The 134,820-nt window shown below is 37.0% G+C and overlaps 2 protein-coding genes across 4 annotated transcripts; one reads left to right on the top strand and one right to left on the bottom strand.

Annotated features, from left to right (window-relative positions):
* The first annotated feature begins 14,866 nt into the window (after positions 1 to 14,866).
* Positions 14,867 to 32,732, top strand: trmt112 (tRNA methyltransferase activator subunit 11-2). The gene is made up of 5 exons (XM_051930620.1): positions 14,867 to 15,006; positions 15,097 to 15,178; positions 25,253 to 25,354; positions 31,235 to 31,327; positions 32,125 to 32,732. The coding sequence occupies exons 1-5, from the start codon at positions 14,903 to 14,905 to the stop codon at positions 32,224 to 32,226; spliced, it is 483 nt and encodes a 160-aa protein (XP_051786580.1). The 5' UTR covers positions 14,867 to 14,902; the 3' UTR covers positions 32,227 to 32,732.
* A 12,551-nt stretch (positions 32,733 to 45,283) lies between these two features.
* esrra (estrogen-related receptor alpha) lies at positions 45,284 to 125,496 on the bottom strand. Of its 3 annotated transcripts, none has more exons than XM_051930551.1 (7): positions 125,161 to 125,496; positions 83,513 to 83,876; positions 77,231 to 77,347; positions 65,238 to 65,360; positions 64,888 to 65,055; positions 57,846 to 58,115; positions 45,284 to 50,378 (listed from the first exon to the last, which is right to left on the bottom strand). In XM_051930551.1, the coding sequence occupies exons 2-7, from the start codon at positions 83,850 to 83,852 to the stop codon at positions 50,125 to 50,127; spliced, it is 1,272 nt and encodes a 423-aa protein (XP_051786511.1). In that variant the 5' UTR covers positions 83,853 to 83,876; positions 125,161 to 125,496; the 3' UTR covers positions 45,284 to 50,124. The 3 variants fall into 3 exon arrangements, with proteins under 3 accessions (XP_051786511.1, XP_028660296.1, XP_028660297.1); XM_028804463.2 differs by lacking the exon at positions 125,161 to 125,496 and adding an exon at positions 117,324 to 117,791; XM_028804464.2 differs by lacking the exon at positions 125,161 to 125,496 and adding an exon at positions 102,512 to 102,670.
* Positions 125,497 to 134,820: the final 9,324 nt, after the last annotated feature.

Genomic DNA, 134,820 nt, shown 5'->3' with positions numbered 1-134,820 from the left:
ATACAATATTTTCATACAGAAACATAATTACACAAAACTGAAATATTACAAACGTAAAATAAATATTATAAAAATATAAAGAGCACTTTAAATTAAACAGAAAATACATGAAAAAGAAGCATAAACAAAAAATAGAGAACAAAAACTGGTAGACACATAAGAAACTGGAAGTCAGTGTCAGTTGATAGACCAAAACAGCTGTGTCGACAATGGCTCCTCTTTTTTGAGTCACTTTATTTGTCTTCTTTTGACTGACAACCTGACAGCCATCTTTTTCCCACCTATAACCACAACACTTCATATAACTATTTGTTGTTACTCCTTTGCACAGGGAGTCCTGAATCTCAACTAAAGCTTAATCAATGAATGAGATGAAGTGACATTTCCACTTAGATAACTGCAGTAAGGTCTGTAATAGAGCATAGTGGTGGCAACTGGGTGAGGGGTCAACAATTTCAACAGGTGTATAATACTCATCAGACACTGCAAAGGTGTCCCTTGTCTTTAACAGCATTCAGAGGGTATAATATATACTATTATAGCAGATATATTAAAGCAGAATCACCTTCTGTTTATTAAATGGTGCTGATAATAATGAAATAATGACACTATGTTCTATGGAAAGACCACTTCCTCATTTTCCCAGAGGTCCCGAGATTGACTCTTAATATGGTATCTTCAATTAGCCACTGAATTCCTGTCAAAAAGTGAGTTGTACCACCATAGGAATGGAGCCTTGTGGCATGCTGTACCTGTAAGTAATTCCAAAATGAGATCAGATGCCTATGAAAAACTATAGTGGGAGGAATGTGTATTTGCTTTTACATATCTGGTGTCCTGTAAAAGGTTGTCTCCTACCTTGTACTGTACTTGATTATTCCAGGATAGTCTGCAGTCCCCCACAACCCTAAAATTGGATCCAGTAGACAAGTGGATGAGTGGATGTTTTATTAGTAATATTCTGTACCTGTTATGCCAGTTTGAACCCTTTGTCTTATGTAAAGAATAAGTGGATTCCATAGTCAAGGACCATGGACTGATGGTTAGATTTAGATTCATACTACTTACTCACAACCGCAGTGTTTCTGTCACTTTCTAAATGTCACATCATCGCTAACTCTAGTTTACTACAAAATTCTTTCTCCTGCAACAGATTTCAACAGACTAAAACAGGCTGAAAACACAGCTACCAGAACCTAGCCTAAAAACAATAGTTACATAAATCCCAAAGTGATTCACTTACACAATCTTCATGACCAGTACACAATTACTAATCAGTAAAACTTACCATTTTTTAAAACGGTTGAATCTGACTCCATGGAGTACCTGTTGCTACTGTTCATCCTGTGAGGTATATGAGATCAAGTAAATCCCGAAGAATTCTTTCAGCTTAAGGTTGGATCATGTACTCAAGGACACCCATGGAAATTAAAGGGAAATGCATTTAGGACTGAAACTAGGAAGCACTTCTTCATGCAGAGAGTTGTGGGAATCTGGAATCAAATGTAGTTGAAGCAGAAACCTTAACAACCTTTAAGAAGAATCTTGATGTGATATTGGGACAACATAGCTATTAGCTAAACAAACAAGCTTGATGGATTGATTGGTTGTAGCTCTCTAGCATTCTGTTTGTGGAACTGTGGCCCATACGGCTATGTGGTCTATAAATTCTTAATATGAGACTGCTCCCATATACTTTCAGTTCGTTACATTTTTCAATGTGACTTGATGCTAGCATATTATTATGTACTTGGTCTGTGGTAATAATTTCCTGTTGTTGACTTTGTATTTGGATTATCTTATATTTACTACAATTCATTATCTGCTTTTCATTTTCCTGATTATCTTGTGTTCTTTTAAAAGTGCCATCTCATCTTGTTTTCAATACAACTTTGTCCTGCTGAGTGGTAGCTGGGAGTATAACGTAGTGGGTATGGACCTTTTATTGGTTAACTAAAAGATTACAATATGCAAGTTTTCGAGGCAACTAAGGCCCCTTCTTCATGCAAGATGTAATCATTACATCTAGCCTGAAGAAGGGGCCTGAGTTTCCTCGAAACCTTGCATATTGTAATCTTTTTAGTTAGCCAATAAAAAGTGTCATTTTGCTTGACTTTTCACTACATTCACAATGGCTAACACGGTACAATATCCTAGTACTATGGGTATGGACCTCAAAGAACAAGACTGCCATTTCAATCTTGTTCCACTGTGCGACCATAGACAAATCACTTAAACTGCCTTTACGTATATATTTTTTGTACATTTGTAATAAACCATTAATTCACATATCTGTACTTGAAATGGTATTCATTAGATAAATGTATTGTATGACTAACTGGCTAATGAACTGGATATAAAACCACAAGTTTTTGAGGTCAGTTCTCACGACCAACATATTTTGTGGATGTGACAAAGAGTCACTTAAATTGCAGATGGAAAACAGTTTCAGTTATTTCAGTATATAACATTTTCTTATGGAGATTTAGATGTAAATTACACTCGCTTATTTCTTGAATCCTGGATGGTGGCACCAACTGAGAGAACCATGAATTTGGCAAAGGAAAACAGTTTGGAGAGAGATATTGTTACTGCGGTGGGTTGGCACCCTGCCCGGGATTGGTTCCTGCCTTGTGCCCTGTGTTGGCTGGGATTGGCTCCAGCAGACCCCTGTGACCCTGTGTTAGGATATAGGGGTTTGGATAATGGATGGATGGATGGAGAGATATTGTTATTTTTGGACTTGCCAGTGAAATTAAACATACTGAGTGAAGTGATAGATCAGATATATTGATGTGAGGTATTTGATTTATCTACAAGGGGCATACACTTCCAGTCTTTAATTAAGACAGATTATTGTTACTTCTATAACTGTTTCAGATATACAGGGGTTTTCAGCTGTGCAGAAACGTTGGTAATACCATCATACAACTAGCACCTACAGCTTCACAAACTAGGAAGGAATAAAAGAAAATAAAGATATTATAATTCAAGAAGGCATTAAAATTTGAAAGGTAGAAAACAGTACTACCCAGCCTAACAAAATAGGTACAGACCTGTCCATAACATTAAATCTAAAAACTGTTAGTTTATATAATCAAATCCCCACAATTGCCTATTGCAAACCAACATTTAAAAAAAGTTATAACTTTGTATATGTATATATTAATTTTTCATTATATAAAAACTTTATATAAAATATTTTTTTCTAAATATGAGTATACAATCTGCTCATCTTATCTTTGTAAAAGTGCATCTGTAAAGCACAGTTTCCGTTTGTTTATGCACAGTTTTCAGGCCACAGAGTTGAAATGTTGCACACGGGAACTTCTCACAGTCGGTTAGATTTTTAACATGTATATTAAATTCAGAAAGTTTTTCATATTTTGTTATGCTGCAGCCTTATGCTAAAGTCATTTCAATTTATTTTCCCCCTCATCAAACAAATACTCAATACCCCAGAATGACAAAATGAAAACAGGATTTCAGAATATTTAGCAAATTTATTATTGATTTATTATTTATTATTCATATAATGAGGATTGCAACATGTGAACAAAGCAAATGTTTTGAGCAACATATGTTGTATGACGCAGTCATAAACCTTGGTTACAGAATAAGATGAGTAGAACCCGAAAGCAAAATGGTATCATGAGAACAAATGGCATGGAAAAGGCACAAATGAGGACACAAAAAAAATCAGTTTCTTTTTTAAAGCAAATTATCTCTGAAGAGTTCAAAAGCTTTTAAGTCACAAATAATGACTGAAGTCCAACCAATTCGCAGAACAATTAATGTGCTATTTATTATTTAAAATACAGCACGGTAACAACAACTAGGCACAAAGACAAAGCACAATTTAAACCAGAGAGCCATTTCTCATTTGAGATTATCAAACTATGGGATTCTGAAGTTGTGATTTGTGGTAAATAGTGTAATAAATAATGGCAAGAAAAGTATGGTTACTTGAAAAGAGTAATCTCTTGACATTCACAGAACATTTTGAAACACACCTTTGTAGAAATAAATATGCTGTTGCTGGATATCCTCCTCTGTAATCTTACTTTTTGGAACTAGATTTCCATTTTATTTTAATTTGATTTTGGAAGAATTTTAGATACAGAAATTTACTTTTGGGTCATTAAAAATGTTCCCCCTTTGTGTTGAAAGTCATGATATATCCCCTCTAAATGACATTATAAGCTATTGAAACCTTTTCAGTGGATTGATAGTGTCCATCTATCGATGTACTGAACTCACTGTATCAAACAGAGTTGTAAGAAGTGGAGCTCAGCCTATCACCACCAGACAAAAAACAGGAAATGCACATTTTTGCTTATAATTTTTATCTGCACATTTTTATCACCTTCAGGAAATGTCATGGTTTTGTTTGTTTTGTACATTTTGATTTGAGTGTTGTTTATTTTTGTTAATGTTAAGTGATGCCATTTTGTAGCTTCATTGCTACAAAGTAATGACCTGCTGTCAGGGGGCTAGCCCCAGAAGTTGTGCAGTATAGTGTATCTATGCAACAGTTTATAAACAGATGCTGCAAGACCTACAGAATATAAGACTGTGGATAATTTCTAAAAACATTACGCTTTTTTGCAAACTTTTCTTGGTATTGATTTAAGATTTTGGCTTTATTAGCTTTTTTTCTCTCGACTTTTGATTTCTTAGTAATGTCTGTATTTAAGTATTTTGGTAATTGATTTTTATGGCTCTGACTTTATGTGTGTTATATAGTGTAGATATAAACATAGTGAAATGGGTGTAGGGCCTCCTGAAAGATACATTAAGCTGACCAGGGCCTTCTTTGGTTTGCCTAGAAATGCCCTTACCCTAGGTAGCCAGCTTTAAATACAATAAGCAGGCAGTGACTTACACAGACAGAAAAATGGGGAGCTGGTTTTAAAAATACAAAATCCACAAAAATGCCTTATGAAAGGGGGGAACTGTAAAACCTTTGACCTGGTGACATAATATGCATAAAGAATCTTTATACAGTAAATCAATCATTTATTTAAATAAAAGTAAAAGAAGCACAAAAGTAGCCAAAGCCAAAAAGAAAATTGCTGAAAAGTGTAATCTAAGGTGTACAAATCACAATGCATAACCCAGACACCATAATCTACAAAAACAGAAGCAAAAATATCAAGAAACTATCAAAATCAAAAGAACACAATACTTACAAAAAAACTCAAAACAACACTCAATGACAACCTGAGGACAGCCTTCTCATCCATCATAATATAAACGTGGGGAGCATTCCCTCAGGCGTGACACCACTTGAGGTTCCACCCACAGGACACAATGAACACATACAAACTTGAAGACACAATACATAATAATCATCCATCCATCCATCCATTTTCCAACCCGCTGAATCCGAACACAGGGTCACGGGGGTCTGCTGGAGCCAATCCCAGCCAACACAGGGCACAAGGCAGGAAACAATCCTGGGCAGGGTGCCAACCCACCGCAGGACACGCACAAACACACCCACACACCAAGCACACACTAGGGCCAATTTAAAATCGCCAATCCACCTAACCTGCATGTCTTTGGACTGTGGGAGGAAACCGGAGCGCCCGGAGGAAACCCACGCAGACACGGGGAGAACATGCAAACTCCACGCAGGGAGGACCCGGGAATCGAACCCAGGTCCCCAGATCTCCCAACTGCGAGGCAGCAGCGCTACCCACTGCGCCACCGTGCCGCCCCATAATAATCATACATAACAGAAATTACACATGAAAAATAATAATTTAAAATTAACCAAAACAAAAATAAATGCACAATTGATAGTGAATAAACCCTAGAAGAAATATAACAGTGTGCCCCTTGGTTTACGATCCTCCTATTCAATACACATTTCTTCTTCTGACCTGCCATTCTGCCAACTCTGTGGCAGAACAAGAAGAAATCTTGGATAAATTACATTTTTTGCTCTATCATTTGAGTATGTCTAAGGCTGCTTGTCAAAAGCATTTTCCCCTGTCAGTCAAGTACTGTACAGTATATCTGAGGCTTCTTCTTCTTTTAGTTGGAATTATGTACTTGAGCACACCAATTAAAATCAAGGTGAGCTACACTCAAGATAAACTTCAGAATGCAATTCTTTACAAAGTGGCCTATGAAAATCTGGAACAAATGTCAGTTTTGTATTTTATGTTTTAAAAAGTATCTGGATGACATTTTGGGGGCAACTTCACTATTAGCTAACCAAGCAAGCTTACTTGGTCTCCTCTTTTTCATAATTTTTACTTTCCTCTCAATTTTACACTTGCTCCGACGCTTCTAAAATCAAACCTTCCATTCAGGTACTTAATAAACCAGACAGCTTTGTGCTACAGCTAAGGGGACAAGATTATGTCCAGGGCCATTGCAAAAGATCCCACAATACATTAGTGTTTTTCTTAGCCTTCACACACAGTGTCAGAAAACCCTGAGAGGTGGGACCTCTACGTAAGGTTTAATGTAAGATGTGTTAGCAACATTATGTTCAGAGTTGTTTTCATTGACTGTTTTATAATATGCACATTTTAAAGGATATTAGCAAATCCTTTAAAGGATATTAACAAATCTTAAATAATTCTGATATTTGCCCAAAGTCAATTTAGTTGTCTGTTGAAGGTCTCCCTTACTATATTAACAATCTTTGGCATTTTTGTCTTAAATATTCTGGTTGGACCATACCAACATTTTCCTGCATTTGTCCAGACCTCTCTAACATGAAGATTAACTTACATAACTAGTAATATCACTATAACTGTCACTGCCCTGCTCCACTGACAGACTGAGGAGATCGTTCCTCCCCCACACTATGCGACTGTTCAATTCCACCCGGGGGGGTAAACGTTAACATACAAAGTTATTGTCTGTCTGTTATACCTGCATTGTTATCACTCTTTAATTTAATACTGTTTTTATCAGTATGCAGCTGCTAGAGTATGTGAAATTCCCCTTGGGATTAATAAAGTATCTATCTATCTATCTATCTATCTATCTATCTATCTATCTATCTATCTATCTATCTATCTATCTATCTATCTATCTATCTATCTATCTATCTATCTATCTATCTATCTATCTATCTATCTATCTATCTATCTTTACTAATGTCTAGTGAAACATGCAAAACCCATACACACTTGACATCACAAAAAATTAATCAAACAGTGGGATGATGGTGCCTGGTCTGTCTCAATTGGAATCAGATTATTGTGATGACCATCTGACAAAATAAAGTAATATAGATTTAAAACATTAGTTAAAATGAGTGCCTTGCAGCCATCTGCTACCAGGAAAATATACTGGTTATGAACCGTCTAAATTGAAACAGCCATGGGTCTGAGATGATAAAGGACAAGCCACAATAACATTGAAAGAACACCCAGACTGCTCATACTGACTTGAACTGCACATCACACATCTGAACGCTAACCACTATGCATCCAGGTCTTTGTTGGCCAGGCTAACATGGTGAAACAATTGAAAATGCGTTTTTATATACTGTAAGGGACGGCCAGCAGTTTATCCCCTCTGGAGTTTGGCAACACAGTCCTGCTGGGTACCGTGGGGGCCACCAGGAGATGCTGCAGGGAGACTGGGGAGTTCCTACTGTTTACATAGCCTGGAAGTACTCCAAAGTCACAGGGATGGAAGCACAGAAGTACTTCCAGGGCTGAAGAAAAATACAATTCTCCATCTGACTTGGAAGTGCTGATGAGTCACATGGACGGAAGGACAGGAGCACTTCCGGGTCAAGGACTATATAAAGGACTGGTGGAGACCCACTAAGCAAGCATGGAGTTGGGTGGTAGAGGACAAAGCTTGCTGGGAGGTGTGGAGGAGAGATTTGGAGATTTAAATATTATTGTGATTATTTGTTTATTGTGGCGGAGGTGCTTTGGGCACTATTTACTTGAAGAAGAGAAATTAAACAGCTTCTTAGTGTTTTAAAAACCTGTTGTCAGTGTCTGTGTGTTGGGTTAAGCACTGGTATAGCACCATCTAGTGTTACAATACATACCAGTTCTTTCTGCACCTGAACTCAATGGTTCTTTAAAACTGGAATACCATACTGCTGCCTTCTTTCCCATATAGTGCAAGGAGCACATGTAAGACTTTCTTGGTAACTTTTTTAAGTGTAACATAACTAGACTGGCCTCCTCAGCTGTGGGTGAAGATCAACATGCCACTCAGGCCGATATTGATCATCATAGTATCTTTGTATTTGATGCATTCCTGAAATTGATCTGCTTAATTCTTTTTCAAATTACTGTGGTCAGGGCTGTCTTAACAGCATTATAGGTCCCCGGGCAAAGCAGTGCACTGGGGCCCCTATGTACACAACCACTCAGAAAGTCACAACATACATAGATTAACATGGGGTCCCTATGCTTGTGGGGCCCCCGGGCAACTGCCCAGCATTCCCAAGTGTTAAGATGGCCTTGACTGTGGCTACCTTTACAGGAAGGCACAAATGGTACTCCACTACTTGTACCTATTTGCTTATTTATACTGTAAAGGTTTGACTGGGAAACAATTGAACAAAATGTGCAAACACATGGTTTAAAAAAAATCCTAATCTTAATGCAGAAAATAATGGATATCTATACCCAAGCCCCACCGCTAAACTGGGAAGGCCTGTTGGTTAAACTGCCATGATCCAGAAACAAGCTTGTATCATTTACCACGAAGACAAATTTATATACCACAAAAAGCAACATTTTTCTAAATAAGAAATTACATTGAGCCTATGATGGAAAATTAGAAAAAATATCCCAAGAAAAGAAAGATGAGATTGGTTATTAAAATGTTTATAATATGTTAAATCACTGAGTGATTATCATTTATTTTGCAGAACATCTATTTGCGGTGTGTCCCATTGGTCCTTAATGCAGAATGCAGAAACAACACTAAGATTATCCTCTTGTCATCATTGCCTTGCTCACCAAGGATGGCGTATTTGAGTATTGGTGACTTTTAACAGCACACTTGGTATCACCAACATGTAAATCTCACTAAGCAGCAGCACTTTCACTTTGGACTTGTGATTTTCACCTTGTCATTGACTTACAGGGTGTCACTGAGCAGGTTGCATGCCTTGTCAGTCCTCCAGTCAAAAATATGTGTTCAATAACTCTCTATTTGTAAAGCACCTAGAAAGGTACTCACTGTAATTATTAAAGGCACTTTATATTTGTGATCTGTCAGCGGAAGCTACAAGCTGTATCCAGCAGACCGGGGTACTCTGTTCTGGTCCTGGTGGTCCGCAGGTTTAGGTCTAACCAGGTTTGTAATTAGAGACCAGGCCTTGATGGCTACCCTGTTGACTTTTATAAGAAAACTAGCAAAATACCCGCGCTTCGCAGCGGAGAAGTAGTGTGTTAAAGAGGTTATGTAAACATATATATACATATACATATATACATATATATACATATCTACATATACACATATCTACATATACATATATATACATATATATATATACATATACACATCCACATATATATATATACAGTATATATATATATATATATATATATATATATATATATATATATATATATATTATATATATACACACATATCAACATATATATATACACATACATATACACACATACATACACACACACATACACATATATACATATACACATACATACATAGTGCATTGTTACACGGGCTGTGATTGTTACATGGGAGGGAGACGACAAATCACAGCTTCTCGCTTTCTAATCGGGCCTGTGATTAGTGCTTTGACGGATGCCCAGATCCCACAGTATCTCCCCTTAGGAGAGGCGTTAGGCAAGTGTAACTGAATAGCGGTGCTGCAAGTTTAGCTTTACACCTATTTTTAAGGCTTATTGACTGAAAGGGGCTTTCATGAAAAAAGTTAGGGCTTTGCTACAGGATACACCCTCCACAAGTTAAGGAAGTAAAAATAAAGGTATATATTTCTGTTTTATTTAAACCTTTTAAGTTTGTATGTGGGCGGTATGGTGGTGCAGTGAAAGGTGCCAGTTAGGAGACCCGGGTTCGCTTCCCTGCGTGGAGTTTGAATGTTCTCCCCGTGTCTGTCCGGGTTTCCTCCGGGTACTCCGGTTTCCTCCCACAGTCCAAAGACATGCAGGTTAGGTGCATTGGCGATTCTAAATTGTCCGTGGTGTGTGGGTGTGTGCGCTCTGCGGTGGGCTGGCACCTTGCCCGGGGTTTGTTTCCTGCCTTGTGCCCTGTGTTGGCAGGGATTGGCTCCTGTATTTAGGATATAGTAGGTTGGATAATGGATGGATGGACATTTGTATGCATAGCCCCATTTGCCCATTTTCGTTTTTTTTCTTTCTTCAGTAATATTTCAGCAAACCCGGAGCTTGTCAGTTCAAATCCTGGTACTGACACCACTGTGTGACCCTGAGGAAGTGACTTCACCTGCCTGTGCTGCAAAAAACAAAAGTAATGTAACAAATTGTACCTCAGATGTTGCAAGTTGCTGGAATAAAGGCATAAGTCAAATAGATAAATACAGTAATCCCTCCTCCATCGCGGGGGTTGCGTTCCAGAGCCACCCGCGAAATAAGAAAATCCGCGAAGTAGAAACCATATGTTTATATGGTTATTTTTATATTGTCATGCTTGGGTCACAGATTTGCACAGAAACACAGGAGGTTGTAGAGAGACAGGAACGTTATTCAAACTCTGCAAACAAACATTTGTCTCTTTTTCAAAAGTTTAAACTGTGCTCCATGACAAGACAGAGATGACAGTTCTGTCTCACAATTAAAAGAATGCAAACATATCTTCCTCTTCAAAGGAGTAAACAAATCAATAGGGCTGTTTGCTTTTAAGTATGCGAAGCACAGCGGCACAAAGCAGTTACAATGAAGGCAGCAGCTCACACCCCCAGTTCTGTCTCATAATTAAAAGAATGCAAATATATCTTCCTCTTCAAAGGAGTGCGCATCAGGAGCAGAGACTGTCATAAAGACAGAGAATGCAAACAAATCAATAGGGCTGTTTGGCTTTTAAGTATGTGAAGCACCGCGGCACAAAGCTGTTGAAGGTGGCAGCTCACACCCCCTCCATCAGGAGCAGAGAGACAGATAAAAAAATCAATACGTGCCCTTCGTGCTTTTAAGTATGCGAAGCACCGTGCTGCATGTCGCTTCACGAAGCAGCTGCACAGAAGGTAGCCAACGTGAAGATAATCTTTCAGCATTTTTAGACGAGCGTCCGTATCGTCTAGGTGTGCGAACAGCCCCCCTGCTCAATCCCCCTACGTCAGGATCAGAAAAAGTCAGCGCAAGAGAGAGAGAGAGAGAGAGAGAGAAAAGTAAGCTGGGTAGCTTCTCAGCCATCTGCCAATAGCGTCCCTTGTATGAAATCAACTGGGCAAACCAACTGAGGAAGCATGTACCAGAAATTAAAAGACCCATTGTCCGCAGAAATCCGCGAACCAGCAAAAAATCCGCGATATATATTTAAATATGCTTACATATAAAATCCGCGATAGAGTGAAGCTGCGAAAGGCGAAGCGCGATATAGCGAGGGATCACTGTATGTATTATACACATAGGAACTATTCATTTATTTTCAGTTAAGTCATCTGCAGCAAACCTTTATAAATGAGGGTTTCTCCTTTTTAGATAGTGCAAACTGTTTCTTCTTCATTGAGGTTTTCTCTTGGAGAGCTTTTTTCATTTCATTGAAAATTAAAGCAGCAACTGCCAAAATATGTAGCTTGCTTATTAATTTTTCAACATTGTGTAAAATAACTTTATCAAGTAACATAAAAGGTTTAAATACTGGATATCCTTTTACACTAAAATATTACTAAAGAGATACAAAAAAAGTAAAATGCATATGTTGTTTTTCTTTAAGGAGATTAAATATTACTGAAGAAAGAAAAAAAAAAAACTAAAACAGCCAAATGGGGCTATGCATACGAACTTAAAAGGTTTAAATAAAACAGAAATATATACCTTTATTTTTACTTCCTTAACTTGTGGAGGGTGTATCCTGTAGCAAAGCCCTAACTTTTTTCGTGAAAGCCCGTTTCAGTCAATAAGTCTTAAAAAGAGGTGTAAAGATATTGACAATAAGCTACGCAAACCCACCAAGACATGCAATCGTTTAAATCAAGGCGCGAGTTGAAAAACACCATCCCATACTATTAGTTAACGATTAACACATTTCTATATGTATTGTAAGCATACAATACAACTGATAATATGTTGTGCTTATTTATCTGGTGTACCGACATTTTTGCGCGTTTAACGGCTGAAATCTAACGTGGTTTGTGCCCTTCAGAATGAAAACAGTTTGCATTTACCTTTTTAATAAAAGGCGAGCTTTTAATCCTGAGAAATCACCCTGTAAATGCACACGTTTAATTGCACATGTGTTAATATGTATGCTTACATAGTATTAAAAGACACTCAACAATTAACGTCATTTACCTTCGTTCCCGCGTTTGAATCGTGCTGTAAATCTCTTCCTTGTTTTCAGTTCACGTGATTACGTAGGAGGCGTGATGACGCGATACGTGACTCCGCCTCCTCCATTACAGTATATGGATAAAAAAGAGGTTCCAGTTATGACCATTACGCGTAGAATTTCCAAATGAAACCTGCCTAACTTTTGTAAGTAAGCTGTAAGGAATGAGCCTGCCAAATTTCAGCCTTCTACCTACACGGGAAGTTGGACAATTAGTGATGAGTGAGTGAGTGAGTCAGTCAGTCAGTCAGTGAGTGAGTGAGTCAGTGAGGGCTTTGCCTTTTATTAGTATAGATTTCCACTCAGCTAGATCCCCTGTTATTAGCAACATTTACAGAAGCTAGAGATAATCAAATTCTACCTCAAACTTTTCGCCAAGCATTAATCACCGTCTTTCCTAAACAAAAGAAGAACTTATTACAATGTGCATCATACAGATCAATTTCACTTCTGAATAATGATGTTAAGATACTCTCCAAAGTCCTAGCTAGAAGGATGGAGAAAGTGCTGCCTTCAGTAATATCACAAGATCAAACTGGATTTATTAAAGGCTGACACTTAGCTTCCAATCTCCGACGCCTGTTTAATGTAATATATTCACCTGCAAAGTCAAACACCCCGGAGATATTATCGTTGGATGCAGAAAAAGCCTTTGATATGATTGAATGGAACTACCTTTTCACTACATTAGAGAAATTTGGGTTTGGCCTGAATATTTGTGCATGGATCAAACTATTGTGTACCAATCCAGAAGCTTCAGTTTGTATTAACAACATTTGCTCAGACTACTTTAAACTAGAACGTGGTACCAGACAAGGATGCCCCTTGTCACCACTGCTATTTGCAATCGCCATTGAACCACTGGCAGTTCACTGTCAAAATGCTTATCAGATAAAGGGGATTATCAGAGAAGGACTGGAACAGAAAATGTCTCTATATGCAGATGATATGGTTTTGTATATATCAGACCCACAAAATACTGTGCATGCAGTCTTAACAGCACTTCCAGAATTTCAAAAGATCTCTGGTCTCAGAATTGATTTAAATAAAAGTGTGCTCTTTCCAGTGAATTCTCAAGCATACAATATTAGATTGGACACCTTCCCTTTTATTATTGTAGATCAGTTTAAATACCTAGGGGTAAACATAATGGTCTTTATCAACAAAATTTCACCATCTGTATGGAAAAAATTAAGCAAGACTTGCATAGATGGTCAACCTTCCATCTCACTCTAGCTGGAAGAATTAATGTTGTTAAGATGAATATCCTTCCTAAGCTTCTCTTTTTATTTCAAAACATTCCAATATTCATCAATAAATCATTCTTTAAGCAATTAGAGTCAACCATAACCTAATTTATTTGGAACCTAAAACATCCACGTACAGTGCATCCAGAACGATTCACTGCGCATCACTTTTTCCACATTTTGTTATGTTACAGCCTTATTCCAAAATGGATTAAATTCATTTTTTTCTTCAGAATTCTACACACAACACCCCCTAATGACAATGTGAACGTGTAAGTCTATTGGAGATCAGCGAGGTTGTGGGGAGCTTTAAATGTTAAGAGCAGTATTATGTATTGTATTCTGTAGTTAACAGGGAGCCAGTGAAGTTGAGAGAGAATAGGTGTAATATGTTCAGTGGATTTAAAACAGCAGGTTATTATCCTGGCAGCAGAATCTTGAAGAAGTTGTAAGCGATTGAAAAGTTTTTGTGGAATGCCAGATAGAATAGCCTTACAGTAATAGATAGGTACGTGAGGTGACTAGGGCATTAACCAATACTTAAGTATTGTGTTGCGTAAGAACAGGACGTCTAGAAATATTTTGGAGATGGAAGAAGGCAGTCCGAGAAATGTTACTTATATGGGAGGAATTATTTAATAATATTATTATTATTATTTAATAATTGCCATTATTAGTGTATAAATGGATATAAATAATTGTATGTAAACGATTCGCCAAAATCTGTTGTATGTAAACGATACTGTTTTAAACGTTATTGTTTTTTCATCAGAAAACCCGGTTTCCACGTCTACCTGTATTGGTTTAAATGGCACTTATGCCACTCGCAATAGGGCGAACGCGCTGACGTATCGTGTCGACTGGGCAACACAGTGAATGCGGCGTCTATCTATATATATATATGTCAATGGTTCAGAAGGGTATTGCGGCGGACCGGAGACATTTATGGGTAGATCTAGCATTTTGTTAATAAACGTTTATACGTCGTCACAAATCAAATTGATTAACACGCTGACCACATGAAACCCTAATCACACTAACCCCTACCATACTAACCCCTAACCAAAACTTCCGTCCTATAACTACTGGTCTAGAATTGCCGGCATAGACCTGCGGTGACGTATGCAGCTCTACCTCTGCAGTTGGATATGTCATTTTTTCTCCGGAACTGTGTCGTCTCGAGTGCGGGGATTCATTTCACCGTTGCACTTAACTCCGCATGGCACCTCCTTCCCATGCTGCTGTTGTCATAGTAAGCCTGTCGTGTTTCATTTTTCATGAGCTTATTTTTCTGAAGTCTCGTGAAACCAGCTTTCTCCTTTTTCTTTTTATTTACCTGTAGTCTGAGAATGAAGCTCTTGACTCACAATATGCTTACCTCTCACGTTAAGGGAGTCACAAAAGGTTACCCGCTGTTAATTAAGGTAAGCTGATGAGTGGTTTGAGAATCAGATACAGTACCTTTATTCATCTAAGTTAAAATTGAAAACTTCTTATGCTGATGCTTTTTTTCTGTTTATTCATAGTAAAGTTTCAGTACAGCAATGACTTGTTTAAATCGAAGTCAGCGGGGTAAACGTCAGAGATAACCATATAGTTACCTACCGTAGAGGCAGTAGCGACATGTGTGAAGTTATCGGTTGATAACAAACACCCGCAGGTACAGGGGCTTGGTATATATAGAGTGTATGTATGTACAGTATGTATGAATGAGTGTATGTATGTTAAACCACCCCGTTTTTAATATTGCCCGGATTTCAAAATAGTGCGGATCAACTTCAAAATCTTGGACACCTGTGGCAGATGAGTTTTATTCGGCTACGTAATCGAACTGATTAGCTTCACATTTGACTAGAGGTGGTTTATACGCTCTCTTAGTGTTTGTATGTTTTTTTTCTTTTTGTCCTTTGATTATTGTGATTGCAGTTTCTATTTCCCATCCAAAAGATTAAGGTGTTCGGTTATAACTGACAAGTTTATATTGGCGTGGAATGAGCATGTCTCTGCTTTGCCATTGCCAAGTACCCCATCCAGTGCTGGTTCTTGCCTTGTGCTCACTGCTGCCATGAGAGGCTCCTATTTATGTGTCTGTGAGCTGGATAAGATGGTAAGAAAATGATCAAGAGGGTTTAGAACAATTTTTTTTTAAATCTTTTTATAAAATAGTATGTCACATTGGGAATTATGTTAACTGTTTTTTGGATGGCAGTCTTCACTGAGTAAATACAACAACAAGCACATTTATTTATATAGCACATTTTCATACAAATGATGTAGCTCAAAGTGCTCTTTAGAAGACAAGGAAAGAAAAGTTTACAAAAAAATAGAACTGTAAAAATAAGATTAGGTAATACTAAATAACAAAGAATAAAGTAAGGTCTGATGGCCGGAAAGACAGAAAAAACAAAACAACAAAAAAAAACTCATTACCTGTAAGCCATAATCAACAAAATAAAAAGAAATAAATGCTTGAAAAATATCACACTGTGTGTAATTTAATGTATGTGTTTCACTTTTTGAATTGAATTGCTGAAATAGATTAACATTTTGGTGATATTCTAATTTATGGAGATGCACCTCTATGTTCTTACATTCCCACCTTACTATTTAAATAGTACAGCTTGTACGTAACTTATTCGTGATTCCACCAAAGTTGAATTTCTTTCCTTACTCTAGTCGTCTAAGAGCCCATCTAGTTTCAGTTTTGGGTACTTGTGTACTAAATTGATGGACACATTCATAACATATTTATTGGGATAAAAAAAAATATAGAAATTGACAGAAATTGGAATATTATAGAAATACATATGTACAATTGTTTTGACGAATTCATAACATATTTATTGGGATAAAAATATATATAAAGAAATTTAAGGTTTTCTCCCTGCCCATTCTAGTGTTGGGCACCGTGGGGGAGGTTTCACTGTCATCTGTTTAGTACAGAAGTACACAGTTTTGTTTTTGAGTTAGTTTTTCAGGTTTATGAGGAAAGGCTTGATCTATATTTTCTGAAGACCTACAATGAAAGAGTGCATGATCTCAAATATGATTTACTTAATTCAAGGCCTTTTTTAATAGGCCAGTGTTTCTTAAGAAGTCAAAAGTGTAAACTGAAGAAAAAAACTAAAACTCTTTTGATTTTTACCATCAATTCTATTTTGTTTTCGTTTCTTTGGCCTTATTGTCTTTATTAATTTTTACCTGTAATTTTTCTTTCAATTAAAATTATATTTTCACTGCTAGTTCTGGGCCTGGTCATAGTTTTCATGAACCCTAATAACCCTGTAGCATTCACTGATCACTAACTGCTATTCAACAGCATTGTAAGGAACTGTCAGATAAGCAATGATATCTCAACAGCGACTCAAAATCCAAAGACCAGATTTTCTGGAGATGTTCATGACATTAGTTTAAAAAAAAAAAAAAAAAAAAACTGACCAATTTTAAAAATTTTCACTATTCAATTTTTAATATTATGACTGCTTGTAACATGGTAATTTTTCATTTTGGGGTTATCATAGTATTTACAGAAAATACAGAACTGCAAAAGAGCTTTAAAACAAAATGTGCAAGTTATATTTAGGGAGACATAGCCAGTCAAAGTCATAATGCATCCCCCCCCCCCCCCCAATAATTAGTTCAAACTTTGTTAGCTTCAATCTGTCTTGATATTGGTCCAAGACGCATACAATGAGTTAAGTCATATGACCAAATCAGCACACCAAGTTTTGTTAAAATCCATGATGACGAGGTCCAAAAGTGTGATGATTTCACATGGAATTACCCAAATTCAGTTAGAATTTTGGAAAACTCGGCCAGTTGGGCACTCACCTCCTCATGAGCATTCTACTTTATTATAGTTTGTGCTGGGCAGTTCTATAATGTAATATAATCTTGACATTCTTCTATTTTATGGCTTCTAGTACTCCTTCTGTATTTCCTACCGTGGTGTCACTCTGCTGGAAGTAGAGCAGTGGCACCACCAAGTGCCAGAGCAGGGTTTTGATTTGATATACTTTGTTAATCCCTGAGCGGACAAAAAGAGAAACAAAATAGAGGAGGATTAGTAACAAGTCTCATTGTGATTTTTTTTGGTGTGTATAAAAGACAAACAGATACAATATACATATGCATCTCTATTCAGGATATGTTAGACTAAAGTAGCGAATCTTTAGCTTGGATTTAAATGTTGAGACAGAATGGACATCTCTTAAGCAGGCAGTTCATTCCACAGCCCTGAGGCCTGTAGCTACGCATAAAAGCTTGATTTTGCCGCCATTGTAAAATACTTGAATTCTTCAGCAGTCTGGTATCTTAATGTGCACTCTGGTTTGTATGTAGTCGTGAGTTTAAATAAGTAAGCACTGCTTTGGTAATTAAAAGTTTTAAATATATGAATGATTTTGAAATCTGCTTAAGTTAACCGGAGGCCAATGTAAAGCCTTACGCACAGGAGTTATGTGGTCATACTGTTTAGTCCTTTAATGTTTCTTGCAGCAGCAGCATTTTTAAGTAATTGAAAGCTGCATAAAGACATTTTAACACCTAGTGAATAACACATTGTACTAGTCAATTCTGCTGCGAAGAGTTTCATAATTTTTTTTAAAGATATACTGGTGTCAACGATAATGCCTAACTTGCATGATGATTCAGTATGACCAATGTTTAAGCCTTCTGAGTTAAAAAGTATCGGGATATTCCCCACAATAAATAACACTTCTGTTTTCATAGACAAATAGTGATCATCCCTACACTTTTAATTCACTGACTCCATTAATTAAGAACACCATTCGAGAAAAATAATTTGATCTGAAAAAATAGGTATAGCTAGTAAAAACTAATTTTGTTTTCTACTCATAGTTCCCAGTGGAAGAATGAAAAGTGAAAACAGTAAAGTCTGAGTACTGAGCAGGACACCATATTTAACTCCTGAATATAGTGACTAAGTATTGTCATCACATTTATGGCATATTGAAATCAATTTGAAAAATATGAACTAAACCACCAAGAATGGTGCCTGAGAGACTTTGGTAATTACAAAGTAATTTTTATGGCTGTGTAACACAATAATAGAATGATGAATGGTGTCAAGGGATGCTCTTATCTAACAACATAATTGATGTAGCATTTTCTTGATCAGAAGATATTCAAATATTGCCATTTCTGTAATGTGACCAGTTGTGAAAGCCAACCTGGAATTTCTCAAACATTGTGATTTTTAAAGTGAGAGTAAAGCTGCATGGAGAATGCTTTTCAAGTACTTTAGGGGAAAAAAAAAGACAATCCAATTTTTAGTTGTGAGGGGCCATTGAAATCTGGGATCTTATATTGTCAATTTTATTGTTACTGAAGTTCATAAAGTCTGTACTGCTAATGTCTGTAGGTCATTTGTTCTGAAGAGTCCATGAGGATTATATATGTGTTGTCTATTTGTCTTAAATAGTAGTCAAGGCAGGCAATAAAGAGAGCTTTTTCTATACCTTTTAGCTCTGTTTTCTATGCAGTTTGGAATACTTGCATCATTGTTACTATCTACCTACACTCAAGTTTGTTGGCATTCTAATTAAAGAACACGTGTATTCTCATTAAACTAGGTTTTCTACCATTTTATCTAGGAAATGACAAGTCCATCATTGCATTTGTTGCTGTTTTGTGTAAAAGTAAAGACCATCATTGCTCTTGATGCTGATTTGTGTAAACATGGGTCAAGCACTTATTGCAGTTTTGAATTGCTTAGTCACTTCAGTTCATAACAAAATAGTGTTCAGGTCAGTTTTACGTAAGCTAAAATCAATGGGTGTTTTGCACAAAGAAAAAAATAAAAAGTAAAAATAATTCGAAACAGTAATTAGTAATGCAATAGTCTGTATCAGTGTGCCAATGTCCTCTTCATAAGTCTGACTTCAGTTTACAAATAATACTGCCTTTAGAGTCTTTTCTTGGTATAGGAAAATATCTGCAAAAAAGAGTGCTGCTGAATTCTTGTGTCAGTGGAAAGCCAGCCACACACATTGATATGTCTCCTAAAGCCATGCAAGTAATGTAAGTAGCTTTTTTGGTTTATTTTAGGTCATATTTTATAATCTTAGTATAGGACAGAGAACAGAGATAAAATCAACCTACTGGTTGATAAGAACAACGATCCATTTTGTCTCCCTTCTAATGAAACAGAGTTATATTTGCAAGATTCTCATTCTTATTTACTTCACATTCTGATGGAACATGTTTACTGATGGTTAATAAGTAGTGTCTTCCATTTGTTTCAGCACTACCAAACATATGTGCCTCTAAAGTAATATACATTTCTTTGAACACCTACCTAAAGACTTTTGATATAAGTAATAATCTCCTTTTAAAAACATAGTAACTTTTAAATAATTGAGTCAGTTTATAACTGAGGTTGTAACTCTGTTTATACATTTTTGTGTTGAAATTCCTCACACCATTGTGCATTTTTTGCAAAATGTCACATTTCCTCAATTAGTAAATCGAGGAGTGTGACGATTTATGCCTTGAAGATTTTTAAATTATTCTTTCATTGTGATAGTATACTTCATAGGTCAGTAACACCAACTCGCCTTCATTCTTAACAGTTTTGAATTTTATATAGACTTTGCATAACAAATATATTTAATATTTAGTCCTGTGTAATAAATCGAATAAAACTACCTTAAGTTGATTTGGTGAAGTGGGTTTCCCCTTCCTCAACATTACTTCTAAGCCACTGGTTCTGATGGATAGCTGCCGGTGGATCTTGCCTTTTATCATGTCCAGTTTCCACTTTAGTGCAGTGGTTATCGGACTCATACCTGAGTAAATGGGATTGCTGGGGGTTTCATTTTCAACCATTTTCATTCTCGCTTTTAATTGCTGTTCTAATTAGCTGTTTATTTTTCCTGCTGTCATTCTGTAGTCCGTATGTTTTATTTTCATCAAACATTATTATTTGCTATCTCTTCTAACACCCAATAGTGTATTTTTTTCTTTTAGTTCATTTTATTTTGTAAAAGGTAATTCCTATTCATACCTGAATAACAAAAACTGGGCATATATTTGTGAAACTGATGAAAGATGAGCAACTACTTTGGTGTGTTTGTTGTTAGCAAGTAGCATATTAAGAAGAATGTTTAAAATAATTTTCGGCAAAGTCTTGAGCACAACCAAGATCAGTAAACTCATCTTTTTGTGTTAAAATTCAAATACTTTCTTAATTCTGATTTAAAAAACGTTAGTCCATGTTCTGTATCATTCAATCAAATTAGGACCCCAGATACAGAAATAAATTGATTGGAATGAAAACCTGTTGCCAAAGAGACTCCATGGAGGACCCCATTTGAATGCAGCTAATAAAAGATTGCTTTTATCTCCACTTTCCAGATTCAGTTTACTGTCAATACAATGACGAGTAATCATAAAGATGATGCATACGATACAACAGAAACAAATTTCTGAATGATACAGTAGCAGTAACAATACAATGAATTGTTCTTGTGATTGGTGTTTGTACTACAGTGTAATGGAAAGGGAGTATGTTGAAACAGAACACTGTAGACCAGGTCCACAACAGGGTTGTGAGTGTGAGGACCTGTATTCATGTGTTAACAATTAAAAAAAAAATTATTCTAATAAAAGCAACATTATCAAGTGACCCAATAGTTCTTTAAGCCCACTACAGTATGTACTGTATATTTAGAACCCCCTGGTTCCAGTACAGTATTCCACTGGCCAAAGCCTGTTTTTTTTCTTAATCATTGGTGGGTAATCAAGGTGCACCTTCTCAAAGCCTGTACTCAAGCTAACAAACAAGTCTTCGGGATGCAGGAAGAAACTGGAAAATTAAGTCCTTGGAGATTTATATTGTGATGTTTTGCAGTCAGACATGTGGTAATTCTGCTACTCGTATACCCCCATATTTTCATTTATAGCTTGTATTTAGGTTGTTAATTTTATAACATTATTGAAGCCGAATACTTTAAATAAGAGTGTTGTCAGTTCTCGTTCAAAACATTTGACTCTTACAGACCACTAGGTGGCAGGTTGTGCTCTGGCCTAGATATTGTAGACCATTCCAGGCATTGCAATGAGGAGTAATGTGTCAGCAGTCACCTTCATGAAATATTAAGCTAAGGGAATTGAAGCTGAGATGCCAGAATAAAATAGCACTTCCACTGTGTGCTTTGTTATGTTAGTTTTATGTAATTGGTCTGGTCAAGAAGCTTAAAGTGCTACAGTTTATATTTAATATTATTTCAGAAAATCTGCTACATGTAGTTAGAAAAGGATAATGATATGATTATGCAAGGTCATTCATAAAGGTTATATCGCAATTTATAAGCATCGTTCAACCCCTCTATTTACTGGGGGTGTTAGAGGATATCATGATAGTATGGAGGATAATAACGAAACCATCCCTAGAATTGGCTGCCAGGCCATTGTAATATAAATTTGAGGTGAAACTTTTCAACATTACCGCAGTTCAGATTAGTCTTTCCTTTTTGAATACATACATCACACAAGACCTCTTTAGAGTCAACAGAGTTACATGACTTTGGGGATATGAGTGGAAAATTCATGGTGACACTAACTGGGCATGGGAGTTTGAACCCAGGGTACTGAGCCTGTGAGGCAGCAGTGACACCATGATACCCCTGTATAAGGGAAATACTAAATGAGTGTGCAGCATTATATGGGGGGAAAATGTGTTCTAAAATAGCATATAAGAAGTGACCAAAATGGTCAAAATACTTGGTAAGTGGGGATTCAGCCAGTTGAGGTAGTTTATACATGTAGTTTGAATATCCTACTGGAGATCTCGGGAAGTGGACATGGGCACAGTACTGTGAGAGACCTAGTAAGTTTATCTCTCGACTGGCCTGTGTCTGGTTCTCTGAGGAAAATTGTGGATATGGTTGCTTGTCCACCCCAGCTTGTTGACGCTGTGACCCTCGTTAAGAAAAGCAGAGTGAAAATCAAAGTGATGCTTCCCAGAATGTATCCTTACCAAGGTAATAAAGCAATAACAGTTCCCTTGCCCATGGTCTTCTACACAGTATTTGAGAGGCCTTGTTGGTAGCAGTTATGGCAGTTCTTTAATTTTTATTTATTTATTTATTTATTTTTAAAACAACTCTCTCCACTAAGTATGAGGCCATAGTGGTTGCACACATTTACAGTTATAATACAACAGTAAAATAAAAAAACCTTACAACATTTACATATGTAGACATACGTTTCAAGTTGAACACTAAAACAGAAGTCAATGTCAAAGGTCAAATATGGGCAAAGTCAAGCTAGTGTAATTTCCTCTTAACGTAAGAATTTAGATGTGAGCAGCTGACAGTGGTAAAGAGGAAAACAAATACACCACTTAATATTCCTCGGGAACCATTGTTCTTTTTAACAGGAAAAAGTCTCAGGTTTGCTGATTGAGGCTAACTAGGAGTCCACCCTCTCCTTTTCCTTTTATGTTATTTCAAAATTCTATATGCTAAAGGAAAATAGTGTGGTCAGGTTATGTGACATAACCTTTGAAATCTAAGGAGCAGCATCACGACAAAGTAGCAGCGTCACCAAGTGCAGTAGTAGTGCAAGTGTGGGTTATATCACCAATGTAATTCTGCCTGTCTTCAGTCTTTACTTTTCATGATGCAGAGATCGTACTTCATGCTTTATTAACTCTCATCTGGATTAATTATATGCGGATCTCTATGTCAAGTTTCTTGGTAAAAACTGCAATAAATGTAAAACAGCAGGCATCTCCCCTACACCAGGAAATCTACACATGTCGATTATATTCTTTTTACACTGGCTTCCTGTGCTCCCTTATGTTGAATAAAAATCTCCAACATTTAAAAGGACTCGGTGTCATTGCCCCTTGCTCTTCTTCAGCCTTATTCACTAGCTCGTTCTGTTTTTGGTCTAACACTGTATTTATGTTCCTGTTATAGGATTTCATGCAGCACACTCTTTTTTGCTTGACTGTGTGACTGAGTCCTACAAAGGATCTGCATATCTGTTCTTGTGCTGCTTACCTTAGACTGAGTGCAGATGAGATGATAATAAGATGTACATCAACATAAAGTTAGGGATTTCTGAAATACTTAGATTATTTCAACCAGGAGAAGAAATAATGTGATTGCCTGAGCATTTGTCTCAGGAAATTTATCATGTGGATCCCACCATCTTCTACCTGTTCCTGCTAAAAGCATGTGCAAAACTAACACACATGCAGGCTGACAGGGAGCAACAGACATGCACAGATTACAGTCTCCTTAACTGTAACCTTGTTAAGGGTTTATATAGCATTTTAGAATCCCGGTTTCTGTGAATAACCAGGTTATTAAAGTGCATTTAAATGCACAAGCCTTACCTCTTTAAAGTCCACTCCTAAAATATGTATCTGTTCACACAATATTTACCATTCTTTTATTAAGTCTTCACAGTTGATTGTGCCTGTAAATTTCTGATGAGATTTTTAAGTTATTAATACTCTGTTTATAGTGTGTCACCTAAAATATTTTGACTGTGTTTCAATTTGTTGATTTGTTTTTGTATAATCTTGGATTTGAGACAAAAAGTTATGGTCCTGGAGAAAGCTGGAACAAGAGTGGTTTGTTTCATTGCAGGACTACGTGAAATGAGCTGTGTGGAGAGATTTGTATGCTGAACTGAGCCCTCTCTTTTAAACAGGTTTTTGAGGGGACATGGTGTAGCATTTACTTTAGAAATGGGACTAGAATAAGCAAGATGTAAGTCCGCTTCATCAAGGGCATATGAACACATATATTGGTAAACTTCATTGAAACTATTGTCAAAGAAAACTGTTTTAAACATTTGTATATTTCTAAAAATTGTTGCCATCTACATTTTAATCCACACAGGTGCTGCGATAGGGTCACTGCATATATGGTTTGAGAACTTTTGTCACTTCTTGCTTTTTAGTTCAGTTTTTCTTTCCTCCGTCCTTTGTTCCACTTGTCCATCATTTATTCCATTTATTGGATTGCTCAGTCAGACATCTCTCAGTCCAGCAGACCATTTGCCTTAGGGACAGTTGTAGGAAAGACAGCACCTGCCTCTGTGGAAGTGTCAGGGAATATATATTGCTTCACAGATGTCTGCTGATTTCCCCCACCCAACTTTCTCTCCCATCTTGAACTTTCTGTGGTCAGGATCATTTCAGAGCTGAGCACCTGCTAAGCACCTGAGGAGCTCCGGCTGGACCTTCTTTTTCTAAATACCCAGCATTATAGGAATTACACAGGAGTAGTGTGGATGAGACTTGCTATGCTAAAATTTTTCTCCATTCTGTTACTGTTTCTATTTGTTCCTTTTATGGATAATTTCAATAAAAGATGTGAACATAAAAAACAGAGCATCTCAAGTTTTTACAGTCTCAACACAAATGCCTTTTTTTCTACACTGATATAATAAAAATTAAGCTTTTACTGTATTCTGTTTCATTTACATCTTTTCTTTGTGTCTTTTTCTCCCTTTAGGCAACAGAGGTAAAGGTTACTGATGTCGATTTCAACTCAGAGTTTGTCTCACGCATGATTCCCAAAATTGAGTGGAGTGTTCTTGTTGAGGCAGCAGACACTGTAAGTACTAATTATTAATTTCATGTATATTAATAACTATTCATTGTATAAGATCTCAATTGCACAGTAAGTTGTTCAGTTTTTCTCTAGTTCAGAAGCCATTATAAAGCCAATGGTTATTTTAAAAATTGATTGGTAGAATTGATTAAATCGAAATGAGTAAGATTGTGATGAATTATACAGTATATGACATGCAGTTTTTAAGGATTATTTTTATTGTTTTATAAAATGTGCCGTTTCGATTGTTTTGAACAACAATATCAATCAATGTAATGGTCTACTAGTGGGAAAAATAAATACACCCCTGGATTCAGAAGTTGATTTTTCCCTATTTAGCAAGAATGACATCTTGTAGGAATTTTGCATAACCTTCCACCAGTATCTGACACTAACTCAGTGATTTTTGATTCATTCCTCCATGCAGAATTCCTTCAGCTGTGAAGATGATTGTCGGTTTTGTTGCATGTCCTGCTCATTTCATAACTCTTTACAGCATATCAATGGTATTCAAATTAGGGCTTTAACTAGGCCTGACCTTAATCCTCCATTTCTTCTCTTTGAGCCATTCTTTGGTGGGTTTGCTAGTGTACTTTTGATTATAATTATGTTAAAAGGTTAATTTATGGTACATCTTCAACATTCGGGTAAATGGCCTCACGTTCTTCTCAAGCTGATTTTGCTATGATGCAGAAGTCATAGTTGACACAGTGATTGCAAGCAGCTGCATTAAACCCCAAACCATAACATTTCCACCACCATGATTCACAGTTGGTGTGAGGTTCTTCTGAAATGCTTTCTTGTGCTTGAGGCAAACCAATCTGCTATCTTCTTTGACCAAACTACTACTATCTTTAATTCATCTATCTAGAGCACATTGTTTCAGAAGACCTGGCATTTGCCTTCTTGTTTAATCTCAAACTATTGTCTTGCTCTAATGTTCTTTTATAACAACAGAGGATTTTTCCTGGCATGGCTTACATACGGGTCAGATTTGTGTAATATTGTTCGGATTGTAAATGTATACACTTGGACTGCAACTTTCGCAAACGTTATCTGCAGATCCCACAAGGAAGTTTTGGGGTTCTTGGAAACTACATTTTAGTATCAAACCAGCAAGCCCGCGATTCTCGAAAGAATCGCAAATCCAAGAATCGCAATCACTTTCTGTTCCCTCCGATACTTGGAGGGATGAAATATCTTGGAGGGTGGGTGCGTCCTGGGAAAGTTCATTTAATTAAATAAACATATTTGTGCTAAAGCGGTTTCTTTTTGGAGCTGTGACTCATCTGGTTCTGGTGTTTCAGAAGTGTGTTGTAGGAGCCTTCGTTTATTGTTTTTATCCATGCAGTCTCTTTTTTGTTTTTCTATGGCTGTATCGTCAGCGTGAAGTTGTTTGCTGACGGCGGCGGATTCGAGTGCTGAAGTGACCATGGCAGCATATCCGGGCATGGAGGGCTACATTACTAAACGAACATAGTATATGTGGTGGTGTGGGCGGTCGCGTTCGGGCGGCTGTACAACCTGGCGTGCACGCTTTACCTCAGGTTTAGTTTACAGGTCGTAGCCATGGTAAAGTTTTCATTTAATTAAATAAACATATTTGTACTAAAGTGGTTTCTTTTTGTGGACGCCTTTGTTCATTGTTTTTATCCATACAGGCTCGTTTACAGGTCGTAGCCATACGGGCTCGTGTTTGTATTACTAATCGTTGAGCTCCTTCCTTTTGGAGCTGTGACTCCTTTGCCTCTGCTGTGTCATAAGCGTGTTGTGGGCACGTTCATTCATTGTGTTTATCCATACGGGCTCGTTTTGTATTTCCGTTAGTTGAGCTCTTTCATTGTGGAGCCGTGACGTCTTTGCTTCTGGTGTGTCTGAAGCACGTCGTAGGAGCCTCCGTGTATTGTTTTTATCCATGCGGTCTCGTCTTTGTTGTTCTGTGGCTGTGTCGTTAGGTAGAAGTCGTTTACTGTTAGGAAGCATACTCCAACTTACACACACTGACTGCTGGCACAGTGGATTAGAGCAGGTGTAGTTTACAGGTTGTGGTGTTTGGGCGCCACGCACTGACTCTGGGAACTGCGGGTTCGGTTTTGTATTACAAATCGTTGAGCTCTTTCCGTTATGTGATTCAAATATGCCACACAGACCGCTGGCACAGTGGATTAGAGCAGGTTTAGTTCACAGGTTTTGTTGTTTGGGCGCCATCTACTGACTCTGGGAAGCCACTGGGTTTGACTCTGAGGTGCATGCGGTGTGTCTGCCGTCCGTGCATAGGTTTTGTGTTACAAATCGTTGAGCTCTTTCCGTTATGTGCTTCAAATATGCCACACAGACCGCTGGCACAGTGGATTAGAGCAGGTTTAGTTCACAGGTTGTGTTGTTTGGGCGCCACCTACTGACTTTGGGAAGCCACTGGGTTTGACTCTGAGGTGCAGTGCGCATGCGGTGCATCCGCCGTCTGTGCATAGGTTTTGTATTACAAATCGTTGAGCTCTTTCCGTTATGTGATTCAAATATGCCACACAGACCGCTGGCACAGTGGATTAGAGCAGGTTTAGTTCACAGGTTGTGTTGTTTGTGCGCCACCTACTGATTCTGGGAAGCCACTGGGTTTGACTCTGAGGCGCAGTGCGCATGCGGTGCGTCCGCAGTCCGTGCATAGGTTTTGTATTACAAATCGTTGAGCTCTTTCCGTTATGTGATTCAAATATGCCACACAGACCGCTGGCACAGTGGATTAGAGCAGGTTTAGTTCACAGGTTGTGTTGTTTGGGCGCCACCTACTGACTCTGGGAAGCCGCTGGGTTTGACTCTGAGGCGCAGTGCGCATGCGGTGCATCCGCCATCCGTGCATAAATTAAACTGTGGTTTAGTAATATTGATTGTCAGCTCATAGACTAAATTTTCTGGGCTGGCCAGGAGTCACTTATGTCAACACATGCAGACTTTCTGGTGAGAAAGACATGGTAGCACCTTTGTCATCTCAGACTGCTGAAGAAATTCAGTGTCAAAAAGAGTCCTGAAATCCTTCCACCACATGGCTGTTGAAAGCATATTGTCAGGATGCATCACTACCTGGTATGGAAGTGGCTCAAAAAAGGGCCACACAGCACTGCAGAGAATTGTGCACTTGGCTGAACACATCAAGGGGATATCACTCCATCCCTACAAGACCAATATATATATAAAAAAGGTACACTACCAAAGTAGCCAGAATCATGAAGGTCTCCTCACGCTGTGTACAGCCAGTTTAAATGGTTAAGATCTGGCAGGTGTCCTGGTTGCCTCAAGTCATGAACAGAATGATTGAGAATTTGCTTTATTGCCCAGGTAATAAAAATAAGAAATGGTCATCTTGTCAGGCATCTGTCAGAAATGTAAAAAATAGTCAAATCTATTTTTTATATTTCACTGTTTTTATTATTTAGTAATTATTTAACGAGTGTTGTACCTCTAATTACTTGAGTATTTTAATCTGCACCTTTTAATGTTTAATATATTTTTAATGCATACTTTTAATTTTATTGCATGGTACATGCTTCTCACTGAGCTGCGTTTACTGTACTGTATACCCCGTGTGTGTATCTGTGACAAATAAAATCTAAATAACAAATCTCATGTTCCTGCACAAATTAGCAGTCTTTTTAAGTCTGCACCACTTGTAGATGATTTTCATTACAGTGGAATGATTGATTTCAAATAATTTGGCCATCTTTTTAAATTTGTTTCCAGAATCAAAGGCATCTACAACCTTCTTTCTGTGGACCTTAGAGAGCACTTTTGATCTTATGATGACACCACACATGTCCATAGCAAAGAGAACACCAGACCCTAGCTGTCTGCAGTTTAAAGAAGGCCTTGTTCCACCTGCATACTCCCTAAGGAGGTTCTAACCATCGCACCTAATTTGGAACACCTGATTCTAATTTTATGGATTTGAAGTGGTGATAAATATAGGGATATACAGTACTTACTTTTTCCATTTGGCAAATCTGCATTTTTGTTAGTTTAAATTATAAGAATGACAGACCATGTCAATTTTTGTTTTATTTGTTTAATTACATTACCTTTACCTGTAGGCACAGTTTGGATAAAGATCTACTGTTATCCCGTTCAAATATACTGGAAAAGTCAGCAGTTTCTATGGGGTGTTTTTACTTTTTCATATGACTGTATATTAATGCTGAACTTTACCATTTTCAGTTAAACTTGCATGCACTTTTATAGGTTCCTCTGACTTTTGCTTGCCTTCTGATTATGATGAAATCAAGGGGGACGTGCATAATGGAAACTCGGGCAACCATCCATCCATTTGCAGAACCAGCTTAAGCCAGACACCACCTCTGGGCAAAAGCAGGAATAATTCCTGGACGGGTTTGGGTTCAAGTGCATACACCTGTGCTCACTCATACTTGGGCCAGTTAGGAGCTACATGATTACCATAACACAGTGCTGGGGTTTGTGGGATTAAAACCAGAGGATCCAAAGAAAAACACAACACACACTTCAAAAAAATCCCTGTAGACAGAGATGAATTGGGCATTTAAATGTAGACTGATGATGCTGCAAGGCCATTGTGCCACACAAGCAATAAACATCCATTGTAGTTTCATGTACCCCGGCTGCCTTGTTTAGACAAGCAGAAAAACACTCCAGTTGTGAAAGCCAACTCATGATCCCATTTTCTTGAAGGGCCTAAAATAAATTAAATAAAACAAAGGTCAAAGTCTGAGTGGAATGCCAGTCTGTGAATATTAATTTACTGCATTTAACAAACTGAAACTAGACAAAGTATTTGCTAGATCTAATTTAATATCTGAGTTCTAGAGTCGTTTGTGACAAACGCCCGCACTCATGACATGGTCTGTGATGTCTTCATTATAGTTGTACCTTAAAAGGAGGAGAAGGTTGGGAGCATGCACTGTCACAGTATATTGCTGCACTTACCACATGACAAACCTGATGGAAAAGTCATTAAAGGATGACTGTGAGCTTTGCTAGACAAAGACTGGCAAAAGAAACCAGAACATGACATCATACATTTTACAAATTCAGGCTTAAATTTAAATTTGGCAATGGAATTACCTGTAAAAGAAAATTTGATTGAGTAAGATGTAAGATGGTTGGAGCATTTTATTTTCCTCTCAAAACGCCCATTTTTGTCATCCGGCATCCCTAAATAGACAACAAACAGAAAAAAATAGATCTTAAATTGTTTGCATTAAACTGTTGGTTGGTTCACTTAGTAGGAGAACAAATGTGGGAAACAACACTGCAGTAAGTGCAGCAGTTCATTCGAGCTTATCATGCATAGCTTGAAATGAGCGAAGAGGAATTTGACACGATCATAGTGAAATTACCATTAAAGAGTGAATGACCAGATCCTGTTTTTGTTATTTCTAAAACATTTTATGTTGTATGTTTAACATTTGTGTATGTATTTCCTTTGTGTTTTCATTTGAATTATCTTTGTACCCTGTTACTTACTATAGAGGAGTCACTCATGCAGATCTGCTTAAAAGTCACATTGGGTTGAATTTAAAGCATAACATTCTCAAACCTGCTTAACATAATTCAGTCTTATGGGGGCACCAGAGCCAAACCAGCAGCACTGGATGCAAAGCCAGAAACGGGCAAAAAATGGACCTCATCTGTGCACCTACATTCACAAGGATGTCAGTGTTTGGAATTGCCAGTTAACCTATCCAGCCTGTCTTTGGGGTTGTGGGTGGGAAATTCAGACAAACACGGGAGAACATACAAACTCCATAGAACATCTGAGCACGGAATACAAACTGTCAATTTGAACGGAAGCAGCTCTACTAACTGTGCTGCCATGTCAGCCTGGTCAGATTGAAAGTTTCTGAATTTTCTTCCCAGCTAGGACACTTGAATGATCTTCCCAGGGACCTTCCCCCAGACTATGAAAGCAGTGAGGACTTCCTACGTAAAGTGCATCATGTGTTACTAGAGGTTGGTTGGTCTTGGTCTTTTCTCTGTTGTTCCTAATACATTTTTGTTCAAGATTTTTATGACAGTATTGTAAATTTCAAGTTACAGTTGGGCAGGAAGAAATCAGAATAATAGTCTTTTTCTTGATCTATGAAGGTAATTCGGAGGAGTGTGCCAAAGTGATTTTGTTCAGTCTGACTTATGCTTTCAATGTGGCAGCTCTCCTTATATTTTCATTATAGACACCTCTTGAAGTGTAATCCAAAGTACCAAATCTTTTAAAAATATATGTCTTTTAGTGTATTATAGCTGTTTCAGAGGCACAAAGTGCCTTGTCCAAAAATGTGATTTGAATTAATAATTATTAATGATGTTAAAATAATAAAATCATAAAACTATACATGACTTTATAATGAAACTCCTTTTTGGTTTTATTGCTTTTATTAGAGCACTGAACTTTAAAGGGCGATCTTTAGTGCATTACACATTACCCTGCATATTTTAAAAGGGCAAGATGTGAAAAGAGTCCTATTACCGATGAGACAGTTCCCATTTCTGTTAAAATTAGTAAAAGGTGATAGAAAAGCATTTGCCACACCTTTAGTTACCATAGAGGAGTCATCTTTGCCCCATCAGCACAGTGCCAGCTTGGTCTTACCCTGCCTTTATTCACATTTCTCATCATACTGTAAATGCGTAAATGATAAATGCAGTGTAGTCATGAATGCAGTATCTGTCATTGCTTCAATCCTCTTTAAAGGTGCCTCTTTGTATTCCACATTAGTAAGCCTTTGTCTTTGCTTCATGTTTCATTACAGGTGGAAGTTCTGGAAGGAAATCTAAAGTGTCCAGAGTCGGGGCGCGAATTTCCAATTACTAAAGGTGTTCCTAACATGCTTCTCAATGAGGATGAAGTTTAAAGTAGTTCATATTCACTATATGCCCCCAGCTGACATACAGACTTTGCTGAACACTGCGGTAGTGAAATGAAAATGCCATAGAGGCGCTGCAAGGCCAGCTTCAAAATAAATCTTCAGCTGCTCCTGTTCCTTCTGTGGGTACTAAATGCACTGAATGATTATGGAATTTTAAAACCTGCCTCAGCCTGTCAGGCTTCAGACACACTTATTGATTTCCTTGTGTGTTTGTTTTGCGTCTTGATTATGTAATGGAGTTACAGAAAAGCTGTGTCAGCATGCATTTGCAAACGAGGATAGAAAATAGGTGAAAGTTAATAGCAGGATGAAAAAGGATTGGGCCATTAACTTTCACTTTTTCTCTCTCTATGTAATGTAATGATGACTTGGCATGTATTGGTTTTATAATGTTATTGTGTAGGTTTTTTATGTGCAGTTTTTTTTTTTATATAAAATGAGACTATAAACAAAGAATGGATTTAATTGCTAATAAACCAAGAATGTGAAAATTGTCTCAAAAATGTGTGTAGATTAGGGACCATTGCTAACCATGATGCTTCTTTTATAAAATTCAAATGATACTTTAAATCCACTGGCCCAGTAGATAGAAAACTTGACAGATAAGGCACTTTCCCGGCTCGGGAACATTTTTCAGGAGCAAGGGACTTTTTATGAACTCTTTGTCCCACTCCAGGATAATTAATTCATTTGTGATAACGTAGCAGAAGAGCTACTAGTACCTCATTCTCCATTGTTTTGGTGGTACTGCTGCATATTGAAATGACGTTAGCAGTATTTACTTACAACCTTTGTACATCACCTGTTTTACATAAAGGTTACTGATCCTGTAGTGTGGTGGGAATGCAACACACCAAAGTGGCCAGTGACCACAAGTGGCCCAGGGCCTACATCTTACTGGAACTCATTGGATCCTGAAAACAGGTCGTATGGTGGGAAAGTAATTATAGATAGCATTTTATGATTCATTTGAACTATATTTTAAGGCAACTTCCAATAAACCTAAATAAAATAGCAGAAAATATAGAAGGAAGTGGAAAAAGGGAAGGTGACATCTACTTGAATTCTACTCACTGAAGTTACCACTGCAGTTAATGATTCTGTGGTAGGGCTACTATATTCCCTTTTAACGGCATCAGAGATTTATTTCAGTGAATGCAGAAGCTGCAGTCGCATCTGTGGTAACATTTCAGGCCTGTCTATTTGTATTAATAGTGTATGTCATTTATGAGATATCTAAGTAGATGCAGCATTCTGCAGCAGTGGTACTTTGTGTTTTGGACTGAAGTTCACTTTATCAAAGTCAAAGATATAAAGGACCACCTATGGCCAGCAGCCATTCTTTACCATAAATTCCATGTTCCAATTAACAAATTCTTTATTTCTACATGTAAAAATACTGTAAGAACCTGGGGTGCAAATAGGAAGTGTTGGCACACAAACTCAATATTGAGTTAATAAGCCAGAATAGGACTGTTTATCGGAAAACACCTCCTCCATTTAAGCGCCTGAATTATTTCTGTACTGTCAGGATGAAAAGAATGAATATTTAGGAATCATTGGGAAATTAATCAAAGTCAAAATACTGAGAAAGTCGAGAACAAAATGGAGTGCCAAAATCAAAAACATTAAGCAAGATGATTGTCAGAAAGGGAAAAGCATGAGTTTTGAAACAAAATTAGAAGCACACAAAGAAAGGTTTAGAGTTATAGTAAAATATCACAGATAGTGACTGGAGCGTCAGCTTGTATTTAACCTGTCATGTAAATGGCATCACACGTGGTAATGAATCGAACCATGCCGCCTACAAACCAAGAGACACAACTTGTCAACAATACCCAATAGAAACCCAGCACAAGCAGAACTCCTACCCCCCTCCAGTCTGTTTCTGTGATGAATGCTAATTCTTTTTCTGCATTGGATGTTGTCATCTGCAACAAAAGTCTGGTAAAATGTTCAGTTGTCGTTGTCTTGGACCATCTCAGTTGCCCATCTCAGTACGAAAGTTTAAGGAAGATGAGTAAGCTATCCCAGGGACCATGTGGTGCATGATCATGGACCACACTGTGAGAACCACTGCTGTACGTGATCTATTGAGAACTCACCTTTAGTTTTATCAAATATTGTTTTTCAAGCTACACATTTCTTTGTCTTCTTTAATAAACAGCAACATTTGTTCAGTGGACTATTTCCTTAATATTTAAGATTTTTCAGTTTATCCCTTTCATTAAAATGATCCTGATAAAGTACATTTGGTAACTATTTAAAAGAGCTAACATTGCTGGTAAAAAAGAAGGTTCGTTCTATGATCTGCTGCTAGACAAACAGATTTAGAAAACAAATTTTTTATTTTGTTAAGAACTCTCTTTATTCTTAAGTGTCAAGTATCATCTTTATTTGGAGACTGTTTTAAGTTTTTACTCTGAAGTAAAAGACTTTGTGGGAGAGTGGCAGAAAGAAATCGTCAGGTGGCAGACTGAACCTTCCCGTGTGGCATAGTAAGGACCCTGGTTTGTACCTTGCTGTTTATTTAGGAATTGATGGACAAGATCTATCTTGAGCTTTGAAGAAGGGGGTGATGTGGGATGGATGGGTTTGTTTACTGGCATTGGGTAGAATAGCCCCTGGACATTCAAGAGTCCTTTCCTGAACCTAGAAAAAACTCGAGTTTAAAAGCAGCTTATAGAGCAAAGGCTCAACTGGTGACGGGTGAGGTGGTGGCAGCACTGGGCACATGGCAGGGAATAGCTATTAACAGGTTGCTAGTTTTATTACAGGGTACACTCACACAGGACCAGTTTAGAGCTGCCAGTTACTCAGGTACTCACATCTCTGGTATGCAGTCAGAAGGGTGACACAGACAGCAATGGTGTTTGGGATATGGGTTAGCCAGAAAAGATTGTTGGTGAGGGGTGCTGTGTTTCTGGACAGCAGTTAAGCCACCTCACTCAGCGAGTGGCGTCTAATGGGACTGCACATTGGTCTTTTGTTAATTTGTGTGGATGTACAGTATATGTAAGTGTGCCCAGTGAAGGACTGACATCCCATCCAGGGTTCGGTTGTGCCCTGAGCCCAGTAGCTGTCCTGTAGATAAACAGGCTCAGGAAAGGAACAGATGGCTCTGAGTGCTGCCTACACGTGTCACATATTGGTTTTGGGTTAATTTGTTTGATAAGTCGAATGGGGGCATGTGTAACAGCATGTGGCGGCCTGTCCAGGGCTGGCCCCTGAGCTCATGGACCTTGATTAAGCAGTAGGCAGTGACAGCGGAGAGTCTCTGCTTTGGGTGTACTCATAGGGGCCATCCCATGTAGGCACTGTGCATGAGTGCCAGGGGCACAAGATGACTCAGGCAATAATGGCACTAACAGTCCTCAGTTAGACATCCTGTTACCTGCCTACAATCCAATTTTAGAATTGTAAGCCTGGGAAAAACAAAGTCTAAAATCACAACTGCCGGCAGGCTATTGTGAGACGTCCTAGCTCTGGGTGACGATGAGTTAGCATTTTTTGAGCATTCAAAATGAAATTTGAGAAGAAATATTAACAGGCAGCAAAGGAGCTACAAAACTTATGAATGAGAGGTTTTGTAAATGACTTGAAAAATTTTAAATAATAATACAAAAAAAGGTAATCCTGTACTGGGAAAAGTGTTAGTGGGCTTGTAGATAATGCAAGCAACATCACAACAAACCTTTTTTTTTTTTGGATTTCATATTTTTAGCAGGCTTTCAGTCATGGTCCAGTTTTGACACTCACATGCCCATTGTAGGCACTTTTGGTGGGCACTCTGAGCGGTCTGTGGCTACGCAGTCACATACACAGCAGGCTCCAATCCACTGTGAGTTCTGACCTCTTTCTGTCATGGCCAGCATTAAGTTTTCTTCAGCAATTTGTACTACAGTAGCCACAGGACAGGCTAGTCTTTGCTCCTCATCCGCATTAATGAACACTGGGCACCCTGACCATGTCGCCGGCTCACTGCATACTTGGAAGACCCCCACAAGACCCTCCGCTTTGGAGATGTTCTGATCTAGTCATCCAGCCATCACAATTTGGCACTTGCCAAAGTCGCTCAGATCCTGACGCTTGCCCATTTTTCCTGCTTTCAACTCATCACCTTTCAAAACTGACTGTTAATTTTCTATCTAAGGTATCCCACCCCTTGACAGGTGCCACTGTAATGAGATAATGTTATTTACTTCACCTGTCGGTGGCTTTAATGTTATGAGTGATCAATGTATGGAATCACAATGCTGCAGACCTCCTTTGGTTGGTAGAGCAGCTTCCCACCTGATAGTGAGACCCCCCCACCTCCATCTGCATTTTGGGGAGTCCTATGCTTCACTCCACAATTGAGCATGCATGACACTATAGCACCTCTCCTTTGTTTTATGGGGTCAGGGAAAGGCGCCAGTGTCTGAGCGGGTAGCCACTATCAGCTGGCACATGTAATGACAAGATTGCTGTTCCAATGAATAGTACAGACCTTAAGAAAAATGGAGGGGTCAGCCAGTTACCTTACCATCAAGCTAGCCACCATGTATAGCACCATCACATCTGCCAAAGCTAATTTACCTCAAAACAAATTAATCACAGAGTGACCCAGGCTACTGAACAATGACATTTGTCAGTCTCACCTTAGCGTTACAGATAATTTGTACCTTAATGGAATGTAACTGATTACGGTTAACAAAAGCAGAGTCATTCTCACTAGATGCCCTTATTGAAATCTGAGTGCAGTAAATTGCTCTGATTACGTTAGGAGAACCAGACACAGCTGCAAATTGCCTTTTTATGTTGGCAAAAACATGTTTTATGTATATGCACCCAAACCATACGAAAAAGGGATGTAGTGCTTTGCCAGTCAGTTAATGGCTTCCGGCACGGTGGGCCGAGGTATTCCTGACCTGTTGGCCAGTTCCCTGAGAAGTGACAACAGGCAGTTGATATAAACTGGTGAACAACCAAAGTTCTTCAGTGCAAATATGCAGCTTTGACCCTCTTAGAAGAGAGCTAAAATACACACTGTGTATCCTAATTGCCACTTGTGAGCTTTAATGTGTTTGTCACGTCAAGACATTCTAAGAACTGCTTAGTGATATGAATTATTATAAGCGTGAGTCGTCATTGAGCAGGTTTGGTTGCATTTCCCAGCCTGAATCAGGGGTGTCATCACTTCCCGGTTTCTCTAGAATGCTGTGTACCCATGGGTCAGAGTTGCCATGAATATACACAAGTAATCCTGTTGACGCTGCTTCGCTTCAAAGTAAATGAATTGCGGGTTGTCCCAGGCCACCGAGCCACAATGTTTGTCAGTCTCATCTTGACATCACAGATGACTTGTATCTTAATGGAATGTCACAGTCCATGGTTAACAAAAGCAGAGTCATTCTCGCTAGGTGTCCTTATTAATATGTGGGATGTCAATTTGCCCCGATTACGGCTCTTCTGAACCTAAATCAGTTTATAAGTCAGTCATCATCATGAGAAGAAAAAAAATGTAAAATCCTGCTGGTCCGTTAGGTAGTAGTTTGCAAGCACAACATTAGGGTATGAATAGGCTATTAGCCGTGATGATTATAGAATCGGACCCATGTTTTTGCTGCACATTGCTTTCTAATCCTGAGAAGTAGCAACAGGTAGGCCATAAAAACTGACGGAAAGAACAAAAAAGTTCTTCACTACAAATACACAGCGTTGGCCTTCTTAAAAAGGAACTAAACTAGAGTTGATACATCCTATTCATTAGTTTTGAGCTTTGATATGTTTGTCACGTCAATACACATTCTAAGAATGGCTTGCTGATATGAATTATTATACTTGTGATTTGTCCTTTAGCTGGTTTGGCCTCATTTCTCTATTTGATCGAAGGTGTCGTCATTTCTTAGTTTCTCAGAAATGTTGCATACAGATGGGTTAGAGTTTCTGTAAATATACTCACATTTTCCTGTCAAGTTTTCTTTTCCAAATCTCGACTTTTGCCTGGAAAGTTGCGTATGGGCATTTCAGGCCTCTCTTTTTTTTGTGCCTACACAAGTTGTATAAATCTGACCCCCTGGTCAGGTCTTGAAGGTCCTGGCCTGATTTCTGGGTCATTTGGAAACCTCACACACACTTTGAGATTTTGTAACCAGTGATGAAATGCCCCCCACCCTCCTTCCTTGCACTCAAGGCTGTCAGGTTAGACCTGCAATTGCTTCAAACTTGAACTGGCCGAAGGCTAAAAAAGGACCAGGAGATCAAATGTCTAATTCAAAAACAAGTGGGTATTGAAAGGATGTAATTTTGTTACTAAAACCAAATCGCAACCCAAAACTCCAAGTCAAAAAGCAATTTAATTAAACTGAAGAGCATCCAGATGTGGCGACCCGCCAACGGGAGTGATAACAGAGGGGAAACTAAATAGCGTGTAGCTAAAAATTTGCACCAAATAGCACAAAATTAATAACAAATATTAACAACGTGCTAGAAGCAATACCGTTGTATAATAGAAATATTCTTGTAAATGGATGCCCATAATTCTACATACAATATGTTTTTGCAGAGAAAAATATATTTTACGAGAAACAAAAGCGCTTAGCTCATAACAGAAAAAGTGAGTTCTCAAAATGGATGAACAGCTTTCCTGTATTAGCGGGATCGCTGTAGGCAGCTCCCTGTTGGCCTCCTTGTTACCAGCTAAATATGAGCTCAGACACTCAACACTGAACATCTAGCCAATTGCTTATACGAGGGTTAAATCATTAAATGTCCACACTTTTTGTAATAACTCTGCTTGCATTGGCAGAACAGCTTTCTCCACGCATGTGTGGTATCCCAGCGAGTTTCTGGTCGCAGTGATGAAGTGTTGACGAGGAGCAGTCAGTTTCTCTCTTGTAGAAGTGAACATGTCTGCTCCACTCTCTTGTTTGGACCAAAGAAGAGCAGCGAGCAGTGATCTGCTTTTTGTGGGCTGAAGGCGTACCAGTGGCACAAAAGTCCTTCTACACAACATGGACACAGTGTTTCGCCATGGCGGACTGCTTGTGAAAGGATTGAGATGTCCAATAATGGTTGGACAGGTGTTAAGCAGGAAAAAGGCATGGGACCACCATCGACGATAACTTCAGGCCAGTTTGTATTGTGATTCTGATGAGGATTTAACCCCTGGTACATCTTCAGCCCATCACGGAGAGTGGCGACATGTTGCATGTTGGGCAGACACAAACAAGAATTCATCGCACTCCCACGGCAACACAACTACTAAACTACCAAAACTCAACAAGGAGACATTAAAAGAAGAAGGAATGAAGGAAGCAACAACCACTTCAGTGGAGCCACCCACTGGTGCCCATCCTGCTGACACATCACACTAACCAGGATGGGCTAAGCTTCACTGATGTGACCAGAGCTGTGTGCAGTTCTTCTGTAGAAAGAGTAAAGAGCTGAAAAAGGAATATGTCGCTTAGAATCACCAGATGGATTTTCCATGTTTTTCTGAATGCTCACTAAAAATCCTGACATATTTTTACACAGCGTAAAGATGTCATAAATAAAGCACCTGCTCTAGTTGGCCCTCAGGGGAATACAGCCAAGAGCCACTGCATTCATCTCTCTGGCACATATTAATGCCGTTTGACTTGCAGTTACAAAAATAATGTTCTTCTTTCTACTCACCTGGAGTGTGTAGCTCATAGAATGTGCTGTTTGAGATAAATTGTCCGCTTACCAGTTGGCTGCATGTTGTATCACACAAATACCTAAACATCCTTACTGGCATGTTACACTGCAGCCAAAGGAGAACTCCAGAAGGCCCTGGAATCAACGCCAATCTCAACGTTTGATCACTGCAACAAAAATGACCTCCGCTAACATGGTCACACTTACCGCTTTCAATGCGTCTCTCACATCTCTGCCATGGCTCGTCCCCTGGTTGGGGTCCAAAGTCACATTTGTTGGTTTATGTTCATTATGTGCATCATTGTCTAGTTTTTGTTTTGTGTATATAAGCTGCCTTTGTTATGTTCCACGCGTTTTGGTAGAAATACACCTGCCTAATGCCTCACTGGGACTGCCAAGTCAGATGTTTTTCTGTTTATTTGAGGAGAATTGCTGGTTTTTGTTTTATTTATTTATTTGTCAAGCTCCTGTAAAATGGTAAATTTCCCTCTTGAGAAAAATAAAGTGCTAGCTAACTACCTACACCCTTTAATTCTTAATAATCTACACATATTTATGTCTATTTGAACAAGTTTGTGTCCTTATAAATTCCCATTATGTAATCAGTACAATTTATATCTACCCATGAACCTGTCACAGCACTCTGTGAAGAACGCTGTACAAAAATGAACTGACGTTTTCATGTTACAATTAACGAGAAAAAAGCCTGGGGAGATAAATGGGCATTCGTCACTTTTCTGCTTTTCTTCTCATTCTCTATAAGCCAGAACAAAGCTTCTGCACTTTGTGCCAGACTCTTTAGAATTGCCTGCAACCTGAACAGGTTTTCTTTTTTTTTTATTTTTTTTTCGGCTCACCGTGACACAGCACTGTTTCACAAGGCAGTAATGGGAAACCGTGTCAACATTGGCAACATACAGCCATCAGCTCTGGAGTGAAATCAACTCTGATAAAAAAAAAATAAACACATTTAAGAATTATGTTCATGAGTGAAGTATCTGGTTGTCCGTTCCCGGGCTGAATCAGTACTCTGCATGCTCTTCCTACTGCTCAAGGAAAGATCCAACTGCATAACCTTTTAGTATTATTAGTGTTTCCTTGTACTTTGCCTTGTGGGGGGCCACCTCTTTAGTATTCTTGAGCTTCAGCTTCCCTCTTTGAGTTGATTTTGCTTTGTTTGCACAATGAACCATCTTGGGCTCTTCACTAATGGTTTCCAAGCTCTTTCCAATGACTATCAATGTGGGGTTCTTGTTTCTTCTTACAATTTGTGTTCTTATAACTGTGTCCATTTGATACTGAATAGTACATTTTCTTGTGATGGTATAGATTGTTAGTAACGATATAAGAAAGTAAAATAGAAAAATCTGAAATGTAGGTTGCATATTTTCCAGTGCTCCTCCATTTTTTGAGAGTTCCTTTGCAGGTTTCGTATACTTAACTGACTGTTCTGATCAAACAAAACTGAATGTGTGCTTGTTTGCCTGTTTATGCAAACTGTTGGACAAATCTGATAGCTCATTGAAAAAATTGTGTGTGCCTCTTTAAAAGTTATTAAATGAAAAGCAGTTGTCCCATGTATGCCTGCATGATATGTCAATCAGTGAAGCAAAACAAGTGTGAAAGAGTTCAAGTATCATTTATTCTACAAAGATATTCCACAATGGCCTGGACACATTTGTTGGTACCCCTAGAAAGGATCACCGTTGGATTTAAATGATGTTTCAGCTTAGCTATTTTCTTTAATTAGTATCACACACGTCTCCATTCATGCAATCAGTCAATCATTCAGCCGATTTAAATGGAGAAAAGTCATCACTTCACTGTTTTGCATCATCGTGTGTCCCACACTGAATATGGACCAGGGTAAGCAAAGGAGAGAGTTGTCCGAGAAGATCAGAAAGAAAATTCTAGACAAGCATGTTAAAAGCAAAGGCTCTATGACCATCTCCAAGCAGCTTGATGTTCTTGTGACAACAGTTGCACATATTTTAAGAGGTTTAAGGTCCACAGAACTGTAGCCAATCAGAAGAAGAAAATTAACACCAGGATGGGTAGGAGGGTAGTGGGAATAGTAGACAAAAAAGCAAAGGGCAACTTCCAAAGCTGAACTCCAAGGTCAAGGTCCAACAGTGTCTGATCGCACCATCCATCACTTTTTGAGTGACAGTGGGCTCAATGGAAGAAGACCCAGGAGGATTCCACCGTTGAAAGAAAAACTCAAAAAAGCCAGACTTGAATTTGCTGAAATGAATATTGACAAGCCACAATGCTTCTGGGAGAACATCCTTTGGACAGATGAGACCAAACTGGAGCTGTTTGGCAAGTCAAATCAGAAAGAAATGAACACCATACCTACTATGAAACATGGTGGTGACTTGGTTACGGTTTGGGGCTGCTTTGCTGTGTCTGGTATGGTGGGCCTTGAGACTGTGCGGGAAACAGTGAAATCTCAGTTTCATTCTGGAGTGAAACTTACTGCCCAGTACAGTGTCAGAAAGCTCTGTCTCAGCGGTAGGCCACAGATCCTCCAACAGGAGAATGACCCAAGATGCACAGCTAAAAGCACTCAAGAATGGCTAAGGACAAAACATTGGACTATTCTGAAGTGGCCTTCTAGGAGGCCTGATTTCAATCCTATCAAACATCTATGGAAAGAACTGAAACCTGCAGTCTAGAGAAGGCCCCCTTCAAACCTGACACAGCTCGAGCGGTTTGCTCAGGAAGAGTGGGCCAAACTACCTGTCGACAGGTGCAGAAGTCTCAATGAGACCTCCAGGAATCGCTTCTTTGCAGTGACTGCCTCTAAAGGTCTTTAAACAAAATATTAGGTCAAGGGTTCCATCATTTTGTTCAGGCCATTTTCATTTGTGTTACAATTTCAAATATTCTGTTAAATCAAAACTCCAAAGCAGAATCTGGTTTTTGTTAAATATGAAATAAACACCGATAGGGGCCAATTACTGTTTGTCAGTTTCAAATTTTTTCAGAGACAATTGTGGGTTCTTCTTTTTACGTGGAAGGGATAAATAAATGTATCCACATCTTTACAAATCCAGTTTCCGATCCATTGAACTTCTCGGACACATTCTCCAAGGATTTGTACAGAGAAACACAGTGGGCTGGTTTTTGCTTCAAATTTCTCTGCACCCCAGTTAGGAACTTTACTTCGTGACCATAGTGGCACTTTAATATGGCAGTGCCCTCAAGGAGGTATTTTTGGGACAGGAAACAGGTATGCAAAATTACTCACCACTGTAGGTTTAGTCAGTGAGATTCTGGGTCGGGCACTGCCCCTAGGAGACACTTTTGGGCCTTCTGTCAGTGACATTTTGGTCTCCGCCTGGTAATCTTTATGTGGTCACCACATCTGCACTTTAATCCACCCTGGGCAGCACCAAGTACTCCAGCTAGTAAAGACTTGTGCCATGAAAAATCTGAAATAGCCAAATACCAGAGGGCAAGAGAAGGAGCAAAACAATTCAAAATATACCCCCCCCCCCCCCAAAAAAAAGAGAAAAGAATGAAAGTGAACATTTTATTACAAAAAAGTCCTGAATTTTACAGTGATTATTCTAAATCCCAGCCATTAGAGACTCATTGACTCATTAGATTATAAGCAACAACAAATATATAACACAATCAAAATAATAATAATAATAATAAAAAATGTACAACACACTTACTACTTTACAAGCACTTAAATATCAACCGCAACTTGGGTCAACATGCATTTAACAGAAGGCTAAAACCACACACACGTACAAACAAAATAAATAATAAAAAGTAAAAGAAATAACACTATAGCTCTGCCACCATTATCTTTTCATTATTTTCTGAATAAAAATAGATTAGTTTTCTTTTTTTTAAATACATTTTAACACATTAATTATTGATTTTATTTTTCTGTATGTTTAATACACATAAATCTGTGGAAATTTGTTTTGGTTCAAGGTTTTTGCATACACAGTTATTGCTTATATACTATACAATAAAAATGAACAATGACAGGGTCCTTGTCCCTACTTTCTGCCATCTTAACCCTGACACTTTGCAGAATGCTGCCAATCTCCCTTTGTAGCTAAAACTATGAATAATATATTGAACACTATTTATGTAGGATACCCAAGAATTGTACTAAATATACATGAATCTGAAGCCATAGCAGTACAAATGAGGAAATCCGTCAAGTTCAGAGTCAGACTGGTATAATGGATACTGGGCCGTATTACAGCAGATAAAAATTCAGATTTGTTAATGCATACACATTGGTTTTGAGGATGAGGACAGAAATACACAAACACACAGAACAGGGTTGTCTAAACACAGTTCAGCACTGTATAGTCAGAATCAATGTCATTACAGTTATAAATAATTGCTGTATTTTTTCTTAACCTGCCCATGGCAGATAGGCAACATTGTGGCCACCAGATTGGATCAAGCTGCATAACAAAATGGAAAAAGAACTTATTGCTTTGATGTAAAGAAGAAAACGCTCACGCTCATTTCAACAGCACTCGTGGTGTTGCACTTCTGCTCCACAAAGCTTTCACTCTGCAGTTAAGTCCGCCATCAGTTCACTAGCAATGGTATGCCTCAGAAGTCCAGTAGCATTCTTGGCAAAAATTCCAGTTCTGCACAAAATCCCAGTCCTCGTGAATTAAGCAGTAATGGCTTCAATATGAACAGCATTTCTCAAGTGAGTGGCTCACTTAATGCTGTGCAACCAAATAGCATAGCGACATTTAGAAACACCCGTATAAACAAATCTGCTACGCACCACTGAAATGTTGTCAAAGCATCTCTGAAGCTAAACTTCTCAAGAAATGAAGAAATGTCTTGCTTTGGAAAGCTTCCACTGCATCTAACCAACCTGGTAAGATGGCATTTCTCAATGCCGATTCATGGTAAAGGGAAGTGCCTCACAATCTACTGTACACTTCAGTTTATGACCACCTCAAGAATGGAGGCTCTCCGATTTTTCTTGTCTGTTAAATCACACGCTCTGTCGTTTCTGCCTTTTTAACCCTTTAATGAAGGCTCTTCGAGATGACATCCAACTTGAACTGTCTGTATTCACACAGAAAATGTGTTCCAGACATGACTGCTCCCTTCTAAGTCTATTTAGGATCACCATTCAAGGAGCCCCCTCTCTAACCAGCATTATCTTATTTTGCTTCAGTGCTCATGTTGCACTGACAAGGCGAGACATTTATTTAGATGACAAACAGCAGCAGCAGCTCCCAATCTCAACAGCAGAACCAGAACAGACGTATCAGAATGCGAAGGGCAAAGGCGCCACAAAAAGATAATCGGCCAAGTTGCTCAATGTTTTGCATTGCTACTGCAGACTACGGAAGACTCAAGAGACAGGTGCTGCTTTTCCATTCATTTTCTTTCAACTTTTATCTTCTTTTTTTAAATATACTCTCCTCAAAAAGTAAATTTTATCATTGCTATTCTTGATTATTTCGTGAAGTAAATCTTAAGGTGGTCATTACATCCAACAAAGAGTACACTCTTTATGGCTTTCAAAAAAAAGGTCCGTCTTTGGAAGTAAAGGCCATAATCTGTGAGACAAATAATTTAATTTTAGGATATACATTACACACAAACACACACACAAATCACCATAAGTACGAAGAGACAGGCAAGTAGACAGAAACACAACTGACCAACAGAAATGTTATACTGAGAAAAATATACAAAACTCTTACAGGACTAACAAAAGACGCAACAACGCCCAATCCTGAGTTTGCTATACAATACTCTGCGCTTTACTATGTCGTTACTCATCAACTGCAAACAGAAAACACAGAAGCAGCTCAGTCGTGAGATGATCCTCACTTACCGTGGATAGTGTTAGATGAGGTGATTGTCTATTCTATGAAACAAATAATTCATTATTTTATAAACATCTGCATAAAACCAATTCTTCATCCTAATATAAAATTTTCACAATTGTTCCTAAATGGCCGGTTTAGTTTTGTAGTATTTTCTAATTTTGAGCTTGAGACATTCTGCCAGGCATGTAGTTTGCAATCCTTTTATGTGTAACATATCCTGTTTTTCTGAAATTTTTCAATCAAAGGGGTTAGGAACCATGAAGGAGATGAAGGGTCAGTAGTGCCACACTTCTTTTGTAAAGTGAGTGAGTTAATGTGTGAGCAATTGTCAACTTTTTTCAGGTTTCTTAGCTTCTTTTCAGAGATCCAAGTCTGTAAACTGCATTCTAGAAACTGCAGTGCCATCTTGGCATTTCTGATTACGCGTGGCTCTCTGTAAAGCTAAAGCACTACAGTTGTGTTGATTTTTAAGGTACACTTTGAACTGCCCAACCTAGAAAATGCAGACTTATTTACGTTTACTTACAAACACAAGTACAAATGCAGGCTACACATACATGTACCTTAAATATAAGTACACTGTCACACACTGCACCATAACTTCAAGTTATTCATGTACTCTCCACTGTGTTTTAGGTCAGAATGATTGGTGTACTGGCCTGTATGTTGTCCACAAGCTACAATAAAATCAATTGATCACCGAAGACAGCCACTACATTATTCTGTAAAAAAATATTTTGTATTAGTTTGCAGTGTTAATATTCCCTTTTGCTCCCCTTCATTCAGACGCAATTTGATGGCTGACCGACTGGATCTGCATAATTAATTAAATAAAAAAGAAAAGTCAGCCAAGAGGATTGGATATCAAAGGATGGGCATATCAAAAATAAAATTCATGTTTAGCAAATGAGGAAAGCATTAGGTTTTTCAAGTACAATGAAAATATACATTAATCAGTAAATCGGCACATCAGCACACCCCAAGTGTCTACTCTAGGAGAATAAATCTTCAGTCATTTCCTTTAGTTTTTATCCCAGAGCAGCACACAATTTACAACGACACAAACACAACCTAGAAGTACATGAGGCAAAGGTTTCATTACAATAAAATAATTAATAATAATAATTAAGGACAATGTCCTTGCACTGATTTTGAAAAAAAAAATGGTGTACAGGTCATTAAAATGCTTTTCTTGCCCTCTTGGCATTGGAAAATGTATTTATTTTGTTTTATTACTTACTACCATACAGGCTGATATGTATTGCTTTCTTGAAATATATGGCTTCTAGTTCTACAGCACATAGAATTGCTATGAATTAAAAAGATGGTTACTTCTGAATTCAGACTATTTATGGAAGAAATCCTACAGTGCATAAAATCACAGGTTTTGTTTTGTTCACTGACAATAATTTAGAAGATTACAATTCACTCTGGTATCCTCCGTTTCAGGTCAGCATCAACCCTTATTGCTCCATGCAATGGGACATCGTTGAACATTCCTCCCTGTTTCTTTCGATTTGCACCTCTACACGCGTGAATTGAAAACAGCTTACAAGGTCCATCTGTGTCGAACAGAAGCTCCAGGTTTATGTTCCCAAAAGAAAAGTTTTCTTAATTTTCTGGCTGCTGCAGTCAATACTAAAATTTGAATCTAATTTTCAAATTTACATACCCACAGCTTTAAGTTAATGCCCCCAATGTTTTTTTTTTTTTCCTTTTTTCAAATATAGTTCCAATCTGGTCAAGAAGAATGCATCCAAAGTGCAATTTAAAACACATTTCTGATTCTGGCTAGTTTGGTCTTCCACTTGCTCTTCATGTTTCAGTCAAGTAGATGTAATACTGTGTTTTAAATATGATTTAACAAGGTCATTTTCTGTTTGAATCAAGTCAGTAAATGCTATAAAGAAAAATAAAGGACATATGTATTTCCTTAATTTCAGCACCACATCCTGTTTAGTGTTAGGAAAAGCATGTTTGTTTATTTTTAAATTAAAATTGGAAGTCTAATGTCCGTTGATGTTAGCATCCCCGGCTCTGCATTGTTTTTAACGGACAGGTTTCAGTTCAAGGCCAATCACGCTGTCGACAGCAAATACTCACACCTGAAGCTCAGACTCTCTGCTAATGCAAAGCTCCTCTAAACTATAGCAATTAAAATGTCTTCTCTTTTATAACAGTTTATTTTGATATTTTTAATACATACTGTATATATTTTGATTCTTAGAAATAAAGCACCTTGATGTCTCTTCCCTACATATCATACGCAGCTTGCAACATCAGATTGTTTGCTGGGACTCTGCTTATTCAGTTATTTCTGAAATGATCGAGCTATACATTTATTTTCTTTCAGTAAAGTTATTATGCCTTTTCCCTGTTTCAAGGAGGCGCTTGCTAACCTGATCATACAAAAATCCTCCTGCTTTCCTGTCAGTAATTGTACTTATGTTTAGGATGAACAGAGACTAAAGGTCAAACTGAAACTGCATATGCATCCACATTCATAGATTTCTGCTACTTTGCACAGTTTGCTCTTTAAGAATGCACCATCTGCTCCTTTGCAAAAGCTATCTAAAGTGCTTTTGCACAGATGTTAAGGTCACCTGCACATTTATACTACAAGTCTATGTGGACAAAAAGGAATTGATGTTTTAGGAGCTTGCATCCCTTTCTGTATTCATGTGGCAATAATTCTGTTAACTATAATCTGTAAAGTTCTAAGTCTTGGTCTGCAACAGCATGTTTTTTTGTTTTTTTTACAAATACTGTATTCTATGATACCACGCCTTAATATTTAATTCTACACAAATGCTATTTGGTGTATTGTTTCTTTGTATTGTGGATGTTCACTTGCAGTATAGATTTGCCTGCTCGATGAATAACCTGCTTACAAAATTGTCTATCGGTTTAAATGCATCTATCATTTGCAACAATTTTGTTACTGAAAATATTTTTCAAAGCAACAAAACAGTTTTAGGGTGAAATAGCCTGGGTACCTCTGGAATGACCTTAGTAAACCCTTGCATGATATAGCTGCCCTAAATAAATACTAATAAAATAATATTGCAAGACTCTATAAATATACACACACATATACTGTATATACACACACAAACAGTATATAATGATTGTATTGCATACATGTATATCTTAATAGTGAAATTAACATTTATTACCCAAAACATTATGGGTATTAAAGATTGAACACCAACATAACAGAACTAAAAAAATCTGCTGTAAATAAACAGCCATTTATACGCTTGCTGTTGATCTTTTATTGCTGTCAAGTAGCATTAGCTTTCATGTAAATGGTAAACTTTACAATAACCCTTAGCAGCAAGTGTCACCTGGAATATGTGTTGTAGTCCTCACATAAAAGTACACAGTAATGTACATTCAGTGTCTAAGCAAACACTCATTTGCAGCTTACCCTTAGAGGGATAATAGCGAAGGCGTCTGGAGCTATTTGAAATAAAGTTCATGTAAAAAAATAATTTATGTGCCATCTGTGCTAAATGACCATTTCTACAGTATATTACATGCTACTATTTCACTCTTAACCTGTCATTCCTGCTACAAAATATTTCCAAGCCAGGTGTGATTCTTGGCTGTAACAGGGGAAAAAAAATCTGTACAGCGTGTGCTATGGCTTCATGATTTTGTACAATGGGAATGCAGAGAAACTACTTTATAGAACGCCATTTGGAAGAATGAAAATGGAGGGAAGACGGTTTATTCTTAAGTTAATATTGAGGCACTGATGGAAGTGGTGCTGTCATCAAACAGGAAAGACAGAAATGTCATAAATAACCTATTATAAAAAATAACAATAAATAAAAATCTAATAATATTTCAAATAGGAATTCCCTTTTTTAAAATGTATAAAAGCTTCCTTCACTAGAACTATAGTAGTCATAATCAGATTTCTTTCCTTAGATGTCATCTAATTCAAATATGTATGGCATAGTGATTCACATACAGCTTGGTCTGACATGCCCAGAGTTGATGTTTTGTTTGCCAGAAGGAAATTACTATTGGTTCATAGTTATCATGTTTCTTAGTAGTGAAGCCAGAATTGAAGAAAGCCGAAAGAAATTCCCAAATCAAGACATCAAGGTGTGTGTATTCACTTGGAGATCCTGCAAAAGCGTTTCTTTCATTAGTTCCACTTCACAATAGCACACCATTAATGGGTTCAGTCCCTCTTCTAAGGAGGATGGAAGTACTGTTTGACAATATTAAATAACTTTGTTGTCCTTGACCAGCTTTTAACATAATAGCTTTGCAGACCAATATGGCTTTAGTACAAATAAAAGCCCTTTTGTATTTTTGAGGGCCAACATTATTGTCTCTTTTTTTTCTTCTTGACCTGCTGTCAAGGAGAATCCATCATAGCCTCCAGCATCTCCAGGAACAGCTTGTGCATCGGTACCTTACCCTCCACTTTGAGGTTATAGAAGTGATGAAGGGCACGGTTGGCTGTTTGTCTCAGCAGCGGTAGAGTCATCAGCAGTTTTCCAGCTCGCCGGGGCTCATCTGAGTGTTTGGTGGATTCATACTCGAGAAGAGCTTCATGGAGAACATCTTTGAGGTGCTGAACTGCCTCTAAATCCTCTATATGAACCGAATCTAAAGTTTGCAATGAACACAAAGAAAAACAAAATTATAAATGAACAACAAAAAAGCTTAAAGCATCAAAATTTATGCCACGTTAATTTTATACATAATTTTACTAATTGCATTTACTCCTTATTCTGGAAAGCCACTACAGCTGATGTGGACGTTGAGCAATGGCACAATTTGGCCACAGCACGCCCACTTCCAAATATTTTAATTGGACACTACTGCAGATAATGACATTATTACCAGTATGGCAAAAAAAGAAATCATTTTAGATTGTGGCTGGAAAAATGTCAGGTTTAGTATTAAAATATTTTATTGTGATCCTTCTCCCCATTGCATTTGTTTCATCTTTTTCTGACATACTTGTAATTATATGACTTTTGGTACTGAAGTTATGAGGCATTAAAAATGTTAAAAAGTTGCCACTGTCTTGCTGTTCATCCTTTATGCCTTAAAACTTTAGTTTTTAACCAGTAAAAAAACAGAAAAGTCACATAAGAACTCTTATCAGTTACCCAAGTTAAGTAAGAAGCATTTAATCAACTTAATTGTAAAAGGCCTCTTCAGACTTTAAAGTATTTCATCTTGCAGAAGCTTTAAGAGATCTCCAGAGCTTTGACAACTGTTTAGGAGTTGCCACCAGACAGCTGAGACAAAACAGAGGCCTGAGTGAGGCATGTCAGACATTTGAAAATGAAAAAAATGAGAATGAGAAAACATTCAACCATTATAGAAGAAAATACACCTATTTTTAATAAAATGATCATTCTATTTGGTATAGATGTGAAAATTACACTATCAGTAGTGCAATTTGGTGCTGTGTGCCAATGTTATTGCACTTCTTCACATTCTAGATACAGGTAATTTGCAGTAATTTAGTAGAAAATGATTTAAGCTTTTTTTCCCCATTTTCAAAATGATTACTGATACTATTACGGCACTTGAGTCCATTTACTGACAGAGAAGTAACTGCATACGTTTTATTCAAATCTGAAAAATGGTCATTTTGAGATGCATGTTAGTTTGGCTTGGATTACAGAAAATTCTACATTTTATATGAATTATTAATAAATCTGTTGGCACCTGATCAAATTTAAAAAAGTTGCTTATTGAATGGAGTTCACTGCTCCAGAACATTACACAAATTATAAACAATTCTAGCCTAATGTTTCTATGTTTGTATACATTTACTTTGGGAACTCTGCTTAGGCCAACAGACAGCTCTGAAGTGTCCTGGTGAAAGTGAATGTCCTGATAAAGCAGATAAGCAAATACTGTAGAAGACTGGTTTCCTAATACTTTAAATGTTAAGTCAATTAGTGTTTGATCACTCTGATCTTACTACAAATTTACTAATCATCTGTGGTACATTACATCCAGTTGTTAAATACACAACAAAACTGACAAGTGTCATCTCTTGAAGTGTACCTTACTTTAAAGATGGGGAAAAGAAACAATGTAGGGCTTTACGACACTTCTTGTGTATTTTACTGATATCCCAGTGATACCGTTACTTCCATTAATTGCAATTTCCATCACCAGTGGTGTCATGCTGGAAGGTCTCCTATAGATCCTTTCTGCAAGACTTTTCCAAATGCTTGTTATTTAAACACATTCTTCTCTAATGTCATATGCTGCTGCTCCTCCTTCTATAATAGTTCTATAGTCTACCGGCCATTAGAATTTGCACATGCCCGCTGGTCTACAGCATTATTGACACATGGATTGAATGAGCTGGTCTGTAATATGTGAGAAAATAAATGAATATAAATAAAGCAAAATAAGTAAATGCAGGCAGCATTAAAAAAGCCAATAAAGTAAGTGAGCAAGAACACATTTAGATATAGACAATGTAAAGCACTTCACTTTTTTAAATCAGATCACAAGGAAAACTGAACTGAATCACAGCCTCTGTAACAGTGTGGTTGGGTTTTGTGAGGGCAAAGTCAATCACCTATCCATATTTTGGCAGGATGATACTCGTAAATGGCGAGACCTGGCGAACTATGCTGAACCCATGCTTTCTGCTTGCCAGCTGCTGACTACTGGTCATTCAGGCTCATCCCTTGAACTACTGTATGCTCAGCCTTCAATTGCTCCAAGCTAGCAAGACAGATATACTGCAAGGTATCCTGCAGTGAGTTTACAATAATATACACTCCCAGCGGGACAGCACAGTTGCATGTTGGCTTTACTGTGAAAAAAACTACCACATGTGCTCTTCTCCATTTTGCAGGAGAGCTGACAATTATAAAATGGTGTGAAAGAAAAGGAAAAGACATTTTAAGCTTTTCAGTCAATAGTAGTTAAAGAGCAGTTGCAGTGTACTACAAAAGCTAGCATGGCACATATTTAACTGTGCTAATGACCATAATAACTATATATGACATACTGTGCATTTTTTTATTATTTGAACAAAAGTCTTTGCATAAATACTTTTTTTGGCCAGATGACTAAAAGCTTTTGAGAAGCTTATTTAAAACTGCTTAAAATGCATCACATTTTTAAAAAGTATTTCAGTTAAAATGTATATACAGTATCTATTTAAATTCAGTATCCTGAAAGGATCTGAATCACACCAAGGTCAGACTCCTCTGCAGTGGGAAGCCCTTAATAAAATATCAACACACATATTTGTCATTAATAGGACGCGGTTTTTGTTACATACTTTTGCGTTCCTCCTGGCTAAAAGTCACTTTGAGCATTCATCTACTGCACTCCATTTTACAATTTTAAATTAAAAATTGATTTAATTCTTCCTCATGTTTAAAGAAAAATACAATAATTTTTCTAAAAGGTTCCATGCATATGAACCTACATTTACAGTAAATATTGCCTTAAGCAGATTCTGTTTCAAGGCTAAATTTACCATCCAAATGCATCAGTGATAATTTCAGGGATATGAAAATGTCTCAATGGCTGTAGTGTTATTGAAAGATGTAGTGGAACTTTTTCTATGAAAGAAAATGTCACATTGAAGTAAATAATGAGATAAACTAAAAAATGATAATGTCACAAAGACAGCAGCAGAATTTATCAGAAAGAGGCAGGCATGATAGTGTAACACTTTTGTCAAGAGAATGGGTCTAACTGTACAGCTCAGACATCAAGTCTGCAGTCAAGCACTTGCCTTTCTGTAGACAAGTTCTTTATGGAGTAATGTTTTAATTTATAGACTGAATAATTTGTTATATCAGTCAACAGAAATTTAATGTACATTTTTGCTGTGATTTCTGACTTGAATACTAAAAATAAGCGTTAAGAAAATTAATAATTGCTGGGGGAGCAAAGTAACAAGAGTGAGCTACAAAACTTTCTAGTAGTGAAAACATATGTAGGGTGTTGTCATGAATAAATTATACCATTTCTCTGAAACAATTTAAAACCTGCTGATTTTAAAATGCAAAGAATTCAACAGATGTTGTCTGTTCAACATGCTTTTAGTTTATATCGGATTTATATTTAAATTAATACAAAATCATCTAGTAACAAGCTGCACCTTGCTGTGCTGCTGCACTTGAAACATGCAATTTCATTCCATGAACAATGTGAGCTCCTCTCAGAATTGTTTACTCAATCAAATAGTGTTGTATTTACTGCACATACGGACCGAGTCAGAAACCGGTTTAGTCAGAACACTGAACAGCATTCTTTATTACATTAAATATTCATTCATTTTTCTGCTTGTCTGTCTCTTAATATGAGCTAGTTAATATATTTTTGTCGTGCATTATTTCTATGTTTTGTAAACAAATATTGAGTCTCAGAGGTGTGACCCTTAGCACCTGTCTCCAAAGGAGTTGTATATATGTATTTAGCACACTACTCGATCACAAAATCAAATCCAGAGAATGCTTCATGAGCATTAAATTTCAGGAAAGGTTTCAAGAGATAACAATGTGATCCAGATTTTTATGGACAGAGTGCTATTTCTCATTGATACTCATTTTTTCTTTTTTGATGAACATGTTACTTTTTTAATTAATTAATTTATTTTTTAAAGAAAAGCATGGACTGGCCTTCACTGCAACAAAGTGATTTATCTACTCTGGGGTAACTATCTGTATATTCTGTATGTTACACCCTGCTGAACTCCAGTCATCATCCTTTGAGGTAGCAGGTCTGCTATGGAAACGATACCTCCAGTACCAAATTTGTACTGCATCAGGCATTTGGTTAAACACATTCATAAATGAAAGTTAAATTTTGACTTTAGACTAAGAGAGCAGTAGGATAAATGTATCCATCCATTTTCCAACCCGCTGAATCCGAACACAGGGTCACGGGGGTCTGCTGGAGCCAATCCCAGCCAACACAGGGCACAAGGCAGGAAACAATCCTGGGCAGGGTGCCAACCCACCGCAGGACACACACAAACACACCCACACACCAAGCACACACTAGGGCCAATTTAGAATCGCCAATCCACCTAACCTGCATGTCTTTGGACTGTGGGAGGAAACCGGAGCGCCCGGAGGAAGCAGGATAAATGTATATAAACATAAAAAGAACTGAAACGAAAAAACAACCAAACCCATTATTTATATAAAATACTACAACAGCAGGTTTATCCAACCTGGTAACACAGTATGGTATGAAGGTACATACAGTGCATCCGGAAAGTATTCAGAGCGCATCACTTTTTCCACATTTTGTTATGTTACAGCCTTATTCCAAAATGGATTAAATTCATTTTTGTTCCTCAGAATTCTACACACAACACCCCATAATGACAACGTGAAAAATGTTTACTTGAGGTTTTTGCAAATTTATTAAAAATAAAAAAATTGAGAAAGCTCATGTACATAAGTATTCACAGCCTTTGCCATGAAGCTCAAAATTGAGCTCAGGTGCATCCTGTTTCCCCTGATCATCCTTGAGATGTTTCTGCAGCTTAATTGGAGTCCACCTGTGGTAAATTCAGTTGATTGGACATGATTTGGAAAGGCACACACCTGTCTATATAAGGTCCCACAGTTGAAAGTTCATGTCAGAGCACAAACCAAGCATGAAGTCAAAGGAATTGTCTGTAGACCTCTGAGACAGGATTGTCTCAAGGCACAAATCTGGGGAAGGTTACAGAAAAATTTCTGCTGCTTTGAAGGTCCTAATGAGCACAGTGGCCTCCATCATCCGTAAGTGGAAGAAGTTCGAAACCACCAGGACTCTTCCTAGTGCTGGCTAGCCATCTAAATTGAGTGATCGGGGAAGAAGGGCCTTAGTCAGGGAGGTGACCAAGAACCCGATGGTCACTCTGTCAGAGCTCCAGAGGTCCTCTGTGGAGAGAGGAGAACCTTCCAGAAGGACAACCATCTCTGCAGCAATCCACCAATCAGGCCTGTATGGTAGAGTGGCCAGACGGAAGCCACTCCTTAGTAAAAGGTACATGGCAACCTGCCTGGAGTTTGCCAAAAGGCACCTGAAGGACTCTCAGACCATGAGAAAGAAAATTCTCTGGTCTGATGAGACAAAGATTGAACTCTTTGGTGTGAATGCCAGGCGTCACGTTTGGAGGAAACCAGGCACCGCTCATCACCAGGCCAATACTATCCCTACAGTGAAGTATGGTGGTGGCAGCATCATGCTGTGGGGATATTTTTCAGCAGCAGGGACTGGGAGACTAGTCAGGATAAAGGGAAAGATGACTGCAGCAATGTACAGAGACATCCTGGATGAAAACCTGCTCCAGAGCGCTCTTGACCTCAGACTGGGGCAACTGTTCATCTTTCAGCAGGACAACAACCCTAAGCACACAGCCAAGATATCAAAGGAGTGGCTTCAGGACAACTCTGTGAATGTCCTTGAGTGGCCCAGCCAGAGTCCAGACTTGAATCCGATTGAACATCTCTGGAGAGATCTTAAAATGGCTGTGCACCGACGCTTCCCATCCAACCTGATGGAGCTTGAGAGGTGCTGCAAAGAGGAATGGGCGAAACTGGCCAAGGATAGGTGTGCCAAGCTTGTGGCATCATATTCAAAAAGACTTGAGGCTGTAATTGCTGCCAAAGGTGCATCGACAAAGTATTGAGCAAAGGCTGTGAATACTTATGTACATGTGATTTCTCAGTTTTTTTATTTTTAAAAAAATTTGCAAAAACCTCAAGTAAACTTTTTTCACGTTGTCATTATGGGGTGTTGTGTGTAGAATTCTGAGGGAAAAAAAATGAATTTAATCCATTTTGGAATAAGGCTGTAACATAACAAAATGTGGAAAAAGTGATGCGCTGTGAATACTTTCCGGATGCACTGCACAGCATCTATCTATCTACTGGTCAGAATGACTGAGGCTTTTAGCGTATCACTAATCATTAGTGCTATGTATTCTTGTGTGAGTTAGTTTAATTTCAGATTGCACAGTTGATTTTTATTTTTGTCTAACAGAAGAACAAGATAAAGGCTAGCACACACAGGTTCAGACAACTGCTGTAAAATGCTAGCATAACAAACCTGCATTTCAACCATCATCCATCATCCAACCTGCTATATCCTAACTACAGGGTCACGGGGGTCTGCTGGAGCCAATCCCAGCCAACACAGGGCGCAAGGCAGGAAACAAACCCCGGGCAGGGCGCGCACACACACACCAAGCACACACTAGGGACAATTTAGGATCGCCAATGCACCTAACCTGCATGTCTTTGGACTGTGGGAGGAAACTGGAGCACCCAGAGGAAACCCACGCAGACACAGGAAGAACATGCAAACTCTACACAGGGAGGACCCAGGAAGCGAACCCGGGTCTCCTAACTGCGAGACAGCAGCGCAACCAACTGCGCCACCGTGCTCCTTCCCTGAATATTCTTAAAAAAAAAAATAAAAATATCTGATGGATGTATACATTTGCCTCCTTTTGCTTAATTATAATTTTCATTTATTTACTAAAGTACTTGATCTTTTACATGCAAAAATACTCATCTGTTTTCTATTTTAACAACATTTTGAAAGTGTCTGTGTAAATTCCTACATATACTGTAATTCCACACTAATTTGATTGTGGCAAGCTAAATAAAAGCTTCTGTTCTAATTTTTTGTAAATAATAGTGAAAACAAAGTCAATTTTAAAACAGCAACAAGAGCTACAAATACTGATAATGCTTTGTGTATCCCCAAATAAAAAGAACTACTTTGAAAACAAATACATGAACAGTAATAATAGAACAACCTCTTTTTGAGTAAATCTAGAGAGACTATACACAGTATATACATACACAGTTCAATAAGCGTATACATTTTTGGGTGGATTGAACACCAACATCCACTGCAAGCTGTTTTGATCTTATTTTGATAAAGTGCATGATAATATTACATTCTATGCCTAAATGATGGCAAATATCAAGTACGGTTATGTACACTAACACAGACTTAATATCTACAGTCCTACCGACTGTCAAGCTGGAAAAATTGCCAAGAACATGCATATCTGGCTGACTAAACATTTGCTTTGCAATACATTTAAGAAAAAAATATCTGTACCAGAATTTGTGAGAGCAATAGCTTTGAGCATGACAAACTCTTCTTTATCAAGCTGCAAATTGCGGTACTTCCTTGCTAACTGATTAATAGCACCATTTAATTCAGTTAGTCCAGCCATTGTAGACATGTCTTCATCCATAATGTAGTCCTCAGCAAAAACAATCTCATCTTCATAAGGCAGGGAACGAAAAGCTACTCCCAAGATTAGAACCTCTAGCCATACACTCTGTAGAATTGACATCTGGTCAGCCAAAGATAGTGACGGAAAACCTAGAAATTACATTAAATATCATTATTAACAAATGCATTCACATACTGAAAAATAAATCTGAAAAATAAGCAGTAAGTCTGAAAAGTGATTAGCTTCATTAAAAAACTCAACTTTCATGTATTTTAATGCTGTAAACAGAGATCACTGAACTGCAAAATATTACTTTGACATTTCCTTGATTAGATTACTTAATTCTAAGTTATGCAGAAATGTTACTACTTCAGATTAAGTGAAACAAGTATAAACAAAATAATTTTTTATTATTTATCTAGGGGTGACACCACATTGGATTAAGAGGGCAAGAAAAATGAATAAATAAACAAATTAAGAGAAAAATAAACAATTGTGCAAAGCTTAAAAATGAAATCATTATGGGCTGCATAATAATTGTGTTCATATTAAAATTGCTGTGTGAACACATGAAAGTGCACAATGTGAAAGAGTGTTACCTGTGGCACAAGAAACACTTTGTGGGCAACAAATTAGTCAGGGATCAGCCTTTTTTAATATTATTTTAAGGAAATGGAAACTGAACCAACTTGGCAAAAACTAGGAAAAAAAAAACAAATTACCCAATTTTCAAGATTTATAGCCTGTAAGACAAAAATTCAAGACAATTCTTTAACCTTTAGCCAGGAAACAGCTCAACCATTAAGATGTACACTAGTTGAGTTTTGCAAGTTATTGGTTCACTGCATGGGTAGGTCACAGTAGATGGCTTTCACTAACACAAGGAACCACAACTGGATGAACAGGCTGGTTCTAAATGTTCTTCGATTTCCATTAGAAACAAGAACTCCACTTGCACATTTATTACATCAAACATATTAAAAGAAGTATTTTTTTTGCATATTTTGCCACACACTAATTATGCAGTAATTACTTGTGGCATTTTTAACTTTTTTTTCTCTGTAATCTTTTATGCTGTACAGGATGACAATTTCTTTCAACTCTGTTGTCTGTATGCAGCATTTTGTTTAGGAATGAATTTAACAAGAAAGGCAAAATGCTGTCATTATACTTTGTTATGGTCCAACATAATTGTTACTCTGTTTTGCAAAAGATGCACGGAATGAAACAAATCTAAAATATGAAAAGTGTGTTTAAAAGGTTTGCAGAAACATAAAGCTTCTTTAATTGGCTTCTCTGCACAATCCTTAAACCAATAAAAGGCTGACATGTCATCACAGCCTCACTGAGGCATTCCCAGGCTTTAAAATGCATATGTTTGAAACAAAGCAGGAGCCACAATGGTGAATGTGCCTTCCCCACCTTTCAGGATATACTTCATACTTTGCTTGCGCACCACTTTGTGGTGAAGAAAAACAAGTGTGAAAAAGGAGACCTCATTGGAGGAGAGAGACAGAGAGAGACATACACACACACACACACACACACACACACACACACACACACACACACACACACACACACACACAGAAAGAAATCAGTCATATGGCAGCTTCACCTTTAGCCTTTTATTTGTCAGAACCAGGCTCCTTTCTGCTGGGGCTGTAAACCTCATAGGTATATTCAGTATATTCCAATATTAAAGCGGCCCCAAAAATAATGACATAACAAACTCTTCAGAAAAGAAGCAACTCTTGAAAAAAGAAAAGCCCAGACAGACTCATATCATTGAACAATGTTGGACATATTTGCAGATTCTATGCCATACAAGGAAACCTCCAGGAGGCACAAGTAAATTGCCAATTCCTTCATGTTTTGGCTGCCTTTGGATATATGAAGTGGTCATCTTTATGTTTTTTTTTTTTAATATCTTGAGTTATAATGCAGTGTTTATAAATATAGTAATTAATTCAAATTTCATATTGCCACTATCTATCCATGTTTTGAACCCACTTACTGTATTCTTTTTTCCAATCCCCACCACTGCAGGTCATTGGGGTTTAGGAGGAAATTCATGTGCCAATGACTGGGCTGAGATTTGAACTCAGCTGCATAAAACTATGAAAAACCAACGCTAACCATTGCAACATTGTATCCCTTAATTACGGTGCATTTTAAGATAAAGACATATTTAGAACTCATTTCACATGCTCTTCCTGATCTTTTAAGTTTAAGTGTTTTTAATTAAATGGGAGTAGGACTCCTTGACACCTGACAGCAACCTTTTTACACAATATCCCTTGTAATTTAAATAAAAACAAAATAAATACATTGCCATTTGGGAAAATGCAAGCTGTATCAGTACATCACTTTAAAGTTGCAGCTGCTCAGGAATCGGAAATCTGGATGCTCTCACCCACACAGCTGCAAGAGGATTGTTCCTTATGGGTTTTCAAAAAAGCCTCTTTCTAATTACACAGATGTCTAAAGTTACAAACAAAAATTGTCACCTCTGTGGTGAAATTTAGAGCCAATATCCTTTTATATTAGTTAAAAAGATGAGAAATTACACAATCAAGATTAAAATAATTGGCAGAGGTACAAACACAAAACATTACAACTTGTTTTTTGTTTGCACATCTGTGTAAAAAAAAAAAAAAAAAAAAAAAAAAAAAAAAAAGAGAGAGAGAGAGAAAAAAAACTTTTTTCTAACATACATTATGCCTAGCAGCAGAGTGATACTGCCTGGGATTCCCTGCAAGCTTCACATCCAATTAAAGTACAGATCATTTTCGGTAAGCTTAACACAGAAGTAATTGAAAATTTTTCATTCTCAAAAAAAAAAAAAAAAAAAAAAAAAAAAAAATGGAAAACAAAAGACAAAAGAAAACCGGACTTTGTGAGCCTTGAATCCATTTAATCTGTGATCCTTTCCCCTACTGTGTGGAGCAGATTAACCTGATATTGCTTCCCAAGACACAGAGAGAGAGAGAAGGAGAGGGAGAGAAAGAGGAAGAACGGGAAGATGTATGCAATGGTGCCACTGCCTAAATATTTTCAATTATGCAGGTTTTCTAATATTTAAATATTAAATATGTAACATAATATTTTAGTTAGAACCCAGTTATGCACAGCTGACTTTTATTATTACTGTTTGCTGTCATTTATAAACAACAGTTTTGTCTGTTTCTATTGAACACCCCCCCCTTTTTCCTACTCCTGTCTTTAAAAGTTATCTTTGTTGCTGACCAAATGCGAAAAACCCTTAATATTATATCTGATTTATCATTTTAACCTCATGGGAAAGAGCAGACTTTTCATTTTCAAATGGAAAAAAAGCCCCAATATATCTTGGCCCCTACTGTCTTTTCAACTAGAGGAGCTGGCTAATGCGACTCTCCCTCCACAGCTTGTAGAAGCACTTAAAGTCCATTTTAATACTGTGTTCACGTAGTATTCAATTTATGGGAAATACAAATGTTTCCCAGTGAAATAAATAATGCTGATCTTACAACTCATATTCATACAAAACAAAAAAGTGACAACGTATATTTTTAATAAGTTTCCTTTTCTTTTTATTTTCCCAAAAAGACTTAAATTTTTTGAGCAAATGAAGCAGCAAATAAACAAATAGACATCTTGGTGTTGTCTTAAAATTTCAACTAGAAATGTGCAAAAACAGAAGACACCAGGAAGGCGTTGTGTTCATATAAAATACATTTTGGATTCCATGCACACACAGTGATGGAATCAAAATGAACATGGAGAAGCACATACTATGTAACTCACTGTGTACAATGGGGCTATGGGAATTTTGTGCAACAGGCATCACAGGGTAAGTTATGACTACAATAGCACAATCTGACAAAATATATGAAAAGGAAAAAAAAATATTGTGAAAAACATGTTTATGATCTCCTAGTGACCTCATGAGGCAATGTGCACACATGTTGATGACAAAACTTTAAAGCTACATTTGGAAAATATTCAAATGAAATACATACTTAAAAGAATAAGTTCAGTATTTTTCAAATCAAAGTTATTCCTTCACAAACCTGGTTATCTATGCATTTGCCACACGGAATTATGTTCTAAAGTTAAGCGTTTTCTAAAAATTTAAACCAAATATCTTACAAGCACTGTGGACGAAGATCATTATCAGGAAGCAGCAAATGAAATGATAAAGTACTTTTGACCAGCTAGTACTAGTAATAGGTTGGGATACATTTGGCACTGCTTCATTAACAATGTGTGAAACAGTCAAATTAACTGAATTCAATGGACATATTTAGGGGTTGCGTTAAAAAATGTAATCACAGAAATTTTTAACACATCAATTGCATGTGTTAACTGTGACTAATCAGCAGCTCTGCTTATTACATTTATTGTCATATTTTCGAGCCCTGTACAAAAAGCAATTAAAAACGTATACAGTATATTGTGGGGTGTTACTTGGTTTGGAAAAACAGCAGGTCCTGTTTTGTTATCCTACTGAATAGAGACAAATGAACTGGAGACTTCCTAGACAAATTAAAAAAAAGACATCAAATATTGCTGAATCAGAATCATGGTACACACTATCTATCTTTGACCACATTCCTCATCAGAATATTACTCAGAAAACACATCTAGAGAACATGGTTCAATGGTTGGAATGAGAATTACTAGTTGTAAAGATGTGAGTGATGACATAGGGTAGAAGCAGGTGTCTTGCGACATTGCAGAATGTAAGCACCACTGTATGGGCCTGTCTATACTACTATGTTTTAGTTTAAAAACACAGACATTTGTCTCCATTTTCACTTTTTAGTCAACACTACCCTGGCATTTTCAACCCAAGAAAAGGAATACTTGTGAAAATGCTCTCCAGATCCAGAACTTTTAAAATTGGCAATGCACAGTTTCAGATTGAGTGGTTGAAAACAAAAATTTCTGAAATTGCTGACTCTATCATACTTTAGTTGGCTCTTGCTTATTATTTAGTTCCTCCCTGGTTGGATCCTCCTCATTACAACATCTCATTCCATGAACCCTTCACGGAAGAATAACATTTTCCAACATAGCAGGCATAGAAGAATTGCTTTCCAAGGTGCTTTTTGTATTGCTTACCTGAATGCATCTAAATTATGCTTTGTAGTTTGAATGCTTCACACCTGAGCAAAAGTCAAATAATTTCCCAGTCACTACAGTTTTGCGATAAATCCCGTTGCCGGTGGCATTACCATTGTTGGGAAAAATTCAAAGCCCCTAGAAGTTTTCCACCAATGCACGCATGCCCAGTGTGGGTGAAGTTCTATGTGTTATGCATTTTCCAGTGTTCTAGCATGGACAAAGATACTATTGTAAACATCACGAAAACTCTGGTGTGGACAAAGAATGTTTTACTTTAAAAATGTCATTTTTAAATGAAAAAGTACTGTAGACATAGTCAGTGTGAGTAAGCAAAGGGCACTAAAGGGTAGAATGCCTTGTCACTGTAAAAGGAATACTTGAAATGAAATGTCTCAGAGCAACAGAGACATAATTTGTCTCTCTTGGAGGAAATCTGCAAGATTCCTTCAGGATGCAAAAGGGAAGCAAGTACATCCAGCATCCAAGTATTTTCCTGTAAAGATATGGTGAGCTAGTGTGGGGAGGTAATGAAAATCATCCAAGCTTTTAAGTGTCCGCAGACAGGCCAGGAATTCTTAAAGCTATTCAATGCTAGGGGACACCAAGTATTCTAAAATGCTGCTCTAATCTTTTGGCCCTGTATCTACAAACCAGAAAGGCATTTGGAAATTGTTTACATTTACATGGGTGCGAGGTAGAACAATTTAAAAAGGAACATAGAGAGAGAATGTGTGAGAAAAAGACTGGATATAAAATGTGGAAAAGTGGATGAACCACATCTTTTGGCAATGGCAAAGAATCATGTTTAAACACACTTTATAAGCCTATAGAATTTCTAAATACCATCTTCCCTAGCCTTCATGAGTTTGGGGAGATGCTGGGAAGATTATAATTTCTCTCTTAAAACTTACTCTGAGCAACATGGTCTTGCAAGAATCTGTGCCAAAAGGAAAACAAATGTAGTTATTTTGTATTCAATTTTTTACTGGTTTTTAGTTTTTAAAGAGTCGATAAGTGCACATTAAATGACATTTTTACCTGGAACTAAATAATGCCTGTACATCACCTTTGAATTAAAGCATACATTGCTTAAAGCAAAATACAACTGTATGACATGTATGTCATTTAGAAATATATTAGTAATCCATGTCATAAAAGTAAAAGTTTCAATTGTAATGTTACTGCATCGATTACATTTTTTCTAAAAACAGTTTCTTTTTTGAAAAAGGCAAAGGGAGTTCTCCCTGATTCTATTAGTGCAGTTTTATTTTTCTTTTACCAACCTTCATTTTCCCAAAAAAATAAAATTAAATAAATAAATAACGAAGAAAGGTAAAGAAAACTCCTTGGATACATTCCTAATATTGTACATTTAAATAAAACACATTTTAAAATACTGATGAGAATAAAGTTATGTTTAAAAACAAAAAACAAAAACATTGAGAGGAGCAGTGGTTCAATATATAAATGCATATAATAGGATTAACAATAACTGGTATAAGCAAATGAAATACATTCTGGCTTGCTAGAGTTTCACTGTTATAAATAACCATTATCTTGATGTATAATGGTATTTAAAAGCAACTGTTATTTTACTACATCTATCACTATTATAATTTACTACATGTTGAGTAATGTACAGAATAACTAAAATGAGTTACGAAACACCTTAATGATACCCAAAACAGCATAGTGTGTTAATTCAATGATAAAGTAAAATTTAGATTGAACTTAAACAAGTCCCATGATGAAACTACAAAATCTGAAACAAAATTTAAAACTCATTCATACAGATTATAGTTCTCTTACCTGGAATGTGCTTGGCCCAGCCTATGATAACAACCAGTTCACGGTCTGCCAGGTCACACAGAGTAGTCATGGTTTTCAGGTAGCTGTCCTGTACTAATGGATCAGGCATTGCAAACAACTTCTCTGGCTCTGCTGCCATCAAGTGAGACACAATATTATTGGTTGTAGCTGCAGAAAAAAAAAAAAAAAAACACACACACTTTATTTCCAGGAGCCATATAAAACACATTAGGTTTAAGTGGCAGTAGGATTTAGAGACCTCTTAAGTACTAATAAACAACAAAAATGTATTCACCACAACATATATATGTCAGTGAGTCTTAATATTATAAACATATACAGGCACAGACCTGGCTTCCTGATAGGCTGAGTAGCTTGTGGGCTCTGGTATGACCCCTGGTATGTCATTGCTTCCACTTCTGGCCTGCGTTTATATTTTTGCCTGCCTCCTCGTACTCGGTCCAAACGTACACCTGTCAATAAAAAAAAAACAGCAATGATTCAAGGCTGAAAATGGTTTGACTGAAATTTATTTTGGAGACATTCCAGCTAATGCAAATTCAAAGCTATTGTTATCTCTGACTGTGTTCCTTTATTTTGCAGCTGAAATTCTTATGGCTTATGAATCCAATTTCTAACTGGTGACTTAGCTTTATAATGCCAGCTGATAAGGACGCTAACACAATTGTGACTGAAAAACTTAAGGTTCTATCAAAAACATTACATCAAGCGTTGATTAAATGTTAGTATCTGACAAAGAAAAATACATTTGTGTTACAGTGTACATTATATAGACCATTTCACTCCTGAATAATAATGTTTAAGATACTGGCAGATGTTTTAACTATGAAAATAAAGAAAGCGCTTCCTACAAGATCAAAATGGGTTTATCAAAGACAAACACTTAGTATGCAATCTTTAGCCCTTGTTTAATGTAATGAAAACCTACAGGACCTATTAACCTACAGAAATGAAATCTCCTTAGGACTTATTATCTTTAGATGCAGAAAAAGCCTTCGACAGAGGTGAAAGTACATATGAATTTACAAAATTTCTCAAATATGGATTTGGCTCTAGTATATCTGCAAGAATTATACTCCTTTGTACTAGTACAGAATCCTCAGTCTGTAATAATAATATGAACTTGGATTACTTTAAATTATAATGTGGAACCAAACAAGGGTGTACATTACCATTAACAGTTTTTGTGACTACTATTAAAACTACTAGCTTTTCACTTATAGAAGCAGTAAGAGATAAAAGGGATCACAAGGGAAGTGTTTAAACAGAAAATACTTCTTTACATTGATGATATGGTGCTTTATGTTTCTGACCTTCATTCATCTATGCCATTAGTATTAATTCCACAAGAAGAATTTCCTAAGCTCTCCAGATTCAAAATTAATTTAAATAAATGCTTGCTTTTTCCTAGTGTATTCTGTCTCATGTCACAGTAGGCAGGATAATTTTTCACTGGTTATATCAAAACAGTTTAAATTATTAAAACTCCAAAATGAAAATTCTACTCTGTAGCTAAATTTTAGGAAATACTGCACTGAAAACCAAATCACATTTTTTTCCATTTTGTATGATTTGAAATTGAATTATAAAATTTCAAAATAATAAAAAGTTATTTATCATTAAATCTAATCAAAGGCATCTAAAAATGGAAATTAAAATAGATAAATGAATGAATAATTGCATATGGGATGCCACTTTTCAACTAATTATATATCTATCTTTTATAAGTTACATTTTTATGAAGTAACAACTTAAAAGTGTATAAGTCTATCAAACAATAAAACTTTAAAATACTGCACTCAGAAAAATCTGTGTATACCTATAGAATATGCAACAACAGTAAGCAGAGCTTGAGACAAATTAATGGAATTACTAAAGTATCTGTCTTGATCAATACAATTCTTACCGTCAATAAAGACCCACAGTTTGGAAAAGACTTGGCTCTTCTCATACATCAACACACTATTATGCTAGTCAGATAATGTAAGAACTAACAATGACCTCAAAATATGCCCTTTCGCTATGTCAATGTATGTAAGAGGAGTTAGTTTGTTGGGATGCTTTGTGCATTTCTTGGCTTGCAAGTCATACGTATACACATTACTTATTAAGATCAATATGTTTAAATAGCTTTGCATGCCGATTTAATCTGTCTCTGTATGATCCATTTTTCTTCTCCTTTCCTTTGTCCGATTGCTTTTATTTTTGTAAAAGAGTTACAGTTTCTTCAGTATGTCAGTATTGCTGGTGTTCCTCATTGTAAACAAACCAGTACAACCCTCTAAAGAAGTTAAACGCAATGTATAATGACTTATCGCTCATCTGCTGTAGAACAGGAGGTGCTGATTGAAGGCATCATCCATAAAAAGCACAGGGAAGCAATGGAAACAGCATCATATATTTGCCCACTTTTTTGTTTACTCATTCTGACAAATAATAAATGTGACATTTTTGTGCTATTGTTGGCAGAATAATGTTGGTTGAAATATTGGTGCATCCCAAGTTTTAATATCAGAAAACAAAGATTTATGTAGCCACCTTAGTGTTATGTTTAAATGTGGAAGAACAAGCCAAAACACTGAATTTTTTTAACAAGAAAAAATGTTATGTATAATAATAACAAAACATCAACATAAACACAGTACATCTCTTTAACAGCATCACTGTATATATCATGAACAAATCCTTCAAGAAGTTAGACTCAACTGTAACAGCTCTACAGAGATCTAAAGCAGAAGGTGACACAGAACTAGCCAAAGCTCAGTTATGTTGGTGGGCTAAGAATATTCTTAAAATACAATACTTGTTTGGTTAGCAATGGAAAGAAAATTCTGTTCTAAATCATTATATGCTCTGGTCTGTGCTCTAGTCAAAAGTAATTTCTGCCAATTTACCAACAACCTAATGGTTCCCAATTTACTAAAAATATGGAACCAACATAGGACACATTTTAAGGCAAAGAAGCTCCTATCTGTTGCATCACACATGGTAATCACCTATTTCACCATATACGTTACCTATAGGTTACATATAGGTTTCAAAAAAAGGAAGATGCATCATCCAAAAAAAAAAAAAAATACAAGAAACCATGTAAATAACTGGTCCTAGGACAATATGATAATGGATGGACAATGGGCAACACTAAGAACTTCCCAAGCCGTTAAATCCCAGGAAGGAGGCCTATTGCCTTATGAACATCTTCTACATACTGCAGTAATACATTTTCTATTGGCTTCCTTGGCCCTGTTCATTTAGGATGGTGTTCAAGACTGCTGGGATATCTAGCTGTATAAGGTGATGGTGAGCGAGGGGTTTTAAAAGGACGGTCTAAAGAAGTTTTAATTTTACAAAATTGAAAGGTAAAGTAGACAACGCAGTAGCCTTACTGAATTATTTTATTAATTACCAGCATTACTGAAAGACTAATAAATACCTAACCAAAGTTGAAACTCTTCTTATTCCTACAAGACACCGTCATTGTGTTTAAGTATGCCAAAAGGTGTTTGAAGTTTCTTTATTTTCTGATTATTTTGTATTACTTTGACACATTCATTGTTAACTTCATCCTATGTGTCTAGTTTTTGTTGATAAACTACAATTTTCGTTTAACCTAGGCTTCTATTGGTTTATTTTAGGTCTAGCACCATCTACAGACTGCAACTTTAGTTATGCAATTGCTTCCTTTATTTTAAGTTAATAGTTAATAGTTAACAGTTAATAGTATATTGATGTTCATTAAGTTAAATGACATTCTTATTGCACTTACTGTTAAGCGTTTTCTTGTGAAGAAAACAGAACAAATGTAAAAAAAAAAAAAAAAATCCCTGTACAGTATATGGAGAAGAATATACTAGCCAAAAAGAAAAGGGGAAAAAATGAAATAACACTAAATACTTGGGTTCTGCAACATACATAATCATTATGACAAAAAATACATATTTTTCTGTATGAAAAAATATAACCTCAGAAATAATGCAATACTAAATATATCTCAAACATTTCTAGTTTTAGCTAAAAAAAAATGTTAAAATACATGGGCTGTGGATAACACAACCAACAAAAGACAAGAAAAGCAGTCAAAGTACTTCAGTCTCTCTATTAGCAGAGGAAGAAGGTTGACCAAGTTATGTGCTTTATGGACCATGGGCTGCTACAGTGGACCCCTCTTGTCTGTTTTTGATAATTATTTATTTATTTATTTTACAAAGCACTAAATTTGTTCATCACTTTTCTCCACATTTTTTGGACAAAACAGCTATTCAGTGAGTGTTTATATCTCTGCTTGACACCATACATATGTTTATGAATTGTTCTGCTTGTGTCTAATTGTAAGGATTGAGCAGTCGTTTACAAAAGTTTCTGACTAAAGACCACTTTGATGGAAGTTAAATATACTAAAGATCACCTACTGTGAACCCAATAATCACTTCTTAGAGAAAATTCTGCATTTCAACTGCCACTTTTTTACTACATGTGTAAAAAGACTAAAATTTAAACTCACGTCCAGCATAGCTGAATTTTGAAATGTCTGATTTCAAACGAAGCCATCATTGAAGAGGCAGAAAAGCAGCCACACAGATAAAACTGATTAACAAAATGCTGTGTGCACATGTAATTAAGTTATTGCTTCTGTCAGTGGTGGCTTCTCCAGGCTGATGTCAATTGAAAGACATGCAATAGGAGACACTGGATGGATGGATGTCAGAGTTTGCAGATGTGTTTTGAGACAGAGCAAAAGAGATCACTCTCAGTGAACAGGAGTGGTGCAGAAATGAGTGGAATAGAAATTGTTGTCAGGCACTATAAAACTGGAAGGACACTCTGTAATGATTTTAAAGTAGATACCTGTAGCCCTAACAGTGGGGAAATTATGTGCTTGTAGCTTCAAAGACCTTCTGGAATGATTATTTTTCTAAAAAGACAGTGCTAACTCAGTATAATGATTTTTTTGGGGATTAAGTACCCACAGTTGATTTTAAAGGAGATGCAGCTGAAGGGAAAGGTTTGATAATGCAATGTTATGATATTGGTTACTAAGTGAGAGTTATATATTAAGGAACAACTGGACTGTTCACAATTTAAAATCATGTAAATTCAGACAAAGTATCTGACCAGTGTAGACATCTCAGAAAAGATGACCCTCACTTTTATGACCACATGACTCATGAATGTGGACCACAATCTGAAAACCCCTATAATTAGCTGTTTTTTGTGATCTTCCTTTTTAAAACTTCATGGTTGATTTTTTACGTTTTAATTAAATGTTTACATCATACATGAATAAAATCAAAGTCATATTGACAATCTCATAATTAGGTACATCAAATAGACTTTATGTTAAAATGAATCACCACAATATAAATAGTTATATAATACAGGCAACCTGCTATACAGACATATTTATAACACTTATTTTAATAAAATTTAGTCATATGATATCAATAAAAGTTATTTGTTTCCAGGTCAAGTTTTCATATTATGTCTCACTCTATTATGTACAATATATTCTAGATGGCTCATTTTGAATAAAATATCAATTTTGCTTATTCTTCAAATAGCAGTAAATGCAAAAAATATGCAGCAATACTGCATTTAAGTTTGTTTTTTTTGTTTTTGGTAACAAAGTACAAATGTGGCGGATTTTACAAGGCTTCAAAAAAACGATTTTCTTCCCTGGTTTAATTGTAATGTAATGTCTACTGCAGGCATAATTTTTAGATAGAACTCTGTAATGATCTGTATCTACCAAAATTGGGCAGACCCTGCCAGTTTCATAATAAAATATTATTGATTGGGCTGCTGGGAGACTGCTCATATGCTTTTTAAAATAACTGAAGCAATGTTTGCAGTTATCTGTTACCTAGTTTTTCCTGGCTTCTCAGTTACCTATGGTGCTGCTTTGCATCACAGCAACTGTAAACAGGGTTACTACTATTGGAATTTGAAGAAAATCTCAGAATGAATGTCTTTACGTTAATTACAAACCTGACATTATAACTGTGGTATTTTGCCTAAGTCACTGACATTTTCTTGTACAGTGGTGCATTGATGGCTAACCTACGAAGAGGATTGATAATAAGTAAACAAAGGAAGGATAAGGTGGCGGTCTCACTCTCACTGGTGACCTGAGAAATAATGTAGTCCAAAATCTTTATTTTTTTTTTTTTTTTGAATCATGTCAGGTAATAACTTAAAAGCAACCAAAACTCTTTCAAACTAATTTTATGTTGAAAACCACTTTTTTATTTTTGATTAATTCTATACCCTTAGTATTTTTATTGTGCTCACATCTATTTTTTTATTTTGTATTTTACATTGGATCTGGATTTTAAGACCCCATTAGAAAGAGAATTGAGATCCCACACCACAATACACAATTAAATATAAATTTGAACAACATGGGGTACTCTCTAATGTACAGTTGATTTTCTTTTATTATATTGCATTTGCTGTAACCACTATTCCACAGACATAGCATTAAATAAATAAGCCAAACTGTCTAAGCACCAGATTTCCTGATTCGATTGGGTATAATTTTTTTCTTAACAATCTTAACTATTCATTTAATATATTTGAAAAATGTTGTGAATTCAAAAGTAAAAAACAACAACAACATTTATTTATATAGCACATTTTCATACACAAAGTAGCTCAAAGTGCTTTACATAATGAAGAAAAGAAAAATAAAAGACAAAATAAGAAATTAAAGTAAGACAACATTAGTTAACATAGAAAAGGAGTAAGGTCCGATGGCCAGGGTGGACAATTATATAATTTAAATATAATTTAAAACAAATATATAATTTGGACAACTGAAAAGGGTTTTTTTTTTTTAGTTTTAACACCATAATCCCAAAGCATATGTGTTTAATGTAAATTGGTACAACAAGCTCACAGAGAGCATGTCTACACATGACAAGGAGGAGCTGGGAAAAACAGGAAGCCGTGCTGTTAAGCTTTGTTTCCTTTGAGAACTGACTGAAAATGTGCTAAAGTTTGCTTCTTTACAAAATGAGAAAGAATGCATCAGTGAGAAACATACATCATGACTGAAGTTAAAGTTTTGGTAATGATTGTTCTTTGTAAGGATGCCCATGAGATATTTTTAAAGGAAAAACTAAAACAACTCTGCATGACAGGCAGCAAAGTAGAAAGGTTATATGTAAAAGTTGATGAGTGTCAGACAAGTAATACGAATTGAGCAATTACAGTAGGTAAGCACTGTGGTAACTTTGTTAATATGGTTAGTAAAATACAAAGACTGTCAGATGTCTTTTAAATGAAACCAATTAAGAATGTACAAAAACATTCTTAAATATTTGTGATTGTCAGAAAATTTCATACTTCCTGCTGTAGCAGCCAGTGCACAAATATTATAGCGAATAAATAAGACACTGAGGATTTTTGAGCATTTGTATTCATTGACTTATCTCTATATAAAACTATACTTATTCTTATATTTAATGCAAAATAAAAATGTCCTGTTTGCTTCATCAGGCCGTGATCTTCAGCTCTCTCTGGATCGGTTCGCAGCTGAGTGTGAAGCGGCTGGGATGGGAATCAGCACCTCCAAATCCAAGACCATGGTCCTCAGCCGGAAAAGGGTGGAGTGCCCTCTCAGGGTTGGGAGCGAGATCCTGCCTCAAGTGGAGGAGTTCAAGTATCTCGGGGTCTTGTTCACGAGTGAGGGAAGAATGGAGCATGAGATCGACAGGCGGATCCGTGCGGCGTCCGCAGAGATGCGGGCTCTGCATTGGTCTGTCATGGTGAAAAAGGAGCTGAGCCGTAAGGCAAAGCTCTCAATTTACCAGTCGATCTATGTTCCTACCCTCACCTATGGTCATGAGCTATGAGTAGTGACCGAAAGAACAAGATCGCGAATACAAGCGGCTGAAATGAGTTTCCTCCGTAGGGTGTCTGGGCTTTCCCTCAAAGATAGGATGAGAAGCTCAGTCATCCGGGAGGGGCTCAGAGTAGAGCCGCTGCTCCTCCACATTGAGAGGAGTCAGATGAGGTGGCTCGGGCATCTGATCAGGATGCCTCCTGGATGCCTCCCTGGTGAGGTGTTCCGGGCACGTCCAACCGGGAGGAGGCCCCAGGGAAGACCCAGGACACGCTGGAGGGACTATGTCTCCCAGCTGGCCTGGGAACGCCTCGGGATTCTCCCGGAAGAGCTAGAAGAAGTGGCCGGGGAGAGGGAAGTCTGGGCATCTCTGCTCAAGCTGCTACCCCCACGACCTGACCTCGGATAAGCGGAAGAGGATGGATAGATGGATAAAAATGGAAATGTAGATATTACACCACAATTATTGGCCCACAATGTTTTCATTTAACCTGACACTAGATTAACACTTTTTAGCAAAGAGAATATAATTAAAAAGGTTTGGAATGTTAGTGGGAATGAAGTGTGAAGGTTGATCCGGTCACCATCAAGGTTGCAGATACTTTTATAGGCCATTCTAAAGGCAGCACTGGTACCGATTACTTATATGGTTGTACCAATGTAACTTAACCAGTAATTAATGTGGTTAGTGGTTGGGCCTTAAAAGCTTTAGTCATCAGACCACTGAACAATAATCTGAAAAGCAGTAGACAGAGAGATTAGAAGTATTGCATGATCAAGAAGGAAAGGTGAAGCTAAGTGTTTTTTTTTTTTAATACTTAGGTGGGAAAGTGTTTCAGGTACCCTCCCAGGTAGATAGGGGTGAAAAACCTGTGGTAGCTAGACAGCATTTTCTTTTAGTATATTTATTTGACATATTGGCAAACCTGGGTAAATCCAGAAAATGTCTGTTATGCCAGAAGAGTGTGTGAGAGAGAAGATTTATTTCATACCATCTAGTTCTTTGTATTAACCATGTTCCTTATTATTATTATTATTGTTTTATTAACGAATCTTCTTCTTTTGAAGCACCCTGGTCTCCTTGGCTTTATTTTGTGTTCAGTATCTCCTCACAATTGCACTTTTCAAGACGCACAAATTCTTAATGTGTCACATTTTCAGATTATAAATCATACATTTATGGAAGAACTGGCTGAAAATTTAATATGACATTTCCTTTCTTTGTGTTCAAAACTGACACAGTTATCAATATTCATAAAAATCTCAAGGTAGACTTGGGAGGAAAACTAACACTCCCTAAGCACATAATGGTTACAAAACAACTCATTATATTCTGAGCCTGACTTCCCTTGGGAAAATCTTGTAGAGAAGGCTAATGAGAAGAAAAGAACAATATATGAGTTATTAGCAATGAAGTGTCAGTAGTAGAGTAGAACATAGCGTAATAAACCACTAAAGTAGTTTTTCCCACTTTCCTATTAACTCTGGAAGCAGATCTCATTCTACTCATCCATTTTCTGATGACTTTAATTCAATACATCATAGATGCAGGTGGGGAGATGGGGGATTGCTAGTCCGCCTTAGAGAACACTCAAACACCCACAGACAATCATTCTGAGCTAATTTGTACTCAATAATTAAAAACCTTATCTGCAAAAACATTTATTAAAAATATATTGTTTTTAAATCAATAACTGCTACTAAAAGATGCTCACAGACTTAACATCTAACACAACCAATGTAAACAAAAAAGAGAAATATTTTAAATGAACATTTTTATTCTATTATTAAAGCTATAGAAAAAAGGTATTCCAGCTTTTCTTACATATCCTGAAGATGTGTGCTGGGGAAAGGCAAACATAAACTGGCCAGGCTTAAATGATTTTGAGTATGTGTCTAAGAACACAGTCATGCAGACTGGCATCATATTTAGGATTGGTTTCTACCTTGTGCCCAATGCTGCAGGACTGGGATTGGGACCTGCAAACACTGAATAAAACAAAATGGGTTCTGATGAATGAATGCATGGAAAAGGAACCAAAGACATATCAGCAGATACACTACTGTAGTACCAACTAAAACTAATACACAGTGGATTGAAATTTTAGCTTTTATTAATGAAAAGGGCAACATCAAAACAAATTCTTTAACATGGTCAATACGCACAAATATTTACCTGAAAAACAAAATGGATAACTTAAAAAAAAAAAAAAAAAAAAGAAAATAAGAAGAAAAAAAAAAAATCAATAATTTGGTCGTGTAAGTATGCCTATGCTTTATTATGTAAATTTTACTCATATTGTAACTGGATCAATAACCCCGTAAATCATGCACTAAAGTATTTTGCCTTCACTGGACAATAGCTCAAATGATCATAATTACTGCTTAATTAAACAATTCTCTTTTCAGGAAGGATTTCCCTGAAGGTTTCTGGCACTAACAATAGATTTACAAGATCTTATCATTGAAAGGAGATGGTCATTAAAACCATCTGAAGGCATTATGTACATCATGCAACACTCTGAATGTCATCATTAAAAAATTGAGAAATATGCCTCACAAGGACTTCATCAGGATTTTCCTCCAAAACTGATGAAGGGGCATACAAGAGGAAAACAGCAAACCTTAACAGAAATTCAGGGATGTATGAGCTTTTTTGTAGAGTGAAAGATGGGAACCACTTCTCAGAAAAGTGAATATCTTATAGTCCGGTGAGGCCACAGTAGAACTTTTTGGCCTTAATTCAAAAAAATGTATATAGTGTATGGGTAAGACAGCTTATCACCCAAACAACACTGTACCTACTGTTAAATATGGAAGGGGAAAAATAAATACTCCAAAATACCAAGGTATGTGGTTTAAGTACTTAATATTTCAACATGATGACAAGCATAAACAGACAACATACTCAACAAAGGGATAGCTTAAAAAGGTAAGATCAATGAGCTGAAATGGCCTAATTAGACCTTAGATGTGAACTCTATAGAAAATATTGGACTAACCTAAAAAGATTTGTCCACAGAAGATCATCCTGCAGTCTGACAGATTTTACACTACAAGACTTGCATAAGTTAAGTCTCAGATAAACCTGAAAAAGCTAAGAGTGGTAAACTGAGAGAGACTCCCATCCAAACAGTCACTGCTGTAATAAAAGCAAAGGGTGCTTTCACAAAATATTGAAATATTATTAATTCACATTCTAATCTTCTTATGAATCCAGAGTCTGAAAAGAAATACTTATCCTGGCAACACTGTAAGGAAGGAGGGAACATATCCTGGAAAGGGCAAAGGTCCATTGCTGGGCACAATAATGCACCCACTCACACATTCAATTACATATGGGCAATTATGAGTTACCAATTAACCTGAAGGCTTATTATACTTTTGTGTCAAGCCTTCACCATAGGTGTACTGTACCTCCTCAAAAATGTGACCACATGTCACATCTATGTGAACCCTACACAGACACTTATGACTTGGCCAGTTCTGTATTTCCTATTTTTATAGTTGCAGAATGTATGAAAAATGTGGGAAAATGTGAGGGACAAATATGTCAGCCTTACAGTAGGAAAATGTGTAGCAAGAGGAGCCTGGAGGGTAGAAGCTGCTTGCATTTAAATGGATCATTCACTTTTCTTGCAGGTTACAAATGCCATCAGTTAATGTTCAGGAAGGCTTCCAACACCATAGCCTAAACACATAGCTGCAGTGTATGCTCGACAAAGAAGTATAAATAAGCCTTAACGCATAACTTCAGGATGTGGGAGAAAAACACATGCAGAAAACATGTGAAAACTCCACATGGTGCCCAAGATGGGAATCAAACCAAGGACCTTGGAACTGTGAGGCAACAGTGCTAACAACTGTGCCAAACAGCACTGAAAGTTAAAATTTTGAATCATCTTTCATGAAATTATCTACTTATTTTTTCACTTAAAAATTGATATTTTCAAGAACTTTGTAATAGTAACAATACAGTCTGAAATGATTTGTCTTGATTTCAGTCTTCATATCAAAAAAAATGAAAGTTAAATTAGAATGTTTAGACTTTTGATAGCCACTGTATTTATCACTTGATAGTCATTGATAATTCTCTATGTTTAATTATGCAATTTTGCATGTCAATTACAGGAAATATAAGCTTGATAATCTAAAAATATTTATATGTCAGTATTGGTACAGGTTTACTTCCTCTGAACTTGTTCAGTGTCACTGGCCTCCAAAACATCTGCTGTCCGTTAGCCCAGCTGAAGACCCTATGGAATGTGACTCATTCTAAACAAATTGGGAAAAATGTAATATTAATGAGTTTCAGTTATGAGCATGCAGTTGGGGCATGCTTTTAATTAATTTCTGTATAGAAAATGCTATCACTACATTCAATTACACCTTACGGGAGAAAAAAAAAAAAGACTGCAAGCTCTCTATTTTTCATTTTAAGAGTACATAGATAACCTGAGTAAGCACAAAGCAACTCACCTTCTTTAAGCATTCCAACTTTCAAGCACTTTGTAAATCGACAGGCCTGGCAGGCCTTCCGACGACGTTTTGTGATTTCACACTCATTTGTAGCAGGACAGCTGTATTCTATACTTCCTGTAAATTAGGCAAACAAAAAAATGAAACACCCGATTATGAAAATGAAAATAAAAATAAACATTTGTTGCAGAGAGCATGTTTTTCAACCATTTGAAATTACATGCATATATACTTAATATTTTTAAACTTGCATAATCCAGTTCATAGTCATGGGGGCTGGATCCTATCCAGACATTACAGGACGCAAGGAAATATAAAAATAATTACAAATATGATGTAGGCTGGTATAATAAAAGGAATTAAGATTAACAAAAAAAAAAAAAAAAAACCTCATAATGCATTATCATAGAATTATGCATATACGGTAGATATTCTAGATTTAACCTAAACTGAAATTTCTGAAGAGTACAATACACTCTTCTTAAAGAAGAGTCTTCACTTTCATTTACCATAATTAAATATAGCTAGGTTCAGGTTTGCCCTGATATTGACCATACGTCATTCTAGTTAAACAATTAAATTCAAAGGACTTTGATTAAATTCAAGCTTTACTTCTGCTTATATTCCTTTATTTAGCAATATCAAGCATGGTGATGCGGTGTTGAAGTAGTGTATTACACCAGCATTATCCAAAGGAACATCCCATTTCTGTTATACAAATTGGTTTAACATTTGCATCAGGTTCTTCTGACCACAGTATTAAGTAGCCAGGCACAAGTGTAGCTGGATCAAAATGTCTGTGCACTTATTGTGGTTGCTTTTGTCTGAAAGGAAAGGATCTTTAAAGTGTTAATGGAGAGAGAAAAAAAACAGATCAGCTCCAAAGAAGTGTAAAAATCCATGGTGTGCTAATGGTTTTTGCAGAAAGAACAGATGGCTGCAAGTAACCACAAATAAATTCAAGCTTTATATAACTTCTCTGACACTGGACTTTACAACATTTTCAGGGTTAATGTCTGCCCTATGGCTTTTGCTACAGGTATAGACTTGACTTAGTGTGACCCAAATCAGGATTAAAACATGTATAGAAATCTGTCATGGTGGTAGAAGTTTATTGTTTTAAAAAAATTAATTGAAGGTTTTCCACAGTTAAATTCAGGCATGGCAGACATATTGCTTTATAACTGCTGTTGCACGGGCAACGACTGTTTCAACAACAAAAATTATATCAACATATTGTTCTCCTTACTAGCATCAAGTGGCTGTTTTAAGGATAAAAATATCAAAATCAATCGTGACGTCTATTCATCAAAAAATTGTACACCAAGATTAACAGATCATATGCAGTGGCCTTGACCAGGTTTCAGTGGATGATCATGTTTAACTGCATATTAGCTAGATATTTATGTTCCTAATCATCTATGAAGTACTGAATACATTTTTGTTTGTTTAAATTGTATATTGGTGTTAAATCTCAAAAATTGGTTTGAAATATCCAAAAACTTAACTAAAAATTAAACAATCATCTACCTTTTGGAATGTTTTGTCTTTGTAAAAGTGTTTTGAAAGAAATCTATCATCTATCACATAACTTTGCCTACAAAATCTCCAAGACAGAAAGCTGATCCATCTGATCAAATTCAATGTGCACACTGTAATCTCTTTTATATGTTGCTTTTTACCAGGTTATTGGCACGCTAACCGGCTACCATACACCTTTTTGGCACAAAGTATTGACAGGGGCAAGGAAGTCCAACAACTGAGAAATTGCACATATATTTTTCCTATAAAGCAAACACAAATAAAAAAGCAAATAAAAAATGTTTTTTTATTAATTACGTTAAGCATTAAACTCTTACCAGAAAGTGTGTATATGCACAAAATTTGTCAATATATTTAACAGTGGCCTCACTTCTTCAGTGTGCTGGGATGGAATTCCATCCAGGTAATTTTTTGTGGAAAGTCTGAAATCTCCTTTCTGCATTTGTATGGGATATTTTTCTGGGTACTTTGGTTCTCCTGCAATCACCTAAAGATGTATGTATGTTTTGTTAATTAGCAACTTTAGTAATCTTGACTGTACCATATGATGGTTTGTTTTCCCATTTATTATTACCTTCTGCCTTGTGCACGAGAACAGCACTGCTGAAAAATTTGTGACCATTTAAATTTGTGCAGTTTTGCTGAAAATGTTATGCTAATAGATTTTTTCCAAATTTTCAAATGAGTTGGTGCTATTTACAACAAATTAGTGCTGGGAGGTATACCAGTTCATACCGAAAACCGTTTTTTATTTTTGTTATGATATGGATTTGTCTTATACTGCAATACCAGTTTAAATAGCCTAAACAATGTTCGGAACGTGGCGCAGCGGGAAACTGTTTAAGGGGGGACTTTATCCACTGCTACACCGCTAAACAAGCATGCAATGGAGTACATGCGTTAGTGGAGGTATTGAGTGGTGAAAATGGATGGAGAACATTCTGAAACTGAAGCAGATGATAAAGTTGAACATGATGACACAGAAGAACTTTTGCCGTAAAAAGGAGCCGCATCTGTTGTCTGGAGATTTTGGTTTTAAAAGGTCAGATGTGGATCAAACAACTATTTACTGCAAATGGTGTCAAGCTAAAGCTGTCGCCGGAGGTGGCAACACGAGCAATTTGCTGCACCACCTTAGCTGCAAACATGCTTTGGAGTACCATGAATGGAACTAAGATTGGCACCCTCCACGTCCTCAGGTAAAACTGAAAAGGCTAGAGGACACTGAAGTCGGACGTCACTTGTAGACACATTTGCTAGAGGACTGCTTACGACAAAAAAAAGCATGCGGTGGATTGAGATAACCAATGCCATTACAATCCATATAGCTAACGTGTCAGTGGACTGAGATTGTTAACATTAAAAGAAAGTGTAGTTGGTTTACAAAAAATATTTACTCTTTATTCCTTTTCCAAGACATGTTCAGTGCAATACAACTTTTGACAAGCACCTCTGAATATTTTACTAAGTCTAAATGCCTCTTTGGATGGTTGAAAGTATGTTGTTTGCAAAATTTGTTCAATAAAATGTTTCTATATTTTGACTGCAACTGTAATGCAATGTGATTCCTTCTCTTCATTAGTGCCACCCCCTTGAAAACTATCACTTTATGGGGCCATGCAAGCCTGTATTAATACTTGTGTGCACATTAAAATGGTTTTTTGTACAATGTACAATTCTCATGACAGTGGAATAGGTTATTCTTAGCCAGTCTACTGCAGTAATTGCAGTGGAAAATGTGGTTAACATCCACTCATGCATGGGAAAAAAATACCGTTGAATACCGTGAAACTGGTATTATTTTGAAAAATACCGTGATATAAATTTTTGGTCATACCGCGCAGCCCTACAACAAATCCACTTTTACATTTATAAAAAGCACTTTGTGCTGAACTCCTTTAAAAATACAGCACTTTTTAATATTTCCCAAAAACTGAAATGACCAATTAAAGGGGTTTGTGAATTACATTGTTAAAGACAATTTAATAATAATAAATATGCTTGCAATAATATGGTTAGGTTTCACTAATTTATATGTTGATGTACTACAGTTAAATGTACCTTGCAATAAGGTACAATAAAAAACACAATCACTTATATTACAGAACTCAGTGAAATTCTGCATCTGATACACAGTGGACTGTAGTTAACATAGTTAAACTGTAATGTAAGGTAATGTGAGAGTATCTTGGCTGGCACATTTTTTACATGCTACAGTAAGGCCAAAGCCACCCAAGTTGCTTTTGTTGCTATAAACTGTACCATAATGTAGCACTTATTCAGGTTTGCTTGCTGGCCATTTAAATTTGTAAATATACACCCTGACAATGTATTTGAGGCATTTGGGTAAAAGGGTTGCCACTTTAACAAAAGAAATGACATAAAACATATGATATACATAAGATATGCAGTATATGTAAAAATGAAAAATCACCTTACATTGGCTGTCAGTGTATTCCATACAGAAATGAAAATATGGATTATACAGTTACCTGTGGACTTTCTTGGCCTAAGTAATACGTCTTATGTTCTATTACTCAACACACTTCACACCTATGTCATATTACATAATCTCTTGCCTGATGAGGAAGGGAGTCAAAATTTACAGTAAGGCTTCCCCCCTTTCAAGAAAAATGTAGTATAAAGTAAGTAAGTAAACCTCCACCTTCTCCTGCTTTGATGGAAGTGAAAGTGACAAATGGTGAACTGGAGAGACAACAGCAACACACCCCCCAAAATAGAATGGTTTTGCAGGTGGTGGAAAAAGACAATTGCTTTCTTTTTGTCCTTCCTGACTGATTCTTCTCTAGTTTTGTGTTTTGCTAGTGTCCTTGTCACTACTAGTAGCATGAGGCAGTACATGAAGCCAATTCCAGCTCCTCCAGGATAGCACATTCATATGTGCCATTGCAAGAAGGTTTGCTTTGTCTCCCAGCACAGTCTCAAGAGCATGGAGGAGATATTTTTATTTGCACCAAAGCAGGTGAAGTTGATTCACAATTGCTTATGCTTCCTAACTGGACTGATTGATATCCTAAGGGCTCATTTATACTTCACGCTCAGAACGCGTACGCAACCGCATCATGGCCGCCACGCGTTCTGAGCGTTCATTTGATGCGTCCTCTGAGCAGGTCCTCAGAAATTAACGCGACGCATGCGCGAGTTGCAGTACCAGCAAAAAGTCAGGGGGCGCAGTGTGCTAAAAGTTGGAATGTGACATCAGAGTCTCTGTTTACTATCTACATGTGACAGAAAGCCGCTTTGCGGATCCTACGAGATCGGTGTGCACACTTCGATATTTGATAAATGGTTCGACGTGGTGAAGCAAAATGCCGACATACAGATGTATTCATGGTGCTTTTATATTCAAGTGTCACATATTCCCGATCGTAATACACAATACATTCTAAAAGTCTAACATACCATCTTCTGTGCTATCTTTTTTTCTAGGGCTTCCTCTGCTCCTGACAGCAGCTAATCGCCAGCAATAGATCACCACACTGAGCACATTAAATGTATGATATTCCAACTCTCTGCACATTTAGAATCCTTAGATTTATACTTGATATCACTTTCATGATGAAAAGCATTAAAGTATGTATATTACATTTTACAGATAAATCGGTAATTTCGTTTAAATAATGAATACTGTTAGATAATTACACACATGGGGGTGACACAGTGGCGGAGCATTAGCGCTGCTGTCTTGCAGGGAGTCGCGTTGCTGATATTCCTTGCCTGGAGTTTATACGTTTTCCTGCTGGATTTCCTCAGTGTGCTCCAGTTACATCCAGAGATATGCAGATTTGGTGCCGCTAAAATGACGCTAGTGTATGTGTGTGCATGTATTCACCTTGCGATGAGCCGAGGCATCGTCCAGGGATTGTTTCTCACTCGTGCCCAATGCTTGCTGGAATGGACACATCCCTGGATTTAATCAATAACAATCCTTTTCAGAGATATTGCGGTAAGGTGTCATCGGAATTTAATGGGTGTTCTAGGCAATTCACAACACAGAGAAGCCGAACATGTTCTCACCGTGATAATATCTCACACTGCCACCTGGCGGATTCCTCCAGATTTACGTAAAGTAGGCGCGCAAGTATAAACACTTCAATGCTTGCGTAGCAGGAGCGTCCGCTACAGCATGTGTCGCGTGAAGTTTAACTCCTGCCATAAGCTTGGTGTTAGACTGCAATGATTAAGTGTTCCCTTAATTTTTTTGAGCAGTGTATATACATTCAAATATACCATGTTTCAAAAAGGCATTGCTAACCTAAATAACAGATTGCTGAAAAAAAATGAAATCATTCTTGCTTTATAGTTATCCAGTGTGTGCTCCAACCAAAGTATGTGCATATACTGTATTGATTTACTTACTAATCTACCTATTTATGTATTTATTTAAAGAGACAAACAAAGTTTACATATAACTTCACAATTACAAAAAAGTTAAACCTTTACTAGTTTCCTCTACTTAGTGACTTTATTATATTAGCACCACTGAAGTGTAAATTTGTTTTTCATTTTCATATCTTTGAAAACTAATAATGCTGAGTAGATGGAGCATAGCTAAGTGCTCCACCCACTTTATAATAACAAATAATAAAAAATATGAATGCAAGTCAAGAAAATTCATGTCTTTCTCCTGTACAACAGAAACCTCTCTAAGAATTCATAAGTCACAAGCACAAGTTATAGAAATATAAAAAAAAAACAAAACTTTAAAGCCAGTCTCACCTTGGATAGTGCGTTTGAAGAATGCTTTACATGCTTCACAGGATGCCACCCCATAGTGAAACCCAGAGGCAATGTCACCACACACTAGGCACAGTCGTTTGGGCAGAGTGGTAAGGGCATACTTGCATTTGCCCCCTGTTGGAGGCTCTTCCGAGTTCTCTTCCTCATAATGACATCGAGGAGCTCCATAAAGTGGAGAAGAGTAGTGTTCATTGGCTGCTCCACCTCCACCACTGTTACTTGAATCTGAGGATCCTCCTGGGCTGTGCTGGCTGATACTTTCTGGGCTTGCAGGCTCTGCCTTGATGTAGAATTCCTGCTGCCGCTCTCTTGCTGACATTATGGTGAATATATTAAGGACGGCCTGCAGGAACAGAATGTTAGTCATGTTTAATATCCCTAAATATATAGCAAGAGTTACTCAGCTTTGTGATTCAGAGACATGGGAGTTTTATCATCAACAAAACAGGATAAAAAAAAATCAACATTAAAAACTGTTCATGGATTTTTCCACATATTAGTTACCTGACATTTTCACTAATAATCTATCACAGTAACCTGCCTTAGCATTCTCCAAGCTTACTTTGGCCATGTACTATATAAAATACAAACATCATGTGGCACAGTGTTTACTTCTCCTGCCTAAATCCTGAGTTTTTGCACTTTACATGTTCTCTCTGTGCATGCATGGGTTTTCTCTCGATACAGTATTCTGTTTTTCGTCTGCTTGTCAAAGACATATAAGTTAGCTCGACAGGAAACTCTAATTTCGCCCTGTATGACTAAGCATGCCTTACAATGAGCTACTGTGTTTTCCTGGGCTGGTATCTGCTGGGATTCAAATACTGGAAAATATAGGTTGAGAAATAAAATGAATAAGAACCTTTTTTATTTGAAACATTGTGTAATATGTTATAAAATGAGCATAAGCTTTAATTTTTTTAATTGATATATTAATTTTTTTTAACATTTGACATTTTTTACACAAGTGAATATAGTTTAGATATACTTTGTTCTGCTTATTTTAGTCTTTTGGTACCTTTCGGTTGCTACTAACAAAGTACATGGGGTTATTTACGAGTATTGTACTTTTATTAAGGATAGTGTTCTTTGCGGTCTTTCTGGAATGTGTATCTATTAATTCTGTAATGAATGCTCATTTAGTTCAGAGCTTCTGGAAATGGTGCCAACTGTGACAGAACTGGGTGTAATGCTGGAGCTAACCTTCCGTGGGTCACCAACTCTGTCATTAAATGAAATTTTAAACATTACATTAAAACACATTTTTTCACTTCTGGTGTTTAAATACAGTATTATTCAGTGATTCATTATTACACAATATAATGATGATTTCTCGCATCGCTGACTTACATAGATAAACTGAAGATTAAAAATACATGATGGCAGTGCAATCAGGACTTTGTTGTACTTGCTGGTAAATGCAGTGGCATTGGTACAAAGTAAAACCACACTATACTGACGTTTTTTTCTAAGTTTAGATGCAGCAGACAGCTAATAGTGAATCATACTTCTCAAAAAAACAGATTAAACTTCTCACTGTGAATCTGAAACAACACTGTCATATTATCACTGTTTGTATTTAAATCAGCTGCTTAAATTACCAACCCAAAAACAGAAATGAAAAACTAAATTAAAGGGAATTTAATTATTTTATTAAACTTGAATAGGGGTCCAAATTATTTTGTTTTGAGCAAAAACTAGCCTGAAGCAGTCTACAAATTAAAATGTACGTATGTGTAATGAAATGGGCTAAGTTCTTTGATATCCTTTTGCAGAGAAGTGCTAATGAAATGGAAAATAATGTTGATTAATTTACATGCATAAGAAAAAAAACAAGAAAGGATCTGGAACATTTAAAAAGAGGATTTTTAAGCAAACTAAGAGCTCATTTATGCATATAAAATAACAGAAGGCAAGAGTTGCCTCGAAAGCTTGTATATTGTAATCTTTTTAGCTGGCCAATAAAAGATGTCCTCATTTTGCTTGACTTTTCACTACATTCATAATGGCTAACACAATATAACATCCTAGTACTCCTTTATGACAGAATTTCTACTCTGCTGGGTACTACTTCCCCATGTTTGTGAGATCAGTTCTGTATTTTTTTAATCATAATAATGGTAGTCACATGTACTGTATACTTTATCTTAAAAATATTCTGAAATTCAAGTCATTAAAAAAATCCCATGCATTATATTTTCATTAGTAAAGTTCAAAAAATGTAAAAAAATTCCAGCAGCACTATGGACTGCTCAAAGAGTTTTGCACCTTCTCATTCAAATAAAACAGTTTCTAGACATGTTCTTGTTTTAAGTGGACAGGTCATATGTTTGCATATGTAAGTTGTTTTTTTTTTTATTATTTACCTCAGCAACATTTAGAGTGCTGTATAGGTTGAAAAAATCATTTGATTAAAAAAAACAGTTTTTATTCGCCTGATAATACACATATAGTATTTACGTTAAATATTAAGTGTGATTTTGATATACAAAATAATAATAATAAACTTTTTCTTTGCTGCAACATTAAGTATGAAACAAAGATTTTGTAAGCATTTCTATAATTGATGCATGTGTAGAAACACTTTGAGCTACTTAATATATGATTAATAATCTCGGACTTACTAAAATTATTCTATAAGGACAATAGAAATATTGTGAGTTACAAAAATATTATGTTAGTCATTGTACTAGTTACATAGCGGTACAGCACTTATGTGGTGCACTCCATCTCCTCCATCAGCATTCAGTCTTGGCTTTGTAGTTACTGCCAATTGGTTGCAAAAAGGATTTTCTTGTGTTATATTTTTCAAAAACAGGCAAAAGTTATATATTACACATGTTCATTTTTTGGCATACTGCAAACTAGGACTGTTTCTTCAGCTTGATTGCGTAGGAGTGCTTGAAATTTGATTTATACTAAATCTGAAATTCTCTGTGCACACAAGCATTGTTTGCAAGTTCCACTAATGTCCGCCTAATTGGCCAAATCTTGCCTAAGCTGAAACAAAGCTTCACTAGCAAAATAAAGAGAGGAGAGAGAGGTTAGGAGCACACGCCGATACAGCGCATTGCCGCACCCACCAAACCACAAACCAACTCAGGATCCAGATTAGGTCCCAAGTGCAGCCATGCAATGGGTGACACCTCAGCACCACACTAGTTCAGATGGAGTGGAACAGTGTGAGGTTTTTTATGGTGGCTGGAGTGCCAATTCTGCCACCAACCCCCAGGTTTTTCCCTGCAGGTTGGAGGGCCTTCATGCAGGGATGGATGCAGATTAACGTCATACCCAGGACGGAGCAATTGCAGGTTAAGGGCCTTGCTTCTGATTGCCAGTGCAGATCCCTAGCCTCAGAGCCACCACTCCACCTAGCAAAATAAAAGGTGGATAAAAAAAACCCTTGCAAAAAAAAAAAAAAAAAAAAAAAAAAAAAAGTGAAGCATTGTGAACCACCTATTATCTACTCCACAGTTAATTAACATAGAACTTTTATCCGTTTATGAACTTTATAGAGTTAAATGTTTGTTGGTTGTGTGTCAAAATGTAATAATAATAATAATAATAATAATGATAGAGCGCCTTTCACAAACCCAAGGTCACTTTATGTACAGAGTTAAAAAAAAAAAAAAATTACACAGAAGACAAAAGTAGAAGAGGAAAGTTTTCAGTTGAGATTTAAAGGGGCAGAAAGAGGAGTAATCTTGGAGAGACTGAGGAAGAGAGTTCCAGAGTTGAGGGGCCATAGCACTGAAGGACCTGCCTCACAGTGTGGACAGTCTGGTGCATGAGACAGTAAGGAGATTACTGCTTGAGGATCTGAGAGAGTGACAAGGACTGTAAGGAGCTAGGAGCTGAGTGAGGTAGAGGGGGGCAAGGTAATGTAGGGCTTTGAAGGTGAGAAGAAGAATCTTGAATTTAATCCTTGATGGAACCAGTAACCAGTGAAGCTGAGAGAGAACAGGGGAGATGTGAGCAAAACGCTTTGTGCGGGTGAGGACTCTGGCTGTGGAGTTCTGAATGTACTGTAGCTTCTGTATAGATTTTGCAGGGAGGCCGATGAAGAGGGAATTACAGTTATCAATATGAGACATTATGAAACAACGAACCAGAGTTTGAGAATCATTAAAGGACAGAAAAGGATGGAGACGGGCAATGTTATGGTGATGATAGAATGAAATTTTGAAAAGAGACCTAATGTGTAGCTCACAGTTAAGTGATGAATCAAACAAAACGCCAAGATTTCAGACAACAGGAGCAGGTTTGACAAGTGTACCATCAACAGAAACAGAAAAGTTGGATGCCTTAGAAAGTTGGGAGTTTGGGCCTACCAGTAACACTTCGGTTATATTGGCATTAAGTTTGAGAAAGTTATTTTCCATCCATAGATTAGGATCAGTGATACAGTCTGAGTGTGCTGGGAGGTGAATCTGTAGGGGAGTGTGTACTAAGATATAACTGTATATTCGTCTGTATAGCGCTGAAAGTTAAGGCCATGTCTGCGAATAATCTGACCCAAAGGAAGGATATAAAGTAGAAAAAGTAATTGCCCAAGGACTGAACCCTGAGGGACACAGTGCAACACAGGTGAGGTGAAGGATTTATATCGGCCAAGTGTGACAAACTGTTGCCTATTTGAAAGATATGATGTGAGCCATTGAAGGGCTAAGCCAGAGATCCCTACAGCAGAGAGACGTGACAGGAGGACTTCATGATTAACAGTGTCAAATGCTGCAAAACAAAAATGAAAAAGTCAAGAAGGAGGAGAATATTAAGTGAACCGCAATCTGCTGATCGGAGATTATTAACTACACGGAGAAGAACTGTCTCAGTGCTGTGCTGTGTGCGAAAGCCAGACTGAAAAGGCTCATTGAGTGTATTGTCTAGTAGAAAAGCATGGAGTTGTATAGCAACCACGCATTCCATCACCTTAGCCAAAAAAGGGAGATTAGAGATAGGCCTGTAACTGGAGAGAGAAGAAGGATCCAGGTCAGGTTTTTTAAGGATTGGGGTAACTGCAGCAGTTTTGAGGGCAGTAAGGGCAGAACCAATTGAAACATGCATTTATCAATGAGGCAACAGGAGTATTAATTATGAATGAGCATGTCTTAAGCAGAGAAGTGGGGGCAGGATCAAGCAGACAGGAGGAGGAATTAGACTTACAGTATTAAGTTCAGAGATGGTGAGAGAGTCAACAGGCGAGAAACAAGTGAGTTTTGATGATGGAGATAGCAGATCGGAATAAGTGAGTGATTGAGCTGTGGAGGGTGAACTGTGATAGAAATGTAAGAAAGCCTGACACTATTCAGCTGTAATGGGGCATGCGAGAGGAGGGTGCCTAAGGAGTTTATTAACAGTCCTAAAAAGAGTTCTAGGCCCAGACTTGGCACCATTTATGAGAGAGGAATAATAGTTGCAGATCCCTATATTTAAGTATGTGCTTAGTGTAAAGCTGTGAGCGAACTATGAGGCCTGTTTTCATATAAATTATTGTGTAAGTAAATTGTTATTGGAAACAATATCTTAAATATGAAATAATATAATCTCTTATTGGCCACTACAATTATACAGTATGGGGTTATCACACAGGAAACAATCTCCATCTAAAGTTAGACATACACCAATGTGTGCGTTAAGTGCTGCAATTACATATTCCCAGTCTTACTGTGGAGTGTGGAGATTGCAAAAATAAATCTAAATTAATTAAATTAAAAAAACATTAATTAAATCTACTCCCACAACAAGATTTAAGTGTGATAAATTGACTCAAGAGTTTAATTTAACCATGTGCATCACACTGAAACATTTTGCCCATAGTGATATGCCTCATCAGAAATAAAATGCAACTTCTTAATAAACTCTTATTAATGCAATTCTAGAATACATTATTAACAGGTATCTGAATATTGCTTTTGCCACAGCTATCAAACAATGGGGCAAACCTGATACGCATCAGTAGTGATGAGTGAACCTCACTGAATTTGCTTTGCCTCTAATTCAGCAAAAATGTGAAAATGTTCAGGAATTTCGGTGAACTCAGCAAAATGCATTGCAGTCAATAAGGGAAGGAGAAATTTAACTACTATTGAGTTGAATTTAATGGTTTAATGGTCTTTTAAGTGTCTCTAGGGAAGCATCTGTCAACCATGCTGGACCGATTACAGTGGCCAAAAATGCAACATGAGGTGTGAGGTAGCAGTGATAATCACTGTGTCAACTTGCCTCCCTGAGATAAAATTATACTTGGAGTCCACAATAACTTGGAAATTTCCGCAATTCATTAGCTTATATCACTGTGATTAGCTAATACCCACAGAGCCTGTGATGCAAGGAATCAGTATTATATACTCAATTGGGCATGTACAATAAATCTTCAAATTTTGCCAATCAACACTATTCATTGGTAGAGTTTGAATGACAATTGTTGCAAAAAAATGTTGGTAATAAAATACTGGCAGCAAGCCTATCCAACAAATGTAGGCAATCATTAACTAATGAGTAAAGTGAACAGCTATAAGGTAAACAGCAAACTGATTCACAACAGTGTGTTATAGAACTGATTGATTAACATCCCATGTTACCTAAAACAAAATGGAACTGCAGAGCAGCTTTTCTTAAATACACAGCTCTGAATACAAGATGCAAATGTAACACTTCCCCAGATAATGCCAGCCTACAGGGAGGTCACTTAGCAAGAACAATATACCTGGATAAATTCTGTATCTCTAAAAGTACTTTCAGAGCCAAATCGAAGAATAACTTTTCTGCAAAACAATGTTAATATGTTCATCTTTTCACACAAGTGTAATCTACGTCAGTTTTTGATAGTTCTATGATTCTTGGTCATATCCTGTCTTTTTGTATTCTAATTACAGCAGTAATACTCTCACACTTTACTAACATATTGTCTTGATTAAAATCATCATTTTACAATCTCTTTCATTACAATAGGGCAATTTTTAAGAATGGAATTCTTTGAAAAAGTACCAGAGTTCTGTTCACATCACAATACAGAACTTTTTAGAAGTAGTTTGCTGTTCCTTTTCTTTGATGAGTTACTTTAAAGTGCAATGCTGTCTTCTGTATCGATATTTTATATTAAACTGCAAGTTACCCTGCTATTTTGTTGGTGCAGATATACAGTACTTGTTTAATTGGACTGAAGGGGTACTAAGAGAATTAAATCTGATGTACATACGATATAGAGCATATAAACAGTCTTTATATTCACAAAAGTGAATACTACATGTTTACATATATAAGGAACAGTAAGCTATGCTATGTTGTATTTGTGCATATGTGTGTGTAAGCAGGTGACAATATACTGATTATAATCACTCATTTTCTAACAAGATTATCCAGTTTAGGGTTGAAGAGATAACATTGTAATCTTACAAATTCATGAGAGAAATTATTGTTGGCATTTTTGATAGTGTTTATGTGTACTCTTTGAAAGTGCAAAGTACTTGTTTAAAATGTTTCATTGATTACGTAGATTCCATTAACTACAGACAGAATCAGTAACCATAAAGTGTTTGTCACCAATATCATTTTCTAAAATACAGGAACATAAACATATAAACCCCAATAATTTACATATGATGTTGATGTTAGAACAACATTCATCACCGTGCCTGGATCAACTAAAATGACTAGACAGTACAGTACATGATCACTACCTGGATTTTACCTAGCACACTCTCAATACAGCAAAAAGAAAAATAAACTTAAAAACCTAACTGTCCTTAATTTCTGTTCTCCTTGTCATGTCCTTAAAAACAATAGGATACTATTGCTTTGTTAAAAGCTCCAGTTCTCCAGTTCTCTTTCTGAACTCATGGGGTAGAATTTCTTCATGTACCGTGAAGTAAAGTGACAGTGGTGAGTTATTCCATGTTACTCAAGATAACAGTCAATGCCTGCAGTTGCAAATTCTTTATTTTTCATGACTTAGTCTTAAATTGTAAGTGAACGACAAAAAGAAGTGTTGTTCCAAGCACTACAAAAAACTACAACACTTACCTTAAATTACTATTTATGTAAACATTAAGAGGAACAGTTAACATAAGCAGTTACTAATACTGATTTTTTTGTTTTAAATTTTAGTGTCATCAGCCAGAGGATGATATGGATTGGTGTACATAAATGGGTGCTCCTCAGTCAAACTCCAATTGCTGTTAAAGGATGAATTTGGAATTTTTCAAGTCAGTTATTTCTGTACCATCAAAGTATACATTAATTTGTCACATGAAATTGTGCTCTAAAGTGAAATATTTAAAAAAATATACATGTAGCTTGCTCTTGCATTTTATAATGGAGGTTAAGGGTACCAGGGTCCCAACATGAGAACAAATACATGAAATCTTGCTTAATATATCAATTTTTCAAGCCAAAAATGTCATCAATTATTGATCAGTGTCTTGAGATTGATCATGTTTTACAAAATAGCATAGCCATGTAGTTTTAAGAAGGGGGGAAAAATGAAAGCCACTGTTGTGAGATTCAGTCATATTAAAAGGAAACAGGCTGTTTGTCTCTCCCCCCCCTAACCAGCAACTTTTCAGCCCAAAGGGTGTGGTTTCCTCCAGTATATACCTTTCACCTTGAAAAATTGTCTCCCAGAACTGTTATTGACATTACTCAATTTTGATAACCAGATGTCAATTACTGTCTCTGCTCTGTAATCACTGAAAAAAGTCACACTTATGATCACTTACAGCCTTTCACTATAGGGAGTGTTATTTCTATATTTCACAACGATATTGTCTGCAGTCACCTGGTATCATCTTGAATACATGTGCTTCGGTGGTCTACTGAGAGAAAAACTGAGCATGTGCGTAGCATGCAAATCAAGTGACAACAACTGAACAGATGTTATAGGATAAACTTAGTTTTAGTTACGTTTAAGTTTAGTACAGATGTTTTAGAAATGCATAGTGGTAGCACAGAGCTGTCATTCCTACTGTAAAATAACAACACAGAATGTATTAGGCACAAAGTAGGTGATGTTTAAGAAAAAAATAATCATGTGATTTGAACACAAGTCTGTTTTTAAAAGCCAAGGCGGAATGTAAGCATTGAAACAACAGAATTAGAGAGATACAACTTTGAAATTTTGGTGAATGTGTCAAAACTCCACTCATAATGCCAAATGCAAGCAGACAAGTGAACAGGAATTGCACCCTTACATCAAGACAACAGTACCAAGAATCTGTGATAAGATTTACTACTCTCAGTTTGTTTTTGTTATCACAAACACACCTCAGAAATTCAGAAGGCACAATATTCTTAAAACCTTTGCTGCTTCAGAGTAGATATATTTGGTACATTTTAAGGCTCTTGTTTACATGTTGGGACCAGGATAGATAATTTTTTAAATTTATAAAAAATGCTTCACTTTAGAATGCAATTTTATGTGGCAAATTAGAGTAACATATTCCACGATTGTGAAAAATTAACTTTCACTTGAAAATACCAAACTTATCCTTAAAGGCTTTTGTTCAAATATTCTGGCATAAGCTTGATTTTAAATTTTTCTCATTGTTGTGGTAATTGCTAACCAGATTAATAATGGTGTGGTTCTTAGTTCATGTGGTGTTTTTACAGTCTAACCTTGATTAACACAGTTAAGTACAGTTTCAAAACTTAAATATTAACTTAAATTTTATGTAGGATGATGTGTTTTATGGAAAAACTCAATACAATAAAACTGAAAACTGTACTGAATTATTTCCAATGGATCACCAACAGGATATCAGAGTCTTTACCTCAGATACCATGCAATAGCCCCCCATATTCGAAAGTCAGGCTGAAGAATGGGTCGTGGGGTTTTTACTGATGGTATTAAGTTGTAAATGTCCACATGTATTTTGCAAAAATAACAAGAGATAATTAGCTGCCTTGAACAACCTGTAATGATACGGAGGCACAGAGGGTACTATTGCTACAGGACAATGTTTGGATCCTTCCTAAACTGCAAGTTAGAGTGTTTTCTCATATGTCTTTCCTACATGAAACTTGTCTTCAAAGTCCACTTTCTTCTTACAGTCCTGCTGGCTCTGTCTGAGTGAAGTATTGCTGTGTAAAAGTGCGTTCCAAAAGGTAGCAGTCTCCCATTCAAATCAGTTTTCTGCTGAGAGCATTACTACCAGAGCTGACTCTGTCGCCCTGTGACTCTAACCAGGAATACAATAATTTTGGATCATGAAAAGAATGATTCTTAAGGAATAACTTCTTTGACAGTTTCAGCATTTTAAACTTCTGGTTTAAAAGAAGAATGTTCACTTGGTTTTAGCTTTAAACTGTTGCAATTTTAGTTTTCTGAAGATTTCTTATTACAAGAATTCACTGGCTTTGGAGCTGCTTTATCATTGGGAGAATGACAAAAAAACAAAATGCCTATGAAAGTCAAAGAAACAGTATGAGGCAATATACGGTATATAGAAAAACCATGTTGTGGTGTACAGTACATACCACTTTACGTTCACTAAAAGTGCAGTAAAAATGTTTTGCATGTATTCAATTTCATAAATTTATCCGTATCTACAACACAATGCAAGAGCATAAAATGTGAAAAAGACTTGCTTTACCATATTACTGCATATCTAGGGAGCAGTACTCTAGCACATATGTTTTAAAAATGCATATAAATAAGATTAAGGAAATCATATAACTAAAATGTAGTTCAGTGAAACAGCCCTGTCTTGCATTTTATTTTCTATTATGCCATATGCATAATGGATAAATATTTTTGTACATATTTTATTAGTTAATGTATGTATTTTAAGGAAACTTTATTTATTTTAGTATTTTGTCATCACTGAACAATAAGCCTAAAAAATATCATGTTATCTGTTCATTTTTTATTAATACCTGTGGTCTATAGTTTAATTATAAAAATACACTTTAATATAGGATATAACATGTCTGTTTGTCTGGCTATGCAGGAGATTAGTGTAAAAAGTTTTTTTAAAGGGATAAAGAAAAAAAAAAAATTGGAATCGATATCGGAATGGGCTGGGCCTTACAAAACCTGATCATCCCTAATGGCAACCTACCATGTTTAAAACTTGTTGCCAGACTTATGGTTGTACAAATGGCTACACAGACACACAAGCTTTTACTGTTCTCCAATACACCATTTCATTCCTTCATTTTTCATCTAATGCTACAAGTACAGCAGCACCACAGAGTACCTATGTTAGAGGATTTATTTGTAGTTCTAATGCTGAACTTATTGTAATAATTATAATAGACTGAAAAAGTTATTTTTATGATCAAATAGGGTGCCTAGCATATAACTGTTTCAGACAGGTGCTAAAATAGACCCTAACGCCAACTAAGAAATGTATTCAATATTGTGAAAAATAATAAATATAACTTTCAAAATCACTTAATGTATTTATGGTTAGCAAAACAGTGTCTTTTCTCCCTACAAGAACATATAGATTGACAAGTCTCATCTTGGCTTCTGCTTAATCCTACAAATTATGACATTGTTATACTGTTGTTAAAATATAACAAAAATGACATTTTGCACTTTAATTTATCCATTCCCTTTATTACAATAAATGTAACAACATACCTTGGGGGAACCACACTGAATATTCTGTGTAAGGCAACATGAAATAAAGAGACATGAAACACTCATGTCTCTCCATATGGCAATAAGAAAGAAAATCTAAAACCTCGTCTGCCATTTAAATAACTGTTGAGAAATCTTTAACCATTTTTAACTGTGGCAGAAGCAGAACAAAGGGAAAGAGCATTTCTTGCCATTTAACTTTCAATACAATGGGCCCGAAGCCATGCTAATCCTCAATCACAGGAAGAAAGCCAGCTTGCCAGCCTGCCTTGAAAGATTACTTTCATGTATTTAAGCAGTCTCTGCTTAAGTGTCCAAAGCAGTAAGTAACCTTATAGCCCACAGTCCACTGTACTCCACGCCCATTCACATTACTCTGGGGACTACACGGATTCAGCTTAAGCCTTTAAGCTGAAAATGCTCCATTAAAAACAACTTTAAACTGAAGGACAATATGAGCATATATCAAAGCCCCTTAGTTATGCAGAATATTCTCAGTGACAGATCTGGTAGCTGTTTAGAATAGTATGTTTTGCACTATTGCAAAGATATTCAAAAAATAAGCAGAAAAATCTAGTCCGATACAGAGTAGATATCTTAGGACTGTAAATCACTTTGAACTGTGAACAGATGCCTTATTATAAAATACTTATGCCTCACAAAATGTCTTTGTATTGGTACAACTTCCGCTAGATATTCAAGGTAAAACCTAAACAGATACTTAACTGTAACATTATGTTAATGTGCTTCAAAAACAATAAGTAACTTGAAGCCAAAGAAAGCACTTTATGTAATTACCTGAGAGGACATAGCTTCCCCACACTGGCAAAGAAACATATGCTCCAACAGAAAATATGCTGTACAGAAACTGAATATATGATCTATAGTACTTAAAAAAAATGTTGGATACTGCAATTCTGGTGTAAGATCCAGTGCCATCTGTAAAAAAATAATAATAATAAAAAAAAAACAAAAAACAAAAAAAACAAAACACGGGAAGCCCTCATTATGCTAATTGGATTTAGATACTGACATCATGTGCAAAATGAAAAATACAGATTAGGCTGCCTGCACTTGTTCTGAGAAAATAAAACCTCTCTCAGAAAAAAAAAAATATTTTTTTCAGTATAACTACTATGTTTTTTTTAAAAGAATTACTTTCACTCCATCTGCTCAGCAAATGCAACAAAGGTTTGCATTTCAGATACATATTTCCTTGTTTTGTAACTTTGGTCGAGAGATCATCTTGTTTCCTCACATTTTAAAAAATATTCTTGTTGAGGACAACGTTGTTAGAATCCAAAAGCAATATTTTATACACTTTTAGTAAGCCCTAAATGCAGTATTAATAAAGTATGGTAGATGGTAACGATCAAAATTTCCTTCATATATAGATAACACAAAAACAAATGTTTTTGAATCAATGTGATATAGAAAACAGCCAATTTCATCATAATTGTAGACTATCAACCTGCAAAGTAGCCATTGCCAGAGCCTCTTATGATTGACTCATTCATTTAAATGTCACCACTATGCTATACCAAAAGGTTTTTTGAGAATGGGAGCTTAGAAACAGAAGCACTGAGCACATAAGATAAGCCAATTGACGTTTTTTTATTAACTAAAAATATGTACTTTAATCCATTATTCTATATCATGCTGTCAGAGAGTTCAACATGTGTTAAGTACAGTTAGCAGATTTATTTACTAATTAACACACACACATCCTAACAATTAACAAATGCAGCATATAGTCCAGCAGGACAGCAGAACAAATGTGAATCAAAAGTCTTAAAACTTACAAGTTATGACCATATATATCCTGAATATATTCACCAAAAATTGGCTTCCAAGTTTGTTTATGACAACAAAAAATGTTTCATATTTTGGCACTATCTTTTTTCAAGGTAAAACCAATTAAGAGATACATCAAGGCCAATTAATTACAGTAGTCTCTGGTAGGAATTCAAATGTGCATCTGTAGCCAATTATCACAAAATACAGTAGCTAAAATAGTGTATAACTGCAAACACCCAATGCCTGAAACCAAAACAGAAAACGGTGTGCCTATACTGTCATTGATTTCACTATGTAATCAAATCTTACGTTATGGCTAATAATCCTTATAATGAATGTCAATACCCCATATGCTATACAGCAGAGTACATTACAGTAAAATTACTCTACAGTAAGCCATTAAAAAATGTCCATCAGTTCAAAAGCTAAAACAAATTGACTTCATAACTGAATACTTAATGATGGCTTGAAACTCCTACATCAGTAAGCTGGCAGCACATTAGATAACTTCTTGTCAGAGGGGATGTCAAACTTAATGACAGTTGCCGGATCTCATCACCTACAGGATGTCAGATTACACGACTAAAAATCATATGGGATGACAAATAATATGACTTTGTGAATACTTTTTAGCACAGTTTAATATTTACAAATTATCATGAAGACATTCTGACATCCAATAATGTGATGTCTGACAGTGCCAGTGCCTATATGAAGCCTTTCTAGATATGGTGAATTCAGCTGTGATTTCTTGCATTTTTTTTCTTTTACAATTCTGGCATGGTACAACTAAAACTAAACATCAGATGGAGGTGTCTTTTTTTTATCTGTGCAGTCCAAAACGTTTGAAGTATTTCCTTCTTTCCTTGGGATTGCATTTTATGTATTGTACTTCCAGGCGAACAATCATTAGTTTTGAACTCTCATATTTCACACACACAAGTCACCCCATTCATCTTGTTGGATAAGTCATAATCTCTTCTGACTGAGTGGCTGGGGATGCCAAACTATACAACTAGTAGTCACACAATGTCCACTTCAAACTCACTAAAATTATGTAAATTAAGTCTAAGACTAAAAATCGAAAAGTCATGTAGCATGACAAGGGCTTTAGTAACACAAATTGTGACAATGCTGAACAAATTGGTTTTATCACTGGAAAAATCTGTTTTACAATGGCAGAAGTAACAAGTTCCCATTAAGTAAGCATTATTTGATTTTCCCAAAGTCTTGTTTGTCACTCATCCAAAGCCCTCCAGTGGGTAATTGGTGTAAATTGTTCTCTCTCTTTCTAAATAAGCAACTTTCACATATTCCCAGTATGTTGTAACCACATCTCACATTATGGCTAACTTAGGCAGTGGTCAGAAACAAAACTGAATGTTTCATCATTATCACTTTTACACTCTGCTGTGTTAGTGACAAAAGTGGAAGTTTGTCTAAAATGTTAAGAAAATAAATTATGAGTGAATTGGAACCGTGCACATATGCACAGCTAGAGAAGTGATTAAAACACACCGACTTTTTACAATAATAAAAGAGCCTCATGAAAATTAAATAAAATTATAATAAGAACACTTTTGGTTATGTATGCAGTCTTCAGCCTTTATTTTATATGTAGGCATGCAATGCTCAAGCACAATTATACACCAGTGCAATCAAGAGACTTGTGCTCCTTGTAGTGTTCCCTTTGGGAAAATGCTGTATGCTGTAAAGTGAAAGGCTAAACAAACAGAGATTTAAAAATATATATTTATTCAAGATTTTCTAACACAAATACAGATATACTATGACCCATCCAAGGGCAGACTACACCTTGGCACTGGAAACTTCATCAGGGATATATAATATCACATCAATGGCTAGGAAGGAGAGGCAGCCTGGAGAAACAGTACTTTGGGCTAAAGATCGATGACTGAAACTGTAGCTATGCTGTCCGTTCTGAGATTGTATATTCTGACCCCGTGGACGAAAACAGAGAGATACTGAACTATCAAAAGATTTCAACTTTGTAGCAAAAGATATTGGAAGGGACTGAGCATCAGCAGTACAGACCTAAAGTCCCAATAAAAATGGCATGGGAATGGCTTGCAGACTGTTTGGATTGTTCTCCAGAAGAGGTCAGCAGAAAAGAATCAGAATGAAATCTGTCCAAAACCGTAGTAGTACAGACTGCTACAAGGAGCAGTCACCGAAAGGCAGTCGGCCCTACTTTATACTTCTTTTTGTGGAAACAATCTTTTGTATTTTTCCTGTTTTTAATAAGACAGTACTTTGAAGTGTTTAAGTGTAAAATGTGCTTTTTTTAAAATCACTTTGAATACGATTCTTTTTTTAGTGTCCAAAACATTTGTTTCCACCCCTGCAATAAGCTGCCAATTAAACACTGTGAGCTACAACAATTTAAATGCATGAAGGGACATTAAATCTTATCAGCTGAAATATTTGGCATACCTGTATTTTATAACAACCGTTTTTAAATCTGATTATACTGATCCCTGAAGTAAATAAAATTACATTTATTTCAACATTAATAATAAAACTTTTACATAATTACAGATCAAAGCAAAATTGTGCCTTGCTGCTAGTATGCAGCTGGCAACTCCTTTGTGATTCCACATGGAAAAATCAATCTAACAACAAGGCTGTACGGTTAGGTGGGTTAGTGGGAATTAAAAGACTAAAACTGGGAGAAACACTGCAAGAGCTGTGACCCTGGGCAAAAAGAGTTTGGAACCTCCTTTGTATAATGACAAGTCCCCATTGCAATCCACAAAAGAAACAAAATCCATGGATCTGTTGCAGCGCAAGCTGTTAAACAATTTAATTAAATTCCTTGTTAATTTGATCATTTATTTTACAAAAATACTGCAATGGGCTGGCACCATGTCCACGGATTGTTCCTGCCTTGCACCCTATGCATGCTGGGTTAGGCTTTAGCTCCCCTTTGACACTACTCAGGATTAAGTGAGATTAGAAAATGGTATGGCATGGCACTCTTCAATAATAAATAATAAATTTATCAGAAAAGTTATAATTTAATTTTGCACTTAACAAAGCTCTTCATATTACACTGGCCCCCATGACACAGAATTGGATGAAGTGGGTTTGAGACGGTTATGGTCTATGAACATATTACCCATTCCCCAATTCATTTACCAGACTCATTTCCATTTCACAGAGTCAAAGCATAGCTCTGCACCATCACACACAAGATGGAACCAGCTCTTGGAGGGAGGCTAGTTCATTTTAGGGTACATGCATCACTATCAGGCCTTTCCAAACCAAATACCAATGTATTTTGTCATATATTCACCCAATTAACAGAATTGACAGAAAAACTACATTTGAAGCAAATTCATGTATAAACCAGTGCCCATATTTTATCAAGCATCTCAAAGTAGGAACGTGATCCTAACTGGTTCAAAGTTCTCAGAGAGATGCACATTTGATCATATATCTTTAGGAGTAGGAGAAAGGGGCATTTTATCAATTTTCCTAATTTAGGAAACTACTCTTAACTTCACCACAATTGTGTACTGACATGCCAGAAGATGGTGGTCAGGAAGAGATCAGCATGCACATCCTGGGAAAGGCTGAATTTTTTGAAACGCTGAAATGAACTTATAAAATGATATACAGTATATCTAAGAGATGGAATAATACTTATAACAAATCTTTGAATGTTACATGGTTGAGCCATCTACGCTAACATTATGCTTTTTGGCCACAGTGAAAAGGCACTTTTGCACTAGTGATGATTTGGGTATATGCCTCACCAACAAGCATTTCTCAAATTTTGCAACAAACTATCAACTTAAAGCATGTCCAAGAATATGCAGATTATACATTTGTCCCTGACAAGATGTAAATTATTTTAAGCCAAGCTGCATTCATACAAATCGGTATGCCATGCACATAAAGATCATTGCTCCATGTGTGGAGGAGCACACATATATGAATCTCAAATGATATCAAAGTAACATCACAAAGGTGGTCATGGATGCAAACTGTACTGTAATAGCCCAGCATATTACCCTGAAGATAAGCAGAGCTGGATGGGTGATTGACAGCAAAATCTCACACAGGTACGCTAAGTTTTGTATTCCACAAACATTAGCTTAACACCTTACAAGCCCAGGTAGGCTCAAGAAGACAGGTGATAAAGATGATATTGGATAAATACAGCTTCACAGATGATAAGGAGGGATCACTCTGGAAGATGATCCGGACAGTGGAAGAGTGAGTGCAACTTCAGTAACAGTGCATGAATAGCTGTGGCTAGTTCTGGTATAATTGTTACTAGACAAGCCATTTCCCATGTGCCACAACAGTAGGAAAGTGATTCTTCTTGAGTAAAATCATAATGGCATAAGGTTAACAAGATGTAAGGATGCACAGTTAAGATTCCAAACGTCACTGGTAGTATAACTGTAGATTAATAATGTGCTGTCAGAATAAAATATGTATTTAATTATCCATATGAGGTAGTGCATACAGAAGCTATCCAAATGAACAGAGTGAAACTTTAACAAATGTGCAATTATAAGCACTCGCTTATAAGCACAATCGCTTAGTACAAAACACAAAAGGGATTTGAGCGCTCCATGAATCCTATTGAGTTGTATTTTTTATTCTATCGATTATGTAAAAACTCTTATTTATCTGTAAGGTTGTGGTGGCGAGTCTTTACAACTAACCAGGCCGTAGTACTTCTGAACTGTTTATTAATATTTATATTATACACACGTGTACATATTAGTATTAAACAAGACCTTCTTTTTGGTATTCCTCATGCTGTGTACATTTTATCAGCTCTTTGGTAGCAGTATGCTTTCACACATGGAAGAAAGAAAACTGGGGTATGAGTTGTCACCATCACGTTAAACTCACAAATATCGATCATTTGCAACAGAATATAAAAGGCGCTATATACCAAATGCTAGATGTGCAACTACAAATGACAGTTTTAAAAAGCAGTCTGTAAATAACGTACATATAAAAGTGCCGCTGAGGAGTAAAGGCAGTCTACTTTCAGCTAGACTCGTGAAGACTATATTCTAAAAAAGAAGACCGTGTTAGCAACCGTAAACAAACGCGGTGTTGGTGAACTTGTTGGTTACTTTCATCCAGGAAGCACATCGTCGATATAATTTTTTATTTAATGGCTGATAGTATGAACAGATGTTATTTTCTCGTGGTTTCTGATTTTTTTCTTGCACAAGGCAAAACCTTAAGATACAAATTAAGAAGAGAAAGAAAGACAATAAAAGCACTTTGATTGCGTGGCCAGGCAACATGTCGCCAGCTGTGTTAAGCCACGGCCGCGCCGCCTAAGTAGGAAGTGAGACTGGTGGTGTATGCGCGTCAAGAACATGACACTTTGAATTAAAACTGAGCAGTAGGCGTAGTAGCAACTTGCGAATGTCACGCGTACTAAATACCAATAAACAATCCTCTTACTTAAACGAACACAAGTTTTCGTGCGTCGTCTGTTCCCTTTGTCATTTTTCATCGTGTCGTGCAGATGCACAAAAAATGCACATGGAAAGCTCACATGGAACTGCCAGGAAAACATTAAATGTGTCAATACTGACCTTATAAGGTGGGAAAGTGGAAAAACTCCTTATGCTTTGTTTTAGTAGTCTTGCTTCGGATAGGAAAAAGTAAGTAAGACGTTTAAAGAGGAAAAATGCATAGATTATCTCAAGTAAAGCTGAAATCCATGTTTCTGTATCTGTTGTCTAGCGGGGAGAGTCTTTTGAAACGCCTCTTCGCCGGCTCATCAATATTAATTAAGGGGCGTGGTTAAATTCAAATATATATCGGGAGGGGCTCTTTCCATTCATGCACAGCCCGGTTTAAGTAGCTAAAGGAAGCCAGATTGAAGTATGTGCTCGTCAATAGCGTTTTGAAATTCAATTTCCTAGACACAAAAATTTTAACAAATTTTTCATTGTACTTTCTAATATTAATATTACAGGAATACTACCGTTTGCTTTTTGTAAATAAAGTGTGCTTAGAAGGACGTTGCCACTTGGTTCTAGAAAGGTGCCAAAACAGAATTGGCATTATTTGACCATTAAAATATCCATATCAAAAGCCACTGCAGACCAACAAAACTACAATGTGGCCCTTGTGATTCACAGATCAGCCTATTCACTAATTTGTGATCAATAATTAAATGGAAATTACTCTGAGAGTTTTGCAGCCTATTGCAGAAAACTGTAGATGTCACTGTAGCAGTACTTTAATGGACTACAAATCCCAGCAATCCCAACAGTACTGTATCATTGGACAGCTTTGGGGGTAGTCACGGGTGATGCTGGGTGACACAAAATGAGGGTGCTAATTTAAAAAGTGAGCCATAAGAAGCCACAATGATTGCAGTAGGTGCTGTTTTTTTTTGTTCAACACTTCACTGTACAATTGGATTACAATTACACCCATTGGATTACAGTTTTCTCTAGATTTATGTTCTTGTTCTGTACCTGCTTGTTTCTGTGATGTTGTTTCAGTTGGAAAGGTCTCTGCCTGGGGAGCACTCTTGACTTGTACAAAGCTACATCGGCATAATGGTAGGACAAAATTTTACATAACTTAATCACCATAATCTGCATCTGCGAAAATGGACTGTGTTGTGAGTGTCTATAATTTTGTGCTTAGTGTTTTGTTGAATTTATTTGGTATCTATATTATTTCTTTTTATCATTAATACCATAAATATAAAGTACACACAAATTTATTATAAGTTCAATTTTGCAAAAAAGTTGCAGTTCACTAAAGAACTGCTGAATTACACACTTTGTCTAGGAGACGCCATACATCTTTGTGTCAGCAGCCAGCCTCACAAGTGATTTACATGTGCAGTGATTGGTTTTATATCATGTGTCTCTTAATGTTTTGCATCTTATTAAGTTTAATTTACTTAGAATATACAGTAATCATGGACCCAAAGTGTAATCACAGATTTTCGCATTCGTAGGGGTCTTGTACCTCTAAACCCCAAGAATTGTAAGGATTAACTGTATATTATCAAGAGACCCAATGATGGTGAGGAACAGAAAATTTGTGCAACAACTGTGTGTGGTGGCATTGATGGCTCAAGTCATCAAAGTACAGTACTTGGATTAAATTCTAGGATAGTCAATGTATGTTGTTTGCATGTTCTCACCACATTTGGGTATGTTTTTAATCAGTATTCCAATTTCCTCTCACATTCCAAAGGAGCAGAGATTAAGGCCCTGTTATGCTATTTGTTTTTTTTTCAGTGATTTTCAGTCACTGATTTCACTTGCATACTCATAGCGAGTTGGAGGCATTCATGGCATACTCCTGTGACCACCAGCCATGTAGTTTGACATCCGTAGCATCTCAGTCAGATCAGTCTGAAACTCAGCCGGAAAGATTTTTTCTTAATTTGTAGGGGCAGGCTCTGCTTATATAAGAGTTGGCAACCAATGAGTACTCAACCAAAAGTACAACTTGCAACCACAAACAGATGGGGGTAAGTGCATGCTTTGGGCTTTGCAAACAAAAAGAAGGCTGGTATTTCTGACATCTTGTGTTGTAGGTACCATGGAGGAATATGGGTGTGTGTATTTGGGGGTAGGTCAGATTTTAGTGAGATTGTGTTTGAATTCCCATATCTGGAAGGCATTTGTACAGCATTGGCACGGTTAGGCAGCATGCTTGCAGTACTTAAGAAATGTGAACTTTCACTGGGAAAGTCATCTTGGATTTGGAGAATGTGTTATCACCTATGATTCCTAGACATGACAGACATCATCTGGTGACAAGATCAGCAAATGCAGTCATCATAGCTGACTAGAAGTTGAAGTTGTGTTGCTGGCTTCAGGCTGGATAGTGATTTTAAACTGACCTTTTATGAGTAAGTGGGGTGTATGAGTGAGCGTGGATGAATGGGTGCTTGCTTTGTGCCTGCTTATGTCTCCTTAGGCTATGTCCTCCTATGATCCAGTGTTAGACAATGGATGAATTAATCATTACCTTATTTTTCCATTTGCTTTCACAAATATAAGCCTGGATATTAACTTATTAATTTACTAACACAAAGGATACACACAGCATGTACTTTCAAATCCATCATTCAAGACCAATCAATATTTTACACAGCCTGTTTTCTTTTCTCCAGATTCCTTTAAAAGATCATTACCAATTGCTACAGCATTGTTTGTGATTTATTCAAAAATTTCATGACCAGAAGGATGTATGGATTTCCAGTAAAATAACTTGAAGAGCCTTGAGCATGGGAAGTTGCTATATAAATAAAATGTATTATTATTATTGTAGAAAATGGGATGCAACCACCTTTGATAACTGAACACTTTGTTAACAGAATAAAATCCATTTCATTTAAACCTTTATTCTATTTTTATATTTTACAATAGTCCCAGAGAGCCAGAACCTATCAAATTAATATCCCACGAATACATTATTATATTCACTCACACTAGGCTTATTTAGAGTTTGTTAATTTAACATCAGTATCACTGTGATGTGAAAGGAAAATGGAACACACAGAGAAACTTTATGTGACCACACGGAGAATGCGCAAAGTCCATACAGAATTTGGCTAAGAAACAGGAATGAGACTTAGCCTCTTGGAGCTATGAAGCCACAAGGCTAACAATGTTGCTACCATGCTTTTGGAACAGAATATTGTACAAACAAAAGAGTGGCTCATTGGTCAGCATTGATTACAATTCCAGCTCAGCAATCAGTAACAAATTCAAAGTTTTTTTTATTATATTTTGTAAATAGTATCTAATTTAACCCTCAGTCATGCCCTTTGCAGATTAGTAAATACTAACAAATATGCCATGCAATTTTAAAAAGCAAAAAAATAAAAATAAAAAAAATACTGAAGTAGAGTTTGCCAATACCCTTCAATGCACTGGTATTTTGTCAAGGACTGCTTCCTGGCTTTACTAGATGCTACCCGCATTGGCATCAGCTCCACACAATGTTATGAAGGAAGAAAAGTGTTTTTAATATAATTCAATGGCACCATTTATGAAATTAATTAAAGTCAGGTCTCAGCACTGAGTAGTATGCACAAAACTAGCCACCTGCATAACTTTAATACATGGGAAGAATAACTCAGTTATCTGCTCAACAGCACTACCAGTTGCCTCTTTTATCAGGCAACACTGCTGCTCTTGCTGGAGTTCTTTTTCCATTAGGTTTGCTTGTTCTGACTCACATTGTAATTATCTGTCAAGTCTGATTTGAGACCCTTTTTTATGTCTTGCTTTTTAGAATGACCTCAGTACTGTGGCCATAGAGACCTCCGCAGAATTCAAAATGTACCATGATTATTTTAAGCAATTGGTGAATTAGCCCATGCAATTACCACAAGGCTACTTAACAGAGCCTTTCATTAACAAATGTAATAAATGTTGATCAGTTCTAAATTTCAGTAAGGGGATTTCAATTTCAAATTGAACTGCACGCCTATCACATTTTAGAGCTACTTACATGACCAGCTTGAGTTAGACCTGATTCAAATGAGTTATAGTATGGGCATTTCCTTAAAAAATCTGTTATGCAAAAAGGCAGCCCAAATAATTAATCAAATGTAAACTTTCAGCCCATACAGTACTTGTATCTTGTATTATATTTAATTCATTGAACATTTTAAAAATAAAGACCATGGAATCTGAGGTTTACAGTCTCCCAATATGCAGGGGACTCAAAAAATCAGTTTTTTTTTTTGAGGTTTTAAAATTTTAGACGGCTTTTTATATGTACTGTAGTTTTAAATACGTAATCAGTAAACACATTCATTTAAAAAATAACTTGTATTTTTCACTTTACCTTGCTGTTAAATAATTAAATGGCATATATATGTTTTCATGACTGTTTTTGCTTTTTTTTGTGGCTAGAGGAATGAATGGTAAATGTATATGATATTTGTATTTTTCTTTACTATTTCACTAACTATGGCAACTATATTTCACCCTTTAATGCTTCTGTCCGATATAATAATGCCATGGTCTCCTTTAAAGTTTAATATTGTACATTATCTAAGCTTTCACTTTAAAAGGTTTAACCAAATATAATAGCAAGGTACAGGGAAACGAGTGGTGCATTAATATACTGCTTACTGATGCTTCTTCATCACCTCCTCTGCCACACAGAAGTAATTAAATTAGTTATTAATAATATTGATTCCTAGCAATATGCATTGCTTATTACTCTTGCAGATATTCGCAATGTTAATACCACAGCTTTTAAAACCAGCCAGTTGATAAGAGACAGGACTGTGGACATGTGTGAAATTTCCTATATAAATTATAGTTTCAATAAAGAAGAGATTATTATATTCAAGACCAGAATGTGTGTTTGTATCTGCTCCTTTTTAAAAACAGAGTGTGTGAGTGTAGTGAGAATAGTGCCCACTTCTTTAGACCTTGTGTCACATATTAGTTGTATCTGAGAAATACTTTCATTACCATATGCTCATAGAAATGTGTTGTTTTACTAAATTTTACACAAAATCGGAGTTTCATATGCTACTAACGATGTGCAAACTGATCATGTTCTTCTTATCCACTATGCTCAATGTGATCCACTGAGTGACAATCCCCATCTTCACATTTCATTTGCCCGCTGAAGGACCATTTTTCATAGTTTTGTTAGATCATGACATATTTTAAAGTTGACATTTTGTTCTCACCTCAGTATCTGATGGACATTTTTGTTTTGCTAGGTATTAAGTTGGTGTGATTTGTTACCTTCCTTTTTAACTAAGTCTAATTTACCCTGGGTTATTTTTCACACAATGTTTTCTTTTGGCTTATTTTCATTGTATAAGGGGGTCTTTGTAATTCTGGTCATGAATGAGGGTGCTCTAAAACAAGTTAGAGAATCTGGGAGAGGGCCAGCTAAATGGCACATCCTGCTGCATTCCAAGTCTTTGTCTACCGCAGACGTCACTCCTCTTCATTATTCCTGAGCTGAACATAGATTTGCTGCTTCTTATTAGCAACGATAATGGTCATCCATTCAGATTTTGGCTTACGTTTTCATGTGCATGTGTAAAATGATGTATGATTCTGTGTTGCTTTGTCATTTGGATCAGTATAAAAGGCATTCTATAACCTGAAAACTGAATTAGCATTCTATAACCTGAAAACTGAATTACTCCAACTATCAGAATCAGGTACACCAGAAATATATCGGCAAGTACTTGTACATGTCTCTCCCCCCCACCAAAAAAAAACCCCCACACATCTCATTCATCATTTCAATCACAGGTCATCAGATTAAAATAACGTGAAACAACCTGAATACTGAAAGTGGGCAGACTGTTTCCAAACCACTCTAGCCCCTGACAATGACTCGATGATTATAGAGGTAAAATGCAATGTCTAACTGATTGTGAAAAAGTAGATTGTGGTGTAAACTGCCTCTGAAGAAAGCTGGGATAATCAAGTCACCTATGGATAAAGATTAGTGATAATGCTCAGACCACCATCCATATTGTTCTGGCCAGCCTCTGGAAATGGGTCATATACCATTAGGTAACAATTAGAAATTAAAAATATGACAAATTAGAAAAGTACAAACACCCGTGATAAACAATACATTTCCTTAAGCAACTGAAAGTCCCGTTAACCTCAGCAACATTTAAAGGTTACATATCAGGCAAGGTGAAACACAGTAATGGAATATCACACTCATTCAATAAATGAATATCACACTCTTTCTCTACCAGAACACTGAATCAAATTTCTCTTAATTAACAAGAACTACAGCTAAAATTAAAACTGAATTAAACAAATTGCAAAAAAGAGCCAATAAGATTATTTTGCATAAACGTTTTATTCAATCTAAAAACCCAGTGGCCCGGAGACTATGCAAGTAATATTGGGTGCAAAGATGAAGAAAGAAATAATCCATCACAGAGCCTGCTCAATACTGTTGATCAGCAAAAATTTTAAACAGCAAATATGCTGTGCTCGCTGGCGACCTTGATTGTCTAATAATTTCCTGGAGAATCACCATACAGCCATCTTACAAAAACATTTTTTCCCAGTACCCCATGATGCTTTGCAAAGCCAGAATGATATCACTGATCTATTGCAGTCATGCACGGTACTTTCACACATGTGTACTGTAAACGTACTACACCTCACATTTAAGTTGCTCCCTGTGACCAATGAGCCACTCTTTTGTTTGTACAATATTCTCTTGCAAAAGCATGGTGGCAACATTGTTAGCCTTGTGGCTTCATAGCTCCAAGAGGCTAAGTCTCATTCCTGTTTTTTAGCCAAATTCTGTATGGACTTTGCACATTCTCCTTGTGGTCACATAAAGTTTCTCTGTGTGTTCCATTTTCCTTTCACATCACAGTGATACTGATGTTAAATTAACAAACTCAAAATAAGCCTATTGTGAGTGAATATAGTAGTGTATCCATGGGATAAATCTCCCTTTAAGACGCTCTGGTGTCACTATTGCAGCCAGATTTTCACCATGTATGCATTAAAAAAATTTATAAAACTCCCAGTATTTTCATGTGAGGCATACATTAGCTAACCATAATAAGAATATTATGAAAATACTTTGCTGTTCTGCATAAATTCATTGTACATTGTGTCTTCACTGCTGGATTAACATGTTATGCTCCTCACTATGTAGCGCAGATCAGGCACTGACAGGCACAGCAACCCCAAAAAGATAACACTGATCTATCGCATCACAGGCTCGCACAACCAGAATCAGAATTCTCTTTATTAACCAGGTACATTAATGTGTACTAAAAATTTGTCTTGATATATTGGTGCAACTTACAAGTACAACATAGAATACAAAAGATAAAATGATAAAATATGATGCAGCATACAAGGGCAATACAAAAAAATAAAGAGACAGTAGGATTAAAATGTTCAGGCAGTCTAATGTGCAGGTATACATAGATATGGAATAGAAGTTCAGACCTGATTAATAAGAATAACTGCGCAAGGAAAAACAACTGCTCAGGTGATTGGTTGTTTTAGCTTTCACTGCATGAAGATATTTCCTGAGGGAAGTCTTTGGAACAGGTGATGCCCTGGATGAGTCAGGGTGTGCTGGTATACACTGGTATGCAAATATTATTTGCCACTACTCTGAACCTCAAACAGGGAAGTGCCTGTACAGAGTGGCACAAATTGATCTTCAAATCTGACAACTAGCCACTTCCACAGCAAGTTCATATAAGGGAAGGGGGCAATGAGCAAATGCATGCACAATTAGCCATGCTGTACGGTGCCTAGTCAAAACAAACCTTAGAAGAGATTGACCACACAAATATTTCTTCAACTGCACCAAACACACAAAGAAGTACAATCCATGCAGTTTGTTCATAAGTAATGCACCCTCACACATTTGTCCAATTTCAAGTTGCCAGTTAATCTAACCTGGATATGTTTGGGACATATGAGAGAACTGGCATAGTTAAAAAAAAAAAAAAAAAAAAAAAAAAAAAGCCACATTGCCATAGGAAGAATGTGAAACTTCCACACAAAGACAATATAACGGTTGTTATTGATGTGCGTGGGTGTCGCTGGCAGTTTGCACTATTCCCTAGTCCTGTTAATGGCGGAATGGCTGAATGTGCAAGGTCAGCCAATGGGTCATGGGGAAGGAAGCACCGGGCTCGGAGGGCCAAACAAACTGTAAGGGGAGGAGCAGACCATATGTAAATCGGTGGCAGGAGAAAGGAGGGGAGGAGAAGAGAGTGCCCGACCCAAAGGAGAAGCAGACGCCACAAAAAGGCAAGATGGAAAACTACTTAACTTGCTGGAAAAAGTCAGGTGAACCCAGGTTCACTTCTGTAATCATTTTCCTTTTCTTATGAATAAGGTGAAGTAATTCGGGAGAAGATCTGATGGGCCAGCATAAGGGACTGTGTAGGATTACATTTCCCAGAACAGGGGGCACGGCTTAGCGCATCCTTCGCCATAACAGACTGTAAATGATCATGCCTAACAGTGACTATTTAAAGGACTCTGGTTGCATTTCATTTTTTTTCGCACACTTGTTTATTAGTGGTGTATGTTGTTGTATGTTTAGTTTCATTATTCGTGTGAGGGATGGAAGCGCTGCACCACGGTACTATGTATACAGGGGTTTGTTTGTTGTGTCCAATTCCTTATTTTACTGGATAATAACAATTCTCTTGTAACTCAATTTTTTGCTTCCACTGGTGAGCTTCTGTACTTGTGGTGGCTTAGCAGGGAAGTAGTGTTGGTCCCTCATGCCCTGGATCATTTCTTTATTTTTCTCTCTCTCTTTTTGGTGCCGCTTTAGGACAGCAGTGCATAATATAATCGTGCCGGCTTGGGGAGTGTTAAAACAGTGCTCAGGTTATAATTCAAATTTTAGACCATGGAACTGTGAGATTAACAGTGCTACCGACTGCGCCACTGTGACACTCAGAGACTTAAAATAGGAGCAGAAACTATGAGCTGTGCTAAGTGGATCTACAGGATGTACTTAGTGTGACCTGACATGTGCAGCTGTGCCAGTAGGATAACATGCATTAGAACACTGTCAGCTAAGAAAACCAATAGTAGCACACTAAATGTTTTGGAAGAGACCATAAAGATGATAATATATCAAGGAAATTGCATAATGTTGTATTGATATAAATTTACATGTTATTTAACAAGTGTCTGTTCAAACCAAACATAAGTTTTTTTTAAAAGAGAAACGTGTACTCGGTTTTAAAAAACATTTCTATATACTGAAAAGAATAAAAGAAACACAAGATAAGAAATGACTAGTCCTTGGTTTATATACTGAACATTGTAACATAATACAGAACACATACACAGAAAAAAAAGGATGGATAAGAGCAAGTAATTCAACTCCTTGTATTGGTTTGAGATTTAAAAACTTCCCATGGTGCTACTTTTGAACATGCTGCTAGATAACTGGTTCATGTACTTAGAATTATCTGTGTAAAAATAATTGAAAATATTTGTATGAAATTTACTGTTGAAAAATTGCATGACTTAGAATTAATTTCAAAGTAAACAGCTGGCATCTACCAATTCCTTTCATAATATTTAAACACTACTATCTTGTTACCTCATTGTTTCAATTTGCTTAAGCTTAAAGGATGCAACTCTTTCAGTCTTTGCTCCTAACTTATATCTTACAGTCCTGGAATCAGTATAACCACCAGTCTCTGGACTTTGACCAGCACTCTACATTCCTCTTACAATTTGAAGATTAAAACTGCTCACTGAATATAAGATGAGGCCTCACGGTTAGTCTAAAGAGGTAAAACCTTCTATTTCACTCACCAAGATTTATAATCTGGCTTCCAATTTGCATGTTAAATTATTTCTGTAACTGTCCTGTTATAGACAGGGGTGTGGCCTAGAATTACCTTCCTTGAGGATAAGAAAATACATGAATCATAATTAGTGTGATTAATTAACTGTCATAAAATATGTTTCCTTCGGGGGGAGATTCGACCCTGAAATCGCTTCCCTTGGCTACCCCTGCAGTTGTGGAGTATGTGGAGCTCATAGTATCATTAAAGAGTTTTGAAGAAAGTGCATATCCATTCATCGTGGAATCCACTTAATCCAATTAAGAGTCACAAGGGTTCAAGCCTACCGGGTACAAAGCAAGAATCAACCCCAGAAAGGAAATCAATACACTCATGTACACCTTGCCAATTTAAAAGCGACTGTGACACCATATGCCCAAAAAGGTCTACTTTCAAGCACTAAACTCCAAAATGTATACAGATTTTTAATAACTCAAATACATGTGTGTTAGGTTAATTTGGTAATTCAATTTGAGGCCCATATGTGTGAAAGTGTGCTCTGCGAGGGACTTGTATCTGGTCCAGGTTCCTAACTTTGGCCTCCCACACCATTAACAAGAATTATGGAGTTTCAACATGGAATCAGTGCATAAACTCTTATTTTTATTTATAATAAACTTAATTTGCTATACATTTGCCAATTCTTATTTTTTCTCAAGGACTATTTGAATGCATCCAAAAACAAAAAATTAAACAACAACTGCATGTTTTGAGGTACACATCATGAGTTCCTATTTAAACGACCCTGTGCCCCGTTTCCAAAGTTCAGCTCTGCCATTCAAGCATTTCAATCCAAGTAAAGCAGGCTCAGCACTAGTTAATGTTACACCATATAGCAAGCAGCAGTGCCAGAGGACCCAGCAGGTATGGTGTATAAACAAGTCAGTGGCTGACCAGTTAGTTACACCCTGATCTTTCAGTAGCTGACTCAGGAAAAGACATATAAAAACTATGTTTTAAAAAATTCTTTTTGAACTGCTCAGTCATTCTGAAACTAAAAGCAATTGAATCAGACTGAAAGATCAAACCATCTCAGTAATAAAAGCGATTGCATAAGACAGACAGATACTAAGCGACTGTTACAGACAGGTCTAGTGCTTGCACAACTCAGCCTACCTTTAAATCTGGAAGAACCTGTCTTTTGGATGAGTGCACTGCATAATTTGTGTGTGTGTGGAGGGGGGGGTCTCTCAAAAGAGTTCAGAAACCTCACAATATGAAGAAGAAATAATGATTCGGCTCCTGATTGATAACTGTGCTGCCCACAACATGCTTCCACATTTAGATAATGTTTGCATTGAATTCCTCCCATCCAATTGCATGGCAGCGCTTCAGCCATTGGATTTGGCCATCATTCGCACACTGAAAGTGTATTATCGCAAGGAAATGCTGACAAAAATTCTTGTCAGCATAACTTGTAGGCAGGCGGAGATTAAAATTAACACGAAAGAAGCTATTGAAATAATTGCAAACATCTGGATACAAGTTAAAGAAAGCACTATAGTAACAAATACAGTATCTCTACAACAAAATTTTCGTTACAATGAAATATTTTTTAGGTCCCTGGGAGTTCTTTGTAACAGAATTTTACCTGTATTTTATAGGGGCATAGTGTGCCCACTTAGTACTCTTTTGTCACAGGAAATGTTGCCCCTGCCTGTGCACTTACCACCAGGGTGTTTCAAGGTCCAGCTCCTGCTCCGCGCTATGTTAAGTTGTCTTCAGTTCCATTCTCTATTGGGCCCCATGATCTGATCTAAATTAGGCGTCAATCACACATATCTCATAAATCCTTGATGATACTATAACAGCAATACAGAGTCAAAAGAATGTAATAGCATCTTGTCTTTTTATATAAAAAGGACATTGTCTTCCTAAACATTTCAGTTTACAACTGTCAGCAATTCTCGACAATTCCCTAACAATAAGCATTGTTAGTAAAAACTCCAATACAGGTCTGCTTCAGCCCCAGTTAATAGCCATGAAGTTATAAGAAGTAAGCTGCTCTTAGCTCTGTGATCAGTGAAGAGTGCTATACAAAAATAAAGTGAAAAATTGAGACTGATTTTTTTTTTTATCTTGACGGGATTACTGCGGTCACTATCTCAATTTCTGATTTCCCTATTTGAACTGTCTTCTAATGTACAGTATATTAATGACATTGATTTTGATAGCAAAGTTGTGACTTCTGCAGATGATATTAATTATACATGCTAGATGATTGACATGCCCTCTGAAAATAATTTAGTGGGTTATTTTGACACACTTTCATTGTCCAGGCAGAATCAGTTAAAAAGGCAAACTGCAGCGATAACACATGCAGTTTTGAACAGCCATCCACCTGAAGCAAAGCATGTTCGGGCCTGGCCAGTAGTTAGATGGGAGACCATCTATGGGTTGCTGCTGGAAGAGGTGTTCGTGTGCCCAGTAGGGGACATTTTATTCTTTGTTTTGAACGTGGATCCCATTGCCTCAGTGATGTAAAAATGGTGCCATCCTTTGGATGAGATGTAAAAGGTCCTAATTCTCTGTGGTCATAAAAGATTCCTAGGCATCCTTTGTAAAGAGTAGGGTGTATCCTGATGTCCATGTTAAATTGCCCACCACAGCCTAGTTATTCTGGTCCCCTAATCATCCCCTGCCTCTCTAATGTGCGGCAAGTGTACTGGCACAAAATGGCTGCGTCGCATCATCCAGGTGGATGCTACACATTAGTGGTGGCTGAAGTGGCTCCCCACTCACTGAAGCGCTAGAAGTAGTCAGAACAGCACTATATAAATGTAAAGATTTGTTATTATTATGATAAGCCTAAACTAGTTTATTAATCTAGGAAGGATGGGTGAAAAAGGGAGAAAACAAGAAAAAAATGCTACCATAATGACCCATACCCACTGCTATACCTATGAAGCAAATTGGCTTCCCGACTTTTCTATCAGCACTCTGCCTATCAAATCTCATCTCTTTCCCAAATTTCTCCTTGCTCAGAAGCCTTTGCCTAAATCATATTGGATGCAAGGCTGAACTAGCTGTAGAGAAGATGCCAGCCTATCACGGGGCCTGGTCACAATACAGTATGTAACTCATTTAACTGTAATTTTATATGTAACATAATTGTTATGGACCTAGTAAAACACACACACGCATATACTATATATATATATATATATATATATATATATATATATATATAAATAAAGGAGTCAATAAAGCTGAAATTAGAACACTATGGAACATCTAAGTTTACTGGTTACTATCCAAGTTGGCTCTATGTGAATGGGAGTATTGGTGGGTGCATAAGTAAGCTCTGCTATTGACTCGCTCCTTGCACAGGGCTGTTTCCTGCCTTGTGCTACAGTCCCTGTCCTCAACCCTAAACTGCAAAAAGTTGGGTTGAAAATGTTGTTACAGTATATTAAACAGTAAGTCAATGAAGATCAGAGTTATACATACCATAATGTCTTCTTCAGCTGCAGTATTAGTTATTGAAAATTTTCCTTTTCTTTAATCAAATTATAGTACACATAAAAAAATGTAACGTATCAAAAAATGGACAGACTGGGCTGTATATTGAAGACTAGTATCCCATCCGGGGTTTGTTCCTGCCTTACACTTTGAGTTTGTGTCTCTAAATACAGGAGCCAGACTTGAAAAATAACAATGTCCTTGTGTTGTACTGACCAGTAAATATAGTGCATACCTGTACGAGTGTATACGAAAGAAAAAAGTAGTGCCTTACAGCACTGTAGGCATAATAGTTAAACAGCAGTGGCGTTGTGCATATACAACATGTGGTTGTATGTTTAAGACTAAACAATAGCTGTTTACAGCTTTAGGCTCTATTAGTCCTGGCAACAGATCTTAGACAAATATTTCAGTGAATGCAGCTTCAAAAAACAGAGGTTAGTGGAGTATCCAGATTTTCCAGCCCTAGTTCAGTTAAGACCGGAGACAACCAGACCTCACCTGCACCTTTGACACCTAAAAGCGGCTAAAAAACCTGGCAGATCATTTCAGAACCACATGACTGATATCCCATACCACCTCCTTGGAAAAAAACTGTGTTGGGCACGTACATTGTACAAGTGCTCCGCCCCATCTAATTTAGCTAAAGCACGCATTTTGGGGCAACCATGTCAAGAAGGCAGCCCGTGGGCTACAACTCGAAACTGTCGTAACTGACAAGAGTCTGCTAATAACAGCTTACTTGGAATTTTTGTGTGACACTTTGTATCATTGTTAAAATTATTGTTATTATTATCTTCAGATCAATACTTTCTACCCAACATACCTTGATTATTTGTGCTAAGTTCGTGTCAAGGCAGAAAAGGAAGGAAACGAGGATCAGGCAACACAGTGCAGTTGTTTGATCCTATTTTAGGATACCATCTTAACTATTTATAGTACAAGGGAGGCGGGGGACAAAAGAAAGAAAGGAAATCGCTCAGGAATCTGACACAAGACGTGACATCAGTAGGATGAATTCTCTGAACTGGAGGTGGGTAACAGACAAACTGACGCGCACAGGTCTCTCATTACGGGCCGAATGCAAATAAGCTTCTGCTACCCTGTGACAGAGCGTAGGTGATTCCGCACTTATGCTCGAGCTACTGGCAGGCGCGCAGGTAAATGTCGCGCTAGTTCTCGCGCTCCTGCTAGGCAAGCAGGTAAAAGCCGCGCTCGTGCTCGCTCGCGCTTCAGGATACTGTATATCTAATACCATGCTCATGTTCGTGCTCCTGGCCGGCGTGCAGGTAAATATCGGGCTCGCGCTCAAGTGCCGCTAGCTTCTGGGCCTTCAGACAAGTGACCTCTGCACACAGATCTAATTTGGTGATGTTATATGCAGGCGCCTACATTTTATTATTTCATGAAACCTACTCTATCGATGTTTCCTTTATATGCTAGGTTTATACTGACTGCATGCATTATCTCCCATTTAATACTCGCTACAGCCACCAGAACCGCGGTTTTTACTAAAATGAATGAATAAATAAATAAGACAAATCAAAGCGCCTAACTTAATTCACAAGCCACACGGGAAAGCACTGACTCACCAGTCTGCTTGAGCTCCTCTGATCACGCACGGGGATCGTGGCGATGCAGACCGCGAAGATTCGATTCCGGTCTGATGTTGTCCTTCTGACGGAGAATGGGCAAGGGCACTACCGATCCAATCAATTTCCTCTGTCACTATTATCGTGCACGAGCAGTTGAATCCACGCTAGAATTAACCTTTAAGACAAGCAGTCGTTCGAACCAGCTAAGTTACACATATGGAGTAGCTCCGACAGCAGACCTAATCGCCTCGCTGCTCAACCTGTCAAGAGGACATAATTATTCTTATTATTATTAGTTTTCTATGTTTATCGCACCCTTTCTTCTGTCAAGCGTTAGCTCTGGTATCGAACTCCTCTGTAGCTCGCTGAGCTCTGCGTACTACACCGGCTCCCTGCGTCTCTTCATCCTGCCCATTACGTTTCTGTCGCCACGCCTCCTTTGTGGAAAGTGATATAGACCCGCCCAATTGTTTTATCCTAGCGTTAACTGAAAAAGTTGACATGGATTGACAAGCTGGCACAAGAAATGAAATTTAAGTGTGGGTATATGACCCGGAGCAATATATCAGCTTTATGTATTTTTAACGCAGTCATTATCAATGGGGAGTTTGCTCTTCTTCCACTACTGAGACTAAGACTGGAACAAACTCTGGATGGGGCACCAATCCACACACTCACGTACATACGTGAAGTAAGCCATAGAATTCCAATTAGGACTTGTCAGGTAACCTAAACGGAATGTGTTTTAAGACGTGGGAAGAAAATCAGAAGTACCCTGAGGAAAACGAATACAGAAAGGAAGTACTTGAACCAGATTTCAAAACTGGTACTTTGCAGCTGTGAGGCAGCAGTACTTACCACCATGCCACCAACAAAGATACATAGTGAACATTTACTGATATAATGTTTCCCAGAGGCACACACAATTGAAATTAAACGTACAGCCTTGTAGCATCTCCTTTGCCACTATATGCAGTTTGTCACTGGTAGGCAAGGTGGCACAGTAGTTAAGGCTTTGGACTTTAACGCCGTGGGTTATGTGTTCCTGTTAATGAGACTATGTGACCAGCTCGTCATTTTACTGGCCTGTGCTCCAACTGGAACAACAAAAGAAATATAATCAGTTTTATCTCTTAAATGTTGTAAATCCCCTTGGATAAAGGCATCAGGAAAATAAGCCATAATAATAATAACAATTATGCCTTCTAAAATGATAGGTGAAAATGATGTGGAGTTCAACAAAAGTAAAAAAAAAAAAAGTGTTAATTATAGTCTATTCAGATAACACATAAACCAGAGGGAATTATTTATGCCAGAAAGGACAAAAGATTAAAAACATCAAAGAGTGAAGACCCAAAAGATGAGAATTATGTGAAAATGAAAAAATACATTTTACAGTCTGTGACTCTAAATGGGAGAAACTACAGTCAGGAACTGGGGGATGGACAGCATGAGGTCAAAAATGTAATTTTTAATGCAAATGACAGCAGGTGGGTTTTCAGTTTGGATTTCAATGGTATCTGTGGTGGCTGATGCATTTTCCTTTGTAATGCACTTTACTGAACTGTTGTGAACACACTGTGGTGGTGAAGGAGACAGGAGAGTGTTATAGTTTCACCATTAACAAGTGCAAAAGACCCCTGAAAAACTTTTGAAATGAAATGTTCTGACATTATTGTTATATGCCCAGACTTAAGCTAATAACATTGCTTACTTCTCACCAAAATGTATGGGTATATCCAACATTTTTTTTCTATCAGATGGACAGAAAACATCACATTTGTCATTCACACTGAATTTAGAAAATGCTGTGGTCCAGCTTTGCTTACTGAGTGTTTACTTACAGGTATTATCAATGCAACTGACTCAAAATTCAAATTGACTGAATTAAAGCCTTTAATGAAGGAAATAATTATATTGTATACTGTATACACAAACTGATTGGTGGGCATCACAGTGAAACAACAGACAACAATACCTCCTCCCAGTGCAGTGGGAGACTCATTGGTTTCCCTGCTACAATGCTTTCTGTGTGGCATTTGCATGGTCTTCCGGTGTGGGTTGCTGCTATTCTGCAGCCTAAAGACTTGTCATTAGATTTGTCTTTGATTCTAAATTGTAAATGAATTCATCTTGTTATGGATTTTTGTCCTATTTTGTTTTGCATTCAATTGGGATAGTATAGACTTTAGGTCCCTGTGACCCTGTTTAGAGAATTTATAAATGGATGATGCCTTTGATAACAAAACACTACCATGCCTGCTTATTCCTATACAGGAAGGAGAAAGTCTATACTGGCAAAAACCAATTGGGAAGGGAGGTCACACATACATATGCGCACACTGCGGCAATGTGTAAGTGCAAATCAAATGCCAGAGCACATATTCGGGCAGTGGGAGGAAATCATAGCACTTATAGAAAACCTACCCAACCACAGGGAGATTACAGCAGCTTAGATTTGAACAAGGGAGCTGTGAGGCATGAACACTATCTGCGGCGCCATCATGTCGCTCAGAATCTGTTGAATCGGACAATTCAATGATATGTGATATACATAGTTACACAAGGACAAAGTAAAAAGGACAGTACTTTAAAAAAAGGCACAAAAAAGAAGAATGTCAAGTTTATTGTCATTTATGTACAATATAATGAAATGTTAGACTCATATTAAGGTGTTTCAGTACTGGAGCATTTGGAAAATTAATATTTTTGCTGTAACTTTTCTGCGTGATGTTTTCAGATCCTTTTGACATACTGCAAATATTTGATGTATTATGCTACAGCATTTTGGATTGAATGATAATTTTTTTATTTGAATGTTGTTCTTAAAATATGTTTTAAAGTTGTGCTTATAGCAGAATATTTTCTTAACTATTATTACTTTAAAATAAAATAAAACCAGGAATGGCTCTATAATGCTAATTAAATTAACTAAAATTCATGATATGGATTTCTCTGTATTACTTTACTAATGTAAGTTTGTAAAGGATGAAGCGGTGGGTTCCTTTTCAACCTTCTCTTTTCTTGTGCACCCAGTGTATCAAACTTTTAATAATTCTTTACATTTATATAGCGCTTTTCTGACTACAGTACTCAAAGTGCTCTCCACACAGGGAGGACCCGGGAAGCGAACCCACAATCTCCTCACTGCAAAGCAGCAGCACTCCCCCGCCCCCACCTCCTTCTCTCCAGACCCAACTAATACATTTACCTTGTCCAGGGAAAAAGCAATCAATTATGAGATCACAAACAACTGAACTGAATTATAAATTATTTGTATCTATACTTTAAATGCATTAAATCAAACTATCATCTATATTATCTAAGATATCTCTTATCTTAGATATCTGGACTATGAATTTTATTATCTTGAATGTGGAGTATCTTGCACAAGCCTAAAGCAGAGAAGTCCAAAATATATTACGCTTTCTGCAAGTTAAGTGACAACCTGTAAGAAATGTATCCTGTGGTAAATAAACGAAATATTGGATATTAATAGTCAAAAAACACCCTGACGAGTAGCAGCCTGACTGCATTTTGATCGGCCTTTCCCCATATTCCACACCCCACATCACTTGAAGTGGAGCCATTTACCTTAATTGGAATTGCTTTATACATAACTAGAATAAACGTGTCGCTGGGCAATGGGCATTCAATATCGTATAACGCTGTAGAAGGGATGGAAAAAGTGACATCAGGGGCAAGGCGATGGAAGCAAAGGTCTCCTCCCCGCCCTTAGTGTCCAGCACGTGTTCCAGCTGACGTCGACAAAGGTCCAACTGCAGACCTCCGCCTCCCGCTGTTTATGAGCGCCGCTGAAGAGCCAGTCGGGTTGCGAGTTTATGTCACATGACTTGGATAGCGCCACTCTTTTGGGACGGCAATCTCTCTTTGACTTTGCCAGTGTCTATGAGCCCCACCCTCGTCGCCTAGTAATGACGTTGTACAACAAGAAGGGGGAGCAAACTGTATTTTGCGCGAGATATTAAAAAAAGATTCTCGTAAACAACAGCAAAAACAATATAGATGTAAGAAATGAAAATAGATTATGTTGGACACGCCGCTGTAGTTATGGTGTAGTTATGGTTATGGTTACGGTATTTTGTGTATAACGGAAGATTTCAAGTACGGGTAGCGGACATCAACAATCGTCATACAAGGTCATGCACATGTTGGATTTGCGCTCCGTTTAATTGTTGTAGACAAAGTGTCGAGTTGGTATTGATATCGTAAAAAGCACAGGATTTATGTTAATTAAATTAGACGTAGTTTTCAAATACTGTTTTGAGTTGAATGCGCATATGCTATAAATGTATTGATGACAGTAAACTCCTCAAACAAAATTTTTGCACACTGAGGAGAAAACGGATTAACCTTTTCGGTGTTATAAACACCGTGGAGATTTCAAGAAGTGTTTTTACACTGTATGTGGAAATTGTAAAACCAGAAAGGCTAGTTCAGATGGATTAATTTTAACAGTTAAACGAGTGAGTGAGGTAATGCAAATAAGATCTCAAGGTCATTGGGATTCGGGGTCAAAAGCGAATTGGGATCCGAACAAAAATTTAACTATCCATGCAAATTGTTTTGGTCAGTAGGATGGAAACAATATTCAACTGCTTGCGCTACATTATTAATTTATCATCGAGTTTAACGTTACTATGCAAGAGCAGACGTAATGGGGAGACTGCATCCTGCTCCTGTTTAATTAAAATGACTATTTGATCTTTGACTAACGTTTCTGTTTTATTATAAAACAACACCCAATGGCAATTTTAAGGAAGAAACAGTCATATTTAATCCTATAACCCAATAGCCGCACGCCTTTTGCCTGGAATTATTACTGCAGTGTTCCTTATCCACTGTGAGGCGCTTTTTGTTCAGTTGAAACGTATGGAAAAATTGAAGTAAGATGGATGGAGTGATGAAAAACTGTAAACATGCAATGGTATTAATCAGTCACACAAGCCAGATGATCATTTACAGGTATTTCAAGCTGCATCTCAAAAACCATTTAGAGATCTCTCTTGATGCATTTTAGATTCCTATAACCTATTTTCAGCACAGACTGACAAAATTTAAAATAGATGCAGACACAGACATATCCCAACAACAGTTCTGATCTTTAACAGCAAAGTAAGTATCTCCAAGCATAAGTACAATATGCTTTTCTGTCGTCATATGCAATTTTTAAACATTAAAGTTTTACAAACTTAAAATTTACTGATGCATTTAAGCATACCTTATTTCAATGTATTAGGAACTTAGTATAAACTGATATGAATAAAGATATTGATGTTTATAACTATGTTTGTAAGAAAGAAATTGATGCAGGGTTGTGTGGTAGTTTTCTCATAGAATCATAAGTACAAATTCCAGCTTAGTTACTCTCTGTTGAAATGCATGTTGTCTATGTGTCACCGTTTTTCTTTTCTGCCCACTTCCCACAGATATATATGTTAGGTAATTGGCATCTCTCAGCTGGGAGGTTGACATCTGAAAAAGGAGGATGAGAACTCAGAAGGACAAAATCATTTGAAATTTTCAAGCTTTCTCAATGTACAGGCAGGTTAATGTATTACTGCTTTCTTGTAAGAATTTTGTATGTTAAAGAATACAAAGGTGGTATATTGCCATCATTGTAAATACTTCTTTACCAAGTCTTCATCTATGTGGATTTTGCATGTTCTCCTCCTTTCTGTGTGTAATTTTCATATTGGTGGTACTGTAGGGTGTGGTACCATGTTAGCCATTATGGATGCGATGAGAAGTCAAGCAAAATGACACCTATTAATGGCAAACTAAAAAGATTACAATATGCACACTTTCGAAAGCTTGCATACAGTATGCAAGCAGAATGTCATTTTGCTTGACTACAGTCATAGAAGGTTTGAGGTAAGGTAGTTATGTAAGTTAAGGAGGACAGATATTCCAAGGAATTATAGTTGTCCTCACTAATCATGGCCCTGGAGAGTGGCATTGTGCTGCATGTTGATTAGCACATGCAAGTATGAATTCCACTGTACTTTGTATATGCAATTACATTATAAAGCTATAAACTGGTACTGTGTTGATGGCTGAATGAAGAGGGTTCTATGATGGACTGACACACTCTACAGCATATGTTCCTGTCTTGCACCTAATGTAGCTATGGTAACTTCTGGCCCCTTCTATACACTGCATTGTATTACATGGTTTTGAGAATGTTATGCCATGAGTTTATTTTTTTCTGGATGGAAAAATATTCAAATTAAGGCAATACACATATATAAGATTATTGCACATATGTTCATCCCCTTATTATCCGTATTGTGTTTCCAGTTCAGGGTAACAGGAGTCAGTGCCTATGCTGATAGTATCAGGCATAGGTAAGGAGCAATCAGAGTGGATGCGCCAATCTGTCAAAGGACACATTCTAATACAAACCTTCAATTGTCACATTATGCCAATTTAGAGTCCAATAAACTTAACCTGTACATTTTTGGGATGGCAGAAATGGGGAATGTGTGAAAACAACACATAGACAGTTACTGGGTTCAGGATTCAAAGAAAGTCTCATGAAACTGTGTGACAGCAGCAGCAACCACCATGGCACCCTAATTCATAGGTACACAAAAGCAAATCAAGAAGGAAATAAAATATATATTACCATAATTTGATCAAACACCTAGCATGGTTACACTTAGTAAGTATAGCAGTACATACAATTTCATAGATATTTATCTGAAAATGTCAATTCCTACATAGCACATAAACTAGAATAACAAGAGTGTGAAAAGCTGTAACTAAATAATAAAATCTATACTGTTTTCTTAGTGGGATGGTGGGGGACAAATTTATATGGTAATGTATAACAAAGGAAAGCTCTGGGACTAATGATTGACAGGGTTCGTTTTCTTGACATGGCTTCCTGATTATTATCCCTTCTTTCAGCCAGTGTGACCTTTGAAATTTGATATCACAAGTCAGGATTTCTAGTGTTAGCTATATTCTTGGAATACAAAATAAACCCTTTGTCTCTTAGGAGGATTGGAGGTTTTAGGGCTTACTTGATGCAGAGGGTCATACAGTTGCAATGGTCATCATACTAAATGCACTCCTCTCAAATATTTTCTTAGTGTGGTTGTAGTTTAACAATGTTGAATAGAAATCAATGTCCAAAAGATGCTGCACGATACTTTATTAAATGTTGCTGAAAGCTGGAGTGGTGTGGGGGGTAGTATATAGACAACAATTTATCTAACAACTTGGGGTATATTACATGAAATTCTCAAAACTGCTTTATCCAACTAGTACTGTGGGGAACTTCAGCAGTTCCAACAGCATTAAGCACAAGGTAGGAAACAACCTTAGGTAAAAAGCCAGTCCGTCACAGGGCTTATATTTGTACGTGGCTAACACAGGACCAATTTAAAATTGTCAGTTAACCTGCCATGTATTTGTTTAGGATGTTTGAGGAAAACACATGCAGATTTTGGGAGAACATGCAAACTGGCTTAAATTGGATGTGTACATTAATGTGTGTAAATAATGGACTAGTTACCATCTAGGAAAAAATTTTAGCGCTCCATATCTTTATAATGGACAGGATTAGAAAATGGAGAATTGATGGATTGAGGATGCCAACAGAAAAGGAATTGTTCAGCCGTCATTGTTGTAACACAATAAGGCCTGAATAATCATTTCAAATAATCACAAAAAGCTTCTCCCACAACTGCACCAAGTACTGCATATTACTGAAGCAATGCAGTAACAATACATATATTAACACTGAATAAAACACACTTTGAGTATATTTATTCTCAGCAAACTAGCAGTCAATATTTAAACTCACCTTCTGGAGCTGGGGAGATTAGGTAGTATCAGTTCCAAAAGTAATATTGAAGGTACAAACGCTCAGCTTCTTCCAGGTCTAATTCCCATGTGCTTTTTTGTTTTATTTTGTTTTGATTAGAAGATTCTCAGATCTTAATGGAATTGGGTACTTGGAAAGAAATTGCTGCTCTTTGCTCCCAGAGTGCCAAGGCCCCCTGTTCTGTACGAGAGAAATAAATGTGAAACAGAGCTGGGCTGTTTTAGTCTCTTCCTGTCCTTCTTTTCTCTACAAGGTCACAGAGGTGTACTGCTTTTTAGAAATTACCCTTGACCCACCCCCATAGTCCTCTTGTGCTCATTTTGCGCGTGCCTCTCTGTTACACAAATGTAGAAGGCAACATGCCGTTGAAGCAGCTAAATGTCTTGCCAAGAATGCATTCCCGCTGAAACATTCTTGGCTTCTCCATTAGTCTCTCATTATAAAATCTGTAATCTGTACAGCAGGTCACTTGGAGAAACAGATCTTCCTATCATAAATTTTCATGTACTTAGTGTACCCTAGACTTGCTGAATATTTCTGGGCCTGGCCAGCTTTATCCTGTTGCACAACCTACCTGTCACATCATAATAAATGAAGAAAAAAATATATATTTTGCCCAAACCCCTACAACTGCAACAACATTTTACTATTTAAATACCAGTGATAAGAATAGAAGTGTAGCTGGCAGAGTGTGCGTTAATTAGCAGCAGGTAGTATTGAAAATGATGATCACCACTTGAATCATTTGAAACATTCATTTGTATTTGGTTTATGAACACTATTGCTCCATCCAGAGCTGCAACCCTGCTTCCCTGATACACTCTCCCTACCCATAGCCATCTGGCCAAGATCACTTCCACCTAATTAAGTTTAGAGTTACCAGAAGCCAGAGCCTATACCAGCAGAATTAGCTGTAAGACAGAAGTCAATCTTGGATCACATATACTCATGTCTAGGACGCTGGAATCCTTGAGAAAAAAATCATGCAGACACACAAAGAGGATGTAAACTGTACATAGGCACTGACTTGGTCAGGGTCTAAACACAGCATTATAAAGTTATGAGACAGTAGTTCTAACTACTTTGTCATCCGTAACCCTGAAGTGCATGAATGATTGATTCACTCTGCTTTCATTTTAAGTATTTCTCTGTCCATTTTCTTTGTACGTCCAGTACTGCTTCACAGGGAGCTGGAGTCTATCCACACTCACACGTACATGCACACACTGGCCACATAACCTAAAAGACTGAACACATCTTCAAGTCGAGTAATCTGCTGAAATTAAAATGGTTTTATTCCTGTATTTAGGTACAGAAAGTGTAAAAGTATAACAGTGCAGCTGTGTGACTAAAAAAGCACACCATGCAATGGAAGAATGAGTTCAAAAGGTGATGCAGGGATAGACATTTTCAATATGTGTACTTACTCTCTAGGGGTTTAGTGTTTCTTAATGTCTTAAGTGCAGCACAAAATAAAATAAAATCTTCCTGAGTTACACTTAGGCATAAGCTTGAGCGATATAGCCTCCTATCTCCCATTGTCAATGTGCTGTTTGCATATTCTTGGGTCCATGTGGATTTTCTCCAGCATACCAAAGATGCTGTAGGTCGATTGGTGAATGTGTGTCCAGATACCCTACGTTGTACTGGTTTATGCCTCGTTGTTGAGGCTGTCAGGACAGGCTTCAACTCTTTGCTGTCTTGTGTTGGATTAAGAACGTTCAGAGAATGAATGGAAACACCACTTTTCTCAAACATACACACTGTAGTTCTAGAGCAATACTGTAAGTATCTAGGCAGCTGGTTACTTTGATCTTAACGTTTGCAGTGGTAATAAGATTTGTCCACTTCTCTCCCAGTCAACAGGATAAGGTCAGTCATTTAGGTTAGCTTGAAGGAGTGCAATAATATGTAGCACAACTAACAAGGCCCCCATAGAGGTATCATTCTTTTAAAAAACTTAATTTGTTAAAATGCATTACATTCTCTTGCCAAAATAAAATGTTAATACACTTTTCCTCATTTTTTCAATTCTTCATATCCTGAGGCTCTTTTCCCCAGTGTTAGTTTGCTGTCTGAAATTATTCTGTTAACAATAGACACAAGGCATAGTTTGACACCAGGCAGGGCTCAGGTCCATCAGTGGACATAATCATACATCTTCCCTCACTCACTCATACATTGCCTATAAAAAGTATTCACACCCCTGGAAGTTTTCATACTTTATTGTTATACATGGAATTGAATTCATTATTGTATTATAGTTGAAAGTGCTCCAAATTAATTACAAATATCCATCCATTATCCAACCCAGGGTCACCAAGCACACACTAGGGACAATTTAGATCATCAATGCACCTAACCTGCATGTCTTTGGACTATGGGAGGAAACCGGAGCATCCGGAAGAAACCCACGCAGACACAGGGAGAACATGCAAAGTCCATGCAGGGAGGACCTTGTAAGTGAACCCAGGTCTCCTTACTGCAAATATAAAACACAAAATAACTGATTGAATAAGTATTCAATCCATTCAAGTCAGCATTTAGTAGATACACCTTTGTCAGCTAATCCAGCCTTGGGTCTGTGTGGATAGATATCTTTTAGCTTTGTACATGTGGTCACTGCAGTTTTTTCCCCATTCTGTTTTGCAAAACTGCTAAAGCTCAAGTTGCATGGGGATCGTGATTGAACAGTCTTTGTAATATTCAGCTACAAATTCTCAATTGGATTGAGATGTGAACTGTGACTCGGCCACTCCAGGTATTAGCATTGTGGGTTTTTAATCCATTCCAGTGTAGCTTCAGCTTTTTGCATGGTGTCATTGTCTTGCTGGAAAACACATTTTCTCCCAGGGCGAAGATTTCTTACACAATGCATCAGGTTTTTCTCCAGGATTTCCAGTAGTAGTTTACTGTATACCCCTCACAAGCCTTCCAGGGCCTGCTACAGATAAGCATTCTCACAGCATAATACTGCCACTGCCGTGTTTCACAGTGGGGATGATGTGTTGTTTGTAATGAGCAGTGTTTGACTTAAGCTTCATTTTGGTCTCATCAGACAGCAGAACTTTTGCCAGCTGATTTCAGAGTCTGCCATGTGCCTTCTGGCAAACTCTTCTCAAGTAGTCTTGTGGCTTTTTTTTAACATTAGCCTTTGCCTCTCTCCTAAAACTGCAATGGTTGTTGTCTGAACAGTCTCTCTAATCCCTTCAACTATAGTTTGTAACTCCTTCACAATATATATATGTCACTTGGTGGCATCCCTCATTAGTCTTCTTGAACAATCACACAGTTTTTCGCCTCTTTTTCCTCAGCAAAATGAATACATCTATTATTGAACTTGCTTAGTTCAGTTCAGGGAACAAAGATAAGGCCAGCAGCATTCGGGGCAAGGTAGGAACAAACCCCAGATTGGGTGCAGGTCAATTGAGGGGCACACTAAGCACAAACATATACTCACTCACTGGATTTAGTTCCTCCCTCCCAGGGCTGTCTCATTCTGTTTGACTTTCACTTTGTTCTCCATTTATTTCCCTACCAAATAAATCCACTGTAGGTAATCTAGTCTGGCAGTAGTGAGACTGCTACTGTTAACGAATCCTGAGAGTTACCAAGCACTTAAGTCCCAAAAACTTCCAAAAATGCCAGAGTTAAATTTAAGGGCAAATACAGAAACTTCCACCTTAATAAAATGGTAAGTGGCTGTTTGTCTTTGTATCTGTACATCCATCCAGTTGCTGGGTCTCTGTCATTTCAACAGATGTACTTCACAAACATTAACACTGCTTTTATGAATCCCATACCAAATGGCATATAAGAGAGACATACACATTACATTTGTCATTTTAACAGACAATGCATCACCACGATTTATAGTAATGCATTTTCTTGCTACAAATGCTTGTGATGTGTGATCTGTTGGAATGACAACTGTATTGCATTTTATTGCTGCTTGCACTACAAAATATATTCCAATAGATGGTTCACCGCAAACGTTAACATTGAGGTCTATGTTGAATACTTAGATTCCAACCCGTCTTAGGTGGGTAGCACACCTAGACATAACATAACAAATGTATTCTTGCCAAAAATGCTCTGAATAACATAAAGCTCCATGGAGCATGAAAAAGCAAAAAAAAAAAAAAGCTGCAAGCAAAGGCAATCCAAATCAATCAAAGTCGAAATACGAAATCCAAAGAATAGTCAAAATACAGAGCACAGAGGTCAAAACTACAGTAAATAACAAATCACAGAACCAAGAACTCACCACTCCCAAGTGCATTTGAATGAACCCACAGGAAATTTGGGTTGTCCCCACCTTTATTGGACTGAGGCCAGTCCCTTGCGGTAATGGGCAGGTAGCCTCGCCTCTTAAGGAAACACCCACAAAACACAAGGAACATGACACATGCATTGGGAATAATGCAAATAATTAACAAAAGAAAGTAACATGAATAACTCAAAATTGAACAAAAAAGACATGAAACAAGGATTTGAACCCCAGCCTAGGAAGAAACCCAACAGAAATACAACAACCACATGCTGTACTGGAATTTGTTCTTGGGCTCACAACCCTGTAATGGAATAAGTTTGTACAGAAAATCAGTGAATGAATGTTTACTAATTTTGTAAGCATTTATCAGTTTTTCTTGCTCACAGAAAGCTCAAATTGCAGTATTTGTCTCTTTTAGTCTGTAGATAATTGACCATATGGACCTTCTTAAATCTTATCACACACATATCTACATGCAGTTTTTACACCCCAGCTTCGGGGCGGCATTAAGAGTGGCATTTTGCCTTCAGCAATATTTGTTTTAAATTAATCAGGAAGGTGGACTTTTTAAAGGTGGCCAGGGTTTTTAGTTTAGTCCCACTTGGATTCAAAACATGTCAGCGTGGCTTAGACAGCACAGAGCTGTCTTTTACAGCCACTGCATACAGTAGCTGTAAGTGCTCTACTTTTTATCAGGTGAAAAATCAGAAGAGAATGCATTCAAGTCAGACTTAAGTCAGCACATTTAATCAATCTGTATGTCCCATGCATTTCATCTGATTTAACAAAGCAGCATTAATGTTTCCTTGAAGCTATTTATTTAATCCTTTTGGGCCAGTAAAGTGATTTTTTTCTTAATTTTGGAATCGGGGAAACAAATTAACTAAATGTGAAAGTCCTTCAAAATGGAACCTGTTCTGAATGTTACATCTGACTGCTGAGGTGTTAAAATTGCAGTTGTGCAATATCCAATTTCTGATTTCATTTGCTATTTTAGACCCTCATCATTTTAGTTTGCCTTTGTAAGAATTTCCCATGGGAAACATTTGCAGCAGTTTCATCTGTTTCCTTATCTGTTTTTTGTGACACCTTTGCATTTTTTATTTGACGTCTGCATTACCTTTCACAAATTTGTGCCTATCTTCAGAACCCTTTTACTGCCCTAAGCTTAAAAGTGCTCCCTCTCTGCTGGAAAGCAAATAATCTGTCTACTGTGTGGTACATTTTCAGTCTTTATTGCGGCTTTAATAATAACATAAGCAACTATTCTGTAACTTTCAATATTTTGGATTGCAAGACAAAAACAGCATAAAGTCACCCATGCTAATATAGAAATATGCCCTCATCTTCTTGCAATGCACAGCCAGGGCAAGCAGTTCAAGTTGCTTCACTCATAAGAACATTCAGATCTGACCTGCTGCTATCCACAGGGGGTTTGGTTTACCCCGATTGGCTACTTATGTGTGGTAGCATAGTTGAACTTTGTCACAACTACATGTGCCAATAGTGTGGATACAGTGACTGTAGGCCTTGTCTAACAGCTTTCCAATTTACTGCTAATTCATTGATTGCATTATAAAGCTGCTGAAGTGAAATTATCAGCAGTTACAAAGGTCTTGTCTCAAAGCCGTCTCTTGCTTGGCTTTTAATATCTGACTACTGTAATTTTTTACTTTATACTTAGAACATTAGAGCAATGGTAACTTCAGTTGAATTTGCCATTGGCTGAGGAATAATAGGCTGAGGAATAACAATCAGTCATTTATTCATTCCATCATTCATTTTCAAAAGCACTTAAAAGACCCTTGTGGAGAGCTCAAATCTAACTTGGCAGCATCAGGCTAAAGGCAGCAAGTAATCTTGGATGAGACACTAGAGCACAATCATGAACACAACGACCTATAATCATTTGTGTTTAGAGTAGAAAATCAATCTAACTTACATGCCATGCTCTTTTTACTGTGTGTGGGTACTCTAGCTTCACAGACTAATCAGGGTCTGCTGTATTAACTTGTTACTCTAAATTGGCCAAGTATGAAAGTGTGCAGTGGCAAATATGTGTGTGCGGGAGAGTCATGTGATGGACTGGCATTTTCCAGGGTTGTTTCCTTACTTGTACCTGATTTTACAAGTGCTTTGTGCTTAAGCAACAAGCAATTTAAGATTTTGTTTCTGTATTCTTGTTCTTTGGCTGTGAGTTGGATCTTGGTGAACAACTTTATTTTCGTGTACCAACCGTTGATGCAAATTTTGTGGAGATGTTGACACTTGCAGAAAAATTATTCAAGAAGACTCGTATGGAAGATGAGAACAGACAAGCTGAGACTCTCCCCATGATCTAGTAATAGAAAAAATGAGTTTAGAAAATGGATGGATGTACGTACAATAAAAAGCACATTGTTAAAACCATAGAATCACAGAGTTAAGCCGTTTAAAGAAGGCTGAACTGAATACATTGTAAAGATTATAAACATCGGTTGGTCTTCAAATGGATGCAAACAGCATTTAGAGTAGAGTGTTGGAGCTGAAAAGGTGAAAGTGAAATTCATCTTATTCCCACTTCATTCTTTTCCCAGTTTTTATTTTATTTTATTAAATTTCACATGCTCAGAATGCCAAACATTATCTTTAGGTTCTTTGGCCAACAAACAGAAGTCAATGGAAAATGCATTCTGGCACCCAAAGAAGATTCCTCCATTGTGCTACAATTTCCAGGCAGGCGGTCACTGGTTCCTTTAACATTAACTTAGCCCTGCTTCATGTTGACTAAAATGTAGACAAATGTTTTTTATGACCCACACCTAATCACTTATGATGAGATTTGAGACAGACTTGTTTGAGAATGAAAATAGTTTGGTTTGGTGGCAAAGGAACTGTACTTTAAATCCCAAGACTGCTAGTTCAAACCCTGCCCCTGACTGAGAGTGCCTCTGTGTCACTTAACCTACACATGTTCAAATTGTACCAAAATAAATGGAAGAGATTGTATAATAACTTTATATTTGTAAAGCACCTCTGGATTATTTTTCAGTTTTTTAAAAGTAAGATCACATTAAGAAACTAATTCTGACTTTCATTGCTTTGAAATAAAAGAATCACAGAAAGCAAAATTTTCATGCAGAGAATTGGTCAAGGGTCTGAATTCTTTTAGATGGTACAATTCATGTTACATCACCTGTTTAAAGGGGTGTTTTTTAGGATCAGTAGGAAAGTGAGAATATGTTTTTTTGTTCATAGCAGTATGTCTTGCTTCACTCCTGGAAGGTAGTGTTTCTTTGAACTGTAAAATGTCACAAGACACCTGTCCCTGGTGCACGTGTTTTCTTCAACGTCTGTTTGTTTTCGTTTCACTAAATGTGTGTGTCGTAGTATTGTCATAACATCACAAGATGAGTTGATATGGAGTCAGATGTCCTTTCACATGTGCATTGATGTCTGCAAAGTTGACTGTGAGACACAATAAAATGCTGGTCTAAGTTTACATTAATTTAGGGACTTTGGGAGCCCTAATTGAACTCAAAATGTGAATATAGTATATAGTCTTTGACAAATAATAAAACCCTTCATTAAACATCCATTCCTTTCCAAACATACTTATCCATTTTAGGGACATTGGGGGCCACTACACTGGACAGAACATTAGTCCATTGCAGGGCCATTCATTAGGTTTTACTGTCTCTGCCCAAAGAAATTGTTGTTCATCAATGATGCAGTTCTGCATTGGAGCATCCATGTTCATTTGCCGATGGCTCCAACTGGAATGATGGCAGAGCGATGGGTTGTTTGTATCTGAACTACCCATAAGCCATTACAAATTGTTTTGAGTCAGCTTTTGTCCATTGTGATTACTATGTAAGTTTCACATTGCCTTTATGTTTTGATTTACCCTTGTATTTAGTACTAGGGTGTTGTACCGTGTTAGCCATTATGAATGTAGAGAAAAGCCAAGCAAAATGACACCTTTTATTGACTAACTAAAAAGATTACAATATGCAAGCTTTCGAGGCAACTCAGGCCCCTTTACATCTTGCCTGAAGAAGGGGCCTGACTTGCCTTGAAAGCTTGCATATTGTAATCTTTTTAGTTAGCCAATAAAAGGTGTCATTTTGCTTGGCTTTTCCCTTGTATTTAAATATAAGACACTGCACTATGGTAATTTATTTTGCCCCTATGCTACACTTTTCTGCTGTTTATTGTAATATCTATAGTTAGCGAGTGAACTACCTTGCTACTTATTTTTAAATATTACAGTCTAAAAAATATCACAAAAAAGAGATGGAACATTAAAAATTCAAAGTCAGAACATTTAACAAAGGAATAAATGCAACTTACCTCTACAGTGCATGAATTGAAATGACTGATTATGATTTTCCTGTCCTTTTAAGAAATACAAGGGATTGCAATAGTGATGCCACATTCAGGCTGCCACTTACAAACTATGTAAGAAAACAAGGTTAAAAAATTATATGTGACCCATATAAAATTAATAAGCTTATTGGATGCCTTCTCACATTCTCCAATGTGTTAGTAACTCTAATGTGTGAAATAACTATAGTTGACTACAGTGTGAAAACAACTTAAGATTAGGTTACTGGCATTTACTGTAAGGTCATGACCCTTCTGAATCAAGCAGAAATCTGTGCTTAAGGCATAGGCATTCAGGCATAGGCAACCGCCTGAGAAGAGAAAGCCTGGAGCCTTAGATAGAGCTGCTTTATCACAGTTTTATGCTTCATTAGCACAATTCGGTTAGTGTGAGTATACCTGATCCTTATAATTTCTCAACAAATACTTTACTAAAAATTAACAGCAAAATATAACCAGTTTCAAAGTATTTTGGAGATTGAATAATTTTCAAAGCCCCTTCCTTTTATTTGGAGATATTTAAATACTTAACAGAAGCAACTTGGCTATTTCTCTTTCTTCAAAAAGTATCTTTATTCATTTTATGAACTAACAGAAGGGTTGCAGAGCTTATCCTGGCAGCTTTGGTTGCAAGGCAGTAACCAGCTCTGGGCAGAGAGCCAGTAAATCACAGTATACTGTGTGAGTATGAATTTCTATTCATGACATCTGTACAGTATATAAATCACAATGCATATATATTTTGATGGGCATTATCTCTATTCTAACCAGAAAATAGCATTTTTTTACAAGAAAACTAATGAGAAATTGGTTATTACAGGGAGAATAGAAACTATAAATATAGAAGGATAGGTCTTGGACTCTCGGGTGTGGTGGCTTATCCATTTGTTCACTGTCTATAATAGTACTCTAGCACCAAAACACTCTTTCACTCAACTCATTAAAAGGCTAAGGAACCTTGCTGACTCTCATGAGTTAGACGCCTCTCCCAACACATACAG

Source organism: Erpetoichthys calabaricus, chromosome 1, assembly GCF_900747795.2.
Source record: "Erpetoichthys calabaricus chromosome 1, fErpCal1.3, whole genome shotgun sequence".
NCBI lineage: Eukaryota > Metazoa > Chordata > Cladistia > Polypteriformes > Polypteridae > Erpetoichthys > Erpetoichthys calabaricus.
This window is presented reverse-complemented; position numbering and strand designations above follow the sequence as displayed.

Excerpts from the sequence above, each read along its gene's own strand:
- trmt112 (XM_051930620.1), top strand. The coding sequence starts at position 14,903 with ATGTCATTTTTTCTCCGGAACTGTGTCGTCTCGAGTGCGGGGATTCAT. Across the intron at positions 15,007-15,096 it reads CCCATGCTGCTGTTGTCATA|TCTGAGAATGAAGCTCTTGA; the intron begins GTAAGCCTGTCG and ends ATTTACCTGTAG. Across the intron at positions 31,328-32,124 it reads TGCATCATGTGTTACTAGAG|GTGGAAGTTCTGGAAGGAAA; the intron begins GTTGGTTGGTCT and ends GTTTCATTACAG.
- esrra (XM_051930551.1), bottom strand. The coding sequence starts at position 83,852 with ATGTCAGCAAGAGAGCGGCAGCAGGAATTCTACATCAAGGCAGAGCCT. Across the intron at positions 65,361-77,230 it reads AGTTGGAATGCTTAAAGAAG|GTGTACGTTTGGACCGAGTA; the intron begins GTGAGTTGCTTT and ends TTTTATTGACAG. Across the intron at positions 65,056-65,237 it reads TCAGCCTATCAGGAAGCCAG|CTACAACCAATAATATTGTG; the intron begins GTCTGTGCCTGT and ends TTTTTTCTGCAG.